The 128,582-nt window shown below is 34.6% G+C and overlaps 6 protein-coding genes and 1 non-coding gene across 8 annotated transcripts; 4 read left to right on the forward strand and 3 right to left on the reverse strand.

The window, feature by feature from the left end:
- The first annotated feature begins 25,835 nt into the window (after positions 1-25,835).
- TRNAP-AGG (transfer RNA proline (anticodon AGG)) lies at positions 25,836-25,907 on the forward strand. The gene has a single exon. It is a non-coding gene; the product is annotated as a tRNA-Pro (tRNA).
- Positions 25,908-27,097: 1,190 nt separating this feature from the next.
- LOC105959775 (HVA22-like protein a) lies at positions 27,098-29,423 on the reverse strand. Of its 2 annotated transcripts, none has more exons than XM_012983921.2 (5): positions 29,116-29,423; positions 28,826-28,852; positions 28,489-28,611; positions 27,597-27,843; positions 27,098-27,442 (listed from the first exon to the last, which is right to left on the reverse strand). In XM_012983921.2, the coding sequence occupies exons 1-5, from the start codon at positions 29,178-29,180 to the stop codon at positions 27,422-27,424; spliced, it is 483 nt and encodes a 160-aa protein (XP_012839375.1). In that variant the 5' UTR covers positions 29,181-29,423; the 3' UTR covers positions 27,098-27,421. The 2 variants fall into 2 exon arrangements, with proteins under 2 accessions (XP_012839375.1, XP_012839374.1); XM_012983920.2 differs by having other exon boundaries at positions 27,098-27,447.
- Positions 29,424-58,564: 29,141 nt separating this feature from the next.
- On the forward strand, positions 58,565-63,104 carry LOC105959713 (NAP1-related protein 1). Its single transcript, XM_012983849.2, has 10 exons — positions 58,565-58,866; positions 60,182-60,304; positions 60,416-60,466; positions 60,571-60,642; positions 60,780-60,893; positions 60,983-61,044; positions 62,239-62,299; positions 62,400-62,456; positions 62,607-62,654; positions 62,823-63,104. The coding sequence occupies exons 1-10, from the start codon at positions 58,735-58,737 to the stop codon at positions 62,877-62,879; spliced, it is 777 nt and encodes a 258-aa protein (XP_012839303.2). The 5' UTR covers positions 58,565-58,734; the 3' UTR covers positions 62,880-63,104.
- Positions 63,105-63,578: 474 nt separating this feature from the next.
- LOC105959676 (flavonol synthase/flavanone 3-hydroxylase) lies at positions 63,579-66,889 on the forward strand. The gene is made up of 3 exons (XM_012983816.2): positions 63,579-63,975; positions 65,484-65,805; positions 66,495-66,889. Exons 1-3 carry the CDS (start codon positions 63,620-63,622, stop codon positions 66,759-66,761), a joined length of 945 nt encoding a protein of 314 aa, XP_012839270.2. The 5' UTR covers positions 63,579-63,619; the 3' UTR covers positions 66,762-66,889.
- A 16,477-nt stretch (positions 66,890-83,366) lies between these two features.
- Positions 83,367-85,394, forward strand: LOC105959675 (1-aminocyclopropane-1-carboxylate oxidase 1). Its single transcript, XM_012983814.2, has 3 exons — positions 83,367-83,994; positions 84,632-84,953; positions 85,025-85,394. The coding sequence occupies exons 1-3, from the start codon at positions 83,600-83,602 to the stop codon at positions 85,280-85,282; spliced, it is 975 nt and encodes a 324-aa protein (XP_012839268.2). The 5' UTR covers positions 83,367-83,599; the 3' UTR covers positions 85,283-85,394.
- A 17,132-nt stretch (positions 85,395-102,526) lies between these two features.
- LOC148767886 (cytochrome P450 81C13-like) lies at positions 102,527-104,472 on the reverse strand. The gene is made up of 2 exons (XM_088823551.1): positions 103,375-104,472; positions 102,527-103,280 (listed from the first exon to the last, which is right to left on the reverse strand). The coding sequence occupies exons 1-2, from the start codon at positions 104,260-104,262 to the stop codon at positions 102,693-102,695; spliced, it is 1,476 nt and encodes a 491-aa protein (XP_088679677.1). The 5' UTR covers positions 104,263-104,472; the 3' UTR covers positions 102,527-102,692.
- A 13,346-nt stretch (positions 104,473-117,818) lies between these two features.
- On the reverse strand, positions 117,819-119,764 carry LOC148767887 (cytochrome P450 81C13-like). Its single transcript, XM_088823552.1, has 2 exons — positions 118,667-119,764; positions 117,819-118,572 (listed from the first exon to the last, which is right to left on the reverse strand). The coding sequence occupies exons 1-2, from the start codon at positions 119,552-119,554 to the stop codon at positions 117,985-117,987; spliced, it is 1,476 nt and encodes a 491-aa protein (XP_088679678.1). The 5' UTR covers positions 119,555-119,764; the 3' UTR covers positions 117,819-117,984.
- Positions 119,765-128,582: the final 8,818 nt, after the last annotated feature.

Raw genomic sequence — 128,582 nt, forward strand, 5'->3', positions numbered from 1 at the left:
TTTAAATATTTCCACAATTCACCCAAAATTTGTAAATTGTAAATTTTTAGTCCACTATTTTTATAAAGTGATATTTAAATTTTTTATTCTACAATTTTGAACCCCCTTGGCAAATATCCTGGATCCGCCACTGCGTGAAAGAATATAATATTTTACATATCTTGTCATCATACCAGTAGAAAAACATACATTCCATATCCTGGTACAAAAACATGTATGCAATAGAGGGTATTTTTGGTTTTTAACAAATTGGAAAAGGTAATAATTACATGTAAAACTTGTAAATAGTCTTTTAAACCTAAGAAGTGTTACGTAAGCACTAATTGATAGTCCACCTAGTTAGTCCTTGGAATATAAGATGACTTTGAAACTTTTCGAACTAATCCAAATAGTAAAATCATGGCTAATCAATATGGGGGAGATTTATCACATCTTGAAAAGCAAAAGGGCCCTTAGAGTTTCCAACTATGTTTCAGGGGAGTGAGTGTAATTGCTGATACCACAGGGACCTTAAAGTTATTCCAGCATACCTCAGGAGTGTACGTGTAAATTACCCATAATTATATAATAATAAAGAAATATTATATTTTATTATATCTGCACATAACAAGAAAACTTTTGGTGCATAGGGAGTTGATGTGTATTAAATCTTCCATATTTTTGTACTTTGTGTCAAAAACTAAATTTTAGCAGACGAGCTTGCTTGTCAAATTTAGAAAGCCAAATCCATATTTAGCTAGTGTGCTAATTTTTAGATTAGCTGTTGGAGGTCATTTTTTTATAAAAGTTGTAACATATCCTAAAATTTAACATATAGGGCCTATAGCACATCTGTTGGAGATGCTTACATGGGTTTAAATAGTCCAGCCTATTAATCGGTAAACTGAAATTACAGAAAGACCCTCATTATTGCAAAGTAAATTAAAAATGGATTTTCGCCGATCACTTTTTAATCGGTTAACTCATTGTTTATGTTTTCTGCCCGATATGCCTAATTGGGCCAACCCAATGGGCCTACAATTACTTTACCTACTGGGCTACGAGCCCAATATCGAAGACTAATATCACCGAGGCCCAAACACCTTCAAGTAAGGCTTGGGCCCAACAAAGCAAACCCAACCCAATAAACGACATATAAATAGAGGTTTTCCTCATTTTATTAAGGTACGTCCTATTAACTGAGCAATACTACAACTGTATTCTCTGGACTATTTTCTATGATCAGCACGTCTGACTTGAGCGTCGGAGGGGTTTCCGCCGGATCAACCCCCGGCTTAGTTCATGTGTTCTATGATCGCAGGTACCTCAGGATCATCAAGTTGTCAAGCTACTGATCTGCTTTGCTCTCCCAGCTCATTTTCTACACCACCCTAGGTGAGCTACATTTTAGCATCATCATTTTGGCGCCGTCTGTGGGAACGATGCAAACCAGATCACGTAGCCAACAAGATCCTCCTGAGGCGTCTGCTCGGAGAGAGAAGGACACAGCAAACGACCTCCCACCTCGTGGAGGCTCTGGCTTGCCACCTCCTCCACATCCCATGGATCCGCCTCGCGAGGTTCAGGTGATCCCCTTTGGGGACCAACCACTCGCCGATCCACCGCTCCCTGCTCCTCGAATGGTTCAAATAACCGAGGATGCGCTTCAACGCATGATAGTAGAAACTTCAACTCGCGCTGCCATAGAGGCCGTGACCCAATATATCGCCACGAAGGGAGCAAATGCTCCCAACGCGATATCAGCACCTGCTCCACATGTGGAGCCATCTATGGCACCACCGCCGTCGACCCCCTGGGGGCTTACATATGCCCCCAAAATATTTCGCTCGCCAAGGGTTATCGACTCCCTGGGGACTTACATCGCCCCCAAAATATTTCGCTCGCCAAGGGTTATCGACTCCCTGGGGGCTTACATCTGCCCCCAAAATATTTCGCTCGCCAAGGGTTATCAACTCCCTGGGGGCTTACATCGCCCCCAAAATATTTCGTTCGCCAAGGGTTATCGACTCCTTGGGGGCTTACATCTGCCCCCAAAATATTTCGTTCGCCAAGGGTTATCGACTCCCTGGGGGTCACATCGCCCCCAAAACATTTCATTCGTCATAGCAGGAGCCAACGCTCCTCCTCGTGAGGCCCCACTGGGTCCTCAACATGATCAATTTCTACTTAATTCTCGAACGGTTCAGATAACCGAAGAAGACCTTCAGCGTATGATCACGGAAGATTCAACTCGTGCTGCCACTGAATCAGTGGCACCATATATCGCCAAGGTGGGGCATCTCACCCCAGTGGTTCGTGATCGCCTCATCCTAAATGGGGGGTTATCCCATCCTAAAGTTGGGCATCACATCTCAAGGGTGGTACATCCACTTACCTTTCAACCCCAAGGGGTTTCACATCCCATCAAGTGTTTCACGTCCCTAGTTCAAAAACAGAAAAAATGGTATGACGCGCACGCGCGAACCAATGGCACAACCATGCGCATCCACCTCAGACCATAGGTCTCGAACGCCTCATCCTACAGTGGGCAGTTATCCCCATCCTAAGGTTGGGCATCACCCTTACCTTTCAACCCTAAGTGGGTTCACATCACATCTCAAGAGACGAGTATAAACTCACTACTCAAAAAATAGAACATCCCCAAGGGGGTGCACATCCGATCTCAAGGAACGAGGATAATCTCCATACTCAAAAAATAGAACATCCCCAAGGGGGTGCACATCCCATCTCAAGGAACGAGGATAATCTCCCTACTCAAAAAATAGAACATCCCCAAGGGGGTGCACATCCGATCTCAAGGAACGAGGATAATCTCCCTACTCAAAAAATAGAACATCCCCAAGGGGGTGCACATCCCATCTCAAGGAACGAGGATAATCTCCCTACTCAAAAAATAGAACATCCCCAAGGGGGCGCACATCCGATCTCAAGGAACGAGGATAATCTCCCTACTAAAAAAATAGAACATCCCCAAGGGGGTGCACATTCCATCTCAAGGAACGAGGGTAATATCCCTATTCAAAAAATAAAACATCCCCAAGGGGGTGAATATCAACCAAATAAAAGCAAATAGAAGAAAAAAAAAAAGAGAATGAAAAAAGAGAAGAAGAAAGAAGAAGAAGAAAGAAGACGAAGAAAAAAGAAAAGAAAAGAGAAGAAGAAAAAAGAAGACGAAGAAAAAAGAAAAGAAGAAAGAAGAAGAAAAAAGAAGATGAAAAAATAGAAGAAAAAAGAAGAAGATGAAAAAAGAGAAGAAGAAAGAAAGGAAAAAAAAAAAAAAAAAAAAAGAGGCGCATGTGCAGTGCACGCGCGCGCTGACGCGCGCTGGCGTCAGCGAAACCAAAAAAAAAAAAAGCTGGAGGCGCGCGTGCACAGCACGCGCGCGTGGCTAACACGCGCCGGACGCGCGCGCGTGCACAGCACGCGCGACAGCAAAAAAAAAAAAAAAAAAAAAAACAGGTGGAGGCGCGCGTGCACCGCACGCGCGCGTGGAGTACACGCGCTGACGCGCGCGCGCGTCAGCAGGAAGAAAAAAAAAAAAAAAAAAAAAAAGATACTTGGAGCGCCCGCGAGCACGTGCGCGCGCTTTCCAAGACACCCTTGGACTGCGCGCTCCTATCAGATCGCGCGCAACTTTGTCTACTCTCTACCAAATTGCGCGTAGATTTTGACTCGCTTCTCCAAATCGCACGAGAATTTTAACGCGCTCCACCACATTCCGCGAGCTATTTAACGCACCTACCAAATGGCGTTCGCTATCAAATGGAAAATAAAAAAAAATAAAAAAAATTATTTCTCCACGCCATGCCAACGATTAACGCAAGACTACAACACCGATCTACTCTCAATACGATCCGGTACCCCTTTCAACTTGGCTCCCACATCGTCTCGAGAGTGGGGGGCTTGCGAGACAACTTCCAAGAGGAGCCAACTCGCTCAGTACTACCACCCGTTGCGAGATAACTCCCACGAGGAGCCAACTCCCTCGGGTCTACGAAACCATAGCGAGATAACTCCCACGAGGAGACCACTCGCTCCGTCTTATAACCCGTTGTGAGATAACTCCCACGGGGAGCCAACTCCCTCGGGTCCACGAACCCATAGCGAGATAACTCCTACGAGGAGACCACTCGCTCCACCCTACGACCCGCAGCGAGGAAACTCCCACGAGGAGCCAACTCGCTCGGTTCCACGAACCCACAGCGAGATAACTCCCACGAGGAGACCACTCGCTCCATCCTATCACCCGTTGTGAGGCAACTCCCACGAGGAGTCAACTCCCTCGGGTCCACGAACCCACATCGAGATAACTCCTACGAGGAGACCACTCGCTCCATCCTACGACCCACAGCGAGGAAACTCCCACGAGGAGCCAACTCGCTCGGTCCTACGAACCCACAGCGAGATAACTCCTACGAGGAGACCACTCGCTCCATCCTATAACCCGTTGCGAGGTAATTCCCACGAGGAGTCAACTACCTCGGGTCTCATAACCACAGCGAGATAACTCCCACGAGGAGACCACTCGCTCCGTCCCACAATTCACAGCGAGACAACTCCCACGAGGAGCCAACTCGCTCGATACTGCAACCCGCAGCGAGACAAGTCCCACGAGGAGCCAACTCGCTCAGTAATACAACCCGCAGCGAGACAACTCCCACGAGGAGACAACTCGCTCGGCCATACAACCCGTTTCGAGATAACTCCCACGAGGAGACAATTCGCTCAGAGCGACCTCAGTCCGCGCGCTCCTCAGTCGCGCGCCATCCGATGCTTTTACAACTCCCCTGCGAGACAACTCCCACGAGGAGCCAACTCGTGCAGTAATACAACCCGCAGCGAGACAACTCCCACGAGGAGACAACTCGCTCGGTCCTACAACCTCTTACAAGGAAACTCCCACGAGGAGCCAACCCCCTCGGGTCTCAAAACCACAGCGAGATAACTCCCACGAGGAGACCATTCGCTCCGTCCTATAACCCGTTGGGACAACTCCCACGAGGAGCTAACCCCCTCTAGTCTCAAAACTACACCGAGATAACTCCCACGAGGAGTCCACTCGCTCAATCCTACAACCCGTTGCGAGACAACTCCCACGAGGAGCCAACTCCCTCGGATCTCAACACCACAGCGTGACAACTCCCACGTGCAACCACCTCACTCGATAAATATTACTCACCGCGAGACAACTCCCATGAGGAGACAACTCGCCCGAAATTCACTATATAATCACAAGCTCAAGTTAGCACGATTACAACCCTAGAAGCACTTAGAGACATTATGAGAATCTATATAGCCTGGCCAGCTTGATTACTCAAAAATATCTACTTGTTTTCGATGGGTCATTCATTAAAACGTGGCCACGGTCCAAACATACTTAAGACCCACGAGGTCTAACAAGGGGCACGACCCCCATAAAAAAAAAAAAAAAAATCTTGAGAGTCTGATCCCCTCCTCAAGTACATCACGCACAAGGCTATATGTAAACACATATAAGCAACGCGTCAAAACATTGACAATGTCGAAAAATAACAACTCCCATGAGGAGAATACTAGCTCCGTGCTACTACATTATCGTGAGACAACATCCACGAGGACGTAACTCGATCAACTCGATTACCCAAAAGACAACTCCCACGAGGAGATTACATGATCCGTGCTACTACATTATCGCGAGACAACTCCCACGAGGAGATAACTCGATCAACACTATTACCCCGCGACAAGACAACTCCCACGAGTAGATAATTCTCTACTACATCGTCGCGGGACAAAACCGACGACTCAATTAACTTACATCGCGACAACCTTGTCGCGTTATGCGCCAACGCGCATTCACGCCCCTCCGACATACGCTCCAACGCGTTTTCGCATACTATTAGGTCATACGCCAATGATCGACTTCTACAATTTTTACTCTCGACACGATTTGAGACCCATCACAACATGGCCCCCACATCGACTCGAGAGTGGGGGGCTTAATGATATGCCTAATTGGGCCAACCCAATGGGCCTACAATTACTTTACCTACTGGGCTACGAGCCCAATATCGAAGACTAATATCACCGAGGCCCAAACACCTTCAAGTAAGGCTTGGGCCCAACAAAGCAAACCCAACCCAATAAACGACATATAAATAGAGGTTTTCCTCATTTTATTAAGGTACGTCCTATTAACTGAGCAATACTACAACTGTATTCTCTGGACTATTTTCTATGATCAGCACGTCTGACTTGAGCGTCGGAGGGGTTTCCGCCGGATCAACCCCCGGCTTAGTTCATGTGTTCTATGATCGCAGGTACCTCAGGATCATCAAGTTGTCAAGCTACTGATCTGCTTTGCTCTCCCAGCTCATTTTCTACACCACCCTAGGTGAGCTACATTTTAGCATCATCACTGCCAATTGTGGATGATCCTATCGTTTTATGTTTTATGCCAACTGTGGAATTGGGTTGTGTTGCAGTGAGGAAGAAGATGAGTGGCGAGGCCCATTTTCTATTTTTATTTTTTAAAATATTCTATGCTTTCATTTTTACCAATAAAAATCATTTTTTTTTTATTTACAAATAAATAATGATTTTATACTGGGCATTTAATAAATAAGTCCATGGATACTTATTCATAAAGAGGTTCAGACAATAAATATTTTTACAAAAAAATCCACACATGGTTTAGAGGTTTGTAAAATACTAAAATAGCCCCTCATATTTTAATATGCTTCAAGTTCATCATTTAATTTAATCTAACCTTAATTTGACTACAAATTTCACAAATTATTCAATTTTGACCCAAAACACATTTTTATGGACAATTTCGTCCATGACAGCACAATTCCGGTTTATCGGCGGGCGTAAAATAAGAAAGAAAAAAAAAGAAACAAAAAGAAATAAAAAGATAAAAGAAAGTCAATGTCGGAATCCGGCGGCGGAAAAAACAGACCAGAAAAACATATCGACAAGTCAACTCCGAAAACTGGCGGCAAACAAATAATATTTGAAAAAAAAAGTTTTTGAAAAGAAAATGTCAAATTGGATTCATGTGGTCAAAATTGATTAAATAGGGGTTACAATTAAGAATTGAGTGTAAAATGTTGGAGGTAATTTTGTCATATACATGATTTTTTTCTTTATTTATAATAAATATTAAAGGGATGGCTTATTAACGAAAGAGATATAGCCCCTAAACCTAGAATAATAAAGATGGTTGGTTAGGACTTATGCGCAAAAACCCCTTTATATTGTACTCAAATCACTTATTATCTTCCAGCAACTTTTAATTTCTAGCTCTATTTTAAGGACACGTTACAAGTAACCTCATAATTGAATACTTATTCATAAAAGGGTCGAGATAAAAAATTATTTTACAAACAAATTCGGACATTATCCAGAGGTGTGGATAAAACTAAAATACCCAATCACATTTTAATATACTCCAATTTCATCATTAATTTAATTTAACCTCAATTTGATCCCAAATTTCACAGATTATTCATTTTAACCAAAAACTCAATTCTAAGTACAATTTCGCCCGTCGCCGCCGTTGACTTTGAAAAAAAAAATATCTCTCCGCCGCCGGTTTCCGGTGCTGACTTTTTAATTTTTTATTTTTTATTTTTCCCTAAAAAAATATCTTTTTTTTACGCTCGCTGCTGAACGTTGACCGTAATTGTACTGTCACTAAAAGTAATTATACTATCGTTGACAGTAGTTGTACTGTCATTGAGAGTACATTTACGTAATCGTACTGTCGTTGACAGTACATTTACGTAATTGTACTGTCGTTGATTACTGTCCACCACAACAATATTATTATTTTTTTGGCTTTTTTTTTTATTTTGTTTGATTTGTTGACAAGTCAACGTAATTATATTATTGTCGTTGACGGTAAAACTATTGTAAACACAATAATATTACTGTCAACCATATCAATATTATTTTTTTTAGTCATTTTGTTTTGTTTGATTTGTTGACCATATTACCGTAATAGTATTACTGTTTACTATTGTAATATTACTATAAACACAATAATATTACTTTCAACCACACCAATGTTAATTTTTTTGGCTTTTTATTATGTTTGTCTTTATTAAATGTTCAACATATTAATATTACTCGATTACACAATAGTAATGATTTTTGTTGTGCTAGAGAGTAATATAGCAATATTAATGTGTTAAACTGTAGTATAGTTAATATTACAGTGTTAAACAGTAATATAGTTAATATTACTGTGTTAAACAATAATATAGGTAATATGACGGTCAATCACAACAATATTATTGTTTAAACGTGCAAAAAGATGTTGAAGAAAAAACAAATTCAAAAAAAAAGGTCAACGATGTCGGAGACCTGCGTAGAAGGCCGGTCAACGGCGACAGATAGAAAAAAATTAAAAAAGTCAATGCCGAAAACCGCAGGAGAGAAAAAAAAAAGTCATCGCGGAAAACCGGCAAAAAAAAGTTCAGAAATAAAAAAAATTTAAAAAGAAAAAGTCAAAATTATTTTTTTTTGTCAAAACTGAAATTAAATTGAGGTTAAAACTTACAATTAGAAATTGAATTTAAAGAGTTGGGGATAATTTTGTCATATACATTATTTTTTTGTTTATTTTTAATAGATATAAAGGGATGGACTTATTGACGGTAGAAATATAACCCCTAAATCTAGAATAATAAAGAAGGTTGATTCATAAAAACCCCTTATTTTAAACTTATTAACGGTAACAATAGTTATGGAAGATTTTTATATACAACAATATATATATATATATATATATATATATATATATATATATATATATATATATATATATATATATAGAGAGAGAGAGAACAAAACGTATAAAATAATAAGTATTCGATGAATTAAAATAATATGAGGAAAGGGAATATGGACTATTTGGTTTTTTTCCTTACAATCCATTATAATTAAAAGAAATGCAAATCAAATGGTTATATTTACGAGGATATACCAAAATTAAATCACAAGAACCAAACAAGATGTTGTATAATTCTCAGTACATTCCTACCATGGAAATAACCAAAAGCGGCCTAAAAAGGTCTCAGGTTCGACTCGCAAACATTTCGCGGCGTGTCTAAGTCAAAATCCACCACACTTCACATTAAAAATTCGGGTTCCCTGATAGACCTGAGCATAATATGGTTGATCCAGTTCCGGAACATGGGTCAATGCGATAGGTCTAGGTCGGGGCGTGGCGGTTAATGGAGCAGGTCCGGGTTTGGTCTAGGGTTCTAGATGAATACGAGAGAGTCGAGCTCCGTTTTTGCTAAAGAAAACATACCTTGTGTTTAGATTTTTTAATATATTATTTAGTTTACTTTTTAATTACGGGTTTATTTTTCATTTTAATTGTAATATAGAGAACAAGCTCTAAAGTGGTTGAGCATAAGTGAAATCCACAATGCACGAGAGATCTTAAGGGCAAATCGCAGGAAAGATCTTGAGATATTGGATGACCTAGGTTTTATTATTCCAAATGTTTACAACTTAGTTTAAGTGATTTATAAATAAAATTATACTGCTATATATACTATTCCACCTATTAATGGATGGTGGTGATTGATACAATTGTACGGATGTTCTAGCTCCCTAAATCAATCCATGAAACTTGTAGGTACATATATTCTAGAAGGTAAATAAAATGGAGAAGCTTTTAACTCGTTACTAGGTATCTCTATAACTTCACAATAACTTTCTACATATTTCAAAAAATAATAATATCTACAAGCGGTCTACTTTAGATCTTTCTTTTGTGAGAATTTCCATAGTCATGTTGGAATCTCTTCAGGCAAAATAACGGTAAAATTTCGGATTGTGACGCATGGACCTCCTTATATACAGTTAAACATCTACAAATTAATATAGTCAGGCTCAATCAAATTCTATTAATTTTGCGAAATATTAATTTAACGAAATATTTTTTAGCACGTTGCTCTTGAGTCGGGACCAAGCAAACATATTAATTAAACGAGGTTATTAATTTGTCGAATATTAATTTATTGAGGTTATACTGTATGTTATTTGAAGTTATTTATTATTATTTGGGTAAATAGCACTGAAACACCCTGTGGTTACAAGCGTTTGCAGATGAACCCTCTGTGGTTTGGGGGTAGGTTCCGTTAGTTTTTTGCGTCAAACTTAATCGCCTATGTCAAACTTCAAAGTATTTTTTTGCAGATGACCCCCTTGTTCTTACATTTTCCCTTCCATTTTTGCAGATGACACCCTTGAAGTTTGACACAGACGGTCAAGTTTGACAGAAAAACTAACGGAAACTAACCCCCTAAACCACAAGGGGGTTATGTGCTGAAAAAACTTATTATAACTAAATAACAAGTCCAGCTAAACATTTGTTTCACATCTTTATTAAATTTAGGGTAAATTATGCAAACTCCACTCAACTTAGGCTAAATAACAAAAGATACCCCCACCTATTCGTAACTATCAAAAACACCCTGAAGTTTGTTTTCGTCTTACACCAGCCCCCTTACAGTGTGACTTTTCACGATTTTTTTTATTCCACGAAATAGACTTTACACAATTTCAAATATTTTCTTTTATTTCTCACCTATTTAACATAAGGTATACTAGACTGTACACATTTATAGTTAAAAAATTCGATCAACAGTTAATTAGAGGGCGGTTTAGGTTATTACGGGTAGGTGGGGGGGGGGGGGGGGGGGGGGGGGGGGGGGTTAATCGTTATTTAGTTCAGGGGGATTTTCGTAATTTACCCTTAAATTTATTCAAAGTTTGCACTCCACGTGCAAAAAAAAAATAAACAAGAAAAAGGGTAATATGCAATACCCCCCTCATTTAGAAAATATTTTGAATTTAACCCAACTGACTTTAAAAACTTTTTTCCATAACCCAAATCCCAATCTGAATTAGTGAGACCCCCAGACCAGATATGATAAAACTAAAGTGCCCCGATGTTTTAGGTTTTTAATGTGATACAATTTTATTTCTCACTCTTGTATATCTATCTCTCTCTTTCGTTCACAATTTTTTTTTTCTTCACATCTAAACAACTGTCGTCGCCCTCCTTCATCTTTTTTACACCACCGTCGTAGTCCGCTCACCCTAGCCACCGACCACAGCCGCTCATCCCACTACACCTAGTCGTCTGCCTCGAGATGCCGCCGCTGTTTGCGCACTCCTCACCGCTGAAGCCCACAATACCCTTCAAATGCCACCGGCCGAAACCCGTTGCAGCAGGCCCTCCTTCACCGATGTTGTAGATCGTCCCCCACCTCGTCGCCGCCCTCCGTCGGATGTGTGATTTACTGATTTCTACAGGGAGATTCCCCTTTTTCGTTATCTCTCTCGATTTCTTAGTTTGTTTGTTTTTTCAGATATGTCAACCACGACCACCGTCGCCTCTCTCATTCTCTCTTTCGTTTACAGCTGCCACCGTCGTTGTCGTCGACTCCTCCTCCCTCTCTTTCGTTATATTTCTATCTCTATTACCTGTATTTTTTTATTTCGCTTTTTTTTTTTATTTGTCCTCCAGATCTGAATTGGCAGCAGTAACATGACTATAGTCATATTCGAATATGACCACTGTTTGAATATGACTAGTCATATTCGAATATAAGTATTGTTGAATATTACTGTAGTCATACTCAAATATGTTCTATTTTCTCGTTTCAAGATAACTTGTAATAACAACATTCAAATTGTGATTTTTGTGTGGATGTTGATTGGATTATTTTCGTAAACACGAGGCAATTTTCGTTGTTTTATATAATTTGGTAAACATGACTATATCACACTATATAATCGGATTTTTTAAGGTGAATGTAAAAACTGCAATATAAAGAAAGAATATGACTACAGGTGATATAGGCACATATAGTCATATTCGGCGTAGGAGACAATAGACATGTCGAGAAAAAAATTCAATTTTTTGTTTAAAAAAAATAAAAAAAAAATAAAAAAAAATGCTAAATAAAGTTTGAAAATAATAAAAAATAAAAAATAAAAAATCATTTTTTTTTATTTGGTAGCAGTTTAGGAATAAAATGAATAGTTGGAATAATTATTAGACAAATTAACATAAGGATAGTATTGAGAATAATTTTTTTAGGGGTTCTCACAAAGAAAGATTTAAGGGGTGAAAGTATCACCATTTCTTAGCTATATGAGAGGCTTATTGATAATGACAAAAAAAAAATCTGCATCAAGTAATATTCAAACAATATTATCAAATTTTATTTAGCATTTGATATCCTTAATTTTGCATCCGAAATTTTGTTAAAAAAAATTTTTAGGTACAACACATTTCTCTTTTTTATATTTTGTCCTTTTTCTTCTATGTAATACTGAAAATTATGAAACGAATATATATATATATATATATATATATATATATATATATATATATATATATATATATATATATATATATATATATATATTATTTTTTTTCGACGTAGTCATCTATAGACACCCGTAGGAAACTGTCGTCACACATTGCTTTACTCCGGATGCCAGATGCGGTGATGTCAGCTTCTTGGGGGTCATCTGGATCGAGAGTCACATAAGAGGGTACCTGCAACGCCGGGGAGGGTGTTTCCCGCCAGAGAGTCTCAAACGATCAAGTTAGAAAGCTAGTTTATATATCACGTATCATGTTATATGTGTGTGTATGCGCGTGAGTTTGTTAAGGGGACTTCCCTTTTATATATATGGATTGCCTTGGAGGTCAAGGCTTTCCTTCCAGGGTTTCTTCCCCAACTTCTTGCCTTATGTTGCCTATTGGACCGGGCCGATCCTTTATAGGTTGTGTTAGGCCAGTAATTAATTATGTCTATTGACGAAAAGGTCCATAAAGGCGAAATGTTCCGTATCACCCATAGTCACTCGTAGTCACACAATTTGAAAACTCTAGCCCGCCATCCATCCCATAGTCACTCGTAGTCACACAATTTTTCCATCTCATAGTCACTCGTAGTCACACAATTTGAAAACACTAGCCCGGAGCCATCCATCTTCAGACACTGAAAGTAATCGCACCCACCCCATAGCCATAACCACCTCCGATCGTGACAACCACCACCGCTCTAGCCGCCTCCATAACCACTCCCACCATATCCAAAAAAAAATGAATTAATAGACGGTTAGAGAAGACTGAGAAAACAATAAAATAGCAAATTAAAGAAGAGTTTATAAAACAATTAAGAAGTAATAACCAATTCAATAAGACATAAAAAATAATAAATTATTAACAAAAAGGTTGAGGTTTGGTTGAAGATTGGTCTAAGACTCCTTAGTTTATTTGAGCTACGAAACACCCAACACTACCTCCAATGGTGGCCTTCCGCTAGTATAGCCTTAATAAAATTTGTTTAGTTTCTCGATGTGGGATTAATAAAATATTAATATAATAATTTATGACTAATAATCAGCTACCACGTGTTTTCTCTTGCCCCCTCAAATTACTGTGGCAGTGGCACTTTTGCGCCCCCTTCCTAATGTGTATCATGGTTATCTTTTTCTTCTATATATCGTTCCGTATCATATATCGTATCGTACCATAAGATATTTCGTATCGTACCATAAGATATTTGATTACTTAATAAAAATAGTGCAAAATGTATATCATTATAAATATGTAAAACTTAATATTTTAAAGTTAAACCATTCATTCGAAATATGTCTAATTTAAAGTTTCGACATTACATTAACTAGGACAAATGTCATAATTTTAAAAAGGGTACATTACAAATAAACCCATCAAGGGATACTTATTTATATTGGGGAACAGACAAAAAACTCTTTTACAAAAAAGTTCACACGTTGTCCAGAAATGTATAAACGACTAAAATACCCACTCACGTTTAATATGCTCCAATTTCATCCTTTAATTTAATTTAACCTCAATTTGACCCCAAATTTCACAAATTATTCAATTTTTTGACCCAAAACTCAATTTTGAGTACAATTTCGCCAGTCGCAAACCGTTGACCACTGTTCTCCGGCGATTTTTTTTTCTTTAACATCTTTTTGCCCCGTTTAAACATCATACTGTTGTGGTTGATAGTCATATTAATTATATTACTCTTAAACAGAATAATATTAACTATACTACAGTTTAACACATTAATATTACTATATTAATCTCCAGCACAGTAATATTAAAACAACAAAGGTCATTATTATTGTGAATAGAGTATTGTTAATATGTTGACCGTTCGACAAAGGTAAACATAATAAAAAGACAAAATAATTAATATTGATGCATGTGTTTGACAGTAATATTACTGTCATCCACAGTAATATTACTGTAACGAACAGTAACATTACCGTCAACCATAGTAATATTATTGTGCTTACAGTAATATATCAATAGTAGACAGTATTATTATTAAGTTAATCCATCAACTACTCAAACAAAACAAAAAAGCCAAAAAAAATTAATATTGATGTGGTTGACGGTAATATTATTGTGTTTACAGTTATTTTACCATCAACGACAGTAATATAATTACTTTGACATGTCAACAAATCAAACAGAATAATAAAAAAGCCAAAAAAAATAATAATATTGTCGGTGACTGTAATTGTACTGTCAACGACAGTAAAATTACATAAATATATTCTCAACGACATTACAATTACGTTAATGTCCTGTCAACGACAATACAATTATTGTGAGCGACAGTGTAATTACTGTTAATGATATATAGTACAATTACGGTCAACGTTTAGTGGTGGGCGTAAAAAAAGAATAAAAAAATTAGGAGAAAAAAAAAGTCAACGCCGGAGACCGGCGGCAAAAAAAAAAAATAATAATAATTTCAGAAAAAAAAAAAAAAAGTCAAATTTGATTAAATTGAGGTTACAATTAAAAATTGGGTGTAAAGGGTCATGGCTAATATTGTCATATATACTAATTTTTCCTTTATTTATAATTGAAAGAATTTATGGTCCCGAATTCGTTTAATACAGAGGTGTTATCTTAAGTGTTATGACACTTGAACAAACATGCAGCGGAAATATAAAGATAAAAGAACAATACTCAGAATTAAAAATGTTCACAAGTAAAGACTTGTGAACTTGCCCTTTACAGGACGGAAAAATATATTAAAATCAGTATTCCAAGAATACAAACAGAAGAGGTGCGAAAACTTCTTCCTTATGAATGAATCATTCTCATGATCATTCTTACATTCAAATCTAGATACAAAAAGAAAAATATTAAAAATTCTAGATTTCAAAGATGTACTCGTGAGGAGTACGTAAAGAACTTATGAATGAATCACTATCTTGATCATTCTTACAACCAAGTCTAGAAACATATATACTAAACAATCTAGACTACAAAGAATGTACTTATGAGAAGTACGTAAAGAATGTATTCATGAGGAGTACAAACGACCGATTCTAAAACCACTCTAAAACACTCATGTATTCTTTTCAGCTCTCGGTTTTTTTATTTCGTAGAATCGATCAATTTCATTGAGTATTGAAATCGGTATTTATAGACATTTCAAGCTTCCACTCCTCAGCCCATGATCTGCAAGAAAACCAACCACAAGAGCACTCAAGAAAATGGGTTAGTGGGTTAGTTAGGAAGTTAGAATAAAATCCACAATTAAATCCACTAAGCACTACTTAGCCCACTAAGCACTATAATTAACCCACTAAGCACTATAATTAACCCACTAAGCACTATACTTAACCCACTAAGCACTACTTATTCCATAACTAAAATTTAGTTTAAAAAATAAGAAAGTTAAAAACACAATGTGGAAATAATCCACGTGTTTCAAACTCCCCCTTTTTAACTTTCTGATCAAAACTAAATTTTAGCTTAACTCCCCCTGAGTCATTGCTTGAACTCCCTCTGAATATGATAACCAATATAGCAAATAACAAAATAGTGCAATCCTAGCATAAAAATTCAGAGGGAAAATAAAAAACTGAACAAAAACAAATATTTTTCATAAAAATAACTTTAGAGCAGAATATCCAAAGTCTCCCAAAGTCTCCTCAGAATCAGCTGCTGTTGCTTTCCTCTCCTCTGCTCCTTCAGCTTCACCCTCATTCTTTTCTTCTTCTTCATTAACTCCATGTTCTCTGCCTCTGGCATCCAAATGATGAGAAGTCCCTGCTTCAACTTCATGACTAGCTTTTTCTCCCCCTTTTTGATCAGAAAGAGTTTTCCAAAGCATTTCCACCATGGACTGGTGATAGGTAATCTGAGCTAGAGAATGAGTAAGCTGTTGTAACAAGAGATCTCTAGGAACAGAAACAAGATTGTCAGGGGTGTTGTCAACATGAAGAGCAACACCTTCAATACCAAGATTATTTTGACCTGATTCAGTTGAGAGAAAATTATCTCCATTCCAGGGAAGATCTTGGACATGAGGAGCTTTGAGAAAATTTTGAGAAACAGTTATCATGCCAAGTGGAGTGTGAAGATATTATGATTCATCTTGGCCCAAATTTTGAGAAAACAGAATAGAGTAGATGAGAGAAGGATACGAAACATGAGTGGAGGATGAAATTTTCTGGACAAGATGACCTAAATTATTAAAGAAAAGTTTGCCAAAATCAACTTGTAATCCCATCCCCAATTTGTACATGAGTACTGCATGAGGTTTAGTAACCACATAGACATTTTTGGATGGAATCCAATTCATCACTGTGAGTCTGAACAAGACATAATAAAATGCAGTGAGTTGAGAAACTTTGAATTTTCTGGGGTGACCAGGCCAACATTTTAAACGATTGCCAGAAAGAGTCTTACAAACCTCAGTAGAATCACCATAATTATCCTCATCAATCACAGTAGGAGTTTGTAAATGAGAGTTGATAATTTTGGGAGAAAAGGGAGAAAATGGAATTTCGCACAAAAATTTTGCCAAAGTTTGGAGAATTTTTCTTTTAAAAAAGAGGTTTGTAAATTGGCATAAAATTCCTTCACAACAGAGGGATCATAAGGATAGGCAATCTCAACTAGACTAAGGATTTTTCTTTGATCAAGAAAATCAGTAATCCTATGTCTATCAAACTCATCCTTGGAAATTTTCTTCTCCTCAATGAATTGGCAATTCATGATTTGAGGACTTCAAATTTGAATCAGATTCAAAATAAAAAGTAGTACTGAAAGCATTGTTTACCTCAAAAGGAGTTGACAGATCATTCCCATCCAAGTTCAGCTCTTCTTCCTCAGAAGATTCCTCTTCGTCAGAGTCTTCAAGTTCATCCGGGATGTATGCTGGCTCAGGTGATGCAACAGGTGGGGCAGCATCTTCCTGCATCTGAGAGGATTCCTCAGAAGAGTCATTGTCTAACTCTGGGGCAGCATATTCCCAGATATCATCACTTTTCTCTTCTTCTTCAGCCTGGGAAGGTGATGCATCCACTTGAACAGCTGCTTCTGCAAGAGTTTCCAGAGGGTCTGCATGTGGTGCTGAGGGTGTTTCTTCAGTGGTAGTGAAATCCTGAGCATCAACAGAGGGAATGTCATCATGCTCGGCAGAGGACATCCCTGAAAAATCAGGCATTTCCTCATCCTGGTAGGGAGCAGCATCCTCAGCAGCACTCTGAGAAACATTGGCTGAGACAGTGGGTGCAACAACATCTTCTGGAACATGTGCAACAACATCTTCAGAAACAGGATGTTGTGAAGGTGCTGCTGCCATGTTAGGCTGAGATGTCTCCCCCTGAGTTGATGCTAGTGGAATCGAATCATTTGAGGATGATTCAGAGGAGCTTGAGGAGAGAACTTGGGCTTCTGGTTCTGCAAAGGTAGGATCTCCTTCTTCATCATCTGTTTCTTCATCAACCAATTGAAGGCCTCTTTGTGGGTTTGGCCTAACTGGAGTACGACCACCTTTGCCGCCTCTTTTTCCACCTCTGCCGCCTCTGCTGGGAGAATTTCCTCCCCTTCGACGTTGTGACCCAGTTGCATTCAGATCTGGGAATGGATTCATGCGCTTGGAACGGCGAGTTGGAAAACTTCCTGCAGTGGAAGAGGGACCTACGAACTCGAAGTTGTCTGGGTCAATCGGATTCAGCTCGTCTCCGGGCTCAATGTAACTGATCGGCATTGCTTCAAGATTGACAGGATGAACGATGATGGCCAGATTCGGGTCTGCTGGTTCAGGTGCTGCGGCATCGTTGTGGACATCATCTTCGGCTGGAAGGGGATTTCTAGGTGGAGATGCCATGATACAGTAGATAAAAATTTCTTCTTGTGCTTTTGATTTGAGAGTGTGAATTTTTGAAAGATTAAGCACAAAATTTATAAGCCCTAATTTTTGCTGAGAAAAATCGAAGTGGAGAAGGTGAAGAAGTGGGGTGCGTTTTTCTTGGAGAAAGTGTGATTAAGGAGAATAAAGGTTTATTTGGCAGTTTAAAGCAAAACGTGACACATGGCACAATAAGGAGTGGACTTAGTGGAAAATAAAAGACTAACCCATGTACCCCATGACCCATATAAATAGTGATAATTCAATAATAAATAAAATAATAATAAAAATAGTAGCACTCACGAAATTTTCACAAAAATAAGAAACACATTTATTAATGATTAATTGTGTGAGAAAAATAAATTGGCTAACAAGCATAGAATTTTTTTTTTTTTTTTTTTTTAAACTCTTATTTTCAAGTCAAACAATTCACATGGAACATGATCAAGTGTTCAGTTTGAAGGTTCCTCAGTTACTAAGATATGACTATCAAAATAGAGGAGTTTGACTTATGTGATTATGATTGTTCTCTGAATGTTTACATGAAGCATGATCACGTTTCAAGGTGAAAGACTTCCAGTTACTGATTTAGAGAATAATCCATCACAGTGAAGTCATTATTTAAAGAAGCTAAGCTTCAGGAAATTATGTTGCAGCTTAAGATGTTTGATGAGGTGCTGCAACATATTTTAGGACATGTTTATTGAGTACACATCCCGAGAGATTTTCTAAGTTTAGAGAACCTCTCATAATCTAATGCCTTTGTAAAGATGTCAGCCAGCTGATCTTGTGTAGGAATGTACTTTAAGCACACTATATTTTTCTCAACTATATCACGAATAAAATGATGTTTAATATCTATGTGTTTAGTACGTGAGTCTTGAACATGATTTTTTGAAATATCAATAGCACTTGAATTATCACAATATATGGCCAGGGTGCCACTGGTTAACCCATAATCCCCCAACATTTGTTTCATCCAAATTAGTTGACCACAACATCCTCCAGCAGCTACATATTCTGATTCAGCTGTTGAGAGAGATACACAATTTTGCTTTCTACTAAACCAAGAAACCAGATTATTCCCCAAAAAGAAACATGCACCTGAGGTGCTTTTTCTGTCACTAATATCCCCAGCCCAATCAGAATCACTAAAACCTATCAAGTTTGTATTAGTGTCTTTGAAAAACCGAATCCCTAAATCTACTGTACCTGCAACATACCTAATAATCCTCTTCACAGCTTTAAGATGAGTGACTTTGGGATTATCTTGATACCTGGCACACACACAAACACTAAACATAATGTCAGGCATGCTTGCTGTTAGATACAGAAGGCTTCCAATCATACTTCTGTAAAGAGTGCTGTCAACATCTTCTACAACATCATCCTTGGACAGTTTTTGGCTGGAACCCATTGGAGTTTTCATGTGCTTGGCTGACTCCAACTCAAACCTTTTGACCAGATTGAGAGCATACTTCTTTTGATTTACAAAAATTCCTTCACCTGTCTGTTTGATTTGGAGTCCTAAGAAGTAATTCAACTCCCCTACCATGCTCATTTCAAAAGTGTGAGACATAGAATCTACAAAAGACTGTAAAAGGTTAGCACAAGTACAGCAAAAAACAATATCATCAACATATATCTGAACAATAATGATATGATTATTAGTTCTTCTAACAAATAGGGTTATGTCTGCCTCTCCTCTGTTGAACTGTATTTCAAGTAAGAAGTCAGTGAGTCTTTGATACCAAGCTCTAGGAGCTTGTTTAAGACCATACAGTGCCTTCTTAAGCTTGAAAACATGATTAGGCTTGGCAGAATCTTCAAAACCCTTGCATATGCTTCCTCATTTAAAACCCCATTCAGAAATGCACTTTTGATATCCATCTGATACAGTTTGATTTTAAGAAAGCAGGCTATAGCAAGAAGTAACCTAATAGATTCAATTCTAGCTACTGGAGCAAAAGTCTCATCAAAGTATATACCCTCAATTTTAGTATAACCTTGTGCTACTAACCTAGCCTTATTTCTAACCACTGTACCTTTTTCATCAGTTTTGTTTTTGAAGATCCACTTAGTTCCTATCACATTTACATGGCTTGGTCTGGGAACTAAGTACCAAACATCATTTCTGATGAACTGATTCAACTCTTCATGCATTGCATTGATCCAGAATTCATCCTTCAGAGCTTCTGCAATATTCCTTTGTTCAACTGAAGACACAAAGCAAGTAGTTCCAGTTAGTGCACATTCAGAAGATAAATTTGCAAATCTTACCATATCTCTATAATTCACTCTCTCTTTTCTTCTGGTTCTTATCCCATCAAAGATATCTCCCACAACTTGAGTAGCGGGGTGATTTTTCTGGATTCTACTTGATGGTTCATTTTTGCAGACATCATGAGTTAGCTGCAATTCAGCTTCTGTACTCTCTGTAGGCTGTATTGAGTCAGGTGTGGTAACACTTGGTTCAACACCCTCTTCTCTTGAGACTGGACTGTTTATATCTGGAGCATCTGTGGCAGTAGTGTCTCCTCTGGTTGTTTCACCTTCAGCAATCAGGTCATCAACTTCATCTTCAACTGTTTTACTGCGGAGATCAGCAAAATCATCAAATACCACATTTACAGATTCAATAATGGTTCGAGTTCTTAAGTTATATACTCTATAAGCATGACTGTTATTAGAGTATCCCATAAATAAACTCAAATCACTTTTTGAATCAAATTTAGCTAGATGATCTGTGTCATTTAGGACAAAGCAAACACATCCAAACACATGCATGTATTCTAGATCAGATTTTTCTCTTAAAAAATACACCAAAGTATATCTCGAAAAATCATCAACACACACAAATACATATTTTTTACCACCTAGGCTTTCTACCTCTATAGGACCCATAAGATCCATATGTACAAGTTCAAAACAAATGGTGGTACCAACGGGTTGTAACACTTTGTGTGGTACTCTAGTTTGCTTTCCCTTCTGGCACATTCCGCATATAGGAATGTCCTTGATCTTGAGATCAGGAATTCCTCTTATGACATTGTACTTGTTGAACAGCTTCAGATTTTTGAAGTTTGTGTGCCCAAGTTTCTGGTGCCACAGCTCTACTTCACTTACGCTTGAGCTCTTGCATGAGATGGTGTCACCTGTTTGATAACAATTATCCATTGATCTGAAACTAATACTGATGAGATTTGACCCCAATCCTTCAACATGTAAGACATTTGAAAGTTTTGGAAATCCCTCAATAATGAGTGTTCCACGTCCAACCACTTTGCCTTTAGCTCCTCCTCCATAGGTTACACGTCCACCATTGAGTGTATGGTAGTTTGATAGAAACTCTTTAGTTCCAGTCATGTGCCTAGAGCATCCACTATCAAAGTACCATGAACCTGAAATGTTAGCATTTAAAGAAGTGTATACTGTTTTGCACATAAGTTTACCTTTGGGAGTCCATATTCTACACTCCTTTTTGGTAAATTCTACCTTTTTCTTGGAGGTGTTCCCTGGAGTGTTGTGACTCATCCTGTAGACAGTATTATTATTAAGTTAATCCGTCAACTACTCAAACAAAACAAAAAAGCCAAAAAAAATTAATATTGATGTGGTTGACGGTAATATTATTGTGTTTACAGTTATTTTACCATCAACGACAGTAATATAATTACTTTGACATGTCAACAAATCAAACAGAATAATTAAAAAGCCAAAAAAATAATAATATTGTCGGTGACTGTAATTGTACTGTCAACGACAGTAAAATTACATAAATATATTGTCAACGACATTACAATTACGTTAATGTCCTGTCAACGACAATACAATTATTGTGAGCGACAGTGTAATTACTGTTAATGATATATAGTACAATTACGGTCAACGTTTAGTGGTGGGCGTAAAAAAAGAATAAAAAATTTAGGAGAAAAAAAAAGTCAACGCCGGAGACCGGCGGCAAAAAAAAAATAATAATAATTTCAGAAAAAAAAAAAGTCAAATTTGATTAAATTGAGGTTACAATTAAAAATTGGGTGTAAAGGGTCATGGCTAATATTGTCATATATACTAATTTTTCCTTTATTTATAATTGAAAGAATTTATGGTCCCGAATTCGTTTAATACAGAGGTGTTATCTTAAGTGTTATGACACTTGAACAAACATGCAGCGGAAATATAAAGATAAAAGAACAATACTCAGAATTAAAAATGTTCACAAGTAAAGACTTGTGAACTTGCCCTTTACAGGACGGAAAAATATATTAAAATCAGTATTCCAAGAATACAAACAGAAGAGGTGCGAAAACTTCTTCCTTATGAATGAATCATTCTCATGATCATTCTTACATTCAAATCTAGATACAAAAGAAAAATATTAAAAATTCTAGATTTCAAAGATGTACTCGTGAGGAGTACGTAAAGAACTTATGAATGAATCACTATCTTGATCATTCTTACAACCAAGTCTAGAAACATATATACTAAACAATCTAGACTACAAAGAATGTACTTATGAGAAGTACGTAAAGAATGTACTCATGAGGAGTACAAACGACCGATTCTAAAACCAGTCTAAAACACTCATGTATTCTTTTCAGCTCTCGGTTTTTTTATTTCGTAGAATCGATCAATTTCATTGAGTATTGAAATCGGTATTTATAGAAATTTCAAGCTTCCACTCCTCAGCCCATGATCTGCAAGAAAACCAACCACAAGAGCACTCAAGAAAATGGGTTAGTGGGTTAGTTAGGAAGTTAGAATAAAATCCACAATTAAATCCACTAAGCACTACTTAGCCCACTAAGCACTATAATTAACCCACTAAGCACTATAATTAACCACTAAGCACTATACTTAACCCACTAAGCACTACTTATTCCATAACTAAAATTTAGTTTAATAAATAAGAAAGTTAAAAACACAATGTGGAAATAATCCACGTGTTTCAATAATAGATATTAAAGGGATGGATATATTGACGAAAGAGATATAACCCCTGAACTTAGAATAATAAAGATGGTTTGTCAGAGACTTATGCACAAAAACCCAATTTAAAAAATGCTATTGTCGGTTTTCACTGCCTTTGCTTATATATATATATTGATTTTGATTTATGTGATGTTCAACAAATTTGCTGGGTTTGATTGGGGTAACAACAAAATTTATCTGAAGCATTTTTTTTTTTGGCTTTACCTTAATAAGAAAGCAAAAAACCACACAAAATCGCACAAAACTCCCCAAATTATGCTGCAAATCACCATTAAATTTGTTGAAAATCGACAAGATCACCCCCGAAACAAGTATCGTAATCGTATCGCGGTATTGGGCGATATTTGCTGGTATTTGATCACAAGCAATACAAATGCCAAGTCGTATCGTTTTCATAAAAATCGTATCATATCAATATTGACTACACTGATGTGTATGAATCTTATATAAGTCTGATTGTCTCTAACAAAAGTAATACAGTTAATTCTCTATAAATTAATATAGTTGGGGCCAGAGAAATTATTATTTAATCAAGGTTGTTAATTTATCGAGTATTAATTTATCGAGGTTCTACCGTGTATGTGAATATAAAGTGAAAATTACAAAAAACCATGTTTAGCGAAGATAAAAATATAGTTAGCTACTTAATTAAAACTAGAATCAAATGGCCTCTATATCTAATAAAAATTAGTTTGAAGGTTCCTCTAATTGTACATTTTTTTTTTAGGGAAAATTAGCAAGTCCTCCTCCCCCATTTAGAAAAAAAAATATTTGAGGTAGAATCCCCTCAAAAAAATAATTTGAGAAAACTCGTTTACCTTAGATCTATCATTTCCCACACATTTAAATTACCCAATATACCCTTCTAAAACTTTATCTCGTTATGCTTCTCTCTTTCATTTTCACGTCTTCTTCCTTCTCTAATTTTTCTCTTTCATCATTCTCTTTCCCACCCAAATTTGTAGATTCTTCTCTCTCAATTTTGAGATGAAAAACCAGCGCCCGCCATAACAACATCGATGTTTCACCTTCTCACCCGCGAATGTTTCTCGCTCTTTGTTGCGCCGCCGTGCCAGATCGACCGCCCAAGAAACCAGCGGATCAGCCACCAAACAAGCAGTCCCACCACCACCATCTCCTTTATATCCATTGGGAGGGCCTTGGAGCATTGGTGGTGAAATTTGGTCCCGCCATTGTCAATCCATCATCCAATTTATATAAATCGATTATAATTTTTGCATATTTGTTGTTTTGTAAAAAAAGTTGATTTTCGTTTTTTTTTTGTAGTCGTGTTTTTTTTTCTTTTCTTTTTTTTTTTTTTGATTTTTTTTAATCGTGTTGGGTTTCATTGAGTGTATTCAGATTGTTTTTGTTACTTTTAGTAGTCAATTTCATTATTCAGCAACGATTTCAGTAGCCGGTTCATTAATCGACTATGTTTCAGTTGGTAGTCCATTAATACACCTGACAACGAAAAAAAAGTTAAAAAAATGACAAAAAGAATATAAATAAAAAAAAAAATTTAAACAATAATAATAATAAATAGATAATAAAAAATAAAAATTATTTATAAAAAAATGAAAATGGGGATGGGAGCAGGGGAAAGAAGATAGTGAAAGGGTAATTTTGGAATTAGATAGAAGGTGAAAGGACTACTATGGGTTTATGTCATATAGTGAAATATGAAGTCTCTCTCTACTGAAGAAAGGTTGGGGGATTTTTACAAAGAACACCAGTTTTTGGTTAAAATTTCTCATGTTGTGCCAAGTAGCTTAATTATAGGAGTTGGTTTGATAGGACAAATGTACCAAGCCTCTTGAATCACTACCATTATCGAAGTTTCGGTAATGTGAAATTTATTACTAATGTTGTACCAAAACTATCGGTATACCGAAATTCGATATATCAAAAGTTCAGTACATTACGGTATGGTAATGGTAATTACCAATTCATTTTATTCACTATTTTAATAAAAATCGAATATCAATTTTTTCAATGCAATAAAAGTCATATACTTGTTTAAAATGTTCGAAACTACTATTTAAGATATTATTATTCTAAATATATGTTCTTAACTTACCTACTTTAAAATATTTCTTAAATAAAATTATAACATAAAAATTAAAAACTCTTAACATAAACTATATCATCACTAATGAAAAGCATTCATAATATTTTTGACATGCCTTTAAGAACAACTAAATTTAATTAATAATAGTTACTTAGCCTATTATCTTCACTCTTTATATTAAATTGATTAATTATCAAAATTATTTTATTAATAATATTTCGGTAAGGTAAAGTAATATCATTATAATAATATTGAGTATCGTTACCGTACCAAAATATTTCGGTACGGTACGGTAGTTATTCGGTAAAATTATTTTGATAGAAAATCAGTATAGTTCGATATGCCAACGGTTTGATAGGGCAATATGATTAAAAGATTATAAAAAAAAAAAAGGAAAAACACACACACACACACACACACACACACACACCAAACAAAGTTACAAACTACCCGGCACCCATAGATGCATATGTAATGCAGTGTCCTCCGAAGAAACAGAAATGTGATAAAACGTTAAATAAGTTATGTAGATTATTATTCAACATCATGGGCATTTGGTCTAGTGGTATGATTCTCGCTTAGGGTGCGAGAGGTCCCGAGTTCAATTCTCGGAATGCCCCTTTTTTCATAATTTTACTATTCATTTTCAGCATTTTCAATTATACAGTACGGTGTAACAAAAAAAAAAAAAAAAAAAAAATTATACAGTACGGGATTCATTTTCAGCACTTTCAATCATAATAATTGTAAAAAACATTATTCTCTATTTACATTTTATATGTATATAAAACACCGGAATATTCTTATTATCTCAATAATAATTATATTTCTTTTATCTATAAAAAAAATTACATTTATTTGACAACCTTTATTTTATATTAATATTATTATTTGTAAAATTAATTTATATATATTTTAATAATATTTTAGAAATAAGAGTATTTGAGTCAAATAACTTTTTAACAGTTATAATGGTGATAAACATACATTTTATTTCCAAACACTTAAACCACTTATATGAACTAATATTTACTTAAAATCTACATATCCAAACACCTTAAAAAATAATTTTTAAAATAAAATCTAACAGCTTATCAACTCCTAAAATATCTTATCAGATGTAGGAGCTTATAAGATGTTTTAAATAAATTTAGCCAAACGAGCTCCTAGTGCATTTTTTACCATTTACGACGGTGCGAAATAATAAATTATTTGTTGAGAAATTCTTTGAAAATGTTACAAATGCTCTCAACCTTCTTAAAATTTCCAACATTGAGGCAAAAAAACCACGTTTTAGTCGAATTTCGACATTTTGTTTATGCATTTCATGTAGAACTACACGAAATTGTACATTGAATTTCGTGAAATCGTGCTTACTTCCACATTTGCTCCACTTCATATAACTTCTCACATAATGACTAAAAAATAGGGTAAATTACAACCGTCCCTATGAGGTAAGGTCTATTCACGAATAGACCCCTTATTTTTCCATAATTACATCCACCCCTTGCATTATGTAGATTTTTTACATTAACACCCTTTAGTATGTGGTGGATGTAAAAAATTTACAAACTGCTTTAATTTCTCAAAAAAGAAGGTTTTTTTTTTTTCCCCTTGCAATTACACTTCACCGCAGGTAGGCGGTTATAATTTACACATGGAAAATATGATAACTTCATTCACACATTGTTCTTTCTTGATTTTATGGGTTGTGCCTATACAAACTGATATTAAAATTAACGTCACAATTGAAACTTGCCAAATTTTAAAAAATCTACACTAAGAATCACAATTACGAGTCTCCAAAAGGTTCGTCGAAAGTAATATATAGCATCAACAAGCACATGATTACATTAGAACGAGAGTATTTCAAAACACACACAACAAGGGTTGAAAATAATGTACAAGAAAGCAGCTTAGTTACTGGATCCTCTTTACAAAAACAGGTCAAGTTCTCTTTTTCTTTTTCTTTTTTCCTTGTGGGGCCAAGGAAAATGGAGACAACGAACACACATCAAAAAAAAATGAAAAGCAAAAAAAAAACGAAAAAAAAGGGAAGAAGAAGAAACACGAGCAGGATCAGTACCTGTAGTCATCCTCGTAAATGTAATCCTCGTTATAGAAAGTGTAATGGCTACTCTTGGAAGTGGTTTCTCTAGACTAGACAAAAACAAAACTCACATCAGAACAACGGAAGGATTTGTAACAATTTTTCAAGACACAAAAATTAAGTTTACGAATGTAATAATTTTACGGAAAATTGACAAACGTAAGGTCTTATAATGAAGAGGAATAAAAGAATAACATACCTTGTGAATCATCTTCTCAAAGGCTTCGGGACCGTTTTCTTGGATATATTTTTCAGCGGCAGTTAGAATATCATCGGGCTTGCTGAAAGCATCTTTCTTTCTCGGAACATACCAGATATTAACAGTCTTCTGACCAGTGACGATGTACGGTCTAACGTAGTGCTCGTACACGTATGCAGCTCCACTGAAGTACGGTATGACTAACCAGCAGGTGAATATTAGCTTTAAGTATGACCAGAATGGTAACCTAGCATACATACAAAATCGAGGTTATTATTACTAACTCTGTAATTGTCAAATTACAGGGCTATTGCCACTACGACTTTAATAAGAACTATACGATAAAAAATAAAGTAAACTAAAAAGATTCAATATTAGCTGACTCTGAATCATTCGGATCGATACATATAATATATTTCAAACCTTATTGATATAACTCTAACTATAATTTTAAACTATACATGGTTTATATTATGACTGATTAGTGACTATGATTGCCAATGTAACCAATGTAAGAATGCTAGCAAGCAATTCAATTTGTCTGAGTATGAAAAAGTCAAAAAGCGACGAATAATGCTATGACTCGTGCAGAAAAAAAACATGGGCTCTGATTTATCGAGAGATGGCTCAGCGTACATTCAAAAGGATATCTTAATCCAGTGATTCATTTTTTATTCGGCATTTCATCCCAAAAAACGAAAAGGGTCAAGCTTCTTATAAATTGTTAAGCCAAACATACAACCACACATATACAAGAAGTAAAGATATGACTTACGAGTGATTCAATCAACCCCAGCTATTAACAAAACGAGAAACATAGCAATCAAAGAGCCATATAATATTGTCGTATGTAAATTTTTTACCAAAACTAGCCGGGAAAAAAAACACTAACCATTCAATAAGGGCTGCAAAAGTGAGCTCGAAAAGGGTAATCATCGAGTAAAGAACCCAATAAGTAAGCCATTGTTGATCATCAACTGGAGACTTGGTCTCGATTGCCCTAATAGACGCGTATCTATCCGAAAAAAATCGTACAAAATTTTCGAAAATCAGCACACAAGAAAAATACTAAACTTGATGCAAAAATCAAAGTTAGAGCAATCAATATACAGTTTTGTTTATATATATATATATATATATATATATATATATATATATATATATATATATATATATATATATATATATATATATATATATATAACCAAACAGAAATTAGCCACACTTACAGAGGATAACCCAGACTCACTGCAGGCCTGCAATAATATCAGAAAACATTAATTATAAAATAAACAAATAAAAACACATAACAAAAATTCATTAAAAAAATCAATAAATTAACCTCCTCTACAGAATCCCCAATTTGCAAAATACACACAGAATACGCACTGAATAACAAAAAATAAAAATATATACTGAAAAAAAAAATCGAATTAACCGCTTTAAATCAAGTATCAACCAGGAAAAATATATATAAAAGAAAATTGAATAAAAATTGAGAATAAGAGTGAAATTATACCCAGCGAGAAGATCGAAATTAGTGGCCACAAGTTTGAGGAAGCTCGCCAGACCAGATCCACCCATCTCCAACAAATTAAATTATTTATTTATTTATTTATTTCGATTCAGAGGAATATATATAATTGGAAAATTGCGAGAAAAATCTGAGCAAATTGTTTGAATTTATGTGAAGGTGAGTTGATGAAAAAGAGTTGAGAGAAGTAAAAAAGGAAGAATAATGGAGAAAAGTGTGAAGCGACGAAGAGGTGTGACAAAAGGGGAGGGAACAGGTGGTGTCCTACTGTCGTAGCTGAGTGCTGATTAAGCAAAGAATAAATTAATAAACACCACTATTTATTTATTTATTTGTGTTTTTATTTATTTATTATTATTATTATTATTATTATTTTTTATTTTTCATTTGTTGTTGAACAGTTTTTTTTTTTTTTTTCGGGTAATGACAAATCGGCACATGACAAGGGCACTTAATTAAAAGAGGGACATCAAACTTTTTTGTCTTTCAAATAATCCAGCTTATTCAAACTTATTTGCAAATAAGGAAAATCCTTTTATATATACCTGATATGCCTAATTGGGCCAACCCAATGGGCCTACAATTTCTTTACTTACTGGGATACGAGCCCAATATCGAAGACTAATATCACCGAGGCCTAAACACCTTCAAGTAAGGCTTGGGCCCAACAAAGCAAACCCAACCCAATAAACGACATATAAATAGAGGTTTTACTCATTTTATTAAGGTACGTTCTATTAACTGAGCAATACGATCAACTGTATTCTCTAGACTATTTCTATGATCAGCACGTCTGACTTGAGCGTCGGAGGGGTTTCCGCCGGATCAACCCCCGGCTTAGTTCATGTGTTCTATGATCGCAGGTACCTCAGGATCATCAAGTTGTCAAGCTACTGATCCGCTTTGCTCTCCCAGTTCATTTTCTACACCACCCTAGGTGAGCTATATTTTAGCATCTTCATTTTGGCGCTGTCTGTGGGAACGATGCAAACCAGATCACGTAGCCAACAAGATCCTCCTGAGGCGTCAGCTCGGAGAGAAAATGACACAGCTAATCAAGATCCTCCTGAGGCGTCAGCTCGGAGAGAAAATAACACAGCTAATCAAGATCCTCCTGAGGCGTCAGCTCGGAGAGAAAATGACACAGCTAATCAAGATCCTCCTGAGGCGTCAGCTCGGAGAGAAAATGACACAGCTAATAACCTCCCAGTCCGTGGAGGATCTGGCATGCCACCTCCTCCACGTGCCGCGGAGCCAGCTCCTCCACGTGCTGCAGATCCACCTCGCGAGGTTCAGGTGATCCCTCATCGGGACCTACCACTCGCCGATCCACCACTCCCTCCTCCTCGAACGGTTCAAATAACCGAGGACGCGCTCTAACGCATGATAGCAGAAGCCTCAACTCGCGCCGCCACAGAGGCCAAGATTCAATATATCGCCACGATGGGAGCAAACGCTTCCAATGCGATACCAGCGCCAGTTCCGCCTGTGGTGCCGCCTGTAGTACAAAATATTTCGTTCGTCAAGGGTTATCGACTCCCTGGGGGTATACAGTGCCCCCAAAACATTTCGCTCGCCATGGGTCATCGACTCTCTGGGGGCCTAGCGAGTTGGTTCCTCGTGGGAGTTGTCTCGCTGCGTGTTGTATACCCCGCTGCGAGGCAACTCCCATGAGGAGCCAACTCGCTCAGTACTACAACACGCAGCGAGACAACTCCCACGAGGAAACAACTCGCTCGGCCATACAACCCGTTTCGAGATAACTCCCACGAGGAGACAATTCGCTCAGAGCGACCTCTGTCCGCGCGCTCCTCAGTCGCGCGCCATCCGATGCTCCTACAACTCCCTTGCGAGACAACTCCCACGAGGAGCCAACTCGCGCAGTAATACAACCCGCAGCGAGACAAATCCCACGAGGAGACAACTCGCTCGGTCCTACAACCCGTTACAAGGAAACTCCCACGATGAGCCAACCCCCTCTAGTCTCAAAACTACAGCGAGATAACTCCCACGAGGAGTCCACTCGCTCAATCCTACAACCCGTTGCGGGGCAACTCCCACGAGGAGCCAACTCCCTCGGATCTCAACACCACAGCGAGACAACTCCCACGAGGAGACCACTCGCTCCGTCCTATAACCCGTTGCGAGGCAACTCCCACGATGAGCCAACTCCCTCGGGTCTACGAAACCACAGCGAGACAACTCCCACGAGGAGCCAACTCGCTCGACACTACAAATTCGTTGCAAGACAACTCCCACGTGCAACCACCTCACTCGATAAATATTACTCACCGCGAGACAACTCCCATGAGGAGACAACTCGCCCGAAATTCACTATATAATCACAAGCTCAAGTTAGCACGATTACAACCCTAGAAGCACTTAGAGACATTATGAGAATCTATATAGCCTGGCCAGCTTGATTACTCAAATTTATCTACTTGTTTTCGATGGGTCATTCATTAAAACGTGGCCACGGTCCAAACATACTTAAGACCCACGAGGTCTAACAAGGGGCACAACCCCCATAAAAAAAAAAAATCTTGACAGTCTGATCCCCTCCTCAAGTACATCACGCACAAGGCTATATGTAAACACATATAAGCAACGCGTCAAAACATTGACAATGTCGAAAAATAACAACTCCCACGAGGAGAATACTAGCTCCGTGCTACTACATTATCGTGAGACAACTTCCACGAGGACGTAACTCGATCAACTCGATTACCCCAGAGACAACTCCCACGAGGAGATTACTTGTTCCGTGCTACTACATTATCGCGAGACAACTCCCACGAGGAGATAACTCGATCAACACTATTACCCCGCGACAAGACAACTCCCACGAGGAGATAATTCGCTACTACATCGTCGCGGGACAAAACCGACGACTCAATTAACTTACATCGCGACAACCTTGTTGCGCTATGCGCCAACGCGCATTCACGCCCCTCCGACACACGCTCCAACGCGTTTTCGCATACCATTAGTCCATACGCCAACGATCGACTTCTACAATTGTTACTCTCGACACGATCTGAGACCCATCACAACATGGCCCCCACATCGACTCGAGAGTGGGGGGCTTAATGATATGCCTAATTGGGCCAACCCAATGGGCCTACAATTTCTTTACCTACTGGGCTACGATCCCAATATCGAAGACTAATATCACCGAGGCCTAAACACCTTCAAGTAAGGCTTGGGCCCAACAAAGCAAACCCAACCCAATAAACGACATATAAATAGAGGTTTTACTCATTTTATTAAGGTACGTCCTATTAACTGAGCAATACGATCAACTGTATTCTCTAGACTATTTTTATAATCAGCACGTCTGACTTGAGCGTCGGAGGGGTTTCCGCCGGATCAACCCCCGGCTTAGTTCATGTGTTCTATGATCGCAGGTACCTCAGGATCATCAAGTTGTCAAGCTACTGATCCGTTTTGCTCTCCCAGTTCATTTTCTACACCACCCTAGGTGAGCTATATTTTAGCATCATCAATATCAATATTACCCCCAATTCATTGAAATCCAATTTAACTCTAATTTCATGATTTACACCCCAATTTAGCCCAATTTCACCAATTAACCAATTTTAACTCTAATTTCAATTTTGACCGCAATTTTGACCCGCCACCACCGGAGACCGCCGGTCGTCGGCGTTGACCGGCGTTGACTTTTTTTTTTTTTTTTTAATTTTTTTTTTCCTGAAATTTTTTTCCGGGTCTCCGGCGTTGACTTTTTTTTTTATATAATTTTGTTTTTTCTTAAAAAAAATATTTTAATTAATATTACTGTCTTGGCTGCTATTGGCTGCTAAATTACTGTCTCCGGCAGTTATTTAACTGTCGGAGACAGTAATTTAACTGTTAATTGACTCTTTTGTTTTTTTTTCTTCAAAAATATTTTAATTAATATTACTGTATTCGTTGCTAAATTACTGTCTCCAGCAGTTATTTAACTGTCGGAGACAGTAATTTAACTGTTAATTGACTTTTTTATTCTTAAAAAAATATTTTTAATTAATATTATTGTATTCGTTGATAAATTACCGTCTCCGCCAGTTATTTAACTGTCGGAGACAGTAATTTAACTTTTAATTGACTTTTTTTTTTCCTTAAAAAAAATTATTTTAATTAATATTACTGCCTTGGATGTTAAATTACTGTTTCCAACAGTAATTTAACTGTCTTAGACAATAATATTAATAATATTACTGTTCGGAAAAATAATATTCATAATATTACTGTCTGAGACAGTAATTTAGTAGCAAAGATAGTAATATTAATTAAAATATTTTTTCTCTAAGAAAAACAATTCAAAAAAAAAAAAAGTCAACGCCGGAGACCGGCGGTCAACAGTGGTTGACCGGCCGGAAAAAAAAATTCAGGAAAAAAGAAAAAGTCAACGCCGGAGACCGGCGGTCAACGCCGGAATCTGGCCGGAAAAAAAACATTTCAGAAAAAAAATTATTTTCTGAAAAAAAAAGTTTTGGGGGTTAATGTGATATATTTGTTTAAATTCGGGGTCAATGTGTAATATTAAGGAAGTTAGAGTATAATGGGTGGAATTGATAAGAATTATATTATTGAGGGTATTTTAGACTAAAGACATGGGGATGAGCTTAATTGAGAGACTGTTTTTTTTGTGGACCAAAATGCATTAAAGTTCCATGTGATGGGCCTTTTTGCCATTTGCCCTTTTTTTTTTAATGTAAGAATGATTAGGACCGGTGTTGGCCTAAATATCTAACACGCAAGTGCACGTATCGCAAACAAGCAAACAAGTAGTAAAAGTGGACTCGTAAGAGTCGGATGTCGATCCCACAGGGAATACTCAAATTATCTAATCCTAAGTACCAAATTTTAACAATTAATGATTTTTATCCAGCCGACGCAAAGTTGTCAAATCTAATCAACTAAATAATTAAACTAATTATGCAAGCAAATAAACACGAGAAAATATCAATAAAAACGGACCTAGGATTTTATATCCCCCCTATGCAAGAATTGCTCACCCAAAACCCCTCAATTATGAAATATATGATTCCTGATTATAGACTCATAACCCGCTGTCGCGTGTATTATGAGTCTATTATTTATAAACGGTTCACTATATGTCTATGCAAACCAATTATGAATAAAACATTAACTAACAAGTCTCGTAAATGGCTACCTAAGGTGATACATGTATGTCTACGACACCACATGCAATTGACACACTCATCCGGTGAAAACTACTCGAAGGTTCTTATAATACCGTCTAATTATCAAAATAGCTCTATCGAGTCAATCCCAATAATCACCGATAAAGCACATAAATTGATCAGGTTCATGCACTAACAATCATAACAAGTAGAAGAAATAACCATAAAATCATAATTGCATAATCTCAAGAAAACGGGTTCACCATCCCCACATAGGGTTCCAACAAAATCCTAGATAAAAAACTTAGCTACTCATGTTCTCTAAGCAAAACATCATAAAAATATAAAAGGAAATAGATTAAGAAAAGATAGATGAAAAAAGAATTGTGATGAAGATTTGTCAATTCTCCGTCTTCGATTCTCCGTTCTCTCGCTCCTCCTCCTCTAAGATTGTGTTCAAAAGTCCTTTAATTCGTGCTCGGTTTGCCTTTAAATAGATGTCCCAACCTGGTAGAAGATTTTAGGTTTCCTTGTGTGATTAAAACTCCAAAATTGTCTCCAACGTGTTTTCACACGGCCGCGCGAGAATCAGTGCAATTCTCACACGGCCGCGCGAGAATCGCCGAAACCTTTTGCCCTCATTCTGCAGTTGGCGCGGCCGCGCCAAAAATAGGCTAAATTTGGCACGACCGCGCCGGCCAATTTTCAGCATATTTTTGTTTTCTTCCGTTTTTACCCTTTTTGACCTTTTTTTGCTCGTTTCGTCCTTGGAACTCCCAAATGGTCAAGTTGTACATAAAATACAATAAACCACTCATTAAGCATCATTAAATCAATAAAAATATACAAAAATCCTCGTAAGAAAGTATACATTGAGTGTAAAATATATACTCAACACACCCCCAAACTTGAACTTTTACTTGTCCTCAAGCAAAAACTAGCAACCTTCAAAGCAACACTTTCAACAAATGCCTCTCATCACATAGATTAATGGTCAACTTCACGTTTTCAGAACTTGCAATTATCATGACAATTCTTAAAAATTTACAAGCTCGTAATTCAAAGATACGTATTCACTCACCCTTGCCAAAAACCACAAACCATGCTATCGCTTCAAGTATCCCATATTTGTAAATAAAAAATGGAGAAAATTTATACTTACATAATAATATTCAACTCCAAAGACTCACCAAATGTCTTTACTCGGCTAGTATCAAATAAATTGAGCTATTGGGATCATTGAGACTTTTTGGCTTTCAAATGTTGGGCTTTTGGTACAAGGTAGAAAATATGGGTAAAAGTGGCTACTCTTCTCCTTTCATCTCACAATTAGTCACTAAGAGTTGCACTTGACGGAATTTTAACTCTCGTTCTTGACTAGACGTGTTTTTCGCTAAGATTTAGCTTTTGGAATTATTACTTAACCTCGAAGGACTTATTTCTTAACTCGATTTGTTAAGAGTTCAAAGTCTCCACTATTGCTCTTAACATGATGGTTCGAGTTTTTACTTTAAAACCTTTATCCAGTCATTTCTTCCCCTTTTATCTTTCTTCTTTTTTTTTTTTTTTCAACCAAACTCCAAAGGAAAATTTATCAAGAAATCACCATCTAATCTACCCACTTTATTTCGGCTAAAAGAAAGAACACCGTTTCTCCAAGGTTCGAATGATAAAAATTTAAAGGTAGGCTTGAAATGCTCAAACGGTTCAAAGATGGCCCAAATCACTTCCCAAATTGCTCAACAATTTAATATTTCACTTTGTAAATTCCTAAGGCAAGTTCTAAAACCGAATAGCATATGATATAGTATCAATTAACTCAAATTTTAAAACACAAAACTTTCAACCAAAGCAACGGATAATTTGAGATTCCTAACAACGACTCCTTCCTACGACACTTTGAATCGAAAGCTCACCAAAATTCGATCAAAATCAAGATAAAACAAGCAATTTCATCATTAAACATCAACCATCTTTCATCATCATGATTCATCGAAGCATTTATCTAAAAAAAAATTTCGAAAGCAATAAATAAACAAAAACAACTAAACTAAAACAAAAATCATAATGCATGCAAACCAAAAATTAAAGCACGTAAAAATAAGCAATTTTCCACCCCCAAACTTAAAATTTACATTGCCCTCAATGTAATTAGCACGAAGTTTAAGGATATAATACACCAGAATTAGTTGTCTTGGCCATGTCCGGGCTGCTCTTCACCCTCGCTTTTATAATGCTTCTGTTGCGTTTCGCACGGCCGTATGAGATTATAGTATGTTTTTCGCGCGGCCGCGCCCCAAGCTGAAATTGGGCAGTAGCTTCCCCGATTTTTCACACGGCCATGCGAAATTTAGTTACTTTTTCCGCGAGGCCGTGCCCCAACCCAAATTTGTACATAATGTTTTTCTACTTTGCACACGGCCGTGCGGGATTCAAGCCTTTTTCTTTTGTGCGGCCGTGTGAAATGCAAAATTGCATTTTGACCACCTGAAAATAAAAAAAAAATTGCTTGTTTCACTAGTTTGCATGCTTCAAATAAAAATAAAAATAAAAATAAAAATAAAAATAAAAATAAAAATAAAAATAAAAATAAAAATAAAAATAAAAATAAAAATAAAAATAAAAATAAAAACAAAAATGAATAAAATAAAAGAACGAAAAAAAACGAAATCTCGGGTTGCCTCCCGAGAAGCGCTAAGTTTACAGTCTTCAGCCAAACTTTGTCTGCTTCTTTGTTCAAGCTAAAGTGACCGAAGTCACTTGACCATCCTTACTCGATTCCCACAAAGGCTTGTTTGGTTCTTTAGGTGGCCACATCCTCCTTGCTCGTTCATCGTCGTTAACACCCCAACTCTTTTGACTATCTCTCGGAGGAGTTGAAATTGAATCCGCAAAATAAACTTGCTCCTTCCGATTTCCTTTTTCTGCCATCATCTCCTGCACTCAAAGATGCTTTCCCATGGTCCAAGATCGAAACATCAAATTTTTCATGATTTGTAAAATCCATAAGATCGATAGTAAAGCACTCATTATTATCACATGGATTTTTATTAGCACTAAAAATATTAAATTTGATCGTTTGATCATGCACCGTCATTGTAACATCACCACTAGCACAATCAATTAGAGTTTTCGATGTGGCTAAAAACGGTCTCCCTAAAACAAGAGGTATCTCCCTATCTTCATCTATATCAAGTATAACGAAATCAACAGGGAAGATAATTTTGTTCACTTTTACTAGCACATTCTCTAAAATATCTTTTGGGTAAACTAAAGACCTATCGGCTAATTGAAGAGTTATAGTCGTTGGTTCAATCTCACCTAACCCAAGATTTTTATAAGTGGAATAAGGCATAAGATTAATGCTAGCACCTAAATCAATGAGCGATCTAAAATTTTTACCTCATATAGTACAAGGAATAGTGAACTTACCTAGATCGCCGAGTTTTTGTGGAAGGGGCCGTGTAAGAATTGCACTGCATTGCTCCGTGAGTTGAATCATCTCGTTCCCTTGCAATTTCTTCCTCTTTGTCACGAGATCCTTGAGGAATTTCTCACACTTTGGCATCTTTTGAAGTGCTTCGATAAAAGGGATATTTATGTGAATTTCCTTCAACTTGTCCAAAAATCCTTGGTATTCGGCATCAAGCTTCTTCTTGAGAAACGTTTGAGGATATGGAATTGGAGGGGCTTGTGGAATCACTGTTGATGGTGGTGTTTGTTCGTGAGTTGCTTCTTTGTCCCCAATCACTCTCGGCTTCTCAATTACCGTGTTTCTCTTCTCTCTTCGTGGGGCTTCCTCCAATTGTCTCCCATTCCTTAAACTTACAGTGTTGCACTGCTCCATGTTGCTCTTCTGAGGATCTTCCGTATTCGACGGCAGTGCTCCCGATGGCCTCGCGTTTAGCTGGGTTGCAAGTTGACCCATCTGTGTTTCCAAATTGCGGATGGAAGCTTGAGTGGATGTCATAAATTGAGCCAAGATATTTGCGAGATCTCCACCTTGAGGTGGAGCTTGAGGCGGATTTTGGAATCCGGGAGCTGGCCGTGAATAACTAGGCGGTTGACCTTGAGGTGGTGTTTGCCGTTGTCCTTGCTGATTGCCTCCCCATCCAAAGTTGGGGTGATCTTTCCATCCCGGATTATAAGTGTTTGAGTACGGGTTCCTCTGTTGTCGGTTGGTGTCATTCACATAATTTAGATACTCCGTTGCTTCTAAGCACTGGTCGGGACCTTGGACTGCATGCTGAGTCTGCAAAGCTGCTACTTGCTTTGATAGCTTTTTTAACTGGGCAGTGATTGCGGTGACCCCGTCTAACTCCAAAATTCCTCCTGTCTTTATGGCTCCGCTATTTGACCGGTCCGATGCCCGCATGTATTTATTCCTAGCGATTCGCTCCAAAAGTTCGTATGCTTCGTCATAGGTTTAACTCATGAACATTCCTCCAGCTGTAGAGTCGAGCACAGTCCTCGAGTTATCTTGCAATCCATCGTAGAATATTTCCAGCTGGCACCACTCTTGAAGTCCGTGATTCGAGCATCTCCGAATAAGTTGTTTGAACCGCTCCCACGTCTCGAATAACGCTTCACCGGCTTCTTGTATGAAATTATGTATTTCTCTCCGGATTATTTCTGTTTTTTGTTGGGGAGTTATATGTGTTCATGAAGAGTTGTGCTAGCTGGGGCCACGACGAGATGGAGTGCGGTGCACGAGTTTGTAACCATTCTCGGGCTGCTCCTTGTAAAGAGTGCTTGAACAGGCGGAGTTGCAGTGCTTCAGGTGATACTCCGTTCATCTTATGTGAATCACACGTTTCGATAAAGTTGACCAAGTGGAGATGCAGATCTTCATGAGCTAATCCGCTGAACAACCCATTATTTTGGAGCATAGTAAGGAGTCCCGCTCGAAATTCGAAATTGTTGGCTTCAATGGGGGGCTGCTGGATGCTTGATTGAAACCCATTGAGTGTTGGAACGGTGTACTCATGCAATGCTCGTTGACGAGGTGGTGGATTAATGAGCTGCTGTTGCTCTTGCTCGTTGACTATATTTCCTGCCGCATTCGGTAGGCGCCCTTGGTCATCTCCCCTACGATTAATCTCTTCTTCCATTGTTGCGGGAACGTTTTGAGCTAACTGTTGATTTCTCCTAGCGTGCCTAAACGTTCGCTCAATTTCGGGATCAAGAGGTAGCAATTTCGTGTCGTGTCCTCTTCGCATAAAAAGTACCTAAAACAAAAATAATAAAAATAAAATAAGCAAATAAAATAATTAAATAAAATAAATAAAACGGCTGAAGTAAGAAAAATTGCTCAAATTTAATATTAGGATAAATAGATAATTTAGCCGTATTCCCCAGCAACGGCGCCAAAAACTTGTTGGGCGAAATACCTAACACGCAAGTGCTCGTATCGCAAACAAGTAGTAAAAGTGGACTCGTAAGAGTCGGATGTCGATCCCACAGGGAATACTCAAATTATCTAATCCTAAGTACCAAATTCTAATAATTATGATTTTTATCTAGCGTACGCAAAGTTGTCAAATCTAATCAACGAAATAATTAAACTAATTATGCAAGGAAAAAAACACGAGAAAATATCAATAAAAACGGACATAGGATTTTATCTTCCCCCTATGCAAGAATTGCTCACCCAAAATCCCTCAATTATGAAATTATGATTCCTGATTATTAACCCGAGACACTAATTTACTCATAACCCGTTGTCGCATGTATTATGAGTCTATTATTCATAAACGGTTCACTATATGTCTATGCAAACCAATTATGAATAAAACATTAACTAACAAGTCTCGTAAATGGCTACCTAAGGTGATACATGTATGTCTACGACACCACATGCAATTGACACACTCATCCGGTGAAAACTACTCGAAGGTTCTTATAATACCGTCTAATTATCAAAATAGCTCTATCGAGTCAATCCCAATAATCACCGATAAAGCACATAAATTGATCAGGTTCATGCACTAACAATCATAACAAGTAGAAGAAATAACCATAAAATCATAATTGCATAATCTCAAGAAAACGGGTTCACCATCCCCACATAGGGTTCCAACAAAATCCTAGATAAAAAACTTAGCTACTCATGTTCTCTAAGCAAAACATCATAAAAATATAAAAGGAAATAGATTAAGAAAAGATAGATGAAAAAAGAATTGTGATGAAGATTTGTCAATTCTCCGTCTTCGATTCTCCGTTCTCTCGCTCCTCCTCCTCTAAGATTGTGTTCAAAAGTCCTTTAATTCGTGCTCGGTTTGCCTTTAAATAGATGTCCCAACCTGGTAGAAGATTTTAGGTTTCCTTGTGTGATTAAAACTCCAAAATTGTCTCCAACGTGTTTTCACACGGCCGCGCGAGAATCAGTGCAATTCTCACACGGCCGCGCGAGAATCGCCGAAACCTTTTGCCCTCATTCTGCAGTTGGCGCGGCCGCGCCAAAAATAGGCTAAATTTGGCACGACCGCGCCGGCCAATTTTCAGCATATTTTTGTTTTCTTCCGTTTTTACCCTTTTTGACCTTTTTTGGCTCGTTTCGTCCTTGGAACTCCCAAATCGTCAAGTTGTACCTAAAATACAATAAAACACTTATTAAGCATCATTAAACCAATAAAAGTATACAAAAATCCTCGTAAGAAAGTATACATTGAGTGTAAAATATACACTCAACAACCGGTAGTTGAGGCGGGTCTAATCGAAGTCCGATGATTCAGCCCGATTTTATTTGAGTCGAGTATGTTTTTAATGTGTGGGTCGAGTTTTAGTCGAATATGATTTCTTTGTGAGTTGAGCTTGAGCCTACTATGGCTCGACCAGAATAACATTCTAACCGATTAAGTTAATAATAATATATACTGGGCAAATTACGGCCACTTCCTTGAGGTTTGGCCAAATTATGACAAAAACCCTCTTGTTTGGATAATTACAGTCACCCACTCATTTGAAATATTTTTACATAAAATTTATGTAATTCGATTATTTACCAAACCAAATCGTATATTCAGTTCGGTAAACGGTATGAAATGTTGTCTTACAGAAATTTCGGTTTGGTTTCAGCGATTTAACAGTCCTAAATTTATCTATGGAGGGTTTTTTTCGTAAGATAGTACATAGTTGAGGGGTGCCTGTAATTACTCAAATAAAATGAGGGTTTTCGTAATTTGACCATAACTCATGGTGTGACCATAATTTTCCAAATATATAATATGTATGGCTGAATATACAAGTTGCAATCTTCTAAGATTATCAAAAAACGATAAAAAAAAAAAAAAAGAACTAAGTGATGGCGGTAGCAATAGGTAAAATATGTATCAAATGCAGGATACCCGTTCAAATCCAACCAGGGGCGAGTCCACCCTTTTGTAAGGGTGGACTTAAGCCCACCCTTAGCTTAAATTACAATATTTTCCTCATATTATACTTATATATCTATTAAGTTCACTCAATATTTTAATAGCCCACCCAAAATACAAATTAATGCAAAAAAAGTTCCAATTATTATTAATTAGTCCACCCAAAATTCAAAATGATGCAAAAAATCCCTTATATTATTTTTTCTTTCCTATTTTTTTGATTTTGTCACAAAAAAAGTCCTAAATTTTTTTTCGGGGGCAGTGTCCCTGTACCCCTGAAAATTTAAGCACACCATGTATCATATTTCTGGACTCGCCACTGAATCCAACTGCTGAAATTTAACACCAAGATTTGAGAATCCTGCATATTCATTGATATTAATGACAAAATTCTCAAAAAATAAATTTTCATTAATATGAAATTGTGATCTTCAGGGAATCCTGCATTGGGTTTCAGAATCTTCACCAGGTGTTTTGAACTTTAAACTTTGAACATCTAAGTTTATAGCCTTAGTCGTTTTCGTTTACTTACGATCTCCATTTTGCTTCAATCCGTTCAGGCTATTTTGTGGTCGATAAAGACTCTTCTCCTCAAAAGCTCGTATGTAATTGTACTGTGACGTTACCTGATTATGTGAAGGGAGAGGAAAATAATAGAGATTGAGCTAACAATTCATAGGTAAACAACTCTTTGGTGTTAATTCGAAAGTCAAAAGAAAGTTACATAGTTTTATTTCAATGTCTATCTTTTTTTTTTTTTTAATACCTACTAGTAATTTAGCCCGTGCGAAGCGCCCTAGCTGTTAGAACTTAGAATATAATAGGAGATATGTAACATTTACAAATATAAATGAATCATATATAACATATAGATCGCAATCGATCTACAAATGTACTTGGGATCGATCTCATGTATGATCGCAACATAAACAATTGTTAGAAACACAGTAAGGCAAAAAAAATCGAGATAAATCATAAAATTAATTGCATAAAGTTCCACAAAAATCAATATTGGGCTAAAAAACTTAATTATTGAATCGCATACTTAGAGACTAAGGGTTTGTTTGATACCGCTGAATGACCGCTGAGTGACACTAATTTCTTATTCGGTCAGTGGTTCTTTCATTAAGAGAGTTTATTTTAGACATCTGAACCAAATCATTAGGTGTTGACCGATTCAGGTCAAAATACACACCTTATTCATCCAGAGGTTGTGCTGAATGGTTATTAGACTAATTTATCCCTACCAAAAAATGATATTATAATATTTAGCTCTCATGCGGCATGAGTCCTGGCCATTTACTTTTTTTTCCCTTTTAAATATATTATATTTAATTGTATAAATTGGTTCAATTCTCAATGTAATTTAGCACTTTATGTTTGATGTTTATAGTGAAAGGTTTTAGAATTAAATTTACTACTTATTTTCACTAAATTAATAATATAATAATTACTAGGTTTATTGTTACAATTATGATTTTATGTTCAATGATTTGAAGGTTAATATTGTAAAAATATACTATTCAGACATGAAAGAATTTATGGTCCCGAATTCGTTTAATACAGAGATGTTATCTTAAGTATTATGACACTTAAGTAAACATGCAACAGAAATATAAAGACAATACTCAGATCTAAAAATGTTCACAAGTAAAACTTGTGAACTTGCCCTTTACAGGACGGAAAAATTATATTAAAAATGTATTACAAGAATACAAAGGGAAGATGTACGAAAACTTCTTCCTTATGAATGAATCATTAACATGATCATTCTTACATTCAAATCTAGAAACAAAAAGATAAATACTAAAAATTCTAGATTTCAAAGAATGTACTCGTGAGGAGTACGTAAAGAACTTCTTTCTTATGAATGAATCACTATCTTGATCATTCTTACAACCAAGTCTAGAAACATAAAAACTATATACTAAACAATCTAGACTACAAAGAATGTACTCATGAGGAGTATGTAAAGAATGTACTCATGAGGAGTACGTAAAGATTGTACTCATGAGGAGTACAACCAACCGATTCTTAAAAACACACTAAAACACTCATGTATTCTTTTCAGCTCTCGGTGTTTATTTTTTGGAATCGATCAACTTCCTTGAATCTTGAAGTCGGTATTTATAGACATTCCAAGCTTCCACTCCTCAGCCCATGATCTGCAAGAAAACCAACTACAAGAGCACTCAAGAACATGGGTTAGTGGGTTAGTTTAGTAGTTAGAATAATATCCACAATTTAACCCACTAAGCACTACTTAGCCCACTAAGCCATATACTTAACCCACTGAGCACTACTTATTCCATAACTAAAATTTAGTTAGAAAATAAGAAAGTTAAAAAGAAAATGTGGAAATAATCCACGTGTTTCAAACTCCCCCTTTTTAACTTTCTGATCAAAACTAAATTTTAGCTTAACTCCCCCTGAGTCATTGCTTGAACTCCCCCTGAATTTGACAACCAACATTAACATAAAAGTTCAGAGGAAAAATAAAAACAGAACAAAACCAAATATTGTTCATAAAAACAATTAAAGTAGAATATTCAAGGTCTCTTCAGTATCAGCTGTTGTTCCTCCATCACTAGCACTGGACTCACTGCTTTCCTCTCCTTCTTCAGCTTCACCCTCATTATTTTCTTCGTCTTCATTAACTCCTTGCTCTCTGCCTCTGGCATCCAAAGGATGAGAAGTCCCTGCTTCAACTTCATGACTAGCTTTTTCTACCCCTTTTTGATCAGAAAGAGTTTTTCGAAGCATTTCCACCATGGACTGGTGACAGGTAATCTGAGCTAGAGAGTGAGTAAGCTGTTGTTACAAGAGATCTCTAGGAACAGAAACAAGAATTTCAGGGATGTTGTCAACATGAAGAGCAACACCTTATGTACCAAGATTATTTTGACCTGATTCAGTTGAGAGGAAATTATCTCCATTCCAGGGAAGATCTTGGACATGAGGAGCTTTGAGAAAATTTTGAGAAACAGTTATCATGCCAAGTGGAGTGTGAAGGTATTCTGATTCATCTTGGCCCAAATTTTGAGAAAGCAGAATGGAGTAGATGAGAAAAGGATAAGGAAGATGAGTGGAGGAAGAAATTTTCTGGGCAAGATTACCTATATTGGTGAAGAAAAGTTTGGCAAAATCAACAGGTAACCCCATCCCCAATTTGTACATGAGTACTGCATGAGGTTTAGTCACCACAGAGAAATTTTTGGATGGAATCCAATTCATCACTGTGAGTCTGAACAGGACAGAGTAAAATGCAGTAAGTTGAGAAACTTTGAATTTTTTGGGGTGGGCAGGCCAAGATTTTAGACGATTGCCAGAAAGAGTCTTACAAACCTCAGTAAAATCATCATAATTATCCTCATCAATCACAGTAGGAGTTTGTAAATGCGAGTTGATAATTTTGGGAGAAAAAAGAGAAAAATGGAATTTCGTACAAAAACTTTGCCAAAGTTTGGAGAATTTTTCTTTAAAAAAAAGGTTTGTAAATTGGCATAAAATTCCTTCACAACAGAGGGATCATAAGGACATGCAATCTCAACTAGACTAAGGATTTTTCTTTGATCAAGAAAATCAGTGATCCTATGTCTATCAAACTCATCCTTGGAAATTTTCTTTTCCTCGATGAATTGGGAATTCATGATTTGAGGACTCAAATTTGAATCAGATTCAAAATAAAAAGTAGTACTGAAAGCATTGTTTACCTCAAAAGGAGTTGACAGATCCTTCCCATCCAAGTCCAGCTCTTCTTCCTCAGAAGATTTCTCTTCTTCTGAGTCTTCAAGTTCATCTGGGATGTATGCTGGCTCAGGTGATGCAACAGGTGGGGCAACATCTGCTTCCATCTGAGATGAGTCCTCAGAAGAGTCACCGTCTGACTCTGAGGATGGCAGATTTTTGCGGAATGAGGCAAGTAGAACTTCCGAGTTGTCATCACTTTTCTCTTCTTCTTCAACCTGGGAAGGTGATGCATCCACTTGAACAGCTGCCTCTGCCAGAGTTTCCAGAGGATATTCAGGTGGAACTGAGGGTGTTTCTTCAGTGGTGGTGAAGTCCTGGGCATCAACAGTGGGAATGTCTACATGCTCAGCAGAAAGCATCCCAGAAAAGTCAGGCATTTCCTCATCCAGGTAAGGAACAGCATCCTCAGCAGCACTCTGAGGGGCATTGGCTGAGTCAGTGGGTGCAGCAGCATCTTCTGGAACATGTGCAACAACATTTTCAAAAACAAAATGTTGAGAAGTTGTTGTTGCCATGTTAGGCTGAGATGTCTCCCCCTGAGATGTAGCTGGTGGAGTTGAGTCGTTGGAGGATGACTCAGTGGAGCTTGAGGAGAGAGCTTGGGCTTCTGGTTCTGCAAAGGTAGGATCTCCTTCTTCATCATCTGTGTCTTCATCAACCAAATGAAGACCTCTTGGTGGATTTGGCCTAACTGGAGTACGGCCACCTCTGCCGCCTTTTCTTCCACCTCTGCCGCCTCTGCTGGGAGAATTTCCTCCCCTTCGACGTTGTGACCCAGTTGCATTCAGATCTGGGAAGGGATTCATGCGCTTGGACCGGCGAGTAGGAAACCTTCCTGCAGTGGAAGAGGGACCCACATTCTGGAAGTTGTCTGGGTCAATCGGATTCAGCTCATCTCCGGGCTCAATAAAGCTGATCGGCATAGCTTCAAGGTTGACAGGATGAACGATGATGGCCAGATTCGGGTCTGCTGGTTCAGGTGCTGCAGCATCGTTGTGGACATCACCAACGGCTGGAAGAGGATTTCTAGGAGGAGATGCCATGATACAGTAGATGAAAAATTGCTTCTAGTACTTTTGATTTTTGAGTGTGAATTTTCGAAAGAGAACCACGAAATTTATAAGCCCAATTTGCAGAAAAAAATTGATGTGGAGAAGGTGAAGAAGTGGTGTGCGTTTTTCTTGGAGAAAGTGTGATTAAGGAGAATAAAGGTTTATGTGGCTGTTTAAAACAAAACGTGACACATGACACAATAACGAGTGGACTTAGTGGAAAATAAAAGACTAACCCATGTACCCCATGACCCACATAAATAGTGATAATTTAATAATAAATAAAATAATAATAAAAATAGTAGCACTCACGAAATTTTCACAAAAATAAGAAACAAATCTATTAATGATTAATAGTGTGAGAAAAAAAAAATTGGCTAACAGGCATAGAATTTACTATATATATAATAATAATTTTTTTTTTTTTGAACTCTTATTTTCAAGTCAAACAATTCACATGGAACATGATCAAGTGTTCAGTTTGAAGGTTCCTCAGTTACTAAGATATGACTATTCAGATAGAGAAGTTTGACTTATATGATTATAATTGTTCTCTGAATTCTTACATGAAGCATGATCACGTTTCAAGGTGAAAGACTTCCAGTTACTTATTTAGAGAATAATCCATCACAGTGAAGTCATTATTTAAAGAAGCTGAGCTTCAGTAAATTATGTTGCAGCTTAAGATGTTTGATGAGGTACTGCAACATATTTCAGGACATGTTTATTGAGTACACATCCCGAGAGATTTTCTAAGTTTAGAGAACATCTCATAATCTAATGCCTTTGTAAAGATGTCAGCCAGTTGATCTTGTGTAGGAATGTACTTTAAGCACACTATATTTTTCTCAACTATATCACGAATAAAATGATGTTTAATATCTATGTGTTTAGTACGTGAGTGTTGAACAGGGTTTTTTGAAATATCAATAGCACTTGAATTATCACAATATATGGTCAGGGTGCCACTGGTTAACCCATAATCCCCCAACATTTGTTTCATCCAAATTAGTTGACCACAACATCCTCCAGCAGCTACATATTCTGATTCAGCTTTTGAAAGTGATAAACAATTTTGTTTTCTACTAAACCATGAAACCAGATTATTCCCCAAAAAGAAACATGCACCTGATGTGCTTTTTCTGTCACTAATATCCCCAGCCCAATCAGAATCACTAAAACCTATCAAGTTAGTATTAGTGTCTTTGAAAAACTGAATACCTAAATCTACTGTACCTGCAACATACCTAATAATCCTCTTCACAGCTTTAAGACGAGTGACTTTGGGATTAGCTTGATACCTGGCACACACACAAACACTAAACATAATATCAGGTCTGCTTGCAGTTAGATACAGAAGGCTTTCAATCATGCTTCTGTATAGGGTGCTGTCAACATCTTCAGCAACATCATCCTTGGACAATTTTTGACTTGAACCCATTTGAGTTTTCATGTTCTTGGCTGACTCCAACTCAAACCTTTTGACCAGATTTAGAGCATACTTCTTTTGATTTACAAAAATTCCTTCACCTGTCTGTTTGATCTGGAGTCCTAGGAAGTAATTCAACTCTCCTACCATGCTCATTTCAAAAGTGTGAGACATAGAATCTACAACAGACTGTATGAGGTTAGCACAAGTAGAACCAAAAACAATATCATCAACATATATCTGTACAATAATGATATGGTTATTTGTTATTCTAACAAATAGAGTTATGTCTGCTTCTCCTCTAGTAAATTGTATTTCAAGTAAAAAGTCAGTGAGTCTTTGATACCAAGCTCTAGGAGCTTGTTTAAGACCATACAGAGCCTTCTTAAGCTTGAACACATGATCAGGTTTGGCAGAATCTTCAAAACCCTTGGGCTGCTCTACATATGCTTCTTCATTTAAAACACCATTTAGAAATGCACTTTTGATATCCATCTGATATAATTTGATTTTAAGAAAACAGGCTATAGCAAGAGGTAACCTAATAGATTCAATTCTAGCTACTGGAGCAAAGGTTTCATCAAAATCTATACCTTCAATCTGAGTATAACCTTGTGCTACTAACCTAGCCTTATTTCTAACATCTGTACCTTTTTCATCAGTTTTGTTTTTGAAGATCCACTTAGTTCCTATTACATTTACATGACTTGGTCTGGGAACTAAGTACCAAACATCATTCCTAATGAACTGATTCAGCTCTTCATGCATTGCATTAATCCAAAACTCATCCTTCAGTGCTTCTGCAATATTCATTGGTTCGACTGAAGATAACAAACAAGTAGTTCCAATTAGTGCACATTCAGAAGATAAATTTGCAAATCTTACCATATCTCTGTAATTTACTCTCTCTTTTCTTCTGGTCCTTATCCCATCAAAGATATCTCCCGCAACTTGAGTAGATGGGTGATTTTTCTGGATTCTACTTGATGGTTCCTCTCTGCAGATATCATGAGTTAGCTGCAATTCAGCTTCTGTGCTCTCTGTAGGCTGTATTGAGTCAGATGTGGTAACACTTGGTTCAACACCCTCTTCTCTTGATACTGGACTGTTTATATCTGGAGCACATGTGGCAGTAGTGTCTCTTCCGGCTGTTTCTTGTTCAGCAATCAGGTCATCAACTTCATCTTCAGCTGTTTTACTACGAAGATCAGCAAAATCATCAAATACCACATTTACAGATTCAATAATGGTTCCAGTTCTTAAGTTATATACTCTATACGCATGACTGTTATTAGAGTATCCCACAAATAAACTCAAATCAATTTTTGAATCAAATTTAGCTAGATGATCTCTGTCATTTAGGACATAGCAAACACATCCAAACACATGCATGTATTCTAGATCAGATTTTTCTCTTAAAAGATACACCCAAGTATATCTCGAAAAATCATCAACACACACAAATACATATTTTTTACCACATAGACTTTCTACCTCTATAGGACCCATAAGGTCCATATGTACAAGTTCAAAACAAATGGTGGTACCAACGTGTTGTAACACTTTGTGTGGCACTCTAGTTTGCTTTCCCTTCTGGCACATTCCGCATATAGGGATGTCCTTGATCTTGAGATCTGGAATTCCTCTTATGGCATTGTACTTGTTGAGCAGCTTCAGATTTTTGAAGTTTGTGTGCCCTAGTTTCTGGTGCCACAGCTCTACTTCACTTACTCTTGAGCTCTTGCATGAGATGGTGTCACCTGTTTGATAACAATTATCCATTGATCTGGAACTGATGAGATTTGACCCCAATCCTTCAATGTAAGACATTTGAAAGTTTTGGAAGTCCCTCAATGTTGAGTGTTCCACGTCCAACCACTTTGCCTTTAGCTCCTCTTCCATAGGTTACACGTCCTCCATTGAGTGTATGGTAGTTTGATAGAAATTCTTTAGTTCCAGTCATGTGCCTAGAGCATCCACTATCAAAGTACCATGGACCTGAAATGTTAGAATTTAAAGAAGTGTATACTGCTTTGCACATAAGTTTACCTTTGGGAGTCCATATTCTACACTCCTTTTTGGTAAATTCTACCTTTTTCTTGGAGGTGTTCCCTGAAGTGTTGTAACTCATCCTGTACAACATTTTGTCACTACTTAGTTTCTCACAAAATGGACGGATATGTCCTGGTGAGAAACAGTAATGACAAATGCATCCCCTTATTCTGGACTCTGAAGTGGTGACTGTGGAATTTATGCATTCTTTTCTATTTGAACCCTTCTCTTTTACAGAGACAATCTCCTTCTTCTTTACTGGCTTGTGTTTCTTCACTTGGTTTTTGAACCCTAGACCTTCATTTTTGTTGTACTTCTCTAGTGACACAATCTCTTTGAGTTTAGTTGTGCCGGTATTCATCCTCTTGATTGCTAGAGTCGCTTCTTTGAGTTCATCTTTCACCTTTGCCAGTTCAAGATCCTTCTTGGTGATACCAACCTCCAAATGAGTGATTGTTTCTTTGAGAGAAGAATTTTCATTGTTGGCTACATCTAGAGCATGAGTCTTCTTCTCCAAGTCACTGAACAATTTCTTGTACATTTCTTCCTCATCTCCTACTGCTTCTTTACTGTATTCTGCAGCATTCAAAGAAATAGAGTTCAAACATGTATAATGACTATTATCTAACTCAGAAATTTCAGTTACTGAAAGTGTTTCAGAAAGTGTTGCAGCATCTAGAGAAACTCCTTGTGATTCTGTTTCAGAATAATTTTCAGTGATATATCTGACAGAAAGAGCATGTTTAGTGGATTGCTGCTCCTCTGTCTGTTCAGGTTGCTCTTCCTCCTCATCACTGACAGCACAAATCAGACTCGTTCCTCTTCTTCTCAAGGTATTTGCACATTCATTAGCATAATGTCCAAATACTGAACAGAGCCTGCATTTAATATGATCCAAGTTAGGTGGTTCAGAATTTGAACGAATAAATGAAGATTTTTTAAAGTGTTTTGAGAATATGTTTGAGGAAATGTTCTCTGTGGAATAGATCTGTTCCGAGGTTGAGTTTGTCGATTTTTTGGAGAGCCATCTAGAAATAACTGTCTAGGCTTGATTCCACTTCGTCTGTATGCCCTATTGAATTTCTGAATCAGAAATGCCACATTGTTGAGACATTCCTCTGCATCATCATCATATTCCGTAGCAACTTCTTCCTTTTCTAGTTCTGCCCGGAGTGCATTTGATAGATCGTCTGCTGTCCACCGTAATTCTGGTGTTGGAAATACATCCCCATCCGCATCTGTGATAGTTGGTGGCTTCCATCCAGTAAGAATAGATCTTCAGGCTTTCTCATCAATGGCTTTGATGTACGCCCTCATCTTGACTTTCCAGTAGGTGTAGTTTGTGCCATCAAGTACAGGAGGTCGCATAGAAGCAGTCATCTGAGTATCCATCACGAATTCGTTTCTGATAAAATAGGAACAAACACTTAGTATACGTCAAGTGTTGGCTCTGATACCAATTGAAAGAATTTATGGTCCCCAATTCGTTTAATACAGAGATGTTATCTTAAGTGTTATGACACTTAAGTAAACATGCAGCGGAAATATAAAGACAATACTCAGATCTAAAAATGTTCACAAGTAAAACTTGTGAACTTGCCCTTTATAGGACGGAAAAATTATATTAAAACAGTATTACAAGAATACAAAGGGAAGATGTACGAAAACTTCTTCCTTATGAATGAATCATTAACATGATCATTCTTACATTCAAATCTAGAAACAAAAAGATAAATACTAAAAATTCTAGATTTCAAAGAATGTACTCGTGAGGAGTACGTAAAGAACTTCTTTCTTATGAATGAATCACTATCTTGATCATTCTTACAACCAAGTCTAGAAACATAAAAACTATATACTAAACAATCTAGACTACAAAGAATGTACTCATGAGGAGTACGTAAAGAATGTACTCATGAGGAGTACGTAAAGATTGTACTCATGAGGAGTACAACCAACCGATTCTTAAAAACACACTAAAACACTCATGTATTCTTTTCAGCTCTCGGTGTTTATTTTTTGGAATCGATCAACTTCCTTGAATCTTAAAGTCGGTATATATAGACATTCCAAGCTTGCACTCCTCAGCCCATGATCTGCAAGAAAACCAACTACAAGGGCACTCAAGAACATGGGTTAGTGGGTTAGTTTAGTAGTTAGAATAATATCCACAATTTAACCCACTAAGCACTACTTAGCCCACTAAGCCATATACTTAACCCACTAAGCACTACTTATTCCATAACTAAAATTTAGTTAGAAAATAATAAAGTTAAAAACAAAATGTGGAAATAATCCACGTGTTTCAAGACATAATAAAACTTTCAGTTACCAAACAAACTTAAACGTTCAACATTCAGTATTTAGATACGGTCTTAACCATTCTGTTCGTGTATTCAGCATTCAATATTCAGTGCTTAATTTTATCAAACAAGCCCTAAATTAACACACCAACATTAAATTCGATAACAACTTCTAAATTATATTGCATAATGGGTGACGCCGACCTCCTTGTAAGGTGGACGAGTCTTGTTTTTTATCCGTAAACCTTGATAATCTTTAAATAAGAATCCTCTGTACTTTGGTGGCTCACCGATTTATGTAGTAAAATGGGGTAACGGTTCGATCCACTTGTCTCCTCCCATGTTGTAGAAAAACAAATACGAGTAACTATAGGAAGAATAGAATAGGAGAAAGAGAGAAATAATAATACGTGATAGAATAGAAACCCCCATTATGTTATGGATTGATTACATGGAATATATATAGAGAAATATTGCAAGGTAATAGAGTTTGACTAGGTAACTAAATCCTAACTAATCTAGGTAACCGAATCATACTAGAATCATAATATTAGGAGAGTTCTATAATATAATATTCTCTAACACGCCCCCGCAACACGCCCCCGCAGTCGAAACATGATGAACGTGAAGAATGGACAATCACTTGCTAACACGTTCCTGCAGTCGGAACTAATATACTCCAAAAGTGAAGACTGGAAAAGAAGTCGTGAAATACAACGCTAGAGACTTCCTCTGTTGAAATATCTGCCAAATTTAAAAATAATAATAATAATAATAATAACGGGTGAGAAAAAAATAAGCAACTTTTTTTTTATCGAGATAGAGAGAAGAGATGAGAGAAAGGGAAGAGTAATAATTACAACAAGATAGAGATTAAAGAGAGAAAAATTATATTAACCGACTAAGAAGAAGAAGATGTCGGATAATAAGAAGAACTGATAAAGATAAAGATGATGCACCACCACCGGGGGAGGGAAGAAATTGGGGTGGTGGTCGCCGGCCATGGAGAAGAAGAGATGCGGCGGCTAGGTTTTAGGCCATAGGCCATGGAGAAGAAGAAGAACAGAAAAGATAAAGAAGATGCACCACCGGGGAGGGAGAAAATTTGGGTGATGTGCATGGAAAAGATAGAAAAAGAAAAAAATATTAGAGTACCACCACCGGGGGAGGGAGAAAATTAGGTGGTCACCGCCTTGGAGAAGAAAGGCGGCTAGGTTTTCACCGCCATGGAGAAGAGAAAGGCGGCTAGGTTATAAAACCTAAACCTGGTGCTCTGATACCATATAGGAAGAATAGAATAGGAGAAAGAGAGAAATAATAATACGTGATAGAATAGAAACCCCTATTATGTTATGGATTGATTTACAAGGAATATATATAGAGAAATATTGCAAGGTAATAGAGTTTGACTAGGTAACTAAATCCTAACTAATCTAGGTAACCGAAAATACTAGAATCCTAATATTAGGAGAGTTCTATAATATAATATGCTCTAACAGTAACGACTGCTTCCTTTTGGTCTTATAACTCCGTGCAACGAGCTCGTCAACTTTTCGTTTGTAAGCACCTCAAAAATGTACCCAGATTATATTAGACTCGAATGTGACACACTATTATTAACAACTTTGAACATAGATTAAATATGTCAACTCCTAAAATGACGATTGGTTCCACGATATAGTAGGTGAATTATGTTTCGTAGACATACACACAATAGATATTTCATCAGATGTAGCATAGATAGATTTGAGTCAACTAACTATGTGAAAATATTAGTCAAGTCTTCCATAAAATAATATTCAAAATTTGGAAAAATACAGTTCTCATCATTGAAGTTTGCACTTATTTCACATTTTGTTCCCATGTTAACAAAAAGTACATTTAATCCCTCATATTTCAAACTTTCAACATTTTTAGTTATTTACGTCAAATTTCAGTTAAAACTAATGGAATCAAGCGTGTGCCCATCATTGCCTTAACCGACAGGCTAACAGTCAATTGATGGCAATGACTAAAAGTGTTATTCACCGGGTGTAGCATCTACAAAATCATTATATTGTTCACGGATATTACATGGATATTCGTGAAATTAGCAATTAATTACAAATTACAAATGAATATTTTGCCATGTATTTTATTGAAAATGTTTTATCTTTGCATGATTGTAAGTCAATATGATTGGGTCCAACATTCGTAATTTCGAATTATGAATGAGAATAAGAGAAGGAAAATAATAGGCGAAAATCTTAGTGAACATTCTAAATCGGAAAGTTTCCAAATTTAGAAAGTGCACTGAATTAGGGTTTCCACTTTTGGAAAGTTGGAAATCGAGAGTTGACACTCGTAATGACGAGGACATTATAATGATTCCGAAAATGTAATCGTTACAATTTTCCAATCATTGAATTGAGAGAAACGAGCGAATAAAAGACTAACGAACTTAAGCTATTGGGCCCGGTCCAACTTAAGCCCCTTAGGAATTTTATGCAAGACACTATACATACTTGATTTATAGGTCTTGCACATAACACACAACCCTAACGAAACCCTAGCCGTCCATTCGCCGGAATCGGCCTCCCCTTGGCCGATTAATCGTGGTAGATCCTTTTCCTTCTTATTATTTCCGTTTATTCTAACTACTGCGTGTCTAGTGCCACGTTTTAGTAGATCGAAGTATACGAGGAGAATCCGAGAGGAGGAAGATCGAATAATCGAAGAATCGAGGAGCATCCCCCGAGCCAACGACGCACGCGCCTCCACGCGCCGCCTGAAGACAGCGCATAAACCACACGCGCCGCCGTTGCTCACCCTGGATTGCACGGATTGGTTTCCGTGGCAATCTTGCTTCGTTTCGTGCGCCTACCTCACACTTCAAGAGGTAAAGTTTCGAATCCGTAGTTATTCGATTCAATTTAATTTAGATTAAATATGTATGTTCGTATCGTAAATATATTGTATGAATTTATGTATGTTATGTTATGTAATTACATGAAATTCATTATTTACTGCGAGAATGATTAATTGATTTAATGCGAGCATGCTAGTTGATTTAATGTTGATTAAATAATTCACATGTATGTTGTTTTTAATTTCACTGGAAGTGCAAAAGTACGCAATTAATTGTTTACAATTATCGAGCATGTGATTATGTGTTTTAAATTCGTTTAATTCGCATAAATTTTTGTTTTCCACTGCGTACACGTGTCCGATTCCCAACAGTGGTATCAAAGCTTGTTGCGCAATTAATTGCGTTTTTAATATGCTATTATTTTTATGCATGTTCGATTTATTAAAGTAGCGGTTGTTGTATTATGTAATTGGGAGTTTTCGAAAGTTTAAAATACTTGTTTAAAATTTTTCCAGCTTTAAAATTGTTTAAAATTGGAAAATCGGATCTGAAATTTTATTTAAAACGTCGGTTGCCGGTTCGATGGTTGTGCATGATCCAATTGACCGAATCCACGTGGATTCGGGTCGGTCAGACCGGTTCTCGGTCCGACTGACCCGGCCCACTGATTTGGGTCAACTGGACCGGGCAAAACCGAACCGTTTCGGTCCGAACCGGTCAGACCGGTCGGACCGAACCGGTTCACTGAAAAAAAAAAATCAGATTTCTAAAATTAAACTTAAAACAAAATGATTTTAATTTTCAGAAAATTATTTTCAATTAATCCCAATTAGATAATCGAATCAACAATCATCTATTTTAGTAAATAGGTGTTAGATTAATTAATTAATTTAAATCGTTAGATTGATTTCAATTAATAGAACACACATATAATATTGATTATACTTCAACTTAATTAATAGTACCTCAACATTATTTGATTGATCTATGCTAGTTGAGGTCCTATAATTATTTTGAAAAACCCGATAATTAATTAATGTAACTAATTATATGGTTAGGTCGTATGTTCCTCTTAGGGCAATATGCGTTTCCATATACCTTTAGAGAACATAGATATAGGAATCACATAGACCAATCCGAACCTTCTGATGAGATAAAACATTTTAATAAAATCCCTCATTCTTAATCTAATTAAGAATTATTTCAACCTATAAATAAAAACCAATTTGTTGAATTTTTCTTTCCTTCTGCCAACGGTTGAATTATGTGTAGCCCTTTACTGTAGTGCAGTAAACTGTGTTAGCGGGGAGTGCTATGGTAAAGTAAGATGTAATTCAATTGACATAACAATGAAGGTAGCCATAGAAATGGGTTATGCTCGATTAACGTGGTCGGCTAGATTAACTAGGGACCGCATTAGTTTGGCATAATTAAGTTCTATGAGCATCTTTGATTGGTAGGTTAGACTTGAAACACGACGATTTTGAATTCGTGAGATTAATTTAGGTCATTATCAAGTGTGAGGAAAATTAATTTAGGGTCATATAATGGATATGATTGATTGTGATCTACCTTTGGGCAAATATAATCGGGCTAGATTAACTAAGGTTTATATTTGTCTATTGGACCTAAAGCCCATTAAAGAAAAATCGGGTTTCTCGTTCGTCTACTAGAGGGAAGTGGAACTCGATAAAATTAGTGAGAGAACAATTAAATAACATAAGTCCAAAAATTTAATTGTAACAATCATTTAATACGATCTCGCAAGGCGATGCACAATTTCCGAGGCAAGATATTTGTGTTTTTCAAGCCTACTATAAATAGAACAAGCCCTCTCCAATTTTCGACTTCTTGAAGACTTCTTCAATTTTCTCTTCGCTTTTCACCAGTTCTTCGCGGGAAGCTTCGACGACGGTTTCGACTCGGGTTTTTCATAAGCCTTTTCTTTACGTTTAGTTTATGATTTCTCGTGTTCGTCATTTTGATGCTATGTTTGTAATGAACTGAGCATTTTGTTTTTGGTAAATGAAACCTTAAGCTTGTATATACTGATTTTGATTTCCAGATCTGAGATCTATTTGTCGTTCTTTGGTTATGTTATTTATGTTTTCCTGTATCACATGTTTTCGATTGTTTGGCCAACAGTTGAATTGATTGTAAATGAGAATGAACTCGAGAGAGAATTTCTCGGTTGATTTTATGAAAACATAGCTCAGGTTATGGAAACGGAGACGTGATGCACCTTGGGTAGCCCTTAAGGACTTGGCCTAAATGCTTTGTTAATATCATGTTCTGAACGGAGACGTCAGACCTGTGGGTAGACTCTAACTACACTGGTGACGGGGTTAGGGTATTTTAGTGTCTGAGTTAGCGAATATAGAATTGACATTAGATTTGGGTATGTAGATCTTTATATATAGTACACTGGTGAATTTTACCCTAGAAGCCATCACACGTCGGAATTCCTTGCTTGTCCTGGCGGACCGTTGTTTTTATTATCGTTACTTTTAACTTCATTTCGCCCATCATTTTCCGATCGTCTAGATAAAGTTTAGGATAGTATAATTACGGTACTTGGTAAATTTAGGAACTTAATTCCATGTGGATCGATATCAGGAATTCACTATTCTACAAAACGCGATATTGTACACTTGCGGTTATTCATACATAGGTTTTACGCGTATCACGTGGATGCAAATCAATTTTCCATGTTTGTTTTGGTCGTGAGCCACGTTTTCACGATTTATAGAATAAAAACGAACAAATTTTACTTCATTGGATTGTGTATCTCGATCCTCATTTGATGCACTAATTTTCTTTTGTAAATCGCTACAATAAGATGGGTTTCTGAGACAATTTCTAATATAAAACTTGAGAGGATTTTTTTTAGAGAGAGAAAAAGAAGTAGAGAGTGAATTATTGTAAACCCGTATTCGTTAAAATGCTACAGCGAATAGGAGTGTGAACGAGACGAGCTCGCCTCTGTTGGCAGGCTCGAGCTCGAGCTCGAGTCTATTTTGTTGAGCTCCAGCTCAAGCTCATTTTTTATTTTTTATTTTTTATTAACTATTATTTAAAATTATTCAAAAGTATTACAAAATAAATAATAAATTGTAATTATATATATTTTTAATATTTTTATTTTATTTTTATTTATTTTGTGCAATACTTTATATTATTATACATTATTTAAATAAAAAATAATATATAAAAAAATAATAAAAATATAAAAATAATAAATAAGGATCGCGAGCTGGCTCGTGAGCTCATGAACAACTAAAAGCTGGCTCGAGTTTGACTCGTCTGAAAGCTCGATCTCGTGATCTCAAAAAACTCGAGTCCGAGATTGAACTGTTTTCGAGCCCGCTCATCGAGCTCACGAGTCGAATTCACGAGTCGACTCGACTCGACTCGTTTACCTAATTACACAATCCACCCCTTTTACTTTGTACTTGTAACAGTCCTCTCCCAAACCCTAAGCGCCTGTATAATTCTCATAAACACATTCTTCTTCTCTAACTATTGCTGTACACAGCAGCTGAGGGTTTATTTAGGGTTTAAGCAAATTCCCCAACAAGCGATTGCGAGACCCAAAATTGAATCAAAAATTCCTATTTTTAAAATTTTTTCGGGGTTTTGAAGAAAAAATGGTAGCAGACAAAGGAAAGAAGCAGAAATCGGAAGTGGTGGAGGAAGAAATTAACGGCGCAGAGCACATTGACGGAGAGCTCGTTCTCTCCATTGAAAAGCTTCAGGAAATTCAGGATGAGCTCGAAAAAGTATATTACTTTATCTCATTTTTCTTCAAATTGTTTTTTCTTTTTTTTTCGTAATGTTTAATTTTCACCTGCCTGAAAGTGAACAAATTTTGGGAAAAAAAATCTAATCTTTTTGGTTTTGATTTTGATTTTGGTTTTTCACCGGAGCTCATTTTGTTTGTCTCTCGACCTCCGCCCAAAAAAGGAATTTTTTTTTTTTTAATTAAAATTAAAAAAAAAATGTTGAAGACAATTGTTATTCGAAACGACTAAGGTATGATTATTTTTTAATTTAAATTTTGTCTGATGGTTGATTAATTGCTAAGTTAGAACCAAAAAATAAGTTTTCTTGGGACTTTATCTGTATGTAGTAAGTTTAGAAGGTATGGTGCATTGTGTTCACAAGTTGCTAGTTGTAGAACTTTCTGATTTGGCAGCATCGATTTTTCTTCGAGTTTGGATGAATAGACTCTAAGAGAAATGATCTGCCATTTTTCGGTAGAAGAATTTAGCACTTGTTGTACGTTAATATCTAGTGATTGACTGACGACTTTCTTCTAGTCTGTAATTTAGGACAAAACTTCTCTAGTATATTATAAGCATCCTTAGATGTTTGTCATCTTGAAAATCGAATATAGAAACTTCGTACCTTCAGATTTGTAGCTTGCTAGAGAGGGAACATAATATTCGATTTTGCTTGTGGGACCCCTGTGCAGGGGCGATCATGCAATTTCAGTTTTTTACAGTTGGAATGTAGTTAAAATTCACCTACATTTATTGTCTTGTCGTCGAATTTTCCGTTTTTATAGCTGGCTCGTGTTATATAATGTCAAATTTCTGTATAGACGCTCATTATCCGCCACATCGAAAAATGTGCCTTGGACCATGTGGTGCACGTGTAATTGAAGCGAGGCACATAAATGCAGAAATATGGTTTATATCGGCCTTTGTAAAAAACAAAATTCCGTAAAACTGAAATATCCAAACCGGGAAATAAATTCTGCATTTATTACGCAAGATTCAGCAATTATTTAAGAATATTTCGTGACTTATCTCGGGAATTATTTCAATGGAATCGAAGCAAATTTTTCAGTACATGTGATGTTATGATGTTTTCGAAGTAATTATTTAAGAATACGATAACTTTTATGGAAGCAAATCAAAAAGTCATTACATGTGCATTCTCCGGTGATGTCATGCTGTTTTCTTGTGCATTGGGTTGTGTGTAAATTAAATCATTAAATTATTTCGATTCTTATATTATGGTCGTTTTTCGTTGGGTGTTATCCACTTCTTCTAATCATGCTAATAATTATGGCATTTTCTTTGCTTTCAGATTAATGAAGAAGCAAGTGAAAAAGTGTTGGAAGTCGAACAGAAGTACAATGAGATACGCAAGCCTGTCTATGATAAGCGAAACGACACCATCAAATCCATTCCCGATTTCTGGTTGACTGCGGTTAGTGTTTATTCAAACTGTTTTCTCTCTCTACGAGAGAAGTGCATACTCTGTTTCTCTTGGTCGTAAATATCTATTTATATCTGATAAACACGCGCTCTCTTTTTGCAGTTTATGAGTCATCCTGCTCTCAGTGAACTGTTGACTGAAGAAGACCAAAAGGTTTTACTTTTCTCCCTGCGCTTAAATAAATAAAAAAAACATATCCACAAATAATATCTATCTTGTAAAACGACAATTTTCTTTCTTCCTTTGCGTTGTGTTAGATTTTCAAGTATCTAAACAATCTGGAAGTAGAAGACTTCAAAGATGTGAAATCTGGTTACTCCATCTCGTTTGTGAGTGTTCTTTGTCTTCGTCCCACTTTTTAGACAATTTCATGCAGAAAAATGCCATCTTAAGTTTAGTCTATAAAGATATTATCTTTTTTTTTTTAATTTTTTTTTTTAATTTTTTTTTTTTAATTTCCACTCAGATATTCAAATCCAATCCATACTTCGAAGATTCCAAGATCACGAAAACATTCAATTTCCTAGACGAGGGAGTAACAAAAATCATCTCAACACCAATTAAATGGAAAGAAGGCATGGTAAATTTTACACACCATGGCATGTCTCGATTTTGAAGAGTTTCCAAATACTGTGCATAAATTAATTGGACATGTCTTGTTTTTTGAAGGGCATTCCTAATGGCGTTACTGAGAATAAGAAAGGAAGCAAACGTTCTCATGCTGATGAAAGGTTGGTTCTCTCGTTCTTCCGTCCAATTCCAATCTCTAATATATTGCAATTATACGGTCACTATAAACAAATGCTACTATCACGAAAGCATAATATGGAGTTAGCAAAGCTCAAAATTTTCCGTGTGTGAAATATGGTTCAGGACATGAACATGATAGTGTCATCTATACGTTTTGAGCTATTAAAACTTTTGGAAAAAGTCAATCAAGAAATCGATAAACTGAATGCTCCAAAAATGGTCCATGCAGCATCTTAAAAAAAAATAGTTGAATAGTAGATTATGTATAAATAATAGGGTAAATTACAACCAACCCCCTGAGGTGTGGTTAAATTACGAAAAAACCCCTCCTGTTTGGGTAATTACAACCACCCCCCTCAACTATAAATCTTTTTACATGTCCACCCCTACAATTTCAAATTTAGTGGAATCATTCGAGATTATATAGAATATTATCACTTTTGTACCCGCTTTATCCCATTCGAACTCCACATTTTGAAGCAAGATGATCATAATGTGTGTTTTTTGGCTTGTATATATCAGATTGTGGTGCATCAATAATTGTATTTTTACACAAAACGAGTACAAACTAGAGCATATTCCGCGAAATCTAGATGATTATGTTGAATTTGACACCATAAGGGTGGAGGTGTAAGAAAAAATAATAGTTGGGGGTAGATGTAATTATCCAAACAAGAGTGGTTTTTTCGTAAATTGACCATACATTAGGGGGATTATATCGCAAATTTGAATTAGTTGCTTATGTTGTGATGTTGAAACAGATGCATTTGCGATGGTAATTCTGACAGTTAACATGAATGCGATATGCATTACAACTTTCTTAATCCACACTAATTTTTTCGGAAATCTATGATGGCTGGCTTACGATCAGGATATTCATACACTTCAGTTATGTCATTTTTTGTTTTATTAGTTGCCTAATACTCATAAACAATTTGAATAGTTCCGTTGAACAATAGAAGTGTTCCCCTTTTGTATTATGTTCTCGAATTTTTATTTTATTATGCCATAAGTCCCTATTACGAGATCTGGAAATTTCTTTCCAGTTGTTATTTGATAGGCTGTATAATTGAATATTGACGAATCTTGATGATTTAAAAAATAACGCTCTGCTGATTTTTCTCAAATACGGGACTGATTATTGTGAATCCCCTATTTTTTTCTATGCAATGCAGCTTCTTCACCTGGTTTAACAACTCTGAGCATAAAGGTGATCTGTATGAGATTCATGACGAGGTATACATTCTGCCTCAAGCTGATTGGACGAGTTTTGAGTTTTTTTTTTCTTTTTTTTTTTCGTTAATGTACGTTTTTTTTTTTTTAATTCTTGTCATAGGTGGCTGATATCATCAAGGATGATTTGTGGCCAAATCCTCTTACATATTTTAACAATGTACGTTTTTTGCTCCTCGACTATCTTTTTGCCTTGTTTTCTAAATATTAATTAGTTAATCGATGTTCAATGTGATGTCAACTTAAAATATAAAAAGTATTATCTATTTTACTTATTTATATATTTCGTTTTAATTTGCCTTTGCTGTAGGAGGCTGATGAAGAGGAACTTGAAATGGATGATGATGAAGACGATGAGGTAAATTCAGAAAACACCCTAATAGAACTTTTAATTAATAACTAAAATGCCATTTCTGCTTCAATAGTGTAAATGCTTCGATTCACTTGTTTTCCAGAAACTATAAATTGAAATAATCATAATAAAATTTTCTAAATATTTGAATATCATATTTGAAACTATATGCAGGAAAAGGGGAGTGATGGTTCTGAAGATGACGAAGAAGAAGACGACGATGAAGAATGAAGGCGAAACTAAACTTGTTCATACAGTTTGAACATAAAAAAAAAGGTTTTTCTATGTTAGATAATATATTCTCAACATCCTTTGAAAAGTCCATTTTGTCCCTGTCAGCACCCTTTCAGACAGACCCCTTGTCATATATTATTTAACATTTTGATGGTCTTTAAATGTGTAAAATATATATGATGCTTGTTTTTGACATATTTAGTTGCAAAAATAATTTCGGAATATCTTTTATTATTTATTATTATTTTTTGTTGGAACAAGTCTACCTGTATCCAGGTGAGGTGTTTGGCTACATGTGTATTATTATATATTATATCACCAAATAGGTACAGTCGTACAGAAGATGCCTTCTCCTTGGAATAAAATTTGACAAGTGCTTGACTATTAACAAACACATGAAATTAAAGCTAATTTCGTGTAATTTGCATATACAATAGTTGGCTGCAAGTTCCTTGGTTTATAAAATAGAAATAAAGTTAGGTGTCTAATTATGCTAATTCAAAAAAATATAGGGGTCGACTTGTATTTTTGAAAACTTCATCGGATATAGTCTGGACTTTCTACTCTCTGATTTCGTCACCACTAAACTACAAGATGAAGCCATCCTCTGCTGACAAATATTAAATAACACACACACACACACACACACACACAGACACACACACACACACACACATATATATATATATATATATATATATATATATACAATGTAACAGAAAGGCAAAGCAACAATAATGGAGATTCCGACGGTGGATCTATCGGATTTCTTGAGAGATGAAGGAGAAAGTAGTAAAGAAGGGAAGAAGAAGGCAATAAACACAATCAAAGAAGCATGCTCAGATTATGGGTTCTTCCAAATAGTCAACCATGGCGTACCCCTCGATCTGATGATCCAGGCCGTCCACCTGTCCAAGATATTCTTCGCATTTTCCGATGACGAAAAGCTCAAATACAGCCCGGAGAGTGGCGCACCTCTCCCGGCGGGTTACAACAAGCAGCCGGAAAACTCGCCGGATAAAAACGAGTACTTTCTGATGTTTCAGCCTCAATCTGGCTTCAATAATTTGCCCACAACTCCTCATGGTTTCAGGTAATTAATTACAAAGTCTTCATCAAAGTTATTCAAATATATATATATATATATATATATATATATATATATATATATATATATATATATATTTAAAATATATAAAAATGAGAAATCTTGGGGAGCGATGACCCCTCGGTGTTGATGTAGTATATGTGATATGCGCGGAAAATTGTAGTTTTGGTACTGTATGTTTGCCTGCTTAAGAATTTAGTATCTTCTTCTAAGTTGTCTTATTTCGATTTTACATGGAATAACTATGCAAAAGTAGCATTTTTGATCTTATGAAATTACCCAATGTTTAATAATGTAGCTAACAAACTTGCCCAAATTTATTTAATTTATACCGGCGTTTGAAATTACAAACGCTCATTTACCTTGGTTTATAGAATATTCGACCTCTCATCATAACCAAAGTTCTAGAAAGCTAGGTTATTAGATGTCGAATCTATAATTTTTTAGCATCCATATATGTAAAATCCATGCAAAATAGGGCCAAAAATCCTACATTTGCAAAGTTATCGCATGTAAAATTTAAACATGACAAGTTAGAGGACCACATCTCTATTAGGTCAACATAGAGGACCAAAACTACAATTTTCCAAAGTATTTAATATAAAGTGGTTTTGTCAGTTATTTTACATAGCATTATCCATATAGATTCTCAATGTTTTACTCATTGTTTTCTTTAAACCAATTATTGCTTTCATTAAGAAATGAGAAAAATGTTTCAATATATTTAACTTGTTTGTTTAATATTGTGGACTCCGTGGGAAAGTCAGTGTATGGCCAGGGGTCATGGCCCCTCTCTAGTTTTAATTTTTTTACTATTATATATGTATTTATAATTTATTGCATTTTATATTGTGCTTCTATAATTTTAACAGTTAGTTTTATTTTTAAATAAAAGTAAGTGTTTTTAATTGAAAAAAAATAAAGAAAAGTAATAAATAAATCGAACAAGTAGGATAATGAATTTAAAAATTGTGAAATGATGGAGTCAAGCACATCCACCCAAATTGTATTATTTAGTCCCACACTGTTAGCCTGGGTTTGACAGCAATTGTCCACGTGCTGGAGGCCCGGGTATGGGCGGCCCACAATCGAATGCCGTGGGCGCTTGTGTGTGTTGAATGCACTATAAGGCTAGAGTTTGCGCCTTTCCTAACACCAATTGGTTTTAGGACAACTGGTAGCGCCTGAGGTCCTACACACACTAAAGTCAAATTAATGCCAAAAAATGTCCTAAATTTTTCTATCTTCTAGTTGTCAAAAAATAAAAAATAAAAAAAAATCCTTTTTTTTTAGGGTTGTTGCCCCCAACCCCCAAAAATTGAAATCCACCATGTAACAATATCATAGACTCTCCACTCTTGAAATAATCATTGTTGTCGTTAATTTCTTTATGCTCAGTTAAAGTTAATTGTAATCGCGTATTCGATCCCCGAGTGATGGAATCCTGGCTTTTCCCACTAATTGTGGTGACATAACATAATAAATAAAAACAGGGAAGTTGTTGAAGAGATGTTCATGCATTTGAGGAAAACTGGAGAACTCATCGAGAAAATTCTGAATGAATGCTTGGGTTTGCCTCATGATTTCTTGAATAAGTACAATAAAGAACGGAGCTGGGATTTCATGGCGGCACTGCGGTATTTTCCGGCGACGGAAACGGAAAACAACGGCATAACGGAGCATGAAGATGGTAACTTAGTCACATTTGTAATACAAGATGAAGTTGGAGGACTTGAGGTCAAGAAAGATGGTCAATGGATACCTGTTGTTCCTGCTCAAGCCACAATTGTTGTCAATTTAGGTGATGTTATTCAGGTAAATTCATTCATTCATTCACCAAATATATACTTCTTCTCATTAATTGGGTATTTGATTTGTATTTCTTTTATACTAATTAAATAGGGCAAATTATGGCTACCATTAAAGTAAGGTATAATTACGAAAAAAACCCTCTTGTTTGCAACCTCAACTATGTATTGTCTTATACATTCACCCTTACAATGTCAAATTTACCTAGGGCTGTTCATGAGTTCATCCGGTCGGTAATTGATCCAATCGAACCAAACGAAAATTCGTACATGCCGATTACCGAACCGTTAATTCGGTGTGGCATATATATATATATATATATATATATATATATATATATATATATATATATATATATATATATATATATATATATATATAATATTAGTATTTAAACTAAAATAAATTAAATAAAATAAAAAATCAAAATTTAAGATACTTTTAATAAAATTTTGGGAATTCGGTTATTTATCGAACCAAACTCTAAACGGTATGAAATTTTGGTACCGCAATTTCTGTACATTTTTTTCCAAACGAAAGCCCCTAAATTTATCAACCGGAGGGATTTTTTCTTAAGATAATACATAGTTAAGGGGGTGCTTGTAATTATGCAAACACAGGGGTTTTTCGTAATTTGTCCAACTAAATAAATATATATATGTTCATGTAAATTCAAGAGTATTTTTAATTTACAGGTGTTGAGCAACAACAAATTCAAGAGTGCTACTCACAGAGTTGTGAGATACAAGGAGAAGAACCGGCATTCTTTCGCGTTTTTCTTCACCGTAGAGGGCGATAAGTGGGTCGAACCATTGCCTCAGTTCACAGAAGAAATTGCAGAAAAACCGAAATACAAAGGATTTTTGTACAAAGATTATCAAGCCATGAGAATGAGGAACAAGACTCATCCCCCTTCTAGGCCTGAAGATGCTATCACCATTAAGCATTATGCTATAGAATGAATTAATTATTTGATTAATTGTAAAACTTTGTTTGAGTTTTTCTTTTTCTTTTTTTTTTTTTTTCATGAGTGCAATAATAATTGTTGAACATATAAATTCCATTTTATTAGAGTGATGGTTTGAAATAACTAAGGCTTGATTTTCAGTAAGTTAAGAAGCCTATTTAGTATATCTATGTGTGTGTGTGTGTGTGAATTGGGCAAAAATATGTTGCATTAGCCAAAAATAGGTTGAATTGGTCAACATTTGACAAATAACAATCCTTTTTTTTAGGGAACACATAACTACCAAAATTAGAGCGGAGATTGAGTTGGATTGGCCGAGTATCGACTAAAAAACGATCTATCCGACCATCCAATTTTGCTTAAATTTAAAAAATTATTGTCGACCCAATCTTTGTGGGTTCGTTGATGGTTGACAACTAAATCTTTGATTCTAAAATAAGTCGGTTGGTGAGTATAAAATCCAAAATTAAAAAATCCAAAATTTAGAGTACGAGTATGCATATTATGCCTAATGTCACTGCTCCATCATCATTTATCAATTCAAAATATATATTTAATAGCAATTCCAAAAAAATATATATATTCTGAAATTCAAACCAATTCCAAACATGGACTTTCAAAGTTCGGTGAAAGATCTATGCCAACTTTTATTTTATATTTTTTTATCTAAAATATTATTAATATTGTTGGTTGACTGATAATTATCGACCAACCAACTTTTGATAATATTAGAAACCATCAATCGAACCATTATAAATGGATTTGTTAAAATTTTCGACCCGATCCAATAAGTCGGTTAAAGAAAATAGGGGTCTTAGGATATAGGTCTCTGGTGACAAAACTTATTTGAACTAAATGACAAGTCTAACTAAACATTTGATTCACTTCCTTTATAAAATGGGGCGTCCTAAATCCCACACTAAAATTTACTAAATCCCACACATATATTAAAAAAAAATCTTTCTCTACTCATATTTTTTCTAACTTCTCTCTAAGATAATTTTATCAATGTCACCCAAAATTCTTTAATTTTTTTAGGTGAATAATCGTAAAAAATGAGTTCAATGTTATTTAATATTTATTCAATTTCATTAAGCCTTTTTAATTATTCAAATTCATATCAATTCGATTTTTTTTTCTCAAATTCCCATTTTATTTTAGTTGGACACGTGAAGATTTTTTTTCTCAAATTCGAACTTGGAATGCCAGAGACGTTTTTAGTGTGTGATTTTGTGAAAAAAATAGGGGAAAAAAAAATAAAGGTAGAGAAGGAGAAGAGAATATTTTAGAGAGATAAATAGTTTCAGTTGTGTGCAGGATTTGGTAAAATTCGTGTGGGATTTAGCATTTCAGTTATAAAATTCATTCCAAGAATGCACCTCCACTCACAAATTCGAAATATTCATTAAGTAAATTCCAAACTTCATTTATCATCTTATTTATTATGGATTTAATATTTTCATATTTTCATCCAATATTTTTTTTCTTCAAAATATCCGTTTGTCTTCCTTTTTCTCGTTATTCATTTTAGCATCTTATACACTATTATCATTTTTTTTCTTTTTTTTTTCTACATAATATTAAGAATTACAAAAAAAAAAAAAAGCATGCTATATTTTTATTTATTTTAATTTCAATTTATATATTTTTCAATTTTTCTGTAGTAGTCTATGGTATACTACGATGTACTGTAGTATACTATAGTGCAGTAGTGTACTACGATATACTACAGTGTAGTATAGTATACTACAGTGTACTATTCTTTACTACCAAATCCTAGCCACAAAAAACTCCAAATCGTCGTAAACCCTAGTAGCCAACGCAGCCCCCGCCAACCCTAGCAACCCACACTCGCAGCCGCCGCGACTATAGTCACCTACCAACTTTGGGAAAACCTAGATCTGGCATTTGAACAACCCAAATCAAGCAAAATCTTTCAAAACACAAGGAAATTAGATCAATTGATTATTCCAAAAATACTTTCCATAACATCTCAACCATAATCACAGCCCCGCCCGCACAACCCCCACCACTAGGGATGGCAATGGGGCGGGTATGGGGCGGGTTTTGCAATCCCCATCCCCGCCCCGCTACGGAAATCCCCATCCCCGCCCCGCTATGGAAATCCCCATCTCCATCCCCGTCAAAAGTCCCCACGGGTATTAAAAGAATCCCCATACCCGCCCCTTAAAATCCCCACGGCTATCGGGGCAGGTAAAAATCCCCATCTATTTTTTTTTTCTTTTTTTTTTAATAAATAAATATGCAATTTACTTATAATTTAAAAGTTTATTTCAACAAATATTATAATACTAATATTTAATTATATAATGGAAACCTAAAAATCCCCATTTTTAACTAGTATTTAATATATTACTACTATTTAATTATTTATATTTAATATAATAATTAAAAAATATATATTATATATATAAATAATGCGGGGCGGGTACGGGGACGGGTACGGGGCGGGTCTACGGGGCGGGTATAGACAAACCCATCCCCGTACCCGTACCCGGTCAAAAAAACTTTTCAATCCCCATACCCGCCCCATTTTTTTTCGGGGCGGGTAATACCCGAAATATTTCGGGGCGAGTGGGGGCGGGGATTTGTCTGGACGGGTCAAATTGCCATCCCTACCCACCACGCCTTCCATTCACCGCCGCCGCCTCCACCCGCCGCCACCGCCTCCACCGGCGGCCGCCGCTTCCACCCACCGTTGTCGCCTTCACCGGCCGCCGCCGCCTCCACCAAACCCTCTCGATCCATCGCTGGAATTTGCAGATCTGTTGTTCTCCGTCACCATAGCCCACCAACCATAGCCACCGTCCATAGCCGCCGTCACCGGCGAGAGAGATGTGGAGAGAGAGAGAGAGATTGAGAGAGGAAAAAAAACGAGAGGGAGATAACGAGAGAGAAGCATTGAAAAAAGAAAATAAGAGAAATAAATCTGATAAGTTTGAGAAACGTGAATATAAATATTATATTCAGGGTATAAGGGCAAACTAGAAATTAAAGAAAATTAAAGAATGTGGCTCATATATTATTTGAAAATAGAAATTTAATTAAAAGATTAAATATAAGGTTGTCATTTGGTTCAAATTATGTTTGATTTGTAGGGCTCTTAGCATATTACCCCAAAAAGATATTATCCACCTGAAAATATGGTTAGTAATTAGTCGGTTATTGGGTAAAAACCAACACAACCCCACCCTTAATCAAAATAGTTCAGATTGATTGAAAATAATTTAAATATGTGCAAAATGGTTAAATAAGTAAAACATAATAATAAATAGAGTAAAATACACTTTGCCGTTTTAAAAAACTCATAATTGACACTTTGCTCCCCTAGGAAACCAAAAAAAAGACTCCCCTCCCCTTCCAAATTGTGCCCCAGTTGCACTTTGCCACAAAATTCGAATTCCGGTGTATTTTTCACCGGATTTCAAATATCCCCGTCCACTTAAGGGGTATATGCATCATTTTAGGGTATAGATGTTTTTCTTTTAAAAATTTCACTTAATTTTAAATTTCTCCATCTAACTTGTAAAAGGACTAAATTGCAAATTTTCATAATTGCCTTAAAAACCCTAATCCCCTTTCTTCTTCCCACCACCGCACCACCACCACCACCACCGCCACCTCTACCACCACTCTTCATCATCATAAAAAATCACAATCATCTCCGGGGCAAAAGACCCACCAACTAATGCTTGCTCACCCTATTGTTGCTCAATTTTTGTATTCCCATTACTAATTTTCGTAGCTCAATTGATGCAGTGTGGTGGTGTTGGGTGGCTGTTCGTGGCGGAACAGAAGATCGATGCAGAGTTGTTTGGCGGTGGAAGTGGGTGGGGGAGGTGCAAAGAGAAGAAGATTACTAATTATTTTTATCTTTTTTTGCTTTTTTTCCCCCTAGTTATATTGAATTTATATTTTTGATTTTGTTTCTTTAAAATTCAATACTATTAAAACTTTATTAAACAATAATTAAAATATTTGTAACATGAATAACAATTACAAAAATATTTTTGGAGTTACACAAAGTTGAATATATTGCATTAAAAACTATAATTTGTAATTGTAAATGAAAACATTAAACAAACAAATAAAAACTTTCATTGGAAAAAAAAAATTTGCACACTTAAAAATTTCAATTATGTGAAAAAGATGATTTGACGCACATACCCTTAAGTGGATGGAGAAATTTGATTTCCGGTCAAAAATATACTAATTTTGGGGTAAAGTGCAACTGGGACACAATTTTAAAGGGGGGAAGTCTCTTTTTCGGTTTCTTAGGGAGGAAAGTGTGAATTGTAACGTTTTTACGGGGCAAAGTGCATTTTGCCATAATAAATAAATAAATAAATAAATAGGATGAGGGGTTCAGTGAACTCATCAATATAGGCACCCACTTATGTATGCCGATGTCACAACACCAATTACCGATAAAAAGCAGTACGTATATACTAAGTGCTCGTCTATAATGGAAAATGCATATATCATCATTAATGATGTAACCCGTGGATATAGAACCACTTTAACAATTACATTACTAACATTATATTATTTCATTATTTAACTAGATCAATTCACAATAATTATATACAGTTAGAATATGTTTTAGGTGCTATATTGGACAATGACAATTATATAAAGTTGGAATATATTTAAAAAAAATAATTAAATTTGCTTGCAAGACTTAATAAAGTTAAATAATATTAAAGCAAGCGAGTGTCATATCTATTAAATTTGCTTAAATGCACCATAGGACACATCTGAAACCCAACATACGGTGCGTAAGATGCAATGGCTAAAAAAGTCTCGTTGTTAAAACAGTTAGCAATTAACACCTTATGTTGCATTTTATTTAGTTCTTTGTCCTATAGTGGAAATAAATATATTTATTTAAAGGAAGTGATTGTATTACGGTTTAATTAATAACATAAAATTGAATTAATATATAATAGAGGCCAAATTGCAATTTTACTAAACTTTTGAAACTTAAATTAGAGGCCTGAATTGTAATTTTTTCAAATGTCAAATCGAATTGGACTTAAATATAATTAATCCAAAACTTTGAATCAAATTGCAATTTTTAAAATTTCTTAAATAAAGAAAAAAAACACATTTTTATATGGAAAAAAAGGGGAAAAAAGTAGAGAAAATTGTGTCTTCCCCATTTAAATCACCACAACCAAATTCACAACACCACCTCCGGCAATCACATCTACACGCCACCGCCACCCCTTCCTTCCACCACCCGCCTCCGCCGCTTATCTCGTCCCCTCCACCGCCAACTTCTCCTTCCCATTTTCACACCGGCCGAATCTTCTTTTGCAAATTACTTAACTCCAGCCAAAGCTTTAATCGCCACCACCGCCAAAGCCCTAATTGCCACTGATAAGTGTTCGTTTTGCACGATTTTTGCTTATCAAATCTTTGAGTTTTGGTCTTCATTCGTCCGAGTTTCGGCTTTATTTGTATATATTATCGCGTTTCTTGTTTTATTTCCTTTTTTAGGTTTTGTTAGCTATTTTTGCCAAGTCGAAGCCATTTGGAAGCGAAACCGATTTTTCAAGCCGAGAAAGTGGCCATTAAGACCCAGATCGCGATCCAGGAGCTTCGGGTCGCGATCTAGGTGCAAATTCCAGTAGCAAGTAATTTCAGACCCAGATCGCGATCCAGGAAAGTTGGATCGCGATCTGGTGGCAAATTCCAGTAGCATCGATAAATTGGGGCAAATCGCGATCTGGGATGGCGGTTCACTTTTTTACGAGAAGCCAGATCACGATCTGACTTTATTGGATCGCGATCTAGCACGATTTTCGAGGGCAGATATTTTCAAAAGCAAAGCTTCTTGAGGAAGCTTTGCAATTTACTATGAATAGAAGCAAGCCCTCACTCTTCGTTCTTCTTCGACTTTTACGGTTTTCGACAGTTCTTCACGGGAATCATCAACGGGGGTTTCGACTTGGGTTTTTCTTACGCAATTTCTTTACATTTTGTTCTTCATTTCTTGTGTACATTCTTTTGACACTATGTTTGTTATGAACTAAGAACATTTTCTTCGAGGGTAATGAAGCCTTGTATATATTGATTTTGATCGTCATTTATGTTATCTATTTGCCGTGTTTCGATTTCGTTTATGTTTTCCGGTATTAAATGCTTCTGATTGTTTGATCAACTCTCGGATTGATAATAAATAGGAATGAACTCGAGAGAGGATTTCTTGTTTGAAGTTTGGAAAACATAGCTCGGGGTGTGGAAACGGAGACGTGATGCACTTCGGGTAGCCCTTAAGGACTTGACCTAAATGCTCTCCTAATAGCAGGTTCTGAACAGAGACGTCGGACCTGTGGGTAGACTCTAACTACACTGGAGACGTGGGTTAGAGTACATTAGAGTCTGGGTTAACGAATAGGAATTTGATTTTAGATAACGGATTTGTAGATCGTTGTTGATTATACATAGGTGGATTTGGCCCTAGAAGTCCCTTTTAAATCGAAGTCCCCCCGCGTTGAGTTGTCGCGATTTAAATTACGTACATCCTATATTTGCATGTTTACGATCTTGCATGCTTTTAAATTAGGGTTTCTCACCATTCCAAATATTAACGATCGACTAGTTAATATAACGATAATATAATTACACTGCTCAACATGTGAATCTACAAGGTCCTTGTGGATCGATATCCGGAACCACTGTTCTGCAAAATGCGATACTGTGTACTTGCGGTAATTTATACGTGAGGAAAACGCGTATCAAGTTTTTGGCGCCGTTGCCGGGGACCAATTTGATTTTATCTTTGTTGATAGTGTTACCAATTATCTGATTATTACTTTAGCTATTTACCTGTTTTATTTTCGATTTTCACCTTGATTTTAACCGATCACTTTGTTTATGCCCAGGCGTCGAAATTTGGAAATCATACCTTACGATCCCGAGATTGAAATGACATTTCGTAGACGAAGGGTCATGCGCAACCAACAAAGTGAACCAATGGCCGACGATCAAGGAAATCCAGAGCACCTGGCCTTTGAGTACGATCGAGAGCCAGGACGAGATCACGAGCAGCCAAGACTGAACCTGCCACCCGAGCGAACAATGCGAGAATACCGAACTCCAGTTGTGAATGAGAACTATTCAGGAATCAGGAAACCGACGATAGCCGCAAATAACTTCGAGCTAAAGACGGGCCTAATCGACATGGTCATGGCGAATCAATTCTCCGGAGCAGCCACTGCAGATCCAAATCTCCATCTTGCCAATTTCTTGGAGATTTGTGACACAATCAAAGTTATCGGTGTTTCTGATGATGCCATTCGGTTGAATCTATTCTCATTTTCTGTCAGAGACAAATCGAAGAGTTGGCTTTTGAGTCTTAATCCAGGATTACTCACCTGTTGGGAAGAATTATCACAAGCCTTTCTAGCACGATTCTTTCCACCCTCGAAGACCGCGCAACTACGAATAGATGTAGGCAACTTCAGACAGATGAGCCAAGAGCCTATGCACGAGTCTTGGGAGAGGTTCAAGGACTTATTACGACAATGCCCTCAACACGGATTCAACCCTTGGGATCAAATGGAGTTGTTCTACAATGGGCTCGATCAACCTGCCCGATCTCTAGTCGATGCTGCCTCAGGTGGATCATTGCAAAACAAGACTCCCACAGACGCTCGAGACATTGTCGAGCGAATGTGTGAGAATGCTTACCATTGGCCGTCCAAACGAAGTGGCATACAAAAGGTGGCCGGAGTCCACCAACTCAATCCTTTAGCCTCGGTTTCAACACAGTTAGCGACCCTATCAAATCAGGTCGCCCAATTATCAGTTCGAGTGCCAAAGACCGAACGAGTAGCAGCATCAAGTACCTCGCAATCCACAAACGACGATTGGGAGCAGACACACTTTATGAACCACCGATTCAACAATTTCCGGGGAAACAACAATCAAAACCATAACCCTACTCACTACTACCCGGAAATTCGGAATCACGAGAACTTCTCCTACGCCAATCCAAAGAATGCTCTACAACCACCTTCCGATTTCAACCATCAAAGAGAGCAACGAGGACCGACGTATGACGAGCGTCTTCACTGACAATAACAGGAGATGGAGGGCCTAAAATCAACAATGAAAAACATGGAAAAACAAATAGGGCAAATCGCTCAATCCATGTCCACGATGGCCAAGGGTGGATTTCCGAGCAATACCGAAGTCAATCAAAAAGAAAGTTGTCAAGCCATAACCACCCGAAGTGGTTTGCAAATGACCGATCCTCCTTATCCGACAGACGAGTCACCAAGGCCAGCTGTACAACCGACCCCGGTCGAGCCGGAAATCACCATTTCAGGGAGTAGTACAAAAGAGGCTAGTAAGCCCAATAACATTTCTTTTCGTGATAATCCTCCTCTTATGATAACTCATATTCCTTTTCCAGAAAGACAGAAGAAGAAGAAGTTCAAGGATCAATTGAAGAAGTTCATTGAAAATATCAAACATATTCGAATCAACATCCCTTTTGCAGAAGCCTTGGAGGTAATGCCAAACTACACCAAGTTCATGAAGGAGGTCCTATCCAAGAAAATTCGGATCGAAGAAGACACACCAGTGACACTCACGGCAACTTGCAGTGCCATTTTTCAGTCAAATCTCCCACCGAAAATGAAAGATCCAGGGAGTTACACTATTCCTTGTATTATTGGAAATTCTACTTTCGATAAAGCTTTGTGTGATTTGGGGGCAAGTATTAATTTGATGCATATATCTGTATTTCTAAAACTGGGCTTAGGAAATTTGAACCGCACTCGCATGACTTTACAACTAGCTGATCGTTCATTGAAATATCCCGATGGGATTGTAGAAGATGTGCTAGTTAAAGTAGATAAATTCCTTTTGCCTGTTGATTTTGTGGTACTTGAAATGCCTGAAGATGATGAAGCACCAATCATTTTAGGTCGTCCATTCTTAGCCACCGGTAAGGCGATCATTGATATGGAATTAGGATCTTTAATGCTTAGGGTAAATGGGGAAGAAGTTGTTTTTAATTTGACAGATGCATTTAAACACTCTGAGCATGTTGAGCATTGCAATAGAATAGACGTGATCGAGGACTATGTTTCCTCCTTTTTTGATTTGTATGAATTATGTGATTCTGTTTAGCACAGCATTGTAAACTATATTGATTTGCATTCCGCCTCCCCTGAAACTCCTATTGAAAAATGATGTGCTTGATTGTGTGTTGTTTCTTGAGTGTGCCGAGATTTTAGGCATAGACGAGGTATGAATCGTCCCCGAGATACCAGTTAGTGAGAAAACGGCCCCCGTACTGGAATTGAAACAATTACCGGATTATCTTTGTTATGCTTTTCTTGGAGCAGACAAGACCTATCCGGTGATTATTTCTTCTAGTTTGAGCGAGGCCGAAACAAACACACTGCAAGGGGTCGTTAGAGAATATAGGTCGGCTATAGGTTGTTCTATTGAGGATATTAAGGGAATGAGCCCGTCTATTGTTCAACACAAAATTCTAATGGAAGACGTCTATAAACCGAGAGTCCAGCCTCAGAGGCGGTTAAATCCGTCAATGAAAGAGGTAGTAAAAAAAGAAGTCTTAAAACTGTTAGGCGCTGGTATAATTTATGCAATTCCTGACAGTCCGTGGATCAGTCCGGTGCATGTTGTGCCAAAAAGGGGTGGGATGACGGTTATTGTGAATGATAAAAATGAACTTATTCCTTCTAGGACAGTCACTGGGTGGCGTGTGTGTTTCGATTACCGATTATTGAATGCAGCCACTAGAAAAGACCATTTTCCCCTTCCGTTTATCGATCAAATGCTAGACACGCTAGGAGGTTTTGAGTATTACTGTTTTCTTGATGGTTATTCGGGGTACAATCAAATTTCAATCGCCCCAGAAGACCAAAAGAGAAAACTACTTTTACTTGCCCCTACGGTACGTTTGCATTTCGTAGAATGCCTTTCGATTTGTGTAATGCGCCTGCTATCTTTCAACGATGTATAATGTCTATTTTTCATGATATGGTAGAAGAATTTCTTGAGGTATTTATGGATGATTTTTCTGTGTTTGGATCATCTTTTAATCATTGTGTGCACAATCTGAAACTTGTTTTGAAAAGATGTACAGAAACAAACCTTGTTTTAAATTGGGAAAAATGTCATTTTATGGTTAGTGAAGGTATTGTTCTAGGTCACAAGGTCTCAAAAAAGGGTCTTGAGGTGGACAGGGCAAAAATCGAAACGATTGAAAAATTGCCTCCACCGAAAGATGTCAAGGGGGTTATAAGTTTTTTGGGGCATGCTGGGTTTTACCGTAGATTTATTAAAGATTTTTCGAAAATAGTAAAACCATTATGTCATTTGCTTGAGAAGGAAGCCATCTTTGATTTTAATGCTGCTTGTTTTGCAGGCTTTCACGTTTCTCAAGGAGAAGCTAACCCAATCACCGATTATGATTACTCCCAATTGGGAGGAACCGCTCGAGATCATGTGCGATGCAAACGACTATGTATTAAGTGCATTATTGGGACAAAGGAGGGACAAAATCTTCAAGGCCATCTACTATTGCAGTCGTACACTTGACCAGGCACAGAAGAACTATTCAACGACCGAAAAAGAAATGCTTGCAGTTGTCTATGCCGTTGACAAGTTCAGACCGTATATTTGGGCTCTCAGGTGATCATTTACACCGACCACGCAGCTATTCGATATTTGTTCGCAAAGAAGGACGCCAAGCCCCGACTCATCAAATGGGTACTACTACTCCAGGAGTTCGACTTGGAAATCAGAGACACAAATGAGAGCGAGAATGTGGTAGCAGATCATCTTTCCAGACTCATACTTGACGAAGTTCCAGCCAAAGGAAATATTCAGGAATCGTTCCCAGACGAGCAGCTGCTCGCCATTAGTACTCACACTCCGTGGTATGCTGATGTGGCCAACTTCCTGGCCAGTGGAATCATTCCTGACGATCTTTCTTATCACTAAAAGAAAAAATTCCTTCACGACACTCGTTTCTATCTTTGGGACGAGCCGTTGCTTTTCAGAACCGGCCCCGATCGAGTCATCCGAAGATGTGTTCCGCAAACTGAAGTACGTGAGATTCTCACACATTGCCACTCTTCACCTTGTGGCGGGCATCACGGGGAATCTCGCACAACTGCCAAAGTTCTGCAGTCAGGCTTCTATTGGCCAACCCTTTTCCGAGATAGTTACGAGTTCGTGAAACGGTGTGATCGATGCCAACAAACAGGGAACCTATCCAACAAAAGCCAAATGCCGCTGAACAATATGCAAGAGGTGGAGCTTTTCGATGTTTGGGGCATAGACTTCATGGGACCATTCCCTTCTTCGAACGGGAAGTTATACATTTTGCTTGCCGTGGACTACGTGTCCAAATGGGTCGAAGCAATTGCCACCACTGCCAACGATGCTCGTACGGTCCTCAAATTCTTCCACAAGAAAATTTTCTCAAGGTTTGGGACACCTAGGGAAATCATTAGCGATGAAGGATCCCACTTTTGCAACAAACTGCTCACTAATCTCACGAACAAGTTGGGGATCCGACACAAAATTGCATTAGCCTATCATCCACAAACAAATGGCCTTCCCGAGTTGTCTAACCAAGAAATCAAGCATATTCTAGAGAAGACCGTGAGCACGAACCGAAAATATTGGGCGTTGAAGCTCGATGATGCACTTTGGGCCTATCGAACCGCATTCAAGACACCGATTGGGATGTCTCCGTACAAACTCGTGCAAGGAAAAGTGTGCCACCTGCCAGTGGAATTGGAGCATCGAGCTTATTGGGCGGTCAAAAAGCTCAATTTCGATCAAATAGCTACTGGCGATCGTCGATTTCTTCAACTCAATGAAATGGAGGAGTTCAGAAACGATGCTTACGAGAATGCCAAGATTTACAAAGAAAACACGAAAAAGTGGCATTACAAAAGAATTAAAAAGCGAGAGTTCGGGGCAGGTGACCAAGTCCTGCTATTCAATTCTCGGCTACGACTATTTCCGGGAAAACTCAAGTCCCGTTGGTCAGGACCATTCGTAGTCCTGAGCGCAACCCCACAAGGAGTTATCGAACTACGAGGACGAGACGGTCCGTCGTTCAAAGTGAATGGGCAACCAGTTAAGCATTACTACCCGAATGGTGCTCCCTAGGAAGTGGAGCGTGTCGCACTAATTTTCTCCCAATAAATCCAAAAGAAGTCGAGCCGTCGACTGTAAAACATGCGCTAAATGGGAGGCACCCCATTGTTGCTCATTCTCTGTCATTTTCCTTTTGTTCTTGTTTTCATTTTTCTTTTTAGCCTTTCCGTGCATTTTTTTTATTGTAGGGTTCAATATCTCTATCTCACCCATTTAAATTTTCTATTTGGCAGGTTTTGGGGGGACCAGATCGCGATCCAGGAAGGTCGGATCGCGATCTGGGGTGTTTTTCCAGTAGCAGCGAATTTTGGGCCCGGATCGTGATCCAGGTAAGTCGGATCGCAATCTGTGACCTTTTTCCAGAAGCTGCAATATTTGGGGCCGGATCGCGATCCAGGTAAGTCGGATCGCGATCTGGGACCTTTTTCCAGAAGTTGCAATATTTGGGGCCGGATCGCGATCCAGCATCACCGCATTGTGATCTGGGGCCTTTTTCCAGAAGCTGCAAGGTAAGCCTACATATCGCGATCCGAGTATTGTGGATCGCGATCTGGGATCGAAAAACTTTGTTCAAAAGGCACAAACCCCTTTCATTTTCTGATTCTCCCTTTTCTAATTCCAAGCCCTAACCCATCCCCAATTTCAAAATCTTCAATTTCTTTCATAAAACGCACATCAATCACACACTTGATCATTACAAAATTCACGATTTGCACATTTACTCCAATAATTTGTGGGTGAATCTTCAAGAAAGGGTAAATTTTCAATCTAGTCCTCATTTTTTTTATTTTCTTCAATTCTTTCGAATTTCCCCAAAATTTCATGATTATTCCCCTTGTTTGTTAAATGTGTATGCTAGTACGTAATTTTGTACTTGGTGTTGGGATTCAAAGCATGAATTGTGGGTGAACCAATGTTTAGATATAGGAATTGCCCTATTGTTCTTAATTTCGAAATGAAGAATAAAATAAAAATTTGAATGACTTGGGTTGGTTGTTTAGCTACATATTGTTGTATGTAGTGGTGGATTCTCACTTGGGGTGTTGTGATTAATGTAGGAGGGATAGGTACCGAACAACCGGTGGAATCCAAAAGGCATACCAAGTTGGGCACGCCACGTGTTCGACAAAATTCCCGAACTAACTTCCAAAAGCTTTCGACCCTCCATCTCGCGCAAATTCGAACGAAATGACGTCGCTGGCCAAGAAACTCTTAAAAACGGGCGACACCACCAAGAAGGCCCAACCAAATGTCAAGGAGAAGGCTCCGGCAAAGGGAAAAGCCCCACCAAAGAAAAAGGCAACTTCTCGAGGCAATGGAGGCCAAGAAAGCACTTCGAGCACACCACCACCGTCCGAGGTGCCGGAATAGCAACAAACCCCACGCAAGGGAAACGCGTAACTTGAGATGGGCTCCCGTGCTAATCAACACACCATCCTTGACCACGTAGTCCTCGAACCGGGAGATGAGTTTTTGTACGTGAACGTCGAGGCCAAGAGAGAATTTATACGTCGCCATAGCCGACCGTTTGTTCCAGAAAGGGAATTAGATATCTATGGCATGGAAAAAGAATCGATCATAGCAAACTTTGATCATAGACAATGGAAGTACTTGGCCAAAAAACCGGAGGACTACAACGAGAATCTAGTGAGGCTTTTCTTTGCCAATGCCGGTTTTCACGAAGGGTCGGTGGCCGTTCTTCGAGACAAAGAGGTGCGCTATGACGCCGCTACAATCAACAATTTTTTCCACATACCCGAAGTCCCGGCCGAGCCGTTTCAAGAACTGAAGATGGCAACGACCTATGAGCAGCTGATTCAGACTCTATGCCCTAGGGGTTCGAGGTGGAGACGAGGAGAGCACTGGTTCCGTCAGGGGGAACTTGCAAGAGAAGCAAAGGTGTGGATGTACTTCGTCAGTAGCCGGCTCATGCCCACAAAATCGACGGCCAAAACCTATGCCCCACGTCTTACACTGATGTATGACATTATGAAGAGGACACTTGTGAATGTGGGCGCGTAATACACACTGAGATCCGACGATGCTTAGGTGATACCTCTCTAGGTCTGATGTTTCCCTTCCCTCATCACTACACTGTGTGATCGTGCAGGGGTCCCACATACGCTAATGACCGGATTTAGGTTTTGTTAGCTATTTTTTCCAAGTCGAAGCCATTAGGAAGCGAAACCGATTTTTCTAGCCGAGAAAGTGGCCATTAAGACCCAGATCGCGATCTAGGAACTTCGGATGCAAATTCCAGTAGCAAGCAATTTCAAACCCAGATCGCGATCCAGGAAAGTCGGATCGCGATCTGGTGGCAAATTCCAGTAGCATCGAGAAATTGGGGCAGATCGCGATCCGCTCTTTGTGGATCGCGATCTGGGATGGCGGTTCAGTTTTTTACGAGAAGCCAGATCGCGATCTGACTCTATTGGATCGCGATCTGGCACGATTTTCGAGGGCAGATATTTTAAAAAGCAAAGCTTCTTGAGGAAGGTTTGCAATTTACTATAAATAGAAGCAAGCCCTCACTCTTCGTTCTTCTTCGACTTTTTATGGTTTTCAACAATTCTTCACGGGAATCATCAACGGGGGTTTCGACTTGGGTTTTTCTTACGCAATTTCTTTACGTTTTGTTCTTCATTTCTTGTTTACGTTCTTTTGACACTATGTTTGTTATGAACTAAGAACATTTTCTTCTAGGGTAATCAAGCCTTGTATATATTGATTTTGATCGTCATTTCTGTTATCTATTTGTCGTGTTTCGATTTCGTTTATGTTTTCCTGTATTAAATGCTTCTGATTGTTTGATCAGCTCTCGGATTGATATTAAATAGGAATGAACGCGAGAGACGATTTCTTGTTTGAAGTTAGGAAAACATAGCTCGGGGTGTGGAAACGGAGACGTGATGCACTTCGGGTAGCCCTTAAGGACTTGACCTAAATGCTCTCTTAATTAATAGCAGGATCTGAACGGAGACGTCAGACCTGTGGGTATACTCTAACTACACTGGAGACGGGGGTTAGAGTACATTAGCGTCTGGGTTAACGAATAGGAATGTGATTTTAGATAACGGATTTGTGGATCGTTGTTGATTATACATAGGTGGATTTGGCCCTAGAAGTCCCTTTTAAATAGAAGTCCCCCCGCGTTGAGTTGTCGCGATTTAATTTACGTACATCCTATATTTGCATGTTTACGATCTTGCATGCTTACGATCTTGCATGCTTTTAAATTAGTGTTTCTCACCATTCCAAATATTTACGATCGGCTAGATAATATAACGATAATATAATTACACTACTCGGCATGTAAATCTACAAGGTTCCTGTGGATCGATATCCGGAACCACTGTTCTGCAAAATGCGATATTGTATACTTGCGGTAATTTATACGTAAGGAAAACGCGTATCAGCCACCACCGCCGAATCCCTAATCATCGGAGAGGACGGTAAAAAGAAGAAAAACAACGGGGAGGTTTGGCTCCGCAGGAATCATGTACCTTGCATAATGGTGGGCTACTATCGGGAGACGCCAGTGAAGACGCAAAAAAATGCAAAAAATAGTTTTTTTTCGTGGATTATTTTCTCTGAAAAGCTCTGTTTTCGATGGGGTCAGATATTTTCTTGGATTTTCACGGGTTAATGAGTTTTGCAGAAGAATAAAGCTTGAATCTGAGCTCCAAATCGAACCGAATTTAGTCGGAGAAAAGGTTGGAGTGGTGGGGCGAGGCGGAGGCTGATGATATTTTTGGAAATAAGTCCCTGACTTAAGGAAGAAGAGAGCTTTAATTTTCTGAAACTTCAAGGGACTTAATTTAAAAAAAATGAAAACTTTATTTGGGGCTTATTTTTTAAATTTATAGTGTAACGGATATTTGAGTCTTTTCACATCAAAAAATCAAACCCTGGTCGCATATTTGGCTAGTGTATCATCGCATATTTGGCTAGTGTATCACACGACCAGCTCGCAGGAGACTTAATGTCGTTCACTATATAACACAAGGGGGTATGCGCTAATTGTTTTAACGTATGGATTTTTTTAGCTATTAGACATTACACAGGGGTGCCGAATGCTAAAACCTCCAAACCCCCAAACCCCGCAAAATAAATTATGTACATTATAAATGAAGGCCCTTAAATTTAAAACAAAATTTTATATTTTCAAATAAATAAACAAAAATGAATTAATTTTAAATTAAAAAAATAATATAAGGGTCACGAATAAAACTATTTGCCTAAGGCCCCATGGAATGTCATGACTGGCTCTGCTCACATCTTTCGGTGCTTTTATATATAATTATCTTTTGTTCTTAAAGTTTTCAGTCGTGTGTTTTTTTTCTTTTGCTAAGAGAAAATTTAATATGCTCTTTTCCTCTTGGTTTGGCTGGTTTTAGTCATATCTTTTGTAGAGTCTTATTTCTAATTTTCCCAAAATTAAATTTATCCAATTGCATTAATATTAAATTATCATATTTCATTGACAGCTTTGACAGAAAATATTTGGAAATAGTGCCTTAAATGCAATTTTATCCACATATTTGACAGGCAAGAATTTGGTCACCTTCGGTTGTATATATATATATATATATATGTATATACATAAATACAAAGTTCAATATATGTAATATATCACAAAAATATGTATATATGAGCAGAAATCTGAAAATGGAAAAACTAAGCAAAAACAACAACGTTCCGACAATCGATCTCTCAGTTTTCTTCAGAGATGGAGACGAAGAAGCCAAGAAGGCGGTTAAAGAAAAGGTGGGCCGAGCCTGCACCGAGTACGGCTGCTTCATGGCCAAGAATCATGGAATATCGGCTGAGCTGATGAGCCGAGCCATGCAGCTTTGCAGGGAGTTCTTTGATTTGGAAGATGAGGAGAAGCTGAAGTGCAGCCCTATTGCCGCCGGCCCCGCGTGGCGGATCCCGGCGGGATACACAAAGCATCCGGCGCACTCGCCGGATAAGAACGAGCATTTGCTGATGCTTGCACCTCAAAGCGGGTTAAACGTTTTGCCAAACAGTCCTCCTGGATTTAAGTAAGTGTACGCTTAATTTCATTGCCATATATATCAACTATTAATATTAATACCTTTTCTTAACTTTAGCAAATTTAAATTAAACTACAATATTTAAATTTAAATTAATTTTTTTGTTAATTTTCTTTTGTTTCCAATGATAATTTGTATAACAAGTGGAGGATCAATTAGATCCATTCCATTCGACTTAACCCTTAATATAGCTTATCCTTTTCTCTTCATACTAATTATATATTACCGGATATTCAATTTATCCACCCCACCAACTTATTGTATTTAGCCCATTCAAAAAATATCTAAGAAATTTATTTTTTTGCAAATTTTAAACATATTACGCTTTGGTTTAAAAAACTTGAATTAGATTCCACTAGTATGTATTTATTTTATATTTTATATTTTATTTTTTATAATTACATCTAAATAAATTGTTTCATGTCATATTTCTTTAGGTAAGTAGCACATAACCCCCGTGGTTTGAGCTTTATGCACATGATATCCTTGTACTTTCAATACAGGCACATGATTTCCCTGTAGTTTGAACTTTGTGCACATAACCCTCTACTTAATGCAAACTATATTATCCAATAGTCCAGTTTTTCACATAACATTATTGATCACTATGTGTGGTGTTTTTTAGGGACGCCGTGGAAGAGTTGTTTGAAAATTTCACAAAAACAGGCGAACTAATACTAAGCATCTTAACCGATTATATGGATTTCCCTCCGAATTTTCTCAAGGAATTCAATCAAGATCGGAGCTGGGATTGGATGAACATTAAGCGCTATTTTCCAGCTATGGAACCCGACAGTGTTGGAATTTCGAGTCACAAAGATGGGAATGCGGTTACGTTTGTATTCCAAGATGACGTTGGAGGGCTTGAGCTTCTCAAGGATGGATGGTATATTCCTATTCCGCCTTCTCCCGGAACATTGGTTTGCAACCTAGGCGATATTTTTCAGGCAAGTAATTAATTCATATATTTGATGGTTAATTCAATATGTTTCTATTAAATATACATATATTTTTTCAGGTCCTCACAAACGAAAAGATAACGAGCCCGTTGCACAGAGTTGTAAGTCCAACGGGAAGTAGCCGTTACTCGTTTTCGTTTTTCTATAATATGGGAGGAGACAAGTGGATAGAACCGTTACCCCAATTCACTACAGAAATTGGTGAGCCACCAAAGTACAAAGGTTTCATGTTTAAGGAGTATCAAGCTTTGAGGATCAGAAACAAGACTCATCCACCTTACGGAGAGTCGGTCGACATCACCCACTATGCAATATAAATAATGTTTGGCTAAATTTTTAAGATATTAAAATGAAATTTTAAGATGTTTAAGAGGTTATAATGTAATCCTCACCTATTAAAAATGTATTTAATGGTGTCGTACTATTTTACAGTCCTCTATCTATTTTACAATATGTTTTGTCAAAACTCAAATTTGACCTCAATATCAATAAAATTAAATTTGACATCCTCATAAAAAAATAAAAATTGACTTGTTGTTTCTTTAATTTTTTCTTCTTTCGTTTTGTCTTTGTTTGCTTTTAAAAACCCAAGCTTAAAATAAACTTTTATTTATATCTTATATAATTTATAAATTCGAAAAATTTGACATGTATTAATAATAATAATAATAATAATAATAATAATAATAATAATAATAATAATAATAATAATAATAATAATAATAATAATAATAATAATAATAATAATAATAATAATAATAATAATAATAATAATAATAATAATAATAATAATAATAATAATAATAATAATAATAATAATAATAATAATAATAATAATAATAATAATAATAATAATAATAATAATAATAATAATAATAATAATAATAATAATAATAATAATAATAATAATAATAATAATAATAATAATAATAATAATAATAATAATAATAATAATAATAATAATAATAATAATAATAATAATAATAATAATAATAATAATAATAATAATAATAATAATAATAATAATAATAATAATAATAATAATAATAATAATAATAATAATAATAATAATAATAATAATAATAATAATAATAATAATAATAATAATAATAATAATAATAATAATAATAATAATAATAATAATAATAATAATAATAATAATAATAATAATAATAATAATAATAATAATAATAATAATAATAATAATAATAATAATAATAATAATAATAATAATAATAATAATAATAATAATAATAATAATAATAATAATAATAATAATAATAATAATAATAATAATAATAATAATAATAATAATAATAATAATAATAATAATAATAATAATAATAATAATAATAAGAAGAAGAAGAAGAAGAAGAAGAAAGAAGAAGAAGAAGAAGAAGAAGAACAAGAACAACAACAACAACAACAAAAAGAACAACAACAACAACAAGAAGAAGAAGAACAACAACAACAACAACAATAATAATAATAATAATAAAGTGAAAAAGTTGTTAGCAAAGGTCGACCGTCAAAAAATAAGACTAACCTTACGGAACCAAGTGAAAAAGTTGCTACCAAAGGTCGACCTTCAAAAAATAAGAAAGAAAATTCAAGCACTCGTGACAAATCACATTTTGAATATTTGGAGCCAAAGAAAAAAAGAAAATTGAAGCAAGCTAGTTGTTCCTTAAAGGTAAATGTCGATATTATCGTCTCATTTCATTATTGTTGTTGCATTTTATAATTGTGATAAGTAATTCTGGTTAATGTACTGCAGCTTATACCTGTGAATCCGTTCAAGAAACCGTACTGAAGAGATTTAGAGTGGCCTCGAATGAGTCTATTAGCACTATACCGACTCAAGAGTCAGGGAAAAGCACTATACCGACGCAAGAGTCGTTCAATCCATTATTTGAAGAGTTAGATGTATGATTGCCACCAGGTTTGATCGGCAAGAATAAGTATATTGAGACGATCCATCCACGATTTCGTATGCATATTCGGGAAATCATCAATGTAGGTTCAGATGGCCACTGTGGATTTCGGGCAGTTGCCTCTATGATGGGATTTGGGGAAGATTAATGGGGTCGAGTATGAGATAACATGCTACGGGAGTTGACTGCTAATTTTTTCATTTACACGGACATGCACCATGGCGAAGAAACTGTTAGAACCATGGAATTTGTTGTGAGTAACTGGGATGTTCCTGCCATGCGTGACCATTGGATGTCTTTTCTAAATATGGGTCATGTAATTGCTTCAACATACAATATTGTGCTTGTCTACTTATCCAAGTATTATTGTCTCACGTTCCTTCCTCTATTGAGTGATCCGATGCTTTTTGGAGAGACAAGAGCACGGAATGGCATTCGTCGACAACTGTCACTTCGTGCATGTTGTCTTGAACAACAATTATCCAATACCTCATATCGTCGATTTTTGGTACCGATGCCATGATCGTAAATCTGATGGTTGGAGGCCTGCAGAAATGGATGGTCGGTTTACAGCATTCCGAGAATTAATACGTCAAAATGTTGCCATGCGAGAGAGTTTCGAGATTATTACTATATCGGATAATGGTGATAGTACTCCGAACAAAACTATGTACAGTTAATGGGGACCCCAAAATTATGTAAATTTCAATGTTATTATGTCTTGTGTTTTATTTAATTTTTTTTTAATTATTTTTTTGAACACAAAATCTATTTCAATGTAACATAAAAAACATATTCTAAGTGTTTTTGGACAAAAAAAAATTGCAAATTATCAAAAAAAAAAAAGTAACAGTTACAGACAAAATTGACAGCTGGCTGTCGAAAACAAACTGTTACTTTTTTTTTTTTTTACAATTTGCAATTTTTGTTTTTTTAGTGAAATGAACTCAAAATCTATTTCAATGTAACATAAAAAAACATATTTTAAATGTTTTTGGACAAAAAAAAAATACAAATTATCAAAAAAGTAAAAATAAAGTAACAGTTAGAAATCGACAGCTAGCTATCGAAAATAAACTTTTACTTTTTTTTTTTTTTGATAATTTGCAATTTTTATTTTTTTATTGAAATTAAGTCAAAATCTATTTCAATGTAACATAAAAAACATATTCTAAGTGTTTTTGGAAAAAAAGATAACAATTCCAAATTATATATAAAAAAAAAAGTAACAGTTATAAATCGACAGCAAGCTATCGATTTTACATAAAAAGTCGACAACTAGCTGTCAAAAAGAAGCTGTTACTTTTTTTTTTTTATTGATAATTTTGCAATTTTTTTTAGTTAAAGTAATTCAAAATCTATTTCAATGTAACATAAAAAACATATTCTAAGTGTTTTTTGGAAAAAAATAAAATTGCAAATTATCAAAAAAAATCCATTTAAAACAAACAAAATCCATATAAAACTAAATTTAAAAGAAAAACATGTAAACCAAACAACATCCATCTAAAACAAAAAATAAAAAAAAAACCATCTAAACCAAACAAAATCCATAAAAAATACACAAAGTCCTAAAACACACAAGACTAATCATGTGTTTTTTTTTCTTCCTACTAAACACGCGTTTCACAACTGGTTATGTTTCTTCTAGAGTAGTATGATGAGGAGGTGGTGGTGGGGCATCCGATGAGCTCGATGGCGGTGGAAGTGGCTCCAACGAGCTAGCTGGAGGTGGTGGTGGGGCATCCGACGAGCTCGATGGAGGTGTAAGTAAGTGGGGCATCCGGCTCGATCAATCTGACCATATCTTTTAGTGTCCCCCACATGACTGTATGAGCGTCGGATGGCTCAAGTCCCCGTACCTCGCTAAGTGTACCCTTCACCAACTCTGAAATTTGCAAAAGTTGGACCTCTTTATCGGGACCACCCCGTGGACGAGCTTCACGTGGTCGAGGTCGATCCGCCTGGGGTCGAGGTGGATGGGCTCCATGCCTACTGAGTTGTCACATGCATCTCGGCCGGAACCAATCCATGTAGTCCGGCAAAGTATCCGCCTCCCCTAGTTCAACTTCAACGGACCTTGACTCCTTGTACAGACAATACTCCTCCCACCGATCAGAGAATTGTTGGCCATACGCGGCGAATACCGAGTTCTGGACTGGTTGACCTTTGTTAACCAGAGTTTTGTACATATCCTTTGACATGTATACCGACCTGGAATAATCTGGATCCGGTTGAACTGCCTCAACACTCTGTCCGGATGATATGCCTCGAAGTGGTCCGTGCAAAATATCATCCCACTAAATCAAACAGAATCTGGCGTCGGGAAACGATCACGAATAGCCGTGTACGGTGACCATGGTACTTAATAAAATAAATAAAAATTTAGATTTGGAAACCTACTTAATTAGTAATAACAAATTATTAAACTTGTATGTTACCTGATCGGGTATCAAATCATCTAATCGAGATCGCAAGTACATGGCTCGTTCAGGCGTCGAACTAGTCATTGACTGAGGCTCCCATCGGCTGGCGAATGGCCCCTTGAATTCCGTCTTCAATGTGCCAGCCGCCAAATAAGGAAAGTGCCCGTAAATCCATGATTGGAAGAGCGTCAGCCAGCTAGCCATCGATTTCGTTGAATTTTGTGAGGCTGACGATAGTTCATCGTACAACCGGCAAAGACACGTAGTGCCCCAAGCATACTCACCGATCCGATCCAAATCAGAGACGAGATTTTGATACTCCACGCTTACCATGTTGTCGGTCTTGTCGCACAATATAGTACACCCCAACAAAAATAACAAATACGCCCGAATGACGTATGTCCTCTTCTCCACACTGTCTCTCGTGGTCACCTTACTAAATTTGGCCTTCAACCATTCCAGCTTCACCGCTTTCCTCTTGTCTACATCTTCCGGGTACTCACCTTGCAATTTGAACATCAAATTACTGGCCTGCGTTTTGGAATCACGGATCAAACGCTCGCAAGATACAGTACGCCGAACAACTGGCAAACCGACCAACGTACTCACATCATCAAGTGTGATGGTCATCTCTCCAACATGTAAATGAAATGTGTTGGTAGCTGACTGTCATCTCTCTATGAAGGATCTAAGTAGATGGCCGTCCACAGTGTTGTACGTGGCGTGTACAACTGATATTAGTCGAACTCTCTGTACGGCCTCCATAATAAATGGCGTCGGCGCCTAGCCTTTCAAAGTATGTGTGTGATTCCGAAATCGAAATTTTGAGCCGCGCTCCGAGCGCTCTGGACCTCCGTTCACAATATGATAAGCAATATGCTTATCAAAGTTTATGTACAATTCCGATATCTCGGGACCTCGGACCGGTTCGTTGCTCGAATCACCAACTTCTACAGTCGAAGGTAGAGCCGGCACCGGATTCGTTGAGGAAGAACCCTATCCTGACTTATTCTTGGTCGTGGTCTTTTTCTTGGTCGTAATTGACTTGCCTTGCCCATATTGGATAATTATTTTCTCTTCTTACGGTTCGAGGCAGTCGGGGGTATACGAGGTTCACGTGGTTCTTCCACTGCAAAAACCCAAAAATAACACACAAATAAATAAATATACATAATATAAAAAACAAACAAATAAAAATAGGAATGGAAAAAAATTAATAACAGTTCATTTTCGATCGAAACTGTTGGCAAAATCGACATTAACTTGTCGATTTTGACATAATTTTCGACAGGAAGCTGTCGATCATGAACTGTACTAAATTTTGAAAATTTCACAAAAATCGATTAGAAGGTGTCAATTTATGCATCATTTTCGACGGCAATATGTCGAAAATTTTGACAAAATCGACACTTTCAGGTCGATTTTTGTCAAACGAAGATTAACCCATGAAATTTCTAATCAATGCTCGACTGAATTTAGATGTACCCATTACTAAATAACGATCATTCCTACCTAAAACAATCAAATCCTAAATACCCATATCAATCAATCAAATCCTAACTCAATATTAAAGGGAAAAAAATCGGAACTAACGACGGCGGCGGCCGCGGTTTGTTGGCCTATGGGCGTCCTCGGCGACGGCGGTTTCGACGGCGACGGCGGCGAGGCGTGAGGATAGGTTGAATCTGGCCGGTGAGCGACGGTGGAGGTTGCGGCGCCGGTGGGTGGGTTCAAAGGGGGAGGGTTTTTTTTTTTTTTTTAATTGGTTTTAAAATAAGTAATTTCAAAATCTTTTTGATATAATTGATATTTTGTTAGAAAGTGTATTTTTATACTTTTAATTTTTTTTAGTATTAAAGTAAGAAAAAAATTATAAATATATACTAAATTGTGGTTTTAAACTTTGTAGTATTGAACTAAGAAAAAATTGGAATTTGTTTTAGTGACCCTCTTCTTCTTACACTAATTGAAATCATTAAACTTGGGCCGTGGAAAGAGGCGGCGACGGCGACCTGGGCTGTGGAAAGGGGCGGCAGAGACATCGGTGGTGGCTAATCTGAAAAGAGGCGACGACGACGCGACGGAGTTTCTTCCGGTCAGTTTCAGTAGGGCCGCACACGGTGCAATTTACTCTTCTTCTTCGATTTTCTCTGTATTAAATTCCGTCGAAGTAGCTATAGGTTTCAAATTGATGATTTTTTTTTCTTTGAAATTCCATTGAAGCAGCCAGGAAATATTTTTTGGAGATTTTTTTTTTAATTAATTGTATTTTTTCAGTATATATATATTTCGCAATTGGAAATATGCTTTGGATATTTTTTTTTAAATTAATTGGATTTAATTAATAGGGGTCATTAAAATTATTCATAAAGAGATTCAGACAAAAAACTCATTTACCAATAAATTTACACATGGTCCAGATTTTTGTAAAGGACTAAAATAGCCCATCATACTTTAATATGCTCCAATTTCATCATTAACTTAATTTAACTTCAATTTGACCTCAAATTTCACAAATTATTCAATTTTGACTCAAAACTTTTTTTTTTTCAATTTTTTCCCCGCCGGATTCCAGCATTGACCGGCGGTCAACGCAGGTCTCCGGCGTTGACTTTTCAATTTTATTTTTTATTTTTTATTTTTTTTTCTTTTCTTCCGGATTTTTTCGCCGGTTTCCGACGTTGACTTTTTCGATTTTTTTCCTTTATGTAATTGACAGTAATATTAACTATATTACTGTTAACACAGTAAAATTAACTAAACTACAGTTTAACATAGTAATATTGCTATATTAATCTCTAGCACAGTAATATTAACACAACAAAACTCATTATTATTGTGTAATAGAGTAATATTACTATGTTGATCGTTCAACAAATGTAAGCATAATAAAAAGCCAAAAGAATTAATATTACTGCGAGTGACAGTAATATTACAATAACAACAGTAATATTACCGTCAACCACAGTAATATTAGAATAATAGACATTAATATTATTACGTTACTCCGTGAATAACTCAGACAAACAAAAAAATCCAAACAAAATAATAATATTGATGTGGTTGACAACAATATTGCTATAACAACAGTAATATTACCGTCAACCACAGTAATATTATTGTGTTTACAGTAATATTACAATAATAGACAGTAACACTATTACGTTACTCCGTGAATAATTCAAACAAAACAAAAAACAAAAAAAAAATTAATAATATTGAAGTTGTTGACAGTAATATTATTGTGTTTAAAGTTATTTTACTGTCAACGACAGTAATATAATTACGTTGACTTGTCAACAAATCAAAAAATAATAAAAAAAAAATATCAAAAAATAAAAAATAATAATATTATGTTAATTTACTGTCAACGGCAGAACAATTACATAAATGTATTGTCAACGACAGTACAATTACGTTAATTAACTATCATTGACAGTATAATTGCGTTAATTTACTGTCAGTGACAGCACGATTATGGTCAACGTTTAGCAGCGGCGGATACCGGCGGCAAAATTCTTATTTTGATAAAAAAAAGTCAAAATTGAAAAGTCAACGCCGGAGACCAGCGGCAAAAAAAATTTTGAATTTTTTTTTTTTATGAAAAAAAAAAATTGGGTCAAAATTGAATAATTTGTGAAATTTGGGGTCAAATTGAGGTTAAATTAAGTTAAGGATGAAATTGGAGCATATTAAAATATGCTCCAATTTTTAAAAGTCAACGCCGGAATCCGGCGGCAAAATTTTATTTTTGAAAAAAAAAAAAATCAAAATTGAATTTTTGTGGTCAAAATTGAATTTTTGTGGTCAAAACTGAATTTTTATGGATAAAATTGATTAAAGGGTTACAATTAAAAATTGGGTATAGAGGGTTGAGGGTAATATTGGCATATACATGAATGTTTCCTTTATTTATAATAAATATTAAATGGATGGGCTTATTGGTGAAAGAGATATAGCCTATAAACCTAGAATAATAAAGATGCTTGGTTGGGGACTTATGCACAAAAACCCCTAATTAATAAAGGTCGGAGCTGGGATTGGATGAACATTACGCGCTATTTTCCAGCGATGGAACCCTACAATGTTGGAATTGCAAGTCACAAAGATGGGAATGCGATTACGTTTGTATTCCAACATGACGTTGGAGGGTTTGAGCTTCTCAAGGATGGACGTCATATTCCTATTCCGCCTTCTCCCGAAACATTTGTTTGCAACCTAGGCGATATTTTTCAGGCAAGTAATTAATTCATATATATGATGGTTAATTCAATATTTTTTTATTAAATATACATATATTTTTTCAGGTCCTCACAAACGAAAAGATAACGAGCCCGTTGCACAGAGTTGTAAGTCCAAAGGGAAGTAGCCGTTACTCGTTTTCGTTTTTCTATAATATGGGAGGAGACAAGTGGATAGAACCGTTACCTCAAGTCCTCAATTTACTACAGAAATTGGTGAGCCGCCAAACTACAAAGGTTTCATGTTTAAGAGCTTATAATGTAATCCCCGTCTATTTAAAATGTAATTGATGGTGTCGTACTATTTTACAACCCTCTATCTATTTTACAGTATGTTTTGTGAAAACTCACATTTGACCTCAATATCAGTAAAATTAAATTTGACAGCCTCATAAAAATATTTTCAGCCAGGAAATATTTTTTGGAGATTTGTTTTTTTTTTTTTTAATTAATTGGATTTTTTCAGTATCTATATATAATATAAAAAGAGGATATGCTCTATATGATTGACATGTGGCAAATGATGATGTCATTTGTCAAAATTGCTTAGTTGGAGTTCAATTGATTAGGTGGATTCTTCAATTGATTAGGTGGCTTTTTTATTTATGGATGTTTTTTAGTTCTTTCCTATTTTACATTTACACAATCATTTAATAATTACCACATATATATATTATTTCCAAAGTTAATATTTTATAAATTCGAAATAAAAAAATCTTATTTATATTTTCAGTATTTCAAAATATTTTTATTGAAAAAAATTCATGAAACTCAATTTTTTTACGAATATTCAAATAATTTTCATAAAAAAAATGTTTTTTTAAATACTAAAATATTAAAATAAAGGAATATGTTGTTGTTGTTGTTGTTGTTGTTGTTGTTGTTGTTTCATGCATTTAATATTTCATGCATTTAATATCCTATAAATTCGATTTTTTTTTTTAATAGTTTAAGTTTTCGAAATATATTTCCACCTATATTTTTTTAAAATTCAGAAAACTCAATCTTTAATGTATAAATATTCAATTTTTTTATATCATGTATATATTTTCGATTTTTTTAATATTATGTATATATTTTTGATTTTTATTATATTATGTTTATATTTCCGTAATTTTTGTATTTTTTTTTTGTATTTTTTTAGTATTAGATCTTTGAAATATATTACATTTATAGGATTTCACAAACTAATTCGAAATATCATGTTTTTAGGTAATTGTTTGATTTTTTTTCTTTTTAAATCCGATAGTATATATATTATGCTTTAAATATATTGAATTGTAACTAATTTCTAAGAAAAGATAAATCTTCAAATATTAATTTTGGCAAACATATCATAATTTTATTATTTGATTTGATAAATGTGAAGGATTTAATATGGGAAAATAATATATTGATTTTATTTCCCATTTTGAGAATAAAATATTTACATGACACAATATTGTACCATAATTATTTAAATGTGCTTATTGATTTTCGGAAAAGAATGATTTCTTAACAATTAATTGATTTGTGCCTTAATTATGTATTATTTACCTTTTTAGCAAACTAAAGACAAGTATAAAATCATTTTTACCATGCACTCATCACTTTCATCCAATTTCGTTCCAGAAAACAACAAATGTTCCATAAAGTTTCATTTTTTCTGTTAATTTTCGCATGCTTTATATTTATGCGTTTTTATTATTAATTATGTCGTATTCATACAATAATTATTTATAATTTTATTTACATATAAGATTGTATATCTAACATTTTATTTTGTTTGTTTATTATTGCAGATATAGTCGGCAAAGGTTTGTTTTTCGTACTGATTGATTATTTTATGTTAAGATTTAACTCCATAATAATATATCATTACATTAAATAATTGTCTTATTTGAAATTGCAAGGAAAAACTCAAGACTCAATGACAATATAGAGATTATAGGTAAGACTCAAGACTCGGTGACATCAAATAATTGTCTTTTTTGGATTGTGCCAAGAGAGCCGGTGAGTAGAGTTTGATTGGTCTACCAATTGTTCATACGAATTTATATTATATATATATATATATATATATATATATATATATATATATATATATATATATATATATATATATATATATATATATATATATATACAACGAGTATTGCCGCAATACAAGATTCGTTGTGTATCATTTTCTTCTATGGTGCAAAATGGACATTTTTTCTACTATGTTTAAGATTGTTGATACTATATGATTTGATTGCATTTAGTTGCTTATTTTAATTTCTTTAATGTTGATTTTCATTTTTTTTCAAATATCTATGTTGTTTTCTTAATCATTATGATTCATGTTGAGTAAAATTTTGTTCTGGTTATTCATCTGGACTTTTTACAATAATTCAGTACTTAGTGTAACGAAGAAATAATTTTTTTTTTATTTCTTACGTGAAATATTAATTTTATTTTTTTAATCCATAAGTTCTTAGAAAATTTCGAAACAAATAAATATTTTGTATTATCTATAAATGAAACTGTTTGTTTTGGTTATTATAATTTTGTAAAATCTTTAATTATTAATTTAAATGTAAAAGTGAGCTTTTAGAACTATTAGTGTGCTGAAATATTTGAACAGTTCACATAACCTTAAATGTCTTAAATTATCAAACATATTGGTAGAAATATATTTTTATGTATATATATATAATAAAAAAATATCTTTAAAGAACTTTTAAAATAGTATATCATACTTTACCTTATTAAAATATATTTTTAATCATATTATTAATATACAATATTGGTATTATTGATAATATAACAAAATATTTACTAATGGGCAATTCGAGCTACTATGTAAAATATCGTATTTAGTTTGGTTACCTACATGAATATTACTTACTAAAAAAATCAGAACCCCAGCTACAAATAGGTGGTATATTTTTATTTTTTTTTTTGCTAGATTTAGTTTCATATATTAATTGTCAATTTTGATATAATTTATCTTACATGTGTAACTAATTCTTACAATAGATATAATCAAAACAAATATAAAACATAATTTGACATGACGTCGATTTATTAGAACTTAAATACTATAATAACATTTAAATGAATTTCTAAAAAAAACATTTAAATGAGTTATTACGACTCTAATTTTTAAGTTACAAAATATTTGGTAAACATATAAATATTTCTATGGGTTATTATTATACATGCATGTGGTGATATATTACAAAATATTTTAGTATTATGGACCTCACATATCTGAAAGTTATTAAATATATATTCGTACTTACTCTTTTCACAATTCATATAGATGAAAAATAGTTAATTTTTTACATTATAGTTACTAAAATATTTAATTGTACTAAGATATTTAAATATGCTATAAATTTAAGTAATGAAATTTTTAAGTTTTTTTTGCTTAATCTTAGAGTTCTAAACATTACTGAAATAACATTTAAATGGTTATGTATACAATATCATAAATTGAATTCCTTTTCTTGACAATTTGCTTTTGATAAAGTAGTAAACAAAATTGTAAGGGTTTAAATATGTAAATATACAAAATTTTATTTTTATTATTATATATATTCATAAATAGTTATATAGTGAAAATATTTATAAAATATAATGTAACATGTAAGAATATATATATATATATATATATATATATATATATATATATATATATATATATATATAGATATATATATATATATATATATATATATATATATATATATATATATATATATATATATATATATATATATATATATATATATATATATATATATATATTATTGATATTGATATTTTATCGGATATTGAAAATACTGTCAAATTCATTTAATCAAATACTGAACCACGGTCTATCATAAGAAATAAATATTATTAAGGATTGTTGTGATGATTTTAATATAAGGGCGAATGGCAAAAAAGCCCATCACATGGGACTTAAATGCATTTTGATACAAAAAAAAAAACAGTCTCTCTATTAAACTCATCCCCATGTCTTTAGTCTAAAATACCCTCCATAAAATAATTCTTATCAATTCCACCCATTATTCTCTAACTTCCTTAATATTACACATTGACCCCGAATTTAAACAAATATATCACATTAACCCCCCAAATTTTTTTTTTCATAAAATAATTTATTTTCTGAAATGTTTTTTTTCCGGCCAGATTCCGGCGTTGACTTTTTTTTTTTCTTTTAAAACTTTTTTTTTTCCTGAAATATTTTTCCGGCCAGTCAACCACTGTTGACCGCCGGTCTCCGACGTTGATTAATATTACTATCTTGACTACTAAATTACTGTCTCAGACAGTAATATCACTGTCTGGGACAGTAATATTATGAATATTATTTTTCCGAACAGTTATATTATTAATATTATTGTCTAAGAAAGTTAAATTACTGTTGGAGACAGTAATTTAGCAGCCAATGCAGTAATATTAATTAAAATAATTTTTTTTAAGAAAAAAAAAATTTAAAAAAAAAAAAAAAAAGTCAATTAACAGTTAAATTACTGTCTCCGACAGTTAAATAACTACTGGAGACAGTAATTTAGCAACGAATACAGTAATATTAATTAAAAAAAAAATTTAAGAATAGAAAAAGTCAATTAACAGTTAAATTACTGTCTCCGACAGTTAAATAACTGCTGAAGATAGTAATTTAGCAACGAATACAATAATATTAATTATAATATTTAAAAAAAAATCAATTAACAGTTAAATTACTGTCTCCGACAGTCAAATAACTGCTGGAGACAGTAATTTAGTAGCAAAGACAATAATATTAATTAAAATATTTTTGAAGGAAAAAAAAGTCAATTTACAGTTAAATTACTGTCTCAGACAGTTAAATAGCTGCCGGAGACAGTAATTTAGCAGCCATGACAGTAATATTAATTAAAATATTTTTTTTAACAAAAAACAAAATTATAAAAAAAAAAAAAAAAGTCAACGCCAGAGACCGCGGTCAACGGCAGTTCACCGGCTGGAAAAAAAGTTTTTCAAAAAAAAAAAAGTCAACGCCGGAGACCGGCGGTCTCCGGTGGTGGCGGGTCAAAATTGAAATTATGATTAAAATTGGTTAATTAATGAAATTTGGCTAAATTGGGGGTGTAAATCATGAAATTGTAGTTGAATTGGGTTTTAATGAATTAGGAGTAATTTTGGTATATATAAAGGGATTTTCCTTATTTGCAAATAAGTTTGAATGAGCTGGATTTTTTTTAAAGACAAAAAAGTTGGATGTCCCTCTTTTAATTAAGTGTCCTTGTCATGGGTCTATTTGCCATTTACCCTTAATATAATTAATAATTTCATAAGAAGTCAAATTATTTAAAAAATTAGATAGATATAATATTAATAATATTTTAATTATACTATTTAGGTTATCCTTGCTTGAGTACTCATTGCTTATCTTTTCAGTAAGGTGCAATTTTTTCTGAATTTTAGAAGTCGGTCAATATGTATTTGCAATCTCTTTAGGTAGGAGATTGCTTCATGTGCATATGATGTTGTAAATAGGTCAATAGGTTGGTGAAGATTTCATTTCTATTTGTCATAATACTTCAATCGTTTTTATTCAGATGGTTATTATGTCGGCATACGATCGATAACAAGTTTATCTAAGTTGAGGAAGTACATTTTTACTTTTGGGGGGAAAATACTAAATTTCTAATGTATTGTGACTCAATTTCATAAAACAATTAAACTTTGAGTATTAGAATGGGTTTATTATTATTAGTATTAGTATGAGTATTAGTATTAGCATTAGTATATATTAATATTAGTATTAGTAATAGTTGAGTATTTGCATTAGTATTAGTATTAGTATTAGTATTAGTATTAGTATTAGTATTAGTATTAGTATTAGTATTAGTATTAGTATTAGTATTAGTATTAGTATTAGTATTAGTATTAGTATTAGTATTAGTATTAGTATTAGTATTAGTATTAGTATTAGTATTAGTATTAGTATTAGTATTAGTATTAGTATTAGTATTAGTATTAGTAATAGTATTAGTATTAGTATTAGTGTTTGTAATGTGTTAGAATTGGTGTTAATATTAGTATCAATATCAGTATTAGGTGGCGGCTGCTAAAACATCGGATAAAGCAGAACACTCAAAAAGTCAAGAAGACTCGGCTTAGTATTAATATTAGTATTAATATTAGTATTGGGGTATTAGCATTGGTATATGTATTGGTATTAGTATTGGTATTAATATTGATATTAGTATGAGTATTTGTACGTGTATGTGTATGAATATGAATATTATTATTAGTATTAGTATGAGTATGAGTATGAGTATGAGTATGAGTATGAGTATGAGTATGAGTATTAGTATTGGTATCGGTATCGGTATCGGTATTGATATTGGTATCGGTATTGGTATTGGTATTGGTATTGGTATTGGTATTGGTATTGGTATTGGTATTGGTATTTGTATTGGTATTGGTATTGGTATTGGTATTGGTATTGGTATTGGTATTGGTATTGGTATTGGTATTGGTATTGGTATTGGTATTGGTATTGGTATTGGTATTGGTATTGGTATTGATATTGGACATTGGTATTAGTATTGGTATTGGTATTGGTATTAGTATTGGTATAAATATTAGTGTTGGTTTTAGTATTGGTATTGATATTGGTATTAATATTGATATTAGTCTTAGAGCAACTCCAATGGGAGATATCAAAATGGAGCATTAAATATTCATTTGATAATTGATATAATACTTTGATACTTTTAGAAAAAAAAAATGATGGTTTTTTAGTTTGATACTTCATTTAGTTCTTGCATTGGAGTTGCTCTTAGTAATGATTTTAGTATTAATATTGATTTTTGTATTATTATTAGTATTAGTATTAGATGAATATTAATATAGTATTAGAGGTGACATGGACTATTATACGTCGCAATATGGAGAGTTAAGAGTAGAGGTGTCATGGACTATTATACGTAGTAATATGGAGAGTTAAGAGTATAGGTGGCATAAAAATATTCATCAAGCAGGAATAGACGACTAATATTACTTACAATAATGACTACTAGGAAGTTTTTCAGGGAATATGAATGTACATCAAAAAATTGTATATTGTGATTCAAATATATATTTGTTGTTTGTATTTTTTATTTGTATAATTATTTTTCCGTGTTAGTTTACTTGCACTTTATGCTAATTTTATTGCATACTCCACTGAATTTGTATTTTTTTTAAATAAAGGTGATTTATAGTACAAATTGTATTTATTTTTTACACTTTTAGGTGATTATGTTTCAGTAATGTGTATCACTGATTGCAATTGAACAACGAAAAATGTGCATGTTACTCGCAAAGAGAGTTATAAGCGATGTTAATGCATGTGCTCTAAATCACTACTTTGAGAATTAAGTTTATGTTAAGGATACGAGTGTATTGGACGAGAAAGTTGTACAATTTGGATCAAATAATATATCTTAATTTTTATATCACAATTTTGGTATTTCATATTTTCTTTTGTCATGTACTTTGTTTATATCGGTACTTAAATCAAATGGAATTGCTATTGTTTTTAAACTTTTTAGATTATATCGTAATATATATCAACTATTCAAAGTTTTCGTTCGATTATTTTATCTAAAACATATTTTTATTTTCTATATTACTCCCATGCCAATTAACATTCTCTTTTCATTCATAAAAATGTTTGATTTACCTCATCGTCGTGTTTTAGTCATTAAAAAATTGTACTTAGAATTGATCCCGTGCATCGCACGGGTGAATTACTAGTATATATATATTTCGCAATTGGAAATATTCTTTGGAGATTTGTTTTTTTAAATTAATTGAATTTAATTAATATGGCTCTTTGATTGAATTACTCGTATCTTTACTTCTTGTATATGTGTGATTGTATGTATGTTAGGCTCTCAACACTTATAAGTAGCTTCACTTTTTCTTTTCTTTTTTTTTGCGGATTTTTTTGATAATAGTATATGTAGAGGTAAATTATATTTCTTTTGTACAGTTATTCACAAAAAGTATCTAAAAATAAATATATATTTATAATATTTAATTAAAAAATATAAAATAATAGTATTATTTTATATTGTAATAAAAAATGAATCACCAGAGATTAAGATATCCTTTTAAATTTAGGGTTGAGCTACCTCTAGATATATAAATGAGAGCACATATATATTTTCTGCATTAGTAATAGAGCATTCGTCATCGATGGATTGATTAAAAATGCGTTTGATTGGACAAATGAAGGACCGTTTCTCTTTGAATTGTTTGCTAGCACTTTCACGTTGGTCCTCGATTGTCCGTTGGCAAAATCACGAATAATGCGGTTTATTTAGGTTAACGAGATTTGATACAATCAGTCACTAATATATCAGAATAAATTTGTACGTATGTATGTATGTATGTATGTATGTTATGTGTGTGTGTGTGTGTGTGAGAGAGATAGGTTGCCATTTTGGTCATACGTAAAGCTAATATTCACCGGCTGGTTAGTCACACCGTGCTTCAGTGGAGCTGCATATGTATACGAGCACTATGTTTGGACATATATCGAAAAAAACGAGCCTGAAGACTACAAGCACCGATCCTGCTCGAGTTTTTTATTTTATTTTTCGTTTCGTTTGTGATGTTTTTTGTTTGTTCAACAAGGTAAAAAAACTTGACCTACTTTTGTAAAGAGTATCGAGTAACTAAAGATGCTTTCTTGTACATAATTTTCCACACTTACTCTGTTTTTTTTAATATACTCTTGTTCTAATGCAATCGAGTAGTTGTTGATGCTGCGTTTATTACTTTTGACAAACTTGTTCTAATGCAAGCCGGTAGTTGTTCATGCTATGTATGTTTACTTACTGCTTACGAGTTTCGACACACTTGTTCGATTACATTCCTCTAGTTGTTGATGATGCTCTATATTTATTAATTTGGACGATCCTTTTGAAGATTCTTCGAGTGCAGAATTTTCAAACGGAAGGAACTCAAATCAAATTTATAACTAAACAGAAAAACCATCGTGATTTTATTACATAATAACCGAAGATAGTCTTCTATCGTACGTACTATTCTCCGACAAGAATCGAAGCATTATTAATAATTCTTATAATATTACATAATAATACTGAAAAATCAGAGTTGCTCGAAAATGTGGGCTGCTTGCTCCCGAGCAAAGCAGACAGCCTCGAGAGGCTTAGCCGCCGCCACGTCACCGGACAGTGTCTCCCAGTCGAAGCACTGGACGAGTGCAGCCAGCCCTAGTGAAACGGTCCGCAACGCCATCCCAGACCCAGGGCAGCCCCTTCTGCCCATTCCGAAAGGCAGAAATTTGTGCCCTAGTTCTCTCTCGGACTCGAATTGGAATCTCTCGGGCACGAACTCTTCTGGCCGGTCCCACAGCTCAGGGTCTCTGTGCATGGCCCAAACGTTGACCAGCAGGATTGTGCCCTTTCGTATGCTGTGCCCGCCAACCGTGCAATCCTCCGACGACACGTGCGGCAAAACGGTCGGCGTCGGAGGATACAATCTAAGGGTCTCGTTAATAATGCACCGGAGATACGGCAGCTTTGCCAGGTCCGAGTCGGCTAGGAGCCTGTCGTGACCGACGTTCTCATCGATCTCGTCGCTTAACTTCTGCAGCTTCTCGGGGTGGCTCAAAATAAGGGACATCGCCCGTTCCATAGCCGTTACGGAAGTCTCTGTACCGGCTACGAACATCACCTTTTATAAAAGAAAATGAAAATAATTATTATCGGAAAAAAAACCGAAAAAATTTAAATATTTTCAAGAAATAAAAAACAGAGAGATAATTTACCATCAACACACTCTTGATGACGTCGTCCGTGTAGAAAACGGGGTCCGTTGCTTGCAGCGACAGCAACGTTTCGATCAAACAAGTAGTGCTCCTCGTCCCTTTGGAGCCTTTGAATTCATCGACTAGCCGTTGCAAGAAGACGTCTCTTCTGCCGTGGATTAGTCTCAACCTCCTCTCCACTCCTCCGTAGCCGATCCACCTCAGCACGGGGAAAAAGTCGCAGCTTCCGAGAGTCAGGGTAGGCGGAAATACCCCACGGATCTGCTTCACCGCCTCCCTCCCGGCATCACCGCCAATAATATCCTCCTCGCTGACGAGTTGTCTCCCGGAGACAACTCGCATCATGTTGTTGAAGACGAACGTTGACACAAGATAAGTCAGGTCGACGGTGGCGGCGGCGGTGGATTTCTTCTTCCCGCCGTGCAGAACGCGGAGGAGGGCGCGTATCTCATTCTCGCGCGTGCCGGCAGTTCTGAGGAGGCTCTGGGAGGAGAATATTTTGGCGGCGGAGACGCGGCGGAGGGTCCGCCAGTGTTGGCCGTACGGCGACCACACGTACGCGGCGCGGCCGTAGGTGACGCAGTCGGCCGCCAGGGTGTCGGGGCGGTTGGCGAAGACCACGTCGTTCGTGGTGAAGCATTCCTCGACAGCTGAGGGCGACGAGACCACCAGGAACGGCCTGCAGCCGAGTCGGAGGGAGAAAACGCTGCCGTACCTCCTCGAGAGGGAGGAGAGTGACAGGTGGAGGGACTCCTCCTTGAGGAGATGCACGTGGCCGATGAACGGAAGGGATGGCGGAGCTGGCGGCGCCGAGTTTTGGCGGCGGCGGAGGCTATACCACTTGATGAAGAACACCACTAAGGTGAACCATGCAAGATAGAGATACATTCTTTGAGAAGAATGATGAAGAATTAAGAAAATTGGAATTAGATGAAGAAGAAGATCAAGAATTAAGAAAACAAGAATTAGAGAAGATAGAATAAGGATGGAGATAAAAAAACAAGAGAATATATTTCAATAATTTGCTAATTATCATCTATTTATAATACTCATAAATAATAACTAAACTATCTACTCATCACTACCCCACTAATTGACCCATTAATTAAAACTTGCATATTACTTGACGTATAAATATGTTGCTAATGAAATATAGCCATGTTTGGCTAATTTTATTATATCATCCACTAATTCACAAAGGGACGTGATAAATGTCGTTCGAGCTTTAATAATACCGTTTCGATTTCAAACGTGATTTTGATCATTTTTAATTCCAAATTTTGCAAAACCAAAAATTAAGATTTGTAGTTTTTTGAGTTAGTTTTCTAATCCAACTTGAATCACCAAAATTGGATGTCGGATGAGAAAGATATACATGAATCGATGGATACTGCACACAACTTTGATGTATTGAGGTATCGAAAATTCATAATGTGACTCATTCACGCATAACTTTGTCACACGACATCCAATCTAGGGGATTTAAGTTGGATTAGAAAAAAAAACCCAAAGGACTACAGTTTTCGTGTTTCGAATTTTGCCAAAATCAAAATAAAAATACGTCAATTCATTAAGGGATGTGGTAAATGTCGTTCGAGCTTTAATAATACCGTTTCGACTTCAAACGTGATTTTGATCATTTTTAATTCCAAATTTTGCAAAACCCAAAAAATAGGATTTTTAGTTTTTTGAGTTAGTTTTCTAATCCAACTTGAATCACCAAAATTGGATGTCGGGTGAGAAAGATATACATGAATCAATGGATACTGCCCACAACTTTGATGCACTGAGGTATCTAAAACTCAGAATGTGACTCATTCATGCGTAACTTTGTCACACGGCGTCCAATCTAGCGGATTGAAGTTGGATTAGAAAACTAACCCAAAGGACTAAAGTTTTCGTGTTTCAAATTTTGCCAAAATCAAAATAGAAATATAACAAAATCAAGTTCGAAGTCAAAACGATATTAGTAAAATTGAAACGACATTTAACATTTCAAATTTATTTATCTAACTAACATATTCCACTAATTTTATGAATTAATACATATCAAAGAGATATCTTTGTTTCTTGCCAAATTATGTGTATATTTTCCCCCTTTCTTTTGTTTCTCTGCAAATAAACTTTTCTTTTTTTTTCCTCTAATAATTAATCATAATTGGAGACACATTTCTTTTGAGTTTAATTTATTATAAATACGCAATTGGATATTTTTGAAAATTTTCTTTATTTATCTATCTCAATTTTGAAGGTTAGGTCCATCAGCTTATAAGCTGTATTAAAAAATTGCATTAAAAAAAAACCATGAGCTTTATTTACAAAAATGATAATTACTATTTTACCATATTATATAATATTTTATTTACCCAGATTTGAACATTTTGTCTAGTTGTAGTAACGGAATTAATTTTTTAAAATATATTTATCCCAATTTAAACGGATTTAGGTTTACAAAATAATTAATTCAACACACATAATTCCCCAAAATATTATTTTAGATTTTTAAAATTTTGTTACCATTTTGTAAAATATTTAACTATAGTTGTTGTAACGAAATATATATTGTAAATTGTTTTTTATCTCTGTCCAATTTTAGACGTGTGTCGAATATTAAAATAGTAACCAAACAATAAATTACAATAAAAAAATATTAATTTACAATGATAAAAATATCGTTTACGAATTTTTAGTTCTCTTATCTTGTGGTGGTTAAGAAATAAGTATTTTAAGAATTATTTACCGAAATTTCCTAAAAGTAAATAAAACTATTTAACCAAATTTAAACGAGCATGTGATTAGTTAAAGTAATTAAAATAGGTCAATACATAATTCACTAAATAATAACTTACACAAAAAACCAATTTACAATTATAAAATTTTATTTACTCATTATTAAATATTTTATTTAAGGGTGGTAACAAAATGGGTATAATAAATTATTTATCCAAATTTATATGGATTAAGATTTTTTAAATAAATGTTGACAAAAAAAATATTTTTTAAATAAACTCAATTAGTTCAAAGTTCAAACCACATAATTCACCAAACAATACCTAAAAAAATGAAAGTTATTATTTTTTCATTACTAAATATTGTATCTAGTAGTGGTAACGAAATACAAATTTTAAAAATTATTTGTCATAATTTAAATGAGCTTAAGTTAGTCGTGTAAGATATTAAAATAGTTCAAAGCACATAAGTGACCAAAGCATAACTCTAAAACAATGAAAATTATTAATTTTACCATTATTAAATGTCGTTCACCCAATTTGTAAAATCATGTATCCCGTGGTGGTAACGGTATACATATTTTAAAACTTATTTATCCATATTTAAATAAATTTTATGTTTTTCGAAACAATTTAATTATTTCAACACACATAATTCACCAAAATATAACTTAAAAAAGGATTTTTTTTATTTTATTTTACCGGTATAAAAAAAATTATCCATTTTTTGAATATTTTGTCTAGATTGAGTATCAAAACAGATATTGTATAAATAATTTATCCAATAAGTGGGTTTGGGTTTGTCAAAATAATAAAAATAATTAAATAAACAATCATTTAAAAAATATAAATTATCAGTTTACCATTATAAAATCTCGTTTATGAAATCTTAGAATCGAATAATTATAGTATAATCATTTATATAATATAATTGCACGTTTCTTTCTTATAAAACTTAAGTATACAAATTTTCATAGAATTTTCCTTAATCATTCCATAATCATGAATATAACTTTCCATATAATACGTATTAACTGTACATGATTAGAGGATATTATCAATTGATTTCATAATTATGCACAATTTAACTATATTAAGGCAAGATTGTAGTAAGGTCACCATATTAAGTGTAGTATGGTACGCAAAATATCAGAAAAAATGGAAAAGATATATATAATTATCAACAATGGACAATGAACATCAAGACCAACTTTAAAAAAATAACAAAAAACAATGGAAAAAAAGAATATCAAGAATAACATGAGAATAAAAAATAAGAACAAATAACAGTGGATAACAATAATGGAAATGGAATATCATAATATTTACCAACCACAAAACATTGGAAAAGATATAAGGACGTCATAATAAAAAAGCAAACGAATAACTGAGTGATAACAATGGAGGGAGTATTTATAGGGTTTATGATGTCGTTAGTGTAACAATATCTTTTAGGTTTAAATAAATTAGAAGAGTATACTATTATTGATATAATATAAATATGTAATTAATGTGGACCAATGAGCGAATTGATTGATTGCAGATTAATGTGTAAATTGTCAATATTTCCAAGATTTATCTATTACACAATGATATGAATGGAAATAATAATTAAAAAGCCGGATTTTGGGAATAGTAAATGGAATTCTTGAAATGCAGTACAAAATAACCAATCAAGCTATGGAAAAAAAACACGAATTTTGTGGATGATGTGGTAAATAATTAATAAATAAATTAATTTACAAATTACAAATATTTTATTTTCAGAGGTCACAAATACAATTAAAGAACTTATTTAATCATTGTACACAGACTCTGTCAAAGGAATAACGACTTCAACATGAGTAACGAAGAAAAGGGATACACAACTAAAACAAATAAATAATTAAACTATGATAAACTTGTTGAAGCTCTACTGAAATTTCCTAAACGAACACGCTATTTAAAATAAGTTGTCTTATGTTTTGTAACATCGATACATAGTCGGCGATTCACCAAAAAAGAAGAATACAATACGATTAATTTTTCCAAATCATAACCATTAATTTCTCCATTCAATACCACATCTGACATTTATCTATAACTTTCGGCACATAAATCTTTCCGCAAACGACATGATTGGATCATATTGAAAACCAACAATCAATGAATGGTCTCTTGCCGAATTCTCCGATTCATAGGTTGACATCATATTCATTTGGAAAAGAAAAACATAATATATTAATAGATTATTGTTAATGTACATTTTTACACTTAATCGTACCTTTCAATTGGAGCTTTTGGTGTGTTTTAATGATAACTGGTGCTTAAAATTTTTATTTATTGTATCTTGGGTACAAATTGAAGAATTGAATAAATAGGGGGTCAAAACTGCAATTTTGAAGAAAATATGGGCGAAAAGCGAAGAAGTCAAAAATCTGTAGAATTAGAGCCGAGACAGCCATCTGAGAAATACACTTAAATCTCAGACGGCCGTCCGAATTGCAGATGTTGAAGAATAAAGTCTCTGGAAGTGAGACGACCGTCTGGAATTATAGCTGAAAATCCAGACGACCGTCTGAGAAGACGTAAAGGCGCATTAAAGGGATTCTAATTGCACAACGAAACTACCTTCTTCTCCAAGTTTTCCACCCTATATAAGACCAAGTCAAACACACAATTGGGGACGAATCTTGTACGCAATTTCAAGAGCAACGAAGCAATAACGAAGACAAAGAACTCGAAGATTACAAGCATAGTTTATATTTTCATGAATTATTATTTTATGTTTTCTTTAATCATGAGGAGCTAACTCTTTTATTTGTAGGATTTTATTTCGAACTCTATGTGGGATTTATGAACCCTTTTCTATGATTTTATGCAAGTTTTAATTTCGGATTATTTCTTATACTTGTTTTATTAAGTGCATGACCTTGATCACCTTATGTGCTTTTATGTTATCGTTAATCGCATGAATCGAAAAATCGGGTTAATAAATAGAACTGTGGTAGAAGAGCATTTGTGGTATTAACATATGAATATAGTTAATCTCTTAGGTAGCCATTATTCAGATTTATGCATAATGTTGTGTTCTAGATTTAATTGCGTAGGAATACAGTAATCGAATCTAGAGTATTAGAATCGTAATACACGCGGAAGCGGGTTATGATTAATTTAGCATCTCAGGTTAATAATCCGGGCTAATTACTTGCATAATTGAAGGAATTGGGGGAATAATAATCACATAGGGGGATAATAAAATCATAGGCTTGCCTTCTCTGATTTAATCTTCGTTTTAAATTGCTTTTGTGCTCTTGTCTTCTTAATTTGTTTTAATTGTTTTAGCTTAGTTTAGTTTATTAATCCTCATTCGACTGTGTATGGTGGGCTTGATAATAATTGCTAGGATTTAGCGTCTAGAATTAAGTAATTAAATATTCTCTGTGGGATCGATACTTGGACTTAAAAATCCACCTTATTACTTGTACGATACGTACACTTGCGTGCATGTATTCCAGCGAACAAGTTTTTGGCGTCGTTGCCAGGGAATATTTTAATTATTTATTTTATTCTAGCTCTAAATTTAAACAATTTTCACGATTCACCTATTTAATATTTATTTTATTTTATTTTTATTTTAAGTATCGTTTTATGCGCAGGAGACTAGATCTTGCAAGAGAACAGTTTGATCCCAAAATTGAACGTACTTTTCGAGCCGCTAGGAGACTTCAACGCGCAAATAATATAATGGAGGACGAAGAACGCATAATTGGACACTTAATTGCTTAACATTGCCAAGAACCAAAAATCATGTAATCGCTTCATGCATCCAATTTTTGTAATCTAAAAATGGAGAAAATTTATACTTACATAATAATATTAGACTCCAAAGCCTCACCGAATTTCTCTACTCCGCTAATATGAAAAAATTGAGCTATTGGGATCATTGAGACTTTTTGAATTTCAATTGTGGGGCTCTTTGGTGCAAGATAGGAATCATGGGTATAAGTGGCTACTCTTCTCCTTTCCATCTTTTCATTATTAAATAAAGAGTTGCACTAAGCAAGATGCTTATATTCTTTTCTTGAATCGAGGTATTTTTGCCGAGATTTGAAGATTTGGCTTTTTGGAATAGCTTATTCACCTCTAAGAACTTATTATCCTACTCTATTCTCAAGAGTTCAAAAATCTCCATTTTTGCTCTTGAGGTATGGTTCGAGTTTTTATTCGAATATTTGCGCATGTCCTCCTTTTCCCTTCTAGTTAGTTCTACTTTTTTTCTCTTTCTTTCTTTCTTTCTTTCTATTTTTTTTCTTTTTTCTTTTTTCTTTTTTTTTCTTTGTTTTTTATTTGAAAAGAAGAAGAAAAACGTAACAAATTTTGAACCAAACTCCAAGGGATAATTTATCAAGAAATCTCCATCTAATCTACCCACTTTATTTTGGCTAAAAGAAAGAAGACCGTTTCTCCAAGGCACAATAAAGGTTCTATGGAAAATTTCAATACAAGGTCGACTTGAAAGGCTCAAACGGTTCAAAGAATGCCCAAATCACATCCCAAATCACTCAACGACTCAATACTTCACTTTGCAAAGCCCTAAGGTGAGCTCTAAAACCGAACATCACATGATATAGCATAAATTAACTCCATGTTTAAAAAACAAAATTTTCAACAAAGCAACACATAATTCATGATTCTCAACAATAACTCGCTCCTAAATTACTTTGAATCAAAAGTCCAACAAAATTCAAGTATAGCTACAACAAAGCAAGTAATATCATCATCAAACATTGGCCATCTTTCATCATCAAAATTCATTAATGCATTCAACTCAAACATTTTATTTTTAAACAAAACAATAAATAAACGAAAACGACTAAAAAGAAAAAAAAAATCCTAAAGCATGCAGTCTAAAACATATAAAGCACATAAAAAGTGTTTTTCCACCATCAAATATAAATTTACATTGTCCTCAATGTAATTAAAACGAAGTTTAAGGATATAACACACCTTGATTAGTCGAAACGTCCTTTACGTGTTGCACTCCTCCATCTTTTCCTCTTCCAAGAAAACCAATTTTTTTTATTTTTTATTTTTATTTTTTTCAATTTTTTTTTCACGGGTGTTCTGGACGGCCGTCCAACTTTTGCACTGTCTTTGAGACGGGAGTCTCAATTCCAGAAGGTTCGCAACTCATCGTAACTTCTCCGGACGGTCGTCTGGAGTTTTGACTTGATTTTCGAACGGCCGCCTGGGGTTTTTGTGTCCGTTTTTCGACCTAAAAATTCAAACATGATTAAATCATTTGATTGCAAGCTTGTATATATTTTAAGAAAATTAAAAACAACTAAAAATACAAAAAATATGAGAAAAACAAAATGATAAATGCGCTGGTTGCCTCCCGAGAAGCGCTAAGTTTTAAGTCATCAGCCAGACTTTGCCTTTTGAAATTGTTATGTCCAATCCAAAGCCTTGTAGATTGCGCATCCATCCATTGGCTTTATAACTTCAATTGGAACCAATGCAATGATAGGATTGCAATATGTCAGGGTCCACTTTAGCTTGAAGTCTTTCTTGGTTGTAATCAATCGGTACGAAGCCAAAATGGGATGTTCATCAGCCGCCCCCTCAAATCAGTACAAAAAAACATCAAGTTTGCGTATAACCTCCACTTTAAACACATTCGTCTTCTCGTCAACCTCTATTGATGCCTTCAAAGTCACGTCAGGAACAATGATAAGATCCTCATTTGAATATTTGCACTAACCACATCAGTCTCCTTCTTCTCTTGTTCCGAGATATCTTTGGAGTTTAACTCGATTGCATTGTTAATCTCTTAGGTAGCCATTATTGAGATTTGTGTTTAATGATGTGTTCTAGAATTAATTCCGTAGGAATACAGTAATTGAATTTAGAGTATTATAATCGTAATACACACGGAAGCGGGTTATGATTAATTTAGCATGTCAGGTTAATAATCCTAGTTAATTACTTGCAAAGTTGAAGGAATTGGGGGAGTAATAATCACATAGGCGGAAGAATAAAATCTTAGGCTTGCTTTCTCTGATTAGATCTTCGTTTTTATTTGTTTCTTGCTTTTGTATTTTTAATTGACTTTAATTTAGTTTAGTTAATTTAGTATAATTGTTTATCTTTCAATTGTATAGGGTGAGCTTGATAACAATTGGTAGGATTTAACGTCTAGATTTAAATAATTAAATATTCTCTGTGGGATCGATACTTGGACTTAAAAATCCACTTTATTACTTGTACGGTACGTGCACTTGCTTGTAGGTATTACAACCAACAAGTTTTTGGCGCCGTTGCCGGGGAATATTTTAATTATTTATTTTATTCTAGCTCTAGATTTGAACAATTTTTCACGATTCACCCAAATTAATTTTTAAATTTTACTTTTATTTTTCGTTTTAATTTAGTTAATATATATTTTTTTTTGCTTTGGTTACATGTCATGTTACAATTTTCACGCACCTCAAACGGGATATGAGTGGCTTTTGTCTGGCGAATACCCCCAAAATGCCTATGATATGCCGTTATTTTGTTCAATATGTGGTGGAGATCATTACACTAACCAATGTTGGTATGCACCAAAGGCGAATAATTTCATAGATAATACCAATAGAGGTTACTGGAACACATACACCAACACATACGAGCAGAGCGTTCCAAGCCAAGATTTCCACAATTTTCAACATCGAGAGCCGCAATTTGATGATTCTCAAACCTATTATGCAAGGCCACGAGAACCCACTATTGAGGAGTGTTATAGAAAATCCATTCTTAAGAAATATATGAAAATCCACTCAAGCATCTATCTGAAGAATGGAGATACAGTTGGAAGAGATCAAGTTCAAAATGTCTCTTGAAAATATTCCAAACGATATCGAGAATGGTTGCAATAAAGAAAATCTGACTGAAACTTGTAGTCCTTTAGACCTAGAAAATAGTGTCGATGGGAAGGAAAAAGAACTTATGAAGACGCTTAAGGATGACGAATATATTCCTATATTAATACCACAAAGGCTCTTCTACCACAGTTCTATCTATTAACCCGATCTTCCGATTCATTCGATTAACAATAACATAAAAGCACATAAGGTGATCAAGTTCATGCCCTTAATATAACAAGTAGAAGAAATAATTCAGAATTAAACTTGCATAAAAGCATTGAATTGGGTTCATAAATCCCACATAGGGTTCAAAATAAAATCCTAGAAATAAAGACTTAGCTACTCGTAGTTCTTATGATAAACAAGATAGAATTCATAAAAGAAATAAGAAAAAACTATGCTTGAGTCTTCGATTTTTGCGTTTTGTGGTGTCAAATTCCGTGTGCTTATGGTGTATAACTTGTTGCTTTTATAGGCTTTTCTTGATAAGGAAGTAGTGGAAACCTAATAGGAATCAATTTCCGCCACTTTCCCCCATCAGAATTTGTTCTTCATTTTTGCCATGTTGGCGTCCGAATTTTGGAATGTTGCGTGAATACGAATTGTAGCCCTTGAAATTAGCTTTCCAATGCCGCCAAAATCAGCTGATTTGGAGTTTGTATGAGAAAGATATGTTCGAAATGGTGGAAACTGCCAAAGTTGTGGCGAGATTTCTTCTTCCAATTTGATATATTTCCTTATTTGCAACTTTTTCCTTTCTTTTTGATCTTTTTTCATTCATGGACACCTAATTCTCGTTTTTTACCTAAAAAACATAAAATCAATCAATTAAAGCACAAATATAATTAAATTTAAACAAAAGATCCACGTAAAGTAAACGTATTGAGCGTAAAATCTACACTCAACAGGTGCGACGAGAAGAAGATTACTTATTTTTTTTCTTTTTTCTTTTTTTTTCTTAGTTATATTGAATTTATATTTTTGATTTTGTTTCTTTAAAATTTAATACGCAAAGTTGAATATATTGCATTAAAAACTATAATTCGTAAATGAAAAAAATAAAGAAACAAATAAAAACTTTTATGGAAAAATACATCTTGCACACTTAAAAAATTTCAAATGTGTGGAAAAGATGATTTGACGCATATACCCTTAAGTGGATGGAGATATTTGATTTCCGGTAGAAAATACACTGTAATTCTAATTTTGGGGCAAAATGCAACCGGGACACAATTTTGAAGGGGGAAGTCTCTTTTTCGCTTTCTTAGGGGGGAAAGTGAGAATTGTTAGTTTTTTACAAGGGCGAAGTGCATTTTTCCGTAATAAATAAATAAAAAGGATGAGGGGTTTAGTGAACTCATCTATATGTCACTCACTTATACCGATGTCACAACACCATGACCGATAACACGCATCACACATACACTAAGTGTTCGTCTCTAATGAGAAATGCATGTGTCCTCATTAATGGTGTAATCCGTCGACATAGAACAACTTCAATAATTAAATTACTAACATTAAATTGTCTCATTATTCAATTGGATCAATTCACGGTAATTATATACAGTTAGAATATGTTTTAGGTGCTGTATTGGCCAATGAAAATTATATAAAGTAAGAATATATTTAAAAATAATAATTAAATTGCTTGCAAGACTCAATAAAGTTAAATAATATTAAAACAAGCGAGTGTCATATCTATTAAATTCTCTTAAATGCACCCTAGGACGCACCATCTGAAACCCAACACACACTTTGTAAGCTTTAGTCGCTAAAACAACTCCGATGTTAAAATAATTAGCAATCAAACCCCTATTTTGCATTTTATTTAATTCTCTGCCCCATAGTGGAAATAAATATATTAACTAAAAGGATGTGATTATATTACGCTTTAATTAATAACATAAATTTAGAATTAATATATAATAGATGCCAAATTACAATTTTACTAACTCTGAAACTTAAATTGGAGGACTGAATTGTAATTTCTCTAATATCAAATCGAATTGGATTTAAATATAATTAACCCAAAACTTTTGATCAAATTGCAATTTTTAAAATTTCTTAAATAAAGAAAAAAAACACATTACTGCGTTTTCCCAATTGAAATCACCACAACCAAATTCACAACACCACATCAGACAATCACATCTTCACGCCACCGCCGCCCCTTCCTTCCACCACCTGCCTCCTCCGCCCATTATTATTATTATTATTATTATTATTATTATTATTATTATTATTATTATTATTATTATTATTATTATTATTATTATTATTATTATTATTATTATTATTATTATTATTATTATTATTATTATTATTTATTATTATTATTATTATTATTATTATTATTATTATTATTATTATTATTATTATTATTATTATTATTATTATTATTATTTATTATTATTATTATTATTATTATTATTATTATTATTATTATTATTATTATTATTATTATTATTATTATTATTATTATTATTATTATTATTATTATTATTATTATTATTATTATTATTATTATTATTATTATTATTATTATTATTATTATTATTATTATTATTATTATTATTATTATTATTATTATTATTATTATTATTATTATTATTATTATTATTATTATTATTATTATTATTATTATTATTATTATTATTATTATTATTATTATTATTATTATTATTATTATTATTATTATTATTATTATTATTATTATTATTATTATTATTATTATTATTATTATTATTATTATTTTATTATTATTTTATTATTATTATTATTATTATTATTATTATTATTATTATTATTATTATTATTATTATTATTATTATTATTATTATTATTATTATTATTATTATTATTATTATTATTATTATTATTATTATTATTATTATTATTATTATTATTATTATTATTATTATTATTATTATTATTATTATTATTATTATTATTATTATTATTATTATTATTATTATTATTATTATTATTATTATTATTATTATTATTATTATTATTATTATTATTATTATTATTATTATTATTATTATTATTATTATTATTGTTATTATTATTATTATTATTATTATTATTATTATTATTATTATTATTATTATTATTATTATTATTATTATTATTATTATTCTTATTATTGTTATTATTGTTATTATTGTTATTATTATTATTATTACTATTATTATTATTATTATTATTATTATTATTATTATTATTATTATTATTATTATTATTATTATTATTATTATTATTATTATTATTATTATTATTATTATTATTATTATTATTATTATTATTATTATTATTATTATTATTATTATTATTATTATTATTATTATTATTATTATTATTATTATTATTATTATTATTATTATTATTATTATAGGAGGTTTCAATTGATGATTTAATTTTTCAAATTCCGTCGAAGCAGCCAGGAAATATTTTTTGGAGATTTGTTTTTTTTTTTTTTGATTAATTGGATTTTTTCAGTATATATATATATATATATATATATATATATATATATATATATATATATATATATATATATATATATATATATATATATATATATATATATATATATATATATATATATATATATATATATATATATATATATATATATATATATATATATATATGTATATATATTTCGCAATTGGAAATATTCTTTAGAGATTTGTTTGTTTAAATTAATTGGATTTAATTAATATGGCTCTTTGATTGAATTACTCGTATTTTTACTTCTTGTATATGTGTGATTGTATGTATGTTTGGCTCAACACTTATAAGTAGCTTCACTTTTTTTCTTTTTTTTTTTTGCGGATTTTTTTGATAATAGTATATGTAGAGGTAAATTATATTTCTTTTGTACAGTTATTCACAAAAAGTATCTAAAATAAATATATATTTATAATATTTAATTAAAAAAATATAAAATAATAGTATTATTTTATATTGTAATAAAAAATGAATCACCAGAGATTAAGATATCCTTTTAAATTTAGGGTTGAGCTACCTCTAGATATATAAATGAGAGCACATATATATTTTCTGCATTAGTAATAGAGCATTCGTCATCGATGGATTGATTAAAAATGCGTTTGATTGGACAAATGAAGGACCGTTTCTCTTTGAATTGTTTGCTAGCACTTTCACGTTGGTCCTCGATTGTCCGTTGGCAAAATGCGGTTTATTTAGGTTAACGAGATTTGATACAATCAGTCACAAATATATCAGAATAAATTTGTATGTATGTATGTTATGTGTGTGTGTGTGTGAGAGAGAGAGAGATAGGTTGCCATTTTGGTCATACGTAAAGCTAATATTCACCGGCTGGTTAGTCACACCGTGCTTCAGTGGAGCTGCATATGTATACGAGCACTATGTTTGGACATATATCGAAAAAAACGAGCCTGAAGACTACAAGCACCGATCCTGCTCGAGTTTTTTATTTTATTTTTCGTTTCTTTTGTGATGTTTTTTGTTTGTTCAACAAGGTAAAAAAACTTGACCTACTTTTGTAAAGAGTATCGAGTAACTAAAGATGCTTTCTTGTACATAATTTTCCACACTTACTCTGTTTTTTTTAATATACTCTTGTTCTAATGCAATCGAGTAGTTGTTGATGCTGCGTTTATTACTTTTGACAAACTTGTTCTAATGCAAGCCGGTAGTTGTTCATGCTATGTATGTTTACTTACTGCTTACGAGTTTCGACACACTTGTTCGATTACATTCCTCTAGTTGTTGATGATGCTCTATATTTATTAATTTGGACGATCCTTTTGAAGATTCTTCGAGTGCAGAATTTTCAAACGGAAGGAACTCAAATCAAATTTATAACTAAACAGAAAAACCATCGTGATTTTATTACATAATAACCGAAGATAGTCTTCTATCGTACGTACTATTCTCCGACAAGAATCGAAGCATTATTAATAATTCTTATAATATTACATAATAATACTGAAAAATCAGAGTTGCTCGAAAATGTGGGCTGCTTGCTCCCGAGCAAAGCAGACAGCCTCGAGAGGCTTAGCCGCCGCCACGTCACCGGACAGTGTCTCCCAGTCGAAGCACTGGACGAGTGCAGCCAGCCCTAGTGAAACGGTCCGCAACGCCATCCCAGACCCAGGGCAGCCCCTTCTGCCCATTCCGAAAGGCAGAAATTTGTGCCCTAGTTCTCTCTCGGACTCGAATTGGAATCTCTCGGGCACGAACTCTTCTGGCCGGTCCCACAGCTCAGGGTCTCTGTGCATGGCCCAAACGTTGACCAGCAGGATTGTGCCCTTTGGTATGCTGTGCCCGCCAACCGTGCAATCCTCCGACGACACGTGCGGCAAAACGGTCGGCGTCGGAGGATACAATCTAAGGGTCTCGTTAATAATGCACCGGAGATACGGCAGCTTTGCCAGGTCCGAGTCGGCTAGGAGCCTGTCGTGACCGACGTTCTCATCGATCTCGTCGCTTAACTTCTGCAGCTTCTCGGGGTGGCTCAAAATAAGGGACATCGCCCGTTCCATAGCCGTTACGGAAGTCTCTGTACCGGCTACGAACATCACCTTTTATAAAAGAAAATGAAAATAATTATTATCGGAAAAAAAACCGAAAAAATTTAAATATTTTCAAGAAATAAAAAACAGAGAGATAATTTACCATCAACACACTCTTGATGACGTCGTCCGTGTAGAAAACGGGGTCCGTTGCTTGCAGCGACAGCAACGTTTCGATCAAACAAGTAGTGCTCCTCGTCCCTTTGGAGCCTTTGAATTCATCGACTAGCCGTTGCAAGAAGACGTCTCTTCTGCCGTGGATTAGTCTCAACCTCCTCTCCACTCCTCCGTAGCCGATCCACCTCAGCACGGGGAAAAAGTCGCAGCTTCCGAGAGTCAGGGTAGGCGGAAATACCCCACGGATCTGCTTCACCGCCTCCCTCCCGGCATCACCGCCAATAATATCCTCCTCGCTGACGAGTTGTCTCCCGGAGACAACTCGCATCATGTTGTTGAAGACGAACGTTGACACAAGATAAGTCAGGTCGACGGTGGCGGCGGCGGTGGATTTCTTCTTCCCGCCGTGCAGAACGCGGAGGAGGGCGCGTATCTCATTCTCGCGCGTGCTGGCAGTTCTGAGGAGGCTCTGGGAGGAGAATATTTCGGCGGCGGAGACGCGGCGGAGGGTCCGCCAGTGTTGGCCGTACGGCGACCACACGTACGCGGCGCGGCCGTAGGTGACGCAGTCGGCCGCCAGGGTGTCGGGGCGGTTGGCGAAGACCACGTCGTTCGTGGTGAAGCATTCCTCGACAGCTGAGGGCGACGAGACCACCAGGAACGGCCTGCAGCCGAGTTGGAGGGAGAAAACGCTGCCGTACCTCCTCGAGAGGGAGGAGAGTGACAGGTGGAGGGACTCCTCCTTGAGGAGATGCACGTGGCCGATGAACGGAAGGGATGGCGGAGCTGGCGGCGCCGAGTTTTGGCGGCGGCGGAGGCTATACCACTTGATGAAGAACACCACTAAGGTGAACCATGCAAGATAGAGATACATTCTTTGAGAAGAATGATGAAGAATTAAGAAAATTGGAATTAGATGAAGAAGAAGATCAAGAATTAAGAAAACAAGAATTAGAGAAGATAGAATAAGGATGGAGATAAAAAAACAAGAGAATATATTTCAATAATTTGCTAATTATCATCTATTTATAATACTCATAAATAATAACTAAACTATCTACTCATCACTACCCCACTAATTGACCCATTAATTAAAACTTGCATATTACTTGACGTATAAATATGTTGCTAATGAAATATAGCCATGTTTGGCTAATTTTATTATATCATCCACTAATTCACAAAGGGACGTGATAAATGTCGTTCGAGCTTTAATAATACCGTTTCGATTTCAAACGTGATTTTGATCATTTTTAATTCCAAATTTTGCAAAACCAAAAATTAAGATTTGTAGTTTTTTGAGTTAGTTTTCTAATCCAACTTGAATCACCAAAATTGGATGTCGGATGAGAAAGATATACATGAATCGATGGATACTGCACACAACTTTGATGTATTGAGGTATCGAAAATTCATAATGTGACTCATTCATGCATAACTTTGTCACACGACATCCAATCTAGGTGATTTAAGTTGGATTAGAAAAAAAAACCCAAAGGACTACAGTTTTCGTGTTTCGAATTTTGCCAAAATCAAAATAAAAATACTTCAATTCATTAAGGGGTGTGGTAAATGTCCTCGAGCTTTAATAATACTGTTTCGACTTCAAACGTGATTTTGATCATTTTTAATTCCAAATTTTGCAAAACCCAAAAAATAGGATTTGTAGTTTTTTGAGTTAGTTTTCTAATCCAACTTGAATCACCAAAATTGGATGTCCGGTGAGAAAGATATACATGAGTCAATGGATACTGCCGACAACTTTGATGTACTGAGGTATCTAAATTCAGAATGTGACTCATTCATGCGTAACTTTGTCACACAGCGTCCAATCTAGCGGATTTAAGTTGGATTAGAAAACTAACCCAAAGGACTGCAGTTTTCGTGTTTCAAATTTTTCCAAAATCAAAATAGAAATATATCAAAATCAAATTCGAAGTTAAAACGATATTAGTAAAATTGAAACGACATTTAACATTTCAAATTTACTATTCCTTTTTTTTCAAATTTACTATTCTAACTAACATATTCCACTAACTTTATGAATTAATACATATCAAAGAGATGTCTTTGTTTCTTGCCAAATTATGTGTATATTTTCCCCCTTTCTTTTGTTTCTCTGCAAATAAACTTTTCTTTTTTTTCCTCTAATAATTAGGGTCTTTCTAGGGTGAGATCCCATGTTCTAAACTTTTATGAGATACCCCCTTTATATTGCGCCACATGTCCCTGCCAAAAAAATCATTTTTTCCTCATTTACGTATTGTCGTCAATACCCTTCGTATAATTAATATTTTCAAAAAATCGGCCATTATATATTATTAATGTAATGTCAATTTTACCCTCTATATTTTTAATGCAATTTTAAATATATATTTTTTGCTGAATTAAAATTTATAATGTCAATTATATCATTATTCGTAAAAATCATTAAACCACCCATCCAAAATTGCATCAACCTGAATTCGAACTCATGACCATCTGAAAACACACAAGAATACTTACCATTAAGACACAACACATAATTGACAATAAACTAACAATACGGATATATATCACAAAGCTACAATTTATAATGGTTATAAAACTTATATAAATAATGTTAAATAAATTATTAATTCTCATATAATTATTATTATTATATATTAAAAATATCCCATACTAACAAATCTTTATATAATATAATTTAAAAATCTAAGGAAATGTTGTTCAACTCGTGTAATTTAAAAATGAGTTTCGAAAGAATTTGAAGTTTGAATTGAATCGTAAATTGGAAGATTTAATTAAATCGTAATATTTGAATCAATTAAACTCATGTGTTTTCAATTCAAAAACAATATTCAAAGATTTGATCGATTAAGCTCAACTCATTTCAATTCATATACAATATTCAAATATTTGAATCGGTTAAACTCAATAATTTACAATAGCGTATTAATCAATCTGTGTATAGTTAAAGTTTAGTAACCTTTTTTTTATTGAATTTTTATCATAAAAAATAATAAAATTTAATTCGTAAAAATCGTAAGATTTAATCGGTTCATGGTTAGATTAAATCTTACGATTTACGATATGATTTTTACGATTTTACGAATTAAATTATTATTTTGTTGTTAAAATTGAATTAAAAGGATAGTAGACTTTAATTATAAATAGTTAACTCGATTAATACGTTCTTGTCAGTGGTTGAACTTAATCGATTCAAATTTTTGAATAATATTTACAAATTAAAAGGATTTGCGCTTAATTGATTCAAATCATACGCTTTAATTAATCTTATGATTTGATTCTTGCGTAATTTAGGAATTATTTTTTTATGATAAAATTGAATTAAAAATGTATTACACTTTAATTAATAATAGTTAATTTGATTAAGACGTTCTTGTCAATAGTTGAGCGCGCTAATGAATCGATTCAAATATTTGAATAATTTTTACGAATTGAAAGCACTTGAGCTTAATTGGTTCAAATATTACGCTTTGATAAAATATTATGATTTACGATTAGGTTCTTACATGTGTTAGGAATTAAATTTACTATTTTTTTATGACAAAATTGAATTAAAAAGATATTAGACATTACTTATAAATAGTTAAATCAATTATGTAACATGTTATGTTAATAGTTAAGCAACCGATTAAAATATTTGAATAATGTTTACTAATTGAAAGGATTTGTACTTCATCGATTCAAATCTTACTAGTTGATTAAATTAAATATTAAAAGAAATTCACAATATAGTATTTGTAGTATATAATTTTATTTTAAAGTAAGAAAACTACTAATTGGAATGAGTTATAATTTTTTCTTCTTCTAAACAAACATATTATTTTATTTTGTATTTGGATTTGTCACACTATCGATTAAATAACATAAGTGAGTTTGAATTAAGTTATGCATTTTTTTATATTTAATTGAGCATTCTTTATATTTAATTGAGCATTCTTTACATTAAATGGTGGAGTTTATTAATACTTCTAATATTATATAATTAATGATAGATGTTTGGCGTATTGAACTGCAATTCTTTATATTTTTAAAACTTTATTTTATTAAATTTGTTAATAATTTATTTAATATCATTTAATAATAATGAATGTTGCAATTAATATTTGAATTAACAGTATTTATACAATTATTGTTAAATATATCATAATAAGTTAATGTGCTTGGATGGTTAGGAGTGATAAATGTATTAAGAGGTCACAAGTTCTATTCCTAATGAATGCATTTTTTTCGGTTATTTATCAAATAAATCTCGGTCACAATGAATTTAAATTAATTATTTAATTAAAATATAGTAGGGGGTAAATTAGACAATTCAATGTTAATCAATTTTATATTAATTTAATAAAAAAATAATCGAAGGATAATTTGGTAAAGTACTTCATTTTTTAGAACATAAGCCATGTTATTTTCCTAGGGTCCAGATTTAATCTTAGAAAATTAATGGTGATTAATGCATATCTCATAAAAGTTTAGAACATGGGGTATCTCACCCTAGACAAACCCTAATAATTAATCATAATTGGAGAAACATTTCTTTTGAGTTTAATTTTTTATTAATACGCAATTGGATATTTTTGAAAATTTTCTTTATTTATCTATCTCAATGTTGAAGGTTAGGTCCATCAGCTTATTAGCTGTATTAAAAAATTGCATTTAAAAAAAAACCATGAGCTTTATTTAAAAAAATGATAATTACTATTTTACCATAATATATAATATTTTATTTACCCAAATTTGAACATTTTGTCTAGTTGTAGTAACGGAATTAATTTTTTTAAATCTATTCATCCCAATTTAAACGGATTTAGGTTTATCAAAATAATTAATTCAACACACATAATTCCCCAAAATATTATTTTAGATTTTTAAAATTTTGTTACCATTTTGTTAAATATTTAACTCTAGTTGTTGTAACGAAATATATATTGTAAAAAAAATTTATCTCTGTTCAATTTTAGACGTGTGTCGAATATTAAAATAGTAACCAAACAATAAATTACAATAACAAATTATTAATTTACCATTATAAAAATATCGTTTACGAATTTTTAAATATCTTATCTTGTGGTGGTAAAGAAATAATTATTTTAAAAATTATTTACCGAAATTTCCTCAAAATAAATAAAACTATTTAACCAAATTTAAATGAGTCTGTGATTAGTTAAAATAATTAAAATAGGCCAATACATAATTCACTAAATAATAACTTACACAAAAACAAAAAACAATTTACCATTATAAAATTTTGTTTACCCATTATTAAATATTTTATTTAGTGGTGGTAACAAAATGGGTATCTTATAAATTATTTACCCAAATTTATATGGATCAAGATTTTTTAAATAAATGTTGACAAAAAAAATATATTTTTTAAATAAACTCAAATAGTTCAAAGTTCAAACCACATAATTCACCAAACAATACCTAAAAAAATGAAAGTTATTATTTTTTCATTACTAAATATTGTATATAGTAGTGGTAACGAAATACAAATTTTAAAAATTATTTGTCGTAATTTAAATGAGCTTAAGTTAGTCGTGTGAGATATTAAAATAGTTCAAAGCACATAAGTGACCAAAACAAAACTTTAAAAAAATGAAAATTATTAATTTTACCATTGTTAAATGTCGTTCACCCAATTTTTAAAATCATGTATCCTGTGGTGGTAACTGTATACATATTTTAAAACTTATTCATCCATATTTAAATAAGTTTTATGTTTTTCGAAACAATTTAATTATTTCAACTCACATAATTCACCAAAATATAACTTAAAAAAAAGATTTTTTTTATTTTACCGGTATAAAAAAAATTATCCATTTTTTTGAATATTTTGTCTAGATTGAGTAACAAAACAAATATTGTATGAATAATTTATCCAATAAGTGGGTTTGAGTTTGTCAAAATAATAAAAATAATTAAATAAACAATCATTTAAAATTATCATTTTACCATTATAAAATCTCGTTTATGAAATCTTAGAATCGAATAATTATAGTATAATCATATATATATATATATATATATATATATATATATATATATATATATATATATATATATATATATATAATATAATTGCATGTTTTTTCTTAACAAATTTTCATAGAATTTTCCTTAATCATTCCATAATCATGAATATAAATTTTCATATAATACGAATTAACTGTGCATGATTAGAGGATATTATCAATTGATTTCATAATTATGCACAATTTAACTATATTAAGGCAAGATTGTAGTAAGGTCAACATATTAAGTGTAGTATGGTACGCAAAATATCAGAAAAAATGGAAAAGATATATATAATTATCAACAATGGACAAAGAACATTCGGACCAACTTTAAAAAAATAACAACAAAAAACAATGGAAAAAAGAATATCAAGAATAACATGAGAATAAAAAATAAGAACAAATAACAGTGGATAACAATAATGGAAATGGAATATCATAATGTTTACAAACCACAAAACATTGAAAAAGATATAAGGACGTCATTATAAAAAAGCAAACGAATAACTGAGTGATAACAATGGAGGGAGTATTTATAGGGTTTATGATGTCGTTAGTGTAACAATATCTTTTAGGTTTAACTAAATTAGAACATTATATTATTATTGATAAAATATAAATATGTAATTAATGTGGACCAATGAGCGGATTGATTGATTGCAGATTAATGTGTAAATTGTCAATATTTCCAAGATTTATCTATTACACAATGATATGAATGGAAATAATAATTAAAAAGCCGGATTTTGGCAATAGTAAATGGAAATTTTGAAATGCAGTACAAAATAACCAATCAAGCTATGGAAAAAAAACACGAATTTTGTGGATGATGTGGTAAATAATTAATAAATAAATTAATGTACAAATTACAAATATTTTATTTTCAGAGGTCACAAATACAATTAAAGAACTTATTTAATCATTGTACACAAACTCTGTCAAAGGAATAACGACTTCAACATGAGTAACGAAGAAAAGGGATACACAACTAAAACAAATAAATAATTAAACTATGATAAACTTGTTGAAGCTCTACTGAAATTTCCTAAACGAACACGCTATTTAAAATAAATTGTCTTTTGTTTTGTAACATCGATACTTAGTCGGCGATTCACCAAAAAAGAAGAAGACAAGACGATTAATTTTTCCAAATCATAACTATTAATTTCTCCATTCAATACCACATCTGACATTTATCTATAACTTTCTGCTCATAAATCTTTCCGCAAACGGCATGACTGGATCATATTGAAAACCAATAATCAATGAATGGTCTCTTGCCGAATTCTCCGATTCATAGGTTGACATCATATTCATCTGGAAAAGAAAAACATAATATATTAATAGATTATTGTTAAGTGTATATTTTTACACTTAATCGTACATTTTAATTGGAGCTTTTGGTGTGTTTTTATTAGAGTATATTATATTATAATAACTCTTGTAATATTAGGATTCTATTATGATTCGGTTACCTAGATTAGTTAGGATTTAGTTACCTAGTCAAACTCTATTACCTTGCAATATTTCTCTATATATATTCCATGTAATCAACCCATAACATAATGGGGGTTTCTATTTCTTTCTATATGGTATCAGAGCACCAGGTTTTTTAACCTAGCCGCCTTTCTTCTCTATGGCGGTGACCACCCGTTTTTCTCCCTCCCCCGGTGGTGGTACTCTTAATATTTTTCTTTTCTATCTTCTATGAACACCACCCGAATTTTTTCTCCCTCCCCCGGTGGTTCTTCTTCTTCTTCTTTTTCTTCTTCTTCTTCTTCTTCTTCTCCATGGCCTAAAACCTAGCCGCCGCTTCTCTTCTTCTACATGGCCGGCGACCACCAAACCGAATTTTCTCCCTCTCTCGGTGGTTGGTGTATCTTCTCTATCTTTTTCTTTTTCTTCTTCTTCTTCTCCATGGCCTAAAACGTAGCCGCTGCCTCTCTTCTTCTCCATGGCCGGCGACCCCTCTCATATCTTCTCCCTCTCTCTCTCTCTCGATTCATACACAAAAAAAAAAAAAAAAAAAAAAGAAAAAAAAAATCTTATTTTTCTTTATTATTATTATTATTATTATTATTTTTAAATTTGGCAGATATTTCAACAGAGGAATTCTCTATGTGTTTCGCGGTTTCTGTCCAGTCTTCACGTTTGAAGTTTATTCGTTCCGACTGCGGGAGCGTGCTAGCAAGTGGTGAATGTCCAGTCTTCACGTTCGTCACGTTTCGACTGCGGGGGCGTATTAGAGTATATTATATTATAATAACTCTTGTAATATTAGGATTCTATTATGATTCGGTTACCTAGATTAGTTAGGATTTAGTTACCTAGTCAAACTCTATTACCTTGCAATATTTATCTATATATATTCCATGTAATCAACCCATAACATAATGGGGGTTTCTATTTCTTTCTATAGTTTTAATGATAATTGGTGCTTAAAATATTGTTTTATTGTATTTTAGGTACAAATTGAAGAATTGAATAAATTGGGGGTCAAAAATGCAATTTTGGAGAAAATATGGGCGAAAAGTGAAGAAGTCAAAAATCTGTAGAATTAGAGCCCAGACGGCCGTCTGAGAAACACACTTAAATCTTAGACGGCCGTCCGAATTTCAGATGTTGAAGAATAAAGTCTCTGGAATTGAGACGACTGTCTGGAATTATAGCTGAAAATCCAGACGACCATCTGAGAAGACGTAAAGGCGCAGTAAAGGGATTCTAATTGCACAACGAAACTACCTTCTTCTCCAAGTTTTCCACCCTATATAAGACCAAGTCAAGCACACAATTGGGGACGAATCTTGTACGCAATTTCAAGAGCAACGAAGACGAAGAACTCGAAGATTACAAGCATAGTTTATATTTTCATGAATTATTATTTTGTTTTTACTTTAATCATGGGGATTTAACTCTTTTATTTCTAGGATTTTATTTCGAATCATATGTGGGATTTATGAACCCTTTTATATGATTTTATGCAAGTTTTAATTCCGGATTATTTCTTATACTTCTTTTATTAAGTGCATGACCTTGATCACCTTATGTGCTTTTATGTTATTGTTAATCGCATGAATCGGAAGATCGGGTTAATAAATTGAACTATGGTAGAAGAGCCTTTGTGGTATTAACATAGGAATATAGTTAATCTCTTAGGTAGCCATTATTCAGATTTATGCTTAATGATATGTTCTAGAATTAATTGCGTAGGAATACAGTAATTGAATATAGAGTATTAGAATCGTAATACACGCGGAAGCGGGTTATGATTAATTTAGTATCTCAGGTTAATAATCCGGGCTAATTACTTGCATAATTGAAGGAATTGGGGGAATGATAAAATCATAGGCTTGCCTTCTCTAATTTAATCTTCGTTTTAAATTGCTTTTGTGCTCTTGTCTTCTTAATTTGTTTTAATTGTTTTAACTTAGTTTAGTTTATTAATCTTCATTCGACTGTGTAGGGTGGGCTTGATAATAATTGCTAGGATTTAGCGTCTAAAATTAAGTAATTAAATATTTTATGTGGGATCGATACTTGGACTTAAAAAGCCACTTTATTACTTGTACGATACGTACACTTGCGTGTATGTATTCCAACGAACAAGTTTTTGGCGTCGTTGCCGGGGAATATTTTAATTATTTATTTTATTCTACCTCTAAATTTAAACAATTTTCACGATTCACCTATTTAATATTTATTTTATTTTATTTTTATTTTAGGTATCGTTTTATGCGCTGGAGACTAGATCTTGCTAGAGAACTGTTTGATCCCGAAATTGAACGTACTTTTCGAGCCGCTAGGAGACTTCAACGCGCAAATAATATAATGGAGGACGAAGAACGCAGAATTGGACGCTTAATTGCTTAACATTGCCAA

Source organism: Erythranthe guttata, chromosome 9 (assembly GCF_056151865.1).
Source record: "Erythranthe guttata isolate IM_541 chromosome 9, IM_541, whole genome shotgun sequence".
NCBI classification, from domain to species: domain Eukaryota; kingdom Viridiplantae; phylum Streptophyta; class Magnoliopsida; order Lamiales; family Phrymaceae; genus Erythranthe; species Erythranthe guttata.

Bases quoted from the DNA above. Each gene is read 5' to 3' on its own strand.
- LOC105959775 (XM_012983920.2), bottom strand. From the start codon at position 29,180: ATGGGTGGATCTGGTCTGGCGAGCTTCCTCAAACTTGTGGCCACTAAT. The intron at 28,853-29,115 runs GTATAATTTCAC...ATATTATTGCAG, and splicing joins AATTTCGATCTTCTCGCTGG to GCCTGCAGTGAGTCTGGGTT. The intron at 27,448-27,596 runs GTATGTTATTCT...GTTTTTGTCTAG, and splicing joins TTGAGAAGATGATTCACAAG to TCTAGAGAAACCACTTCCAA.
- LOC105959713 (XM_012983849.2), top strand. From the start codon at position 58,735: ATGGTAGCAGACAAAGGAAAGAAGCAGAAATCGGAAGTGGTGGAGGAA. The intron at 60,643-60,779 runs GTGAGTGTTCTT...ATTTCCACTCAG, and splicing joins CTGGTTACTCCATCTCGTTT to ATATTCAAATCCAATCCATA. The intron at 61,045-62,238 runs GTTGGTTCTCTC...TATGCAATGCAG, and splicing joins CGTTCTCATGCTGATGAAAG to CTTCTTCACCTGGTTTAACA.
- LOC105959676 (XM_012983816.2), top strand. From the start codon at position 63,620: ATGGAGATTCCGACGGTGGATCTATCGGATTTCTTGAGAGATGAAGGA. The intron at 63,976-65,483 runs GTAATTAATTAC...AAATAAAAACAG, and splicing joins ACAACTCCTCATGGTTTCAG to GGAAGTTGTTGAAGAGATGT. The intron at 65,806-66,494 runs GTAAATTCATTC...TTTAATTTACAG, and splicing joins ATTTAGGTGATGTTATTCAG to GTGTTGAGCAACAACAAATT.
- LOC105959675 (XM_012983814.2), top strand. From the start codon at position 83,600: ATGAGCAGAAATCTGAAAATGGAAAAACTAAGCAAAAACAACAACGTT. The intron at 83,995-84,631 runs GTAAGTGTACGC...GGTGTTTTTTAG, and splicing joins AACAGTCCTCCTGGATTTAA to GGACGCCGTGGAAGAGTTGT. The intron at 84,954-85,024 runs GCAAGTAATTAA...ATATTTTTTCAG, and splicing joins ACCTAGGCGATATTTTTCAG to GTCCTCACAAACGAAAAGAT.
- LOC148767886 (XM_088823551.1), bottom strand. From the start codon at position 104,262: ATGTATCTCTATCTTGCATGGTTCACCTTAGTGGTGTTCTTCATCAAG. The intron at 103,281-103,374 runs GTAAATTATCTC...CTTTTATAAAAG, and splicing joins TCATCAAGAGTGTGTTGATG to GTGATGTTCGTAGCCGGTAC.
- LOC148767887 (XM_088823552.1), bottom strand. From the start codon at position 119,554: ATGTATCTCTATCTTGCATGGTTCACCTTAGTGGTGTTCTTCATCAAG. The intron at 118,573-118,666 runs GTAAATTATCTC...CTTTTATAAAAG, and splicing joins TCATCAAGAGTGTGTTGATG to GTGATGTTCGTAGCCGGTAC.